Here is a 144179-nt window from a genome sequence, read left to right on the forward strand (position 1 = left end):
AAGTGCAAGTAGATAAATAGGTACCGCTCCGGCGGGAAGGTAAACGGCGTTTCTGTGTGCTGCTCTGGTTTCTCCAGAAGCGGTTTAGTCATGCTGACCACATGACCCGGAAGCTGTACGCTGGCTCCCTTGGCCCATAAAGCGAGATAAGCGCCGCAACCCCAGACTCGACTGGACCTAATGGTCAGGGGTCCCTTTACCTTTGTATTTAAATATCCCACAAACCACTCCTACCAGCCCCTTGCTTGAAGCCTTTCATGTTATCAGGTGTGGTGTCAGGTGTTGCTCTCCTAGTTCTTATTTCACCTCTATGTGATTTTTTTTTGGGGGGGTATGCACCTTCAGAACCCTGAAAGGGGCAGTGGGGGGGTGGGAAATCAGAGGCCCTGGTGGGCACCAGGAGAATTCCCCACGTGCCCCTGGCCTCGTCGCTCCAACCCCGGTTCTGTGATTTAGGCACGCCTGCTCATTACTCCCGAGCTGTATCCTCAAGGTGTGTCGAAAGGAATCGTCCCAAATCAAACAGGAACTTTAAAGGCCGCCTCGATGGCAATGCCAGTCGACGGAAACAGCTCACGCCTTTCCCGCCGGTAAGCCATCAAGCGACGAGCCATTAAAGGTACAGGCAGACGCGCGTCAACATGCGGGATATGGGCGTAACCAGGATTTATTTTAGGGGGCAATTATCTTCCACGCAATTGGTCAGTTAATTATTTTTATTTATTTACGCCCAAGCGGGGAATCACAACGCCCTACCTAGTGTTTTGCGATTTCAGCTGGATCTTCACCAATCCTTCCGCCAGTCACCAACAAAGCAGCCAAAGCATCTCTTTTTGCGTGCGGGGCAGGAGGGAGGGAGAAGAATTAGGCACACAGATGCTGAGAATTTTATTCGTACTTGTAAACACACACACTCCTACAACCATGGAGATAAACTGATTCCAAGGGGGCCACATTGGGCTCAAGGGTTCCTGTGAGCTGCATTTTCGGTGGGTGTGTTTGTGTACCTTCCAACCTAAACGGCGCAGGGAAAAGGAGGCGTGGCCCTCTCTGAGCGATGGCCCTCGGCTGCTGGCCGCCCTCTCTCCTCGCCCTGCTCCTCCCTGGCTGCTTCTTGTCTCCATCCTTGTTTACTGATGGGTCCGATAGGGGACTCCGGAGAGGTCCCCTCCTTCCCCTAATGGCATTCTCCACCGCGGCACAATGCCCCTCCGCCCCCAACCCCCAGGATGTTTTGACTGCGCCTCATTCCCCTGTTTGTTGTTCCTCACTCCGATTAGGGACATCCGATAAGGGGCTGAGTAGTCACAGCGCCAGGTCGCCAAACTCAGACCCACCAGCAGCACTTCTTCCTCCCAGCCCCCTCCACAATCGCCCTCTCCCTGCTGAAGACAGTCCTCGTTGCGAAGACAGGAAATCGTCCTGGGGGCCTTTGATAAGCGCGCGTGCGCGTGTGTTTAGGGGGAAGTGGGCTAAGGTGGCCTTGATGGCGCGCACAAAACTGGGTGGAAGGGGCTCTTGATCTTGAGCAGAGAGCTCCACGCGGGGTGCTGAGACCGCCTTCCAAGTTTTCTAGCGCTCTTTGGGTGAATTTGGAGTGGTCGTTGTTCCTGCCGAGGAGAAAACCGGGGGAGAGGCGTTTGGAAAGGCCGTTAGCCTTCTGAACCAGGGATGGGGAGCCTATAGCTCGCCAGACATTACTCGTCTTAAATTCTCATTAGCTCTGGCCATCGATTAGCCACGCTAGATGTACAGATGGGAGCTGAAGCTCAACCACATCTGGAAGGCCATAGGTTAGCCCAGCTCCCTCCTAAACAGTTTGTGGCTTAAGCGCATTGAAGCAAGAGCCTCCTCAAATCCAGTGAGCGCAAATGTTGATGGGGCACTGCTGTACTCATAGAATCATAGAATTGTCGAGTTGGAAGGGACCTCCAGGGTCATCTAGCCCAACCCGCTGCAATGCAGGAATCTCAACTAAAGCATCCAAGACAGATGGCCACCCAACTTCTACTTTAACACCCCCAAGGAAGGAGAGAGTCCACCGCTTTCCGAGGGAAGGTCGAACAGCTCTTACTATCAGAGAGTGGACGTGCTATTTAATTTTAGGACGTCCTAATGGGGCACTAAAAGCCAATTGCCCTCAGATCCTAGTAAAACGAAACACATTAAGAAGCACCTGTGACAAGGGCGCTCTTTTCAATGTAAAGAGAACGTAGATCCGAAAGTAAGCTGCCCGGCGTTTTGCACGCATAGAAAATGAAGTTGGGTGGGTGTGCCACACGCCCTGGGAAAATATACCCGCTGCCCGATAGAATAGTGGTCTCCTCTATTAGGATGGGATGGTGTCACCTGTCTGCATTTGGGTAGCTAAATGGCTGGTGTGTCTCTGCAGTGAGCCATTTTCTAATGCACAGCGGATTGTTCTGGCACTTCCTACGCACCTGGACCTGCTACTCCCCGCAGGCGCTCCTTGTCCGCAGCAAGTCTAACTGGACGTGCTTTCCGGTTTTCATTCGGATGGGGCTTCCTTACCTAAGCAGCAAATTGTAGGTGTGGAAATGGACTGGGAAAGCCAGGAAGCAGGACCTAAGGCTTGGCAAGAGGCAATGGTATCCCTTAGATTTTTCGACTCCGCGTGTTCAACAGGGAGAAAATCATCCCAGAGCTCCCAAGGGTGCTTGGCCTTTTCCCTGCCAGGCCTGACTGAACCGGGCGACTCCTCTCCACCCGCCGGCGTTGAGGTTCATCTTCCCATTTCCCAAACACGTCCACTCAGAAGCCCAGTTGGTCTGGATGCGATTTGGGTGGTCAAGGGAGCCAACTCCTAGGGGCCGAGGTCCCTTTGCCCCCCCCATAAAATATTTGAGCCCCCCCCCCAAGTTGATGGGCATTGCCATTCAAATGGTGTGCGTGTGCCGCATTATGTGATCGATCATACCGGGCGGCGCTTACCTGGCCTCCCCCAATATTTTATTCAAGTCACCCGCATACTGGAGGGGGCGTGGACGGTGGCGGAGAATCTAAGACCTTTCGGGCGTTGTTGGATTAGGCCAGTGGTTCCCAATTGGTGGGACCCCACGGGGTTTGTGGCACCATTCACACAACAAAACCACCACATTTTCAAAAGTAGGGGGTCCGCGGCTTGGCTTTTGAAAAACGGGGTTCGTAGCTAATAGGGAGCCACTGAACTAGACTGCCTATCCGCCTTGGCGATTGGCCGTGCTGACTGGGGGCGGGGCTGATGGGAGTTGGAGTCCGGCAACACCCGGAGGGATACAGATTGAGCATAGGATGCCTGGCTTCCAGGTGAACGCACGCGGGATGGGGCTGCGCATTCCAAACGACGGTGCTGAGAAGTAAAACCCCCATTGAACTCGGCATAAAGCTCCTTCGTTCTTAGTGGAGACGTGTGGAGCAGAAGGTTGTACAAAATACTAAGATAATACTAAATAATACTAAGATTGGAATAGTAAGCATACTTGCTAACCACGAACGAGACTTACTTCTAAGTAAACGTGGTTATGGCTCTGAGATTCGAATAAAGGATGAGATCCAACAAGAGTCGGAAAAATTAAGCTTCTATTTTTGTTTTCACTTTATTTCACAGTAGACTACTTAGAAATCCAGATAAATAGATAGGCAAATTACACGTAGAAAACAAACAAGCTTGAAGTTGCAACCCTCGACACAATTCCCTAGGAGTAAGTACCATTGAATTCGATGATATTTCTCTTGTGTGTATACATGTAGGAGCATGCATCGAATTGCCCTGTGAATCTCTCCCAATTTTCAAAGTGCCTGGTTTTGGCTCGGTTGCGCCCGCCGCTCAGTGGCACGGACTCCTTTTAGATTTAAAAGGAAGTGCTTCGTTTTGACCGTGGGATCAGGCAAGAGAGAATCGCTAGCCCCGCGCGACCCCTATTAAAGGGAAGCCATAAAATTTTCGGTTGCAGGAAAGAAAGCAAATACGACCCACAAACTCAAGCCACTCTCTTTAATGACAAGACACTCAGTTGTATCGGGCTGTACAGCAAAAAAAGGGGGGGATGGGGGAGACCACGTACATCAAACCAAGCGGCTGGACAAAGAACAGACAGTGCATTTAATACTATCAAAATCAATCACTTGTTTTAGTGCATAACAACTAAATGGGGATCTGGAACGAAAACAGCGTCTGACTTCCTTCATTCTGGTGGGGCCTCGGCTATAGTGCGGAAGTCTTTACTCCACTCCGCCCCCTTGCCCAACACGCGCACGCACACACACACACATATTCCCACGCAAGGTCCTGGAGAAGGAAAGGCCGGACGTGTCCAAGTTAAAAACAAAACAACATAGCCCCAGCTATACCGGAACAACCCAGCAAGAGAAATCTTGTTTCAAAACCTGAGCTCGCAGCCAACTTGAGCAACCCTTGAAGATCCTGACATCGAGCTTTTAAATACTGTATAGGAAAAGGATTCTGGACGTGTTGAGAATAAAAGGAAACAGACAAGAGAGCGCGAGTGGGAGTATATCTGTTAGTAAACAAGACCCGCCCCCCTGAAAACGCCAACTCCCCTTGGAAAGTCATGTTCTAGTTGGATCCAAAAAGAGAGCCCAGTGGATTCGCGCCCGTCTCTTAACTTGGCTGTAAGGTTGCGATCTGCAGAGCAAGCTGCTCCCTGTAGTTTGAACCATAAAAAAGCCCAGCGCAGCGCGCGCAATCCTGGCCTAGAGCAGAAATTGGCTGGTGGGGCAGAAAATGTGTCCAGCAATGTAGACAAGATCTTCCCTTGGGCGAATGAGCGAGTGCTGGGAGGCGCCTTGGGAGCCTCTGTGCGCCCACCCCGAAAGAACCCCAAACCTGGGCGGTGCGGTGGGGGGATGCGCTCCCTCGCGCCCCCGGATCCTTGAGCCCAGAGTGATCCCTGCTGACAGACCGCCTCTCTCCAGCAGGAGGTCCAGCCCGGCCGCTTTTAATGCCCGCTTTGGAGTCCGTCCAGGAAAAGTCTTCCCCCCCAAGCACTCAGCCCCCGCCGCAAGGAGGGAGGGAGCCTTGGGAGGCCTACCAGGCCCGGATGCCGTGCAACGTGGAGAGGGCGCTGTTCCCTTGCGGGATGGGCGTCTGCACTGGGTTCAAGTCCCCCACGCTGAAGTTCATGAAGTTGCCGCCGGGCGCCGCGGGCTGCACGCCTTGCACGCCCGGGTAGCTGCAGCTGTAGCTGGCGCTGCAGGCGGCGCCGCTGTAGTTGCTGTAGGCCGGGTAGGAGTTGTAGCTGTAGGGGTTGAGGCTGACGTTGTAGGGGGAGCTGTAGGGCGACGAGTCCCCCAGGCAAGGCTTGCCGTCCCGGACCAGGACGGGCACGGCGATCCTCCGAGGAGGAGGGATGCCCACCATCTCCAAGCTCTGGTCCTGCCTCTGCCGTTTGCATTTGTACCGCCGGTTCTGGAACCAGATCTTGACCTGCGTGGAGGTGAGCTTCAGCACGTTGGCCAAGTGGTCTCTCTCCGGGGCAGAGAGGTATTTCTGCTGCTTGAAGCGCCGCTCCAGCTCGTAGACTTGCGCCTGCGAGAAAAGCACGCGGGGTTTCCGCCGCTTCCTCTGCCGGGGTCGCTCCGGATCCTCGGCGTCCCGCTTCTCCTGCTCCAGGGATTTCTGGAGGGCGCACAGCTCTGCGGAGAATCAAGGAGAAAGAAGCCCAGAGGGGCAGTCAGAGCCTGGCGCTTGCTTGTCATATACAGTATTCGACATTTCCAAGTCACTAGTCCTCTGGATTTGGTTGAGATTCCTGCATAGCAGGGAATTGGACCAGATGACCCTCGGGGTCCTTTCTCAACTTTATAATTCTATGATTCTATTATTTTGGTTGGACTGAGGATTTCAACCGGAAGCTCCGATCCCTTTATATTGATCTCTTACATTAAGTCTCATTCATTTGATTGCCTGTATAGGTCCTTCCTTTGCATTCTCCAAAGAGCTCAGGGCAGCCTCCACATTGATCTTCCACCCATTTTGACCTCCCAAGCAAAAACCCCGTGAAGCATAGCTGTCAACTTTTCCCTTTTCTTGCGCGGAATCCTATTCGGAATGTGGGAATTTCCCTTAAAAAAAGGGAAACGTTGACAGCTATGCCGTGAAGCAGGCGAGACTGAAGCAAGTGAGCAGGACCAAGTGGGGATCCCAGTGGAGCCCTCTTCTAAATTAGCCCTGCGCTCTAACCATTTTACGACGGTGCCTCTGGGGTGGGAAAAAGTACTGGCTACCAGCCTCCAGCACAGAGAATCGGCCCTCTGAGTTGGATTGTGATCTGTGTTTGGGAGGTCAGGCTAAATACTGCGCTCCATAGAAATCAATAGGATTTGCTTCCAATACCATTTCTAAAATGGATTCCACCCTCCAAAGCTAAGGTCTCAAAACGCTTTTCACTGACGCTACTGCCCACCTGAGTCGCGTCCCCGCCCCCAAGCTTTCGAAGCAAATGACTGAATCCTCTGGATGCTTACTCATTAGTAAGTTCAGCAGCGCTCAGCGCAATTTATTCCACCACCCAAAAAAATATTCAAAGCGTTGCGCCCTAAAACTGCAGCCCTATATACACTAGGGAGTAAATCTCATTGAACCAACCCTTCTCCCCAAAGGCTCTGGGTGTTAAAATAACGTTCTGTGTCTCCATTCTGTAGCCCGATAAACACATCCATTTACACCACAACATCGAATGCCATGTTCAGGGGTGCTAAAGTCCCAGTTCTCTTTCTCTATAGATAGTTGCGGTATAGAATTCTAAAACGAATGCGGCCAATTAAAATTAATGCAACAGATCAAGCCTACATTTGGGGGCGCAAATCCAGCTAAAATGAAACCCTGGGATACAAAATTGCTGAACATTGGCTAAATTGTATCCGCTGAAAAGTTCACCCCTTTAGTTCAGCGGGAGTAGAAGTCGATCCCAAACAGATTTCACAAGTCACCCCACTCGTGTTTATTCAGAAGTCAACTCATCTTACTTGGAAATACTGCTGAACTCCAATGATTTGCTTCCGCAGAAATGGAGCAAAGCCTCTGTTTTCGTTTGCCTTTTTTCCAAGCAGAGCTATATTCTTAGGTGCGCTTTGTTTCTTCCAAAGAAATTTAGATTTGAAGGCCTTACTCTGCGGACTAGGTGGTTGCTCCTGTTGTTACATTTTTAAATTATTCAAATACAGCACTGCCCTTCATCTTAATTAGTTCAATTTTAATATTCAAGGTACAAATTCAGTTCAAAGCGATTAAAATGATACCGGAATTATTTCTTTTTGGAAATTTAAAGACTGGATGTAGGCATATGACTTAGGCACTCCCAAAAATTGTCCCACTGAAACCAGCGGGATCCCAAGATCGTGGAACTGCATATAATGGGCAAAATCTGGTCACGTTTCAGTACGTTGAATTTTTACCTTTTATTCATTTTTTGCACACTTTATTTGGGACAACCTCCTTCTGAAATCAGTAGGGCGCTTCAAAGTAAACGTGCGGAAGACCTGGCCAATTTAAAATGAACACGTTAAAAACTTAAATTTAATTATTTGTCCATAGGTTTTTTTACTCATTACAAATCTATAGGACTTAAAGGATGAATCCTAAACTATCTTTATTGAAAATAGCTTCATTGAAATCAACAGGGCTTGCTTCTGAGCACGTATATATATTATCAGATTTCGGAAATCTTAATTGTGGCTAAATCACGCCCAGCTGGGTAGACCTCAAGACCTCATTGCGTGCACAATGTACCTTTGAAGTACATTCGTTGCCTCAAAGAATTCTGGGCACTGTAGTTTGCCCCTCACGGAATACAATTCACAGCAGCCCTTAAACTCCATTGTCCAGAATTCTTTGAGGGAAAAACGTGCTTCGAATGTGATTCACTGTCTCTATTTGCGGGTGGGTGGAAATCAGCCGCAGACGGGTAAACTCAGGTTAAGCAACTGAAGTAAATTTGGAACTGCTGCGCAACAAACCGCTCCCCCCCCCCAAATAAAAACATAATCGGAGTTTTTGCGGTAAGGAAATTGCCAGAAAATGTACTGGGAAGTGTGGGATAACAATTGTTCACACGAGGTTGTATAACAGCCCCTCAAACAAATCATAATAGGTTATCAAAAAGTAGAAGAAGCCATAGCCACCTCCGCAAACTTTGTGCAGGACGAATGCTCAATAAATAGGCCATCTAGAAGCGACCTCAGGTAGCGTCACATTTTCCTCCAGAGTGAAGAAACCACAGACACTGATGAGTCCCATTCAAGCTCTTTTCTCGAACAGTTAATGTGGATTTTATCTGCACTTCAGTACTACACACACACATTTACCTACACACAAAGAGGTAGATAGAGAGATAGACTATCTATCTATCTATCTACAATTTATACAAGCCATTTCCAGGTCAGTGCCATTTATTTCTACGCCATTTACTTAGGACTAATGTTAACTAGTTTAGGAACCCAAAATCCGAGCCGGAGATTCCCAGGAAATGTGCTGCTCAAAGTATGAACACATCAAAGCTCAATCGGTCTGATGTTCTATCTGGGAAGATTCCTAAGGAAATGGAAATGAACTCGTGATTCCAAAAAAAGCAGGGACATCCTCCACTAGAGAGTTGATTAAAGTGCGATTCACACCGGGAGCTGATCCTTTCCGTCAATTTCCACCCAATGAATTGGAAATCTTACAGAGCAATCCAATGCATGCTTACTTAGAACCGGTGAGCCTCAAGAGGTCCAGCGGAACTTGAGGCCAATTAAGTGTGCATAGGATGGCAACCTCATGGGGGGGGGGCGGGATTAAACTTCCAAAGACAACTTTTGAAACGTTAATATTCCGAAGGCTTACTAAGAAATTATTACTGCAATTAATGTAAACATGACTTCCTAAAGGACCAGCGAAAAAGTGCATTCGATGGAACTTAACTCTTGTGCGTGTTTATCAAACTCCTGAGCAGAAGTTAAATTACTACTACTAGTACTACTACTTCTGTTTGAAAATAAATCCAATTGAGATGGTTGGAGTCTATTCCTTCTGGGAAGGATCGTAGTGTTGAATTGTGCTCCTCGATTTATCAAGGAATATTTTAAGAATCTCAAATTGTCTTACCAACGCCAGACACTTTTGGAGGAAGTTTCCTTAGAGTGAGTTTGCGGATTGCGCCTTTTGAGGAGTTCTGAGGCCTCTCAGCCTACATCAAAGGGACAGCTGAGCAACGGGTGTCACTACAGCTGCTGCTAATAATAATAATTTCGAACTATATCAATTTAAACGTAAATACTAAACTTAAATACGAGCATGTTTAATACGAATTATAGTTTTTATACATCTTATACATATTTTCAATTTTACAAAATGATTGTTGACAACAACAATAATGTAATGGATAGTAATCCTATTCTTAGTGCTACCTCCCCGCTCATTTGTTACCGAAATTCGGCGCGCGAGAAAAAAAGAGTTCGGACTCTTAGCTGGAGTCCAGCTGCAGAACATCGACTGCAACTTTCTGCACATCTGCCTTGGTCTAAGTACCTCTGAAGTTACTTGAGTAGATGTGGATTTGACCGGGCTACGAGCTAAGAACCAGGAAGTGCCCAGGCTCATCCCTGCCATGACCCTAGGCAAGATATTTTCTTTCTTTCCTTATCTGCAGTGGACTAAAGGCTTGTGATCCTCACAAGAAGATAATGGTTGTCATACGCCTTGGACAATCACAAAACGCTCTGTAAAAAGCTTATCCTCATTCTCGTCAATAATAAGAAAAAATGGTTTATCAGGAGGAAGACATCTGCAGGAAAATGTACAGCAAATGTCCATCTTAGACTAAGAGGAGTCACCTGCCCAAGGGAAGGTCCGACTCCAGCACAACACCCCGTCTGCCCGCAAAGGGATCGCCAACTAGCAGTCAGCACAGCCGACTCTACCTGAATCCCTCTCCTTTAGGAGACGCGAGGATGGAGAACCATCCCGCTCCTCCAGCAAATGACAAAGAGGGACGGTTCGTAAATAAGACGACGCACTGCTACTGCCGTTTCCAGCCGACAAGCTGCAAGCCTGTCGACATGAAGGCGACAATCCAGCTGGTTTCCTTCAGAAAATACTCCGGGCGGCTGTGCATACGTGGAGCGGGACTGACCGCGCACTCCCTGGGCCCTCGGAGACTTCCTTCCTTCCTCTGGGCCGTCGGTGGTTTTGCTTAACTCGAGTCGGCGGGAGATCCAGGAACCAAGGAGCCGCTTCCAGCTCCAGCTGCCTCGGAGCCCCCTAGCCCGGCCAGAGGTCTCCCCCTCGCCCCCAAATATTGCCCCCCTCCCAGCCTGCCCTGCTCAAGAGAGAGATGGCGCTTCGGTCGCCGCAGAAGGGACCCTCTCCGTGTCCCCGACGGGCCCTTGCTTTTACCTTTCTTGTTGTCCCCTTTGGGCGCCTTGGTCGAGTCCATTTCCACGTAGTTTTTGGCCGCGTAAAAGGGGCTGGGGAAAGCGGCGCCGTTGCTTTTGGCGAGGCCGACGGGGCTGTCCGCGATCGGGCCTTCGTCGGCCGGATACGCCTCCTGCTTGAAGGTAGCTAGCATGCACGACGAGGGCGAGCCCAGAGCCGAGAGCTCCATGGGCGCCAAGCCGCTGGGATGTTGCTCCAGACTCAGGATATCCTTGACGGAGAAAGGCGTCGTGGTCACCGGGCTCGGGAACATCGCGGGCGCCGGCGTCTGTGCCCGAGCGCAGCGTCCTGCCAGCGCAGAGCAGGTGCCCCCGGCGTGCGCTGAGCCTCGTCTCCAAAGCGCGCACAGCAGGGCCGGCGCGGCCAGCCGCAGCTTGGACACTCGGGAGGCAGGGACGGAGGCGGAGCGAGGCGCAGGGAGACCTCTCCCATTGGCCGGCGCCGGGCCGCGTCCCGGGCCCACCTAATATAGTCACGGAGCGCCGAGCAGCGCCGCGGAAGGGACGCCGAGGCCCGGCCAGTGGCGCGCGCAAAGGCGCTCCGGGATGCCATCGATCATGGCGTCAGGTTGAATAAACAAGCCGCAAGGAGAGGGCCGTCGGGCGCGCAGGGTGACCTGAATGCTGTGTCAAGAGGAGGGCTGCGAGAGGAAGTGGGGGCGGCGGGGGGAGCGCCCTTCTTGGAAAGGTTTCCCTTAGAAAAAAAAAATCCGAAAAAAACAACACTTGGAATCAGCCCGACTGTGGGAAACGGGGAGGAGGGACAGACACGTTCTTTAGTTTCCACTCCAAAGCAACCCAACCAAACAAAACAAAAACCGCCGTTTTAATTGTTCCACGAAGTTAGGCCACTTCCTCTGGCTACGGCAAGGGGCGCCCTCCCCAAGATCAGCTCGCAGCAAGATCCAACCCACCAGCCAGGATCAAACGCGGAGCGCGCTTAGCGCATCACCAGGCCTGTGGATCCAGCGGGGAAAGCCTCGCGCTCGCAGTGCAATTAGCCTCCTCTTTTACAGAACACACGAAAGACCGTTTACACGGCTTACAGCGCTAACCTCCCTAACCACTCAGGGTGCCGGAATGGCGGGTGCATCCGAGGTCCGGCAAGCTCTGGGTCTCCTCCACTGTCCTTCCTCCCTGCTTCTGGTGTCTGCCAGGCAGTGGCTTCTGTGACAAGGGCAAGGATCGTATGGCCCTCCAGATGTAGCCGGGCTACTACACATCCCCTCATCAGTCCTGCCCGTGGGTCCCGCTGGCTGGGGTGGATGGGAGTTGGAGTCCGCCTTTCCCCCCACCTTTTACTAAGCGTTATTATTGGCAATAAGGACAAATGGAGAGCTGGGGGCGGGTGTTGGGAAGTAGAAGGCAAGGCTGCCGCGGAAGGGCCACCAAGAGCAGGGGAGACCCCAGCCCGGCCTCTCTCAGAAGCCAGGCCCGGAGCCAAAGCTCTTCCGAGGAGACGCGTGGCCCCCCTGGTTCCCTCCAGACTCCAGGCTTCCAGGCTCTTTCTAGCCCGAGCCTTGGCTCTTCTAGTGGTGGGCGGTGAAATGCGGGTGACCGCAGCAGGCCCTTAAGAAGCACTTACATTGATGCATTGCTTAACAAATCCGAAGTGGCAAATAATCACTCTGGGGGATGACCCAGCCTGGAGAAGGGAGCAATAATGTGGGCTGCTCCAGAGAAAGGGAGAGAAAGGAAGGAAGGGGGGAAAAGGAAGACGGGGAAAGTCTGGAGCCAGTTCTTTGGGAAACTCTTTCGAAGCGAAGAACTATAGGCAGGCACATCTTCCCCCGGCGAGCTTTCCTTTCGGAAAAGACCGATAAGAGCCTCACCATGGAGAAATCCGGACCCGAGAGCGGAAGAGAGGCGGCGGCTGGTGAGTTGCCCTGGGCCCTTCCACTGCCTACGGGCGGTTTTGGTAGATCTGTCCGGTTGGGTTCTGGTCAGCCTGCTCCTCGAGGCTGAGAAATAAGGGACGGACCAGAGTGCTAAAAGACAGAAAAGCAATAGCGGGGATTTCAGGAGAGTGTGGAAGTCTTGGTAAGAGTGTAAAAGGCTTCCTCTGGGTTATACTGTATTAACTCTTCCCCTCGAACCTACTGTTGTCTTAAGAGGATTTATTGTGGCTAATAAATAATAAATAAAATATAATAATCACAACCAAAGAAGTATAAGCGCTCCTCCTGAGAAATAGTCACGTGACGTGTACGCATTCCCTCCCATGACAACCCCCCGCCTAACCCCTAACCCCTTTTCTTTAACTACGGTGCCTCTGTGGATCCTATTTAAGACACACCAATTAGGGAGCAAGTCCCTTGAACTAAATTATCAGTTAAACTATCTCCGTGTTAGGTAGGATCCAGCTAGCGGGGGGGGGGGGTGTCTTCCAGCAACAACTGCCACCTGCCATTAGAGCTCCTGGAGTCTCTGCAGAGACAGATGTTGCATCTTGAGGAGCGTGTCTGCAGCGCCCGCACCGGCGCGTGGAAGCGCATCTGCGTCTTGCTGTGCCGGATATTTCTTCCTTCCGTGCCCACGGTCCGATGCTTCCCCCCCCCCTTGACTTTGGTGTCCACAATCTAGTATCTCGTGTGGGTGTGGGTGGGCGTGCGCGCGGCAAGAGATCAGCAGAATAATTTCGAAATAAGGGGATTGTTGCGGTTTTTCCATAGGGACTGCAAATCCATCCTATGCACGTACATGCTGTAGTGTGAAAAAAAAAATTCCTAGTAAGGCTGTACAGTGGTACCTCGGGTTAAGTACTTAATTCGTTCCGGAGGTCCGTTCTTAACCTGAAACTGTACTTAACCTGAAGCACCACTTTAGCTAATGGGGCCTCCCGCTGCCGCCGTGTGATTTCTGTTCTCATCCTGAAAAAAAGTTCTTAACCCGAGGTACTATTTCTGGGTTAACGGAGTCTGTAACCTGAAGCGTATGTAACCCGAGGTACCACTGTATTCCTATGCACCTCCTTGGGAGCAAGCCCTGTGGGGTTTAGTGGGGCTTGCTTCGGAATGGGTTTAGGGTTGCATCCTTATTAGGAAGTGGATCTGATAAAGCGCACCCTACTTCCAAGTCAAGGAAGGGCCGTAGGTCGGTTGTGGGGCACCTGCCTTGCAAGCAGGCGGCCACAAATTCAATTCGCGGCATCTCCAGGTAGGGCTAGGAAAAAAAGACTCCTGTATGAAACGGCGAGGAACTGCTGCCCGCTAATGTGCACAATACTGAGGTGGATAATAGACGAAGGGTCTGAGTTAGGCGGCTTCCTGTGCCAACACTGTTTAGGGTGTACCTTTCGGTTTGCTGGACACAAACCGGATACAAAAGGCTATAAAGGGAAGATGATGGTCTCCGCGAGAGAAGGAATTACCCCCCATCAAAGCTCGGGATGCAAGCGAAGGCACTGTCGAGTAGGCTCCTGCTTCCTTTCTTTCTGGACGTGTGTGTCCAGACGTACAGAATCGTGCGCACGCTCCCTTTTCGTCCGGCTGCTACTGAGGGGATCTCGACAACAGCCCGATTCATGATAAGGCAAAACAGTCTTGCAAAAAAGGAGGTCTCTACCTCCCCAGGCAGCCTGCTCCAAAAGGGTCATAGTGTTTGGAGAGAGAGAAAACGAGGCAGTATAATAGAAAGGAAAGTTCTCCCCAATTATAACAGACCAGCATTATGTGACAGCATTGCCCTATCCCTAGATAGAGCGGAGCGTGGCGCTGGGAATAAAGCCCCTGGTTTGTCACGTCACCCCCATCCTGTTGTCCCATAAAAGTCCATGTAGTTGCCAAACAGGTTAAGAAGCATCCCGTAGTGTTATTCGCCGCCCTGAGCTCCTTGGGGAGGAAAGGAGGGCTTATATCTACGTTGGATACCTAACGGTTCACGAAAGCCTCCTTCCTTGAAAACGCCGCTCCTTGGTCCCAGTCCTGTCTCGCCGAGCAAAAGAGGGCAAGCCCACTTCGCTGTACCCGCCCTTCTTCTCTCCTCGATCGTATTTCTAAGTGGGCTACCACTTGGCTTCGGTGGGACCTGGCCACTCCGGCCCACACCCGACGCAGTTTTACGCGGCTCAAAGCCATGCCTTGACCTGGGCCTAGCTGGGACAATATGAGGTTTTCAGTTGCCCTCTGCTGTTTCTCGAAGCAGTAGGTTTAGTTTCTAGTCCTCATGCTGACTGAATTCCGCATGATTAGAGAGGGCATTCGTTGTATTGTTTTCAAAAAAGGAAACAGCGCGCACAAAGCGTACTTGGGGACAAGGAGAAGAACAGCTAAATTTAATGGAGGAGCTTAAAGATCAACAATATTATTGGTTGTTTCTCGTGTCCTAATAGCACACCGTGCTTTTCTGGCGGGGTGCCTGCTATTTTACATCCACGACCTCCTTGTACAACGAAATCGATCCTTCTTTCGGGAGCTTTACGGAGCTCCTTCCCACCCATGGGCATACCTATGATTTATTGGGGGTTATCTGCGACGCAATTTGTCTGCTAGTTAAGTATTTTTATTTATTTACTTGATGGGGGAGGCAGCTGTACCCTCGTGGCAACGCCCATGTTCCCACCTTCTGGTGTGTGTCCCCCCCCCCCCCGTTCCATTTCTAAACAGGCCGATTCCCTCCGGCTTATCTGCCCGAGGGGCGCTTGCCTTGGGCAGGCAACGCCTGAACCTGGCGGCGCGCGGAGCTACAGGCGCTCTTAAACCGGACTACTCGCACTTATCTGCGACTAATTGCCACGTCTAGGGCTCTGGCTTAGGACGCGTCCCTGCCCGCCTCCACCGCGATCTCTGGCCCTCGGCCCTCCCTCCGCGCCCTGCTTAATGGTCGACCATTTGCAAGCCCTTCCTGGAGGGGAAAGCAGGGCTCGCCCCCCGCCCGCCGATTGGGTGGAAGAAGGTCGCCCAAATCTCTCTCCTCCCTCGGCTTCTCCCAGAGTGTGGAATTCTCTTTATCTCGCAAGAAAATGGAAGCAGCAACATCCGAGTCAATTAAAATTCTTGTCCTGGGAGGGTTTTTGGGGGCTGGTGTATCGGATCCGAAGTCGCGATGACAGTTTGAGAGATTAGGGTGTATAGAGAGGCCCAAAATGTCTATTTAAATGTTGGAGGGATGAGGGGGGGGGGGCTGCGGCAAGGCCACCACCTCCACACACACCCCACGTTGCAACTCTTATTTTTCGTGTTCACTCTGTCCTGCAAAACTAATGGGGGGGGGAGTATTAAAATGTCTCAGTTCACTTCGTTCTCCTGCCTTTGGTACAAATTAACAGCGCAGTACATCGAGAAGGAAGCCAAGCTGAGTTGAATGGGAGTTACTCTTAGGAAGGTAGGGCAGAGGATCCCAGCGTGAAAGTATTCTCTGGAGGGGATCGACCTTGCATCAACAAATTTCTCTATCAAAACATTTCAGGCTATGTTCATGTATCTTGACTGGGACAAAACATAGGAAGAATAGATAAAACCAGGTTGTATTTTGAGTTGGGATGGCAGTGTTCAATCCATTCGTTAAGCTAATTGATTTTAAAACTTTTAACTGAATTAACATTTAAAGAATAGCATCTATTTATTAAAATTCAGGCACTGATAAAAACTGCAGATGGCAGGCACAGTCTCGAAAGGGGTATTCTCGGCTCTCTCCCATAAGAAGAGCTGGATCAGGCCAAAGGCCCATCTAGCTCAGCATCTTGTTCTCTCAGTGGCTAACTAGATGCTTATTATGGAAAGAAACCGACACCAAAAGCACTAAGTACAACACCACTCTCTCCCCACTTGTGCTTGGTAGCAACTGGTAGTCAGAATCATAGGCCGCCTATATTGCTGGAGTTAGTACACAAGCATCCTGGCTAGTAGCCATCTGATAAGCTTTTTCTTAGTGGATTTGTCTAATCCCAGTTCAAACAGGTTTGAAAGTGATTTACATAAGTAGTGTAAACCACAGATCACTGAAATCAATGACATTTAATTGAGCTCACCTTTGTCCACACTCACAAACACCAGGGGTTTCCACTAATGTATTTAGGAATGAAGGTACTAGCTGAGGGAAATGGACCTAAAAAGGGAGAGATTGGACCCTCTCCTATTGGAGCTTGTTTCAAACTGCAGCTATTCAAGCTCCACAGATGTTCTCTCTCAGTTAATTATATTCAGAGAAAAATCAGAGTCAAATGGCACAGGCACTGGCCTGTGTGTTTTGCATATTGGACCCCAGATCTCCTGCCCCTGCCCTGAATTTAATCTCTCTCTCTTTCTCTCTCTGTATGTCTCTCTCTAACACACACACACACACACACACACACACACACACAGGTCTCCTACATTTTTGGGCCAGAGGCACATTTGGAAATCTAATAAACTTTTGTGGGTACCACAAAATATCCATTTACAGAAGGGCACTGCTCAGCACCCCTCTCCCTAAAACAGGCAAAAACACCTACACCCCAATGATTAAAATGCAGAAAGAAAAAGCAGAAACAAGCAGCCCCTCAACAAACATCAAAAAAGTGTTTTTTAAAAAAGATATTGGAGGTTTAAGGGAGCTTGGTATGCACCAAGGGTGTGCCTGAGGGTGTCATGGTGCTCATAATGGGGACCCTAGACTTATAGGGGAGCTAACTGCCCCACAAGGTGCCCTTCTGGTGAGACTCAAGCCACCTACCAGTTTCATTTGCTTAGAGGCAAATGTGTGTCATGGACAGCAACCCCAAACATTGCCCCTGGTCAAACACTTCTTTTGTGGTTATGATAGACAGCCATTTGATGTATCATGCCATTTACCCCACTCTTCCTAATGTAATCCCCTTTCAATCCTCTGTATTATATGGATTTTAAGTATTTTAAGGATATTTCCCATGACATATCTGGCATTTCTTGTGGGAGATGTAAACCGAGAGAAAAGGCTTTTTTGCTGCTGCTGAAAATCTCTTCATGGTCTTTTTATGTAACTCAAAAAGCAAGGACTCTTAAGATGGTATACTTGATACAACCCTTGTTGATTCTGTTCTGTTGGCTTTACTTGTTGTGATTGCACTCAGGTAAGTTCAGGATCTGTTAGTTCAATAGAGCCCAGAGGCTGGCAGAAGGTTTCTGCCTCTGCCTAAGGAGGAGACTCCACTATGACACCATATGTGATATTATTATTATTGTTAATAATAACTTATTTGGCATTCTAACCAGCAGAAAAGGTAATCTGCTTTGTTCTTACAACACTTATGTGAGGTAAGTGAGCACAATCTATTCATAATAATGGGGCACTTCCCTGAATAAGGATATTTCAAGTCCCTGATCACCATGTCTGGACTTGGGGTGCTCCATCTTAGATCCAAGAGTGTGACCAAATACAGACTGCAACAAGTCAGTGAGTTTTTCAGAACTCATTATTTTGTGACATTTTGGTCAGTGCTAATGAAGGTATTTTGCCTGGCCCTAATAAAAGCGTTGCATGACTGTGGATTTGGAGGTTTTTCATCAAAGGGCAACATGACTTCCTTAGCTTTGTTTGCTAGTCAAAGTAGTAGCTGAAAAACAGGCAACTTTTCATTTATGGAGAAGATCCTACATCCTATTATTTCTCATTGCTAAGGAACAGCTTGAGCTAACTGGCAGAACTATCATATGCAGGCCTGCTCACAACAGTAAGTCCCACTGAGTTCTCTAATAAATGTGTAGGATTGCTGCCTAAATTAAGGGTTTGCTATTGCCAATAAGAACTCCCAAACACAAAATATTTAGCTTGGAAAATAAAAGCAATCTGGGCAGCTACCGTGCAATGGGGAGATTCCGTGTTGCTGCTCATATACCAGGATCTCCCAACAGAGAGATCTACTGTATTTGCATCCCAATCTTACGGGTGTCAGTTGCTCGCCAGTAAAGGCCAGTTTCCAACGGCACATGATCCCAACCATGCGTCCATGAGATTAGAGCCTCCGTCAGTGCCTAGGGATTCCTAACAGAGCACTGGACTGCTATTACAGCGTGTTTAATGTGAGCAGAGGACAAGAGGGCAATGAGCTAACAGCCTCAGGAGCAGTCTTGACCGTCAAAGCAAAACAGATCAAACATAACATTAGCACGACAGATACCGAGTCGAGGCCGGGGCACCCCAAATGCTTTGCGGGGTGGGGGGCGCCCAACCCCAGCCCTGTTCCGCGGGGAGTCCCCCGGAGCCGCGCGCCCATAAAGCGTTATTAATAGGCCGCGGGCGGCGGCTCCGGGAATCCCCGCTGGGTCTGCGGCCGAGGCGCCCGTGATTAATGGGCCGCGGAGGAGAGGCTGCTCCCTCCCTCGCCCGCCTCTCGCTTAATGCAGCCGGGAGCCAGAGAGGCGTTATCCGGCGCTTTATCTCCCGGCGGGGTCTCTCTGCTAATACTCCAAATGGGCGCTCTCGCCTCGCCCTGTTTACAGCCCCCTTCGGCGGACGCCCCCCTGATGAATGGACATTAGCACTTTTTCGCACTACTGTATCAACAAAAAGAGCTGCAGGGCCGCAATAATGGCGGGAAAAGCAAACACTCGCCCGGCCAGATTGGGCGCGTCTGCTCTGTGTCCGCCTGATGGATGAGCCGGGCCTGACAGGCCGAGGCTCGGGAGGCTGCGGGGCCCGGCAGCCTCCTGGCAGCGCAGCCCAAACACGCTGCCGAGGGAGGAAGACGCTAGGGCCCCCCCTAGAGCCCCCCTCCGAAACCCGGGAGAGAGGGGCCCGCAGGGGTCGCTGGGAAAATGGGCAGCCAGTAGGCCTCAGGAGCCACGGGGCGACCCTGCGTTTATCGGAGGGGGCCGCATGCGGGGGTGTCACGAGGGCCTTTTGCCGCACACGCATCTGCTTCCGACACTTAGGTCCTAAAGGCTGCTACCCTTCCCCACGTGCAAGGCTGCTGGGCTGCTTAACAGAACTGCGAGGACTTGAGGATCTTCACTTTCCGCTCCTCCTAATTCAGTTTCCTTTTGCGATGCCAAAAGCCAGGTGGAGGAAGGACACTGTTGGGGTGCCACCACAAGGCCTTGGGGAGCCCAAGAGCAGGAAGCTGGTGTGTTCCAGGGGCTCGCCTGAAGAAATCTTCAGATCATGGGGACAGGAGCAAAAGAAAGGAAAGGGAAGTGGGATGGTTTCTAACTGGAAGGGAAAATGAAAGTAGGCCTGGAAAGAAGTGGGTTTGTTCATGTAGGCCTGCGTGAAAAAGAAGCAGGATGGTGTGCACTGCCTGTAGGTTGACCAAGATAGAGTGGGGTATTACATCTCTCTTTGGGAAAGATGCTAGAGACACAAACAATGGAACTAGCTCTGCGTTGGTGTAACCATTTGTTTGTAGGAGGACCTCATGAATATCATAGGTTCTTTAGATAAAAGAGTATATTCTGTTGCACATCCAAGACTGATGGATGGAGACATCTGTCCAGTTATTATTTTTGCTACCTAGAAGGAAATCCTGTAAGCAATCCCTTTGCATATTATTTATGATAAACCAATATTGTTAACGTGGAATAAAAAAAGGAACAAAAAGTTGTTATATAATAGAATCTACATTATGGCTCACATACATTTTATATCCAGTTACGGATTGGTTTGCAGTGCAGCAAGAAAAGAATTATAGTGTCAGCCAGTTGTAGGATTGGGGTATCTAGGAAATCAAGTCTATCTGATCCAGATAAAGGGTTGATAATACTACACAAACATACTTAATATTTTTATTCCCAGGAAGCAGTGAGGGGGAAATGACATCAGTTAGCTGAAACTCATTTTGTTTCCAAAATTTGCTCATTGATTGATATGTGCATGCATCTATAGGCTAGCGAAAAGCTGAAACCCAGCTGTTCTCCTGCCAAGATGAAAATTCACACACCTACAGCTCAGATGCCAAGTAAATGAATTAATTTCAGCTAAGTCACCTTTATAATTTAATGAAAGGGCAACATTCATTGGCCAAACAGCACTTTTCAAACAAAAAAACTGCAAGTACTTATACAAGCTGTCTAACTATGGCAAGCACTATTTTAAAAGAGATATTTTGCCTTTTGTTTCACATAGGGGATAATGCCGCTTCTAAGATTATGGTTGCTAGGACACTCATACATTATCTGAAAACACAGTGTGCTGTTTCTTTCAGAAATTCTTCTTTCAGAAATATTGTTTTTACCCTTATACAAATGTAAACACTTTCATTATTAATTTGTAAGTTACAGCTCAATTATCAACAAAGGTTGACAACTTCCACAGTCTATTCTTAGGCATGTTTATTAAGAAGCAAGTTCCACTGAGTTCAACAGAGCTTATGAAAGTGTCTGCACAGGGTTGCAATTTTAGTTACAGTACTTAAATTTTATTTCAAGCATATTCTCTTTTAAAAAACCACGAGAAACCTTTAAAGTCACACCTTGTTTTTAGGCAATTTAATTTTCTAGAGAAGGTTGGTGGGGGTGGGGGTGGTTTGTTGCTGGCTCTGGTTCTGAACTGTGTGCAATCTGCTGGAGGTCTCTGTTTGTAAACTCTGAGTTTCTGATTCCTTAGCACTAATTGAGAGCCAGCACTTCTGTGTGTTGTGGGTGTATTAAGAGCTAGGATTCCAGCAGCAGGCTATTAGCAGTTCCTTGAGTAAATCTTTGTAGATTTCTTCCTGCTTTCCACCTCCCCCATTTTCTTGACTGCAGAAGCTACTGGAGAAAATGGTCTTGTTGACATTGCTTCTGGCTTCTTAACACTTATGGGGACATTAGGCGCCAGTTCAAATACACTGTGCTCCACTAGTAGTGTACATGCTCCCTTTTTATAAACACAGCTTTATAGCTCTGACATGCTTGTCAAAATTCATTGACAAACATTTTGGATGATGGACAACTTCTACATATACTGGACAAAGGTGAGCTCGTAACAAATTCTGTGCCGCTGGGAAAATAATCTAAAAGGCAATACCCTCATTCATCCTTGGGATCTATCTTAACATGGTCTTTTAACTCTGAAGTATTTTAGAAATGTTAAGGGAGGTTTCCCATTGAAAATAAAGACTAAGGAGAACTAAAAACAACAGTAGATGAGCTTGCCTCAGATAAATCCAATTTTATTCACAGCTTTCGCTAAACATCAGAAAATCAGACAGATGCAGCTAAATGGGAATCTGCCTTCAAGATAGGCAATACACCTATTGATAAGAAAATGGGAAGAATAGGGCTTGTACAAATACCATTAATCTACAGGTGCCAATGAAAAATAATACATAATACCAAAATGGCATAGTTTGAGGCGGCTGTTTCCCCTCAGGTGTGGTTCCTACAGCCACCCAGCTTTACACAGCAAGCAGAAATTCACCCAGAGAGGCAGTGGTGGGGGACAGCTCCTCTTGCTGAATTTATGTTTGTCATAGCTGAGAAAGACTGGGAGCCTCACTAGGAAAAGGAAATTGGCAATCCTCAGGTGGTCTCTGGCAAATGTCAAGCAAGAAAGCCAACAGTGCATTGGGTGAACTTTGCTGTGCTTGGAAAGCACTGAAAAGAAGATCCACACTAACCTGTAGGTCTTGCAAAGTCAGAAACAAATTGCTAACACTGCAATCCTATACATGTTTCCTCAGAAGTAAGCCCCATCCACTTCAGTGGGACTTAGGCACAGGTAAGCAGCTACAGGATCACAGCCCAAATCTCTCACCCCTAAGGACCCTGCTAAGGTAGGATACCACAGTTACAAGATCAGAGTCTGGCAATATTTGAAAATGGTAATTTAGCCGAGGCTTGGATATTTGATCCTGGTTTTCGATATGGTTGTCATTCTACATTGATTTATACCTGACTTCTTATTTTTTTAACAAAAAGTGCAGAAGACAGCCGACATTAAATTGGTATTGCAAAGCAAGAGAAAATGCATTTTAAAAACGGTGGAGGGCCAACGAGCAAGTAAACACCAAATGGTTTATCAGCCATTTTGCATTGCTGGAAACGCCGTTCTTCAAACTAACAGCTGACAGTATAAAGCGCCAGCAGCAACCAGCACGCATAAAGCTAGATATTAGAGTTGCGAAGTATTTGTAGGGAAAGCACTTTGTACGCCGTCCTCCTAACAGGAAGGAGATGCGCTGAATGAAAGGAGGCTTATTTCCAAGTCAATAGCTTCATAGACAAGTATGTTAGTCAGCGGCCTGTTTGGGAGGTCGGGGGAAATGTACTTAAAGGAAAGTACTTCTGATTAACTGGTCAGCGTGAGAGTGGCTTTCAAAGGGTATCTATTTGTCATTCATTGGTGCTTAGGTAGCTGTTCAGAGGCTGGACACCGACAGTTATTATCAAAGTTCCGGGGGAAACACCCGGTTTCCTTCTGGAACCATAGAAAGAGACGCACGCGCAAAAGTAAGCTGTCCGGCGTCCCTATCTTGAGCACACTCAATTAATTTGGAAATAAGATTCTTCGAAGCAAGTGTGATGGGGACGTCGTTTAATGAGACCCATTGCATTGTTGCATTTATTTAAACTGTAGTACCCTTTGCTGGGAGGCAGCTGTTTCTGCGGCATTTGTTGCAAAAGGGAAGGAAAGAATCTACCACAAGTGTAGCCCTATTAGGGCAGCTCTCCTGTGGGTTTATTACGAGATGCTTCTCTCTGCGCCAAACAGGCCGTCCACGCGGTGCATATAGAATACAGAGTCGTCGAGGTTTCAGCCGCAAAGCGATGGAGACCCTGCAGTCTGTCTGCCGCACACGATGCTTTGCGAGGGGGGCCCGGTGGTTTTGGTCTTGCAAGCTTTCTGGTAATGGGCGGTGAGAAACCGAATCTCTTTGGCCAACATCCTTCTCTCCTTCCACCTCTTCTTAGAAACACCAGTTCATTTTTTTGGGGAAAAAAAAAGTTTTGCTTTGTTTACCCCATGAGAACTTCCAAACCGGTAAAAACTGGAAGGAATGAAATTGACATGCCCGGGAGAAACTCGATCTGTACAGAACAGATTGAGGAGGAGGGTGAAATTGTCCAAGTGGAGGGGAGATCTCTCTCTCTCTCTCTCTCTCTCTCTCTCTCTCTCTCTCTGGGGGGGGGGGGGAATCTGCGGTATCTCTCTATCTAAAATGCCAGGCAGCGACTAAGAGCCATTAGTTTAGATCCGCCCCCTCTCTCCTTCTCTCTCTCTCTCTCTCCTCCCCCCACCTAAAAATGACTTCCCACCCGGGAAGATAAAGACGGCGATAGAGTTTCTTAAATAGCCGCCCCTCTCCCCCTTTCCTGGCGTTATCAGGGGGAGATAGTGCCGCTGGGCAGGGCCAGGTCATGCTATCTGTGGTCTTGGCTGCCGTCCCCAAACGCTGCCTTGTCAGGGGAGACGCCACCCGCATTAGGACCCAGACTGGACTCCTTCCGTCCTCGGTCACTCACCAGCCCCCGCTCCCAAGACAAGACCCCCTCGCGCCCCACAGCTCTTTCCCAGGAGTATTAGGCAGGCTCCGGCTCAGAGCTGGAAGGGGCTGGGGAGAGAAGGCGGGTGGGTGACTTGATCTCTGGTGCTACCGTCGTTCTCTAACCTCTTTTCGTTTGGATCCAGTTAGGAAAGCAAGTTTTGGAGGAGACCATAGAAGCGGTGGGAGGTGGGAATCTCAACTGGGATCAGTCTGTCCTCAGCCAAACTCATGCAGGTCTTTGGAGAAAGTCAAGCGGAGGACACGCTTCGAGGGTGGCTTCTTTACAGTTCCACAGGCACGTTATTTAGCGAGGGTATCCCTTGTATATTCCAGTACAATTATTTATTTAAAACACACACAAACATACAAAGCTGCAGTCTTAAGCATATTCACATGGAAGTAAGGCAGCAGACTGTATAAAGCAACGGGACTTACCTCTGAGAACTTTTTTGTTTTTGTTCTGCTTTGTGGTGGTTGTTGCAATAGGGTCCACCAGTTTTTCTTTAAAAGTAGTTGAGGAATAAATCAACTGAAATCTATGACGGTCGAATAAAAGTTTCAACACCAGGATGTATAATCCCACTTTCTTCTACCGAACTTTCCCCCAAGGTGTTAGGTGGCGTGTCTAAGCTTGGTATTTTGTCTTATTAAAACTATCAACTCGCCATTCGGAAATCTTTATGTTAAAAAGTATTCCAGTACCGAGGATATCATGAATAAAATTTACAGACTGTATACAATTACATGATAGTCTTAAAATTTAAAATAAAAAGCGGAGAATTCTGGGACGCAGAATAAGGTGCTTGATATCAGTAGGCTTAATTATTCCTTGGATTTTGACTACTTCGATCTTCAGTAGAAATTGATAAGTCTCCTTGACGCAACCATTAAGACACTAGTAAGATTTTGAAATCGAGAGCCACTACATTCAGTCCGGCGAAAAGGAGATATAGGGAGAGAGGAGGCTTCTGCCAATGTATTGTTTGCTGGAATAGGAATTTTGGAAGTGTAGAAAGCATTTCGTATTATATCTACTCCCATTCTGTTGTCTTCAGCAATGCAATTCCATGACATCTAATGCCAATATTAATTTTCATTCCGGTGCAACTAGTCATGCCTAAATACCCTTGTTTTTATTTTTAAATGTCGACACAGTAGCTTGGGGCTCTTAATCCTTTTTAAAGCGTCTGATAAGGTTAGGATCTTCATAACTTGTGGAAAGAGATTTATTACGGAAGGTGAGGGAAATTCCGAAAACGACAAGGTTCTTAGCACATGATCAGTCACTTTGAAGACATTTCCATCAAAGTCAATGGGACTAAATTCCCAAGAAAACAGATTTAACAACGGGTTATTGATGAATCGTCCTCCCGTGGAAAACCATACCAAAAATACTGTCAACCGGATCTGAACGCGATTTGAGACGTGTAGAACAGGACAGGATTTAAATTTCGCTACTTCTGTTTTAATTCGTTTATATAAAGCAGTGAAATCTCCCCACCCCGCTCGCATAAGGTCGGGTAAAACGCATCCATAGCTTGTGTGTGACAAAATTAAAGCCTGCCTTCGATTTGTGAAATAATTGCATCTCCTGATACATACTACCGACAAATGCTTTCAGCACCAGAAATATAATCTGATCCTGATTTAATCTCTTGGGATCAAAGAAACAGGAATGGAATGCAAATGATCGGGATGAAAAATTCAGTTTCCAAGACGTTCCGCTCTTTAGGGGGCAGGAAAGGATGCGGAGTTAGGTCATAATATTCTACCATGTTTAAAATGAGCATATTTCAGTTTCATAAGGCTGCCCAGCCTTTATAAGATCCTGAATCGCAAGCATAGGAGCCAACTCCTAGGAGCCGAGGTCCTTTCGCCCCCTTGAAATATTTGAGGGCCCCTCCAAAGTTGATGGACATTGCCATTCAAATAGAGTGTGTGTATATATATGCACAGTGTCATGTGATCGATTATGCGGGGCGGGGCGGGGCTTACCTGCTCCCCCCCCCCCAAATATTCTATTCAAGTTGGCACCCCTGATCGCAAGGAAGGTGTGAGGGACATGAGAAATCTGTTTGTCAAGTCAGCCAAGCTGACTGGAGTCCACAGATTGCGATTTTGTGGATATAAAGTATCCCAATAGATTTCGGGAGAGTGGATCGTCATCCAGAGGGAAGGGTGATGTCCTCCAGTGAATTCCGTTTCTACGGTCCTTCTGGCACCCATCTTTACGCGTGTTTACTCGGAAGTAAGACTCACCGAGTTCCGTGAGACTGAACTTCCAAGCCTTGCATGTATGCATACGATGTTAAGATTTAGTTCGTAGGATGATCGACTGTTTGAAACCAACCAGAGGACCATTTTGCTCAGAAAACACGTTAGGTGGACCACCACTGCACACAAATAAAGTATGTTCGGGTTTCCCAATTCGGATCAAAAATAGCCCCGCTTAATTGCAGCCCTGCAATCCTCTTTAAAGGACTTTAAAAAAATAATCTCCTAGCAACTCCGAGAGAAATGAATGTGTTTTTTTTTACCCGTCTCATCCCTGAATTCGGATCAAAGCAGGCATAAGCCGGGAGGGGGAAGCGTGGCCACCAGGAAGGGCTGCTTTTGCTAGCCGTGGGATGGGACAAGGAAATGGAGAACTCGCATTGTAAAGTTTAATTTATCATTTCTCCCAGCCATTTGATAAAAAAAAAAATGACGGCGTGCCGTCCTGGTTAAGAGGCTTCATTATAAAGGTTGGTTGACATCGCGATTGTCGTTATTTTATTTTTAAAACCGAGAGTGACTTTTGAAAGCCTTGCAGACGTTTCCATTCGCTGTTCACCCTGAGTTCGGCATCCGTTGCTGCAGCGCGCCTCATTTCATCCACCTTTTATGATTTACCTAGACCAGGGGTCAGCAACCTTTTTCAGCCGTGGGCCGGTCCACCGTCCCTCAGACCATGTGGTGGGCCGGACTATATTTTGGGGGAAAATAATGAACGAATTCCTATGCCCCACAAATAACCCAGAGATGCATTTTAAATAAAAGCACACATTCTACTCATGTAAAAACCACGCTGATTCCCGGACTGTCCGCGGCCAGATTGAGAAGGCGATTGGGCTGCATCCGGCCCACGGGCCTTAGGTTGCCTACCCCTGGCCTTGACGGGAGTTTTGGAGCTCAGTGCTGTAGGCTTTCAAGGCTCTGGGCGATTACTGGGGGGGGGGGGGCGGGCGGGTAAAGGAGACGCGGAAGGAAGAACCTCTCCTGAAGAAGATGGGTGACAGCCCCACGATAGTGAGGGCTGCGAGTTGACCTGGAGGCACGACAGAGAGGCAGAGGGAGGGAGGGACAGAGACAGACGCGCGCGCAGAGGGAGAAACGTGTTTGGAAATACACACGTTTACACCTCTGATCCGGTAAGCGCTGCCGATTCCTTGGAAGCGACCGCGTGAAAAGCCTTGTTCCCCCCACTTTCATCAAAGCTCTGGATTTGCGCCTTTCCTTCCGAAGTCGTGCCAGAAATGGACAACACTGTATTTTCGGAGGGGAGATATGGCTATCCTGCCGTATCATATTGATGGTTGCCAGGAAGGTGAATTGAGCGCAGGCAAAAGCACGGTGTCATTGCGCCACAAGGAACCAAATGGAGATTCGGGATCCGTCGGAACTGGGTGTTTCGGGTGCGACTGCGAAAGCACCCTTTGAGTGGATCTCCAGGATCTCACCACTTGTCCATTGATTGGCCCATCACCTGCCCTTTGTCAAGGGTTTTAGCTCACCCCTTTGCCCTTGACCTAAAGCAGGACTTGCGCAGTTTCCTGGAGAGTAGCCCTGTCAAAGGAAAAATCACTGAGGGTCTTGTGTAGCACTCTAAGGACTAAGAACAGCATTATGGCACCAGCTCTCCCAGATTACAGCTTCCTTTATGAAGGCAGGCAGGAATCTGCAGAAACTGATGCCCCAACAAATTCGTTAGCTGTTGTTTTTGCGGCAGCTGACACCGGCTCCCCATCTGGAAATGGGAAACTCGTTAAAATAAATTATTTCGCACTGACGTGATTAGCACCTGTTGACGATATGGGGGTGACGGGTGGGGAGAATAAGGGTGCTAACTCCCCACGCGGGAAAAACAAAACTTACTCAGCTAAATCGCCTGAAAACGACGTTGCGGCGAGCGAAGTGAAATGGGGCATATTTGTAAAGCGCTTCCAGTCGTAAAATGTTATATAACCACACCCGTGATCCGCGTTCTGGTTGCTGAAACCTGATGGTGATGATCTTCGTTGGTTGCTGCTGCCGGAGAGTGTGTGTGCACGGCTATATGTTTCAGAATAATAATAATAATAATAATAATAATAATAATAATAATAATAATACTACAAAAATATTTTTTGGTGAATCTGTTTTGAGAAATCTCGCAAGGGATTTTCATAATTTCAAGGAAACTGCAACGGGCATTCAGGAAATGTTGTCCGAAGAGACGCCTCCAAACTCCTGGCTTCTCCCCCCCTTTCTCTTCCACGTTTCTTTAGATATCTCTTTGAACGAATCATCTCTTGAGGTCTAAATAATAGAGCAGGTGGAGGAGGTTGAGAGGAGGCCAGCGACCTAAAAGAAGAAGGCCGTGCATTTTTTTTTAATGTAAAAATGTTTGATAATTAAACTAGGTGGTAGCAGATTTACAAAATAAAGGGGCAAACTGAACAAAGCTAAGACCGCCATTGTGCACACTTCCCAGGGAGAATTCAGCGAGACTTACTTCGGAGTAGAAATGCTACTGAAATCAACAGGACCTTAAAGTGCCTAATTTTGGCTGAGTTCTCTTGGTCCATACCTCTCCCTCTTCCTTTCCACCACCACCGCCATCACATTTAATCAATTATAATGCCTCTAAGTAATATTTTGCGTTATTAGGCCTTCCCTTCTGAATTTCCTCATGAGATAAATTTGGGATTTGCACTTCTGTGTCTTAAAGATAGGAGCCTGGATCTTGTTGGAGAAAAAATTAAAATTGTGCCCATGTTTGCATTAATGAAGTACAGTATCTGTTTTCCAGCCCCTCCACGCAGCCCAAGGGCGAGCATAGTTTTCCAGAAGGGATGCATGAAGAGAAACATATGACCTACAAAGTGTGTGTTTGGGGGAGGGGTCCTTGCTCATTCTCGCATTCCTGTCCAAAATCTTGCAGCAGTCTTTAATAGAACCCCGAAGTCTCCCGATTACTTTCTGTGTGTCAAATTAAAGAAGGCACAGGAGCAGCTTCAGAGCAGAAAAAAATAAGGTGCATTCCAATCCATGACATCCCTAGGTGGGTCTGGAAGAGATCCCTTGTCAGGAAGTCTGCTGAGCAGCTGCTAGTCAGCTAGATAGACAGGTAGTTTCCTATGCCTGTCCATCCATCCTAAGCAAGCATCTTCCTAAATTCAGTTGGCCCTATTCATAACATGCCTAGCTGTGAGTGAAAGGCTTCTATGCACCCTTGGTTTGGAGAAAGTCTCATGGAACTCAGTATGATTTACTTCTGACACCACTTGCATAAGAGCAGGCTGCACTTGAATCTGGAGCCTCCATGGGATTCACATCTTAGTAACTCTGTGCAGAAGGGAATTCCAGGAGAAGTACTTATTAAGTTTTCTCAAGCCACCCCTTCCCCCAGCTTGACAGAGGCTAACATGTTTCTAACAGTTTCATGACAGGCAGAAATTTAACAGCAAAAGCATTGCCTAGGATGGAGATGCAGTGCTGGGCATCTCCACCTGCTGAATTTCTGCCTGCTGTAAAAGGCACAGAAGCTCTCACAGAAACAAACAGTTTAAAAGAGAAATGGGGTTGGGAATAGATTGAGAAAGGTCTTCATTACAAGCTCCCAACAGTTTGGAGTTTCTGTTTTGATGGCAAAAGACCCATGAATGCTTGCTGAAAAGAACATGTGCTTAGAGAAAATACAGGAGGAAGGAGAGGAAGAGGGCAAGGGGATCCTATCATGGTGGTTACTCCTAAGTAAATATGCATAGGGCAAGTCCAGTTGACTCTGTGGGGCTTCTTTCCAAATAAATGTGTTTAAGCTCTCTCTTCCAATTTTCCTTCCAGCAATGCCAACTTGGCCCTGGGGTCATGGGTGCCATGCAGTGTGCTCATTTGTGGGTGCTCAGCCCCCTCATGGGGAATTTTGTGGGTGCTCAGGCACCCAGGGCCCCAGGGAGTTGGCACCTATGTTCTCTTCCCTATTGCTCTAAACACATTCACAACTTGTGTTCTAGGTGTTCTTCGGTGAAAACATCCTCATCGGAGACAAAAAGCAGTTGGGCCAGCCACTGCTATGGATCTTGCCTTAGAATTTTGAAAGAGTCGTCTTTGGGGTCCTTCGGATTACCAACTCAGAGCTCTCCATGAACTGAGAAAGAAATTTCCCATAAATCCTCTGCTGCCGCATTCAGATGTCTCTCAGCAAGTTGACAAGGAAAGAGTTCCTTGAAGGTCAATCTTTTTGAAAACATCCATTCTAAGGTGGCATTGCAAAGGGCTTCTTTGCTTGGCCCAATTTGGTTTCCAGTCTCCCTGATGTCTAGGCCTGGGGACTGTCAGGGCTATCCACAGTCTGCCTGTCTTATCAGGCCTGTGGTAATTAGGGGTTAGAGGTGGTCGATAAGGGGGATCCAATAGCCCCTGGCTGGCAGCAGCTATGCTTTTGGAACAGAAACAATCAGAGCCGACTCTCTCCTCTGTGAATGCTGAAGGGTGGTCAGCCCTCCACAGTGGGAGAGGGAAGCCAAGCTCAGCAAGCCTTGTGTACAGAGGTGGTTTCAGTCATGTTGGGTTTTACTCCTGCAAGATACAAGGCTTTTGTAGGTTTGAGGGAATCCAGATCGACCATCTTTCATTTTGCAAAGGTTGATTGAAAGCCTTTTTTTTGGGGGGGGGGTAAGAAAAATATCAATGTGTTCCTTGATTTGGCTGCCTCTGCTCACCCTCCCCTTGGATGGGGTGAGTCTGAAAGGAGAGTGAACCTAGCACAGAAAACACAGCTTTGTAGTGTTGTGTCATATAAGGAACAGAAGAAACGGCCTTATACCAAGGTAGACATTTGGTCCATCTAGTGCAGTATTAGCTACTCTGACAGGCAATGGGTCTCCAGGGTTTCAGGAAGGAGACTTCCCCATGGATTGAACCTGCGACCTTCTGCATGCAAGGTGTGTGCTTCACCCCTGAGCTATGCCCCTGCCTCCTCATATCACTCTATTCAGCATGAATTAATCTATGTAATGCCTATACCGATTATTCAGAATTAGCTGGTAGACTGAGATGGCAGAATTACAGACTGTACCACTTTAGACTACTCTCATGGTGTGTGTGTGTGTGTGTGTACAAAAAGTTCTACATATGTGCTAAACTAGTCATTAATCTAACCATTTTTGCTCCTGGTGCCAGGTTTTTTTTTATTTAAAGCAGTCAAAATTATGGCCCCCTCTTTCCAGGGGTGGTTTTGGGAGATGGAGCCCTCAGATTTCTGTATCAGGTGTTGACTCATCTGCCCTCCCCCTCTTTTTAAAAGCTTAACACGATTAAACATTCTCTGGCCTGGAAAATCCACCCACCCACCATCTTTAATTTCCTCAGAGACCTAATTCTGCATATGTATGTAAATATAAATCAGCATATGCAAATGTCATGCACAGGCTCTTGTGCCCTGTTAAGTACCCAGCAACACCCCTGCCTGCCCACCTAGCAGTAGATATTTGACCGCCTCACTCTGCATAACAGGCTCTTCATGGGACTGGAATTCCCATTCCATCCATGCAACACATTCTGAAAGAGCGGGAAAATGCAACTCTTTAACTGATTAGTGGAAACAAGTGTGCGATTAAAGGATGGAAACGGGTAACGAATGCGAATGAAGACCTTGAGAATGTTTCCCTAAATATTGCTGTGCGGCGTGGCCGTTGCCGACAGGAATCTAAGAGCCACAAGGACGCCAGGAGTTAATTTGGAAAAGGGGAACAACAGCTTGCTAGCCTTCTCGTACAAATGCCCTTAGTATTGTCATCGTCTTTCATGGTCAATGTCCAGCTGTAATTAGAACTGAAGAGGATATTTCCTCTCCCACTGCTTCTCTGGGCAAAGAGGCACCAACAATCCCCCCCCATAATGATGAAAACATCTGCAGTAATCTTTAGATGTCATGCTTCATAGACTCCCCTTCGCTCTGCTGCTGTGACTTCTGCTCCCACCATCTCTCTGTGTAGTCTCCCTCCCCCACCTCCTCTGTCCCAGTTACTCCAAAAAGACAGAGAAGATTTGATTTCTCCTTTCATTGTCAGCGATAGCCTCCCAAGGGTCAGGCCTGCCCCACGAGGATGGACACTGGGGCCACTATTGCACGGATGAATTGCCTCAAATATGGGGAGGCTTTTAAACTGTTCCTTTATTTTGCCACAGCTTCTGTGTTTGACGACAGGCAGACAGGCTGGACAATCTTTGAACGATCTGGGAGTTCAAAAGCATTTATTCCAAAAGGCTTTAATGAGCTCGAGGCATCTCTGAAGCAGAACTAGAACGTTCTGAAAGATGATATGTTTACAAACCACTGTGCAGTTCGTAGAATGACTACGGTGTTGTTTACAGAAGGGGTGGGAAACCTATTGTAGTCTAAGGACCACATTCCCTTGTGTGGCAGGGTTCTAGGGTCCACATGGAAGCAGTAGGCGGAGTCACAGTCAAAAGTGGGTGGAGAGATGGAAGTGATTCTTATATATATGCAGGAGGTCACAAATACAGCCACACAAAAACCAGAAGCTTCAACATGCCCATACACACACCTGCATGGGAGCTGCTTTCAGGGAAGGGCCATGGCTGAGTGGTAGAGGACATGCTCTACATGGAAAAGGTCCCAGGTTCAATCCCTGGTGTCTCTAGGTAGGGCTGGAGAGACCCAGCCTGAGAGCCTGGAGAGTTTCTGCCAGTCAGCCCTGACAATACTGAACCAGGTAGACCAAAGGTCTGACATGGTATATAGCTAGCATTCTGTGACTATGTTGGGGACAGGGTCAACTGCATTTTTCCTTGCTGGGAAGGAGAGTGCTGTCTGAGCTGGCAAGACCCTTGCAATTGGCACCGCCCATGTGGCTGTGGTCTTTGTACATATTTCCCGGTGGTGTGAGTTCCCAACATTGGGAAGCTTCCATTGGACTCGTGTCTCAGTCAATTAATCAAAGTTTAACCTGTTACAGCACAATTCTGTACTTGTCTAGCCAGATGTAAGGTCTGTAGAGTTCAATGGGAATTACTCCAGGTAAGTGTGCATAGAGTTGTAGTCTCCTTGGTTTTTAGGGCCAGACCACTCCCACATGATCAACTGACCTCAACTAAGTATAGTATTCCCTTGGTTAAACATGCATTTCAGTGCATATGGTGCCCAGATCCGAACTCTCATTTTTACCATTTCTTTTCACCACAACTGTATTTGCAGATGTGGAAGTTAAAAGCAGAAAATATAATCGAAAGTGGAATGTTCCTAAGAGTTGGCCAAACTTCACTGCCCTTTTCTGCAGTCTGCTCAGCTGCTGCTACCGGAGTAGCTCCAGCTGCATTTGTCTCTCAATATCATTGATTTTCCCATATTTTAGAAAGATTCTTTTGAGTAGTGAGGCTAGGAGATGGGGAAGAGGCCAAGTTTTAAAAACGAGATTTTTAGTCCCCATGATATAAACAAAGTAAATGGCAAATAAACTATGTGCCGAGAGAGAGAGAGAGAAATGTGTCTGACCACATTTCTAAACCATTCTCTTCTTTATTTTTTATGGAGGGTGGGAAAATTCAGATGCTCTGGTTAGTATAATGAAGTAGATGGACTGCATTGTTGGAACATAATCCAGCTAAGGTTGAGCACTTTCCACTGCTATTGCTTGTAATAGGAGTTTTTTTTTTTAAATTTTCTTTTGCACATGAGTAACTGTCCCATTGGAATCCTTGGGTCTTAAAAGTGCTTAATTGTGGCTAGATTGTGCACAAGACATGCCTGGAACACATGTAGGGCTGGCACAGCTGCTGCCTGGCAAGGCCAGAGACTCCTACATTTCTAATTGCTAGTGTCCCATGTCTCTGCTGCAGCTAACTAAAACTATCCTGAGGATGTTCCAGGAGCCAAAAATTCCATATCCAATATTAGATCACACTTAATATTCTATCAGGCATCATTATAGCCCTGTTATGGATGGAGGTGGGTTAGCACTCACTTACAGGCACCATGCAGAGCCTTGAATTCTTTGCTGAACATTCCTCTCTGGGTTACGCTGTATGTTGTAACATTCAGGAGTCTGGACAGGAAGCGGGTTGATGGAGTCAGAAGTACTGAATACCAGTTCTGAATACCAGCTGCTGGGAGGCAGAGGAGGGGAGAGGGCTCTTGTGCTTATGCCTTGCTTGAGGGTTTCCCGTAGGTGTCTGGTTGGCCATGGTGAAAACAGGATGCTGGACCAGATGAGCCTGATCCAGCAGGCTCTTCTTATGTTCTTCCCATTGGTGTGGAAGACTGTCTTCATGGCTTTTGGAAGTTGGGGAAATATCTTTGTTAGGGCCATTACAGGTAAATTGCCTACAATGAGTGCGAAACAGTTGGAGACTCCTCTGGAAGTGGAGAGCCTTTTTGGTATATGAGCAAGCTTATTCTACTTCACCCCACTTTAGCTAAGGATGACATCATCCATAGGTGTCTGCGAAGGAAAATAAGAGCAGACTGAAGTTTCAGGAGGCGGGGAGGGAGAAGGAGAAAATTGATTTTGGGTTTTGTAAGCATCTGAGGCTCTAGAGCAGGGGAAGACTTTGGTCTTTCAAATTTCACTGGCTCCCTGTGTGAGCCCCAAATTCGCACCCCCCGGCTTCTTGCTTTCTGTTCTGCTCAATTCACTACTACATCATAGTTGTGACGCTCTGCAGCGCCCCCTAGGATCAGTGCAGCGGAACTGGTTGCACTGCCCGAAATACGCCTCTGCTTACAGATCTGAAGTGGGAGCAGTGGACTGTGTCTGTCTGCAGAAGTGCTTAAATTGTGTGCATTCACCTATGCTCAACATGTATATCTGCAAATATTATACAATGTTAATAAGCCTCCAGTGACTTCCTTCCAAAGGAAACCAAACCTTTGCCCTTAGAATTTTTCACTGCTTGGAGATGTGAGGTGAGTATACTAATTATTTCTGCCCTAAAGAGGATCCTCTGAAGGACAAACGTAAATAGAACTTTCAGCCTTAGGAGACTTGCCATTTCTGAATTTTTTTAGCCAGGCCCCACTGCTGCTGTCTTTTAAAATAAAAGGCTGGGAACTGAATCCTAGCCTGAGCTAAGAGCGATTAGTGCACCTCATTTTTCTCCACGGATACAATTCCTTCAAAATACAGAATAGGGAAGACATACTACATCCTATGTTTTTTAAAGGTTTCTAAATATAACATGTCTGGGAAGATATAATCTCTCTGTGTCTCTGTATGGAGAGTACAGTGGTGTTGGATGCAACAGCAAATCATCTCTATAACATAATCTGTTATTCTCTATTTTAGGAAGCCCAGTCTGCTTCCTTTTTTTGGAAACTCATGAATACTTTACGACATCTCACAGAAAGATACTTGCTAGAAGGTTAGGTGAGAAGAACTATACTTTTGCAGTAGCTTCCTTTGTTGTTTGATTTCATTAGCAAAAAACAAAACAAAATAAAGGGCATGGAAAATAATGGATAAGCGATACATTTGCTATAATAGGTGGATTCTCTGGCTTATATCGACGACATGCAAACTGCTAAGAGGCGTACCATATTTCATTTGGGTTTTTAGTTGCTTTTTTTCTTTTGCTAGATGCTAGCCCTTGGCTTTCACAACGTAATAAGTAATAATGAGAGGATGCATATTTTCTCCCCGGCTCCTTTAAAAAATTGGATCAAGTACAATTTCTGGATAGTCTTGAGGAAATTTTGCATTCAAACAGCTCTAATTAATTTTTGAGACGACCAGCTTTCATATTGTAAAACTGACCTGCATCAAAGTAGCCTTAGATAGTAGAGCGAAATATTTCACAGGTGGTAGTGAGGCCTGCCATGTCTGAACACACACACACACACCCCTAATGTAGCTGCTGGTTCAGCATTAGCTATGTAAGTAGTTTGCAGGAATGCCACTCAAGGGCTACTTAGTGGTGTCAATTGGGGTGATGCATTATTGTGATGGAGACAGCTGCCTGCTAGAACCTGGATTGAGGCCACTAGCACAGTTCCTAAGTATGCTGCTAATAAAAACAGATATTAAAATCGGCTCACCTTGTAGTCATTTCCCACATCTCATTAGGTGAGCTAGATTTAGGAGTTTTATATACAACCACATGCTGCTGACCTTAAGACAATCAGAATTTCTTCTGTCTGTCTATCTACCCATCCATAACCCATCTTTCTTTCTTTATTTTCATTTGTTGCATTAATACCCCACCCACCTTTTTTCTCTGGGAGCTCAAAGTGGAGTACAGTACACAGTTCTCCTGATCCTCATTCAATCTCCACAACACTCCTGTGAGCTGGGTTAGGCTGAGAGGCAGTAACCCAGTAAAAAATTCATGGTCGAGTGGGGATTTCTAATATTACGGCTGCACACACACCCATGTTTTTAATGCGTATCTAGATTAAATAACATTTCATTTGCTGGAAAAACTTAACAGTTGTGAGATATGCAAAGATCAGCTGTGCCAGAGAAGGCCACTAGTGGTCAGTATGGTGGGGCAGAATCATCGAATCATCGAATTGTAGAGTTGGAATGAACCCTGAGGATCACTTAGTTCAACACCCTGCAATGCAGGAATCACAACCAGAGCATCTCTGACAGATGGCCATACCAACCTCTGCTTCGGAGCTATCCTCCCAAACACTGGCATTGTTATGGTTTACCTGGGCAGTACTAAGGTGGGGCAGAGCAGCGGCTGTGTACATCCACTGGTGGAGAGAATGCAGTGCTTGTGCCAGCGCATTGAAATATCTCTGACCTTGCTGCTGCCTTACCTCACCCCAGCACCATCTAAGTAAGATGTAGCAACACTGGTGTTGGGAGGGAAGCTCTGTGGTTGTGCAGTGCTACCGCAAAATCTCTTAAACAAGAACAGAAAAGGCTAACTCCACCCAAATACAACAAAGTCCAGCGCCACCTATTGAGTAAACATTATAATGGCATTATCCACAACCTGCTGCAGTATTGTGGAAGGGATCAGGGATGCAAAATAGAGAGCTGAAATGGAGGACCATCCTGCACATTTACTTTGGGGGCAGGAATGTATTTAGAAATGCCAAAATGGTGAGGTGTGGCTCAGGATTCATTGCAGCATTGCAAGGAACCAGAGAGTTGTACCTTAGCATCCCTTCTCTGTCTCTGCAAAAGATCCTGAGGCACACATCAAAAGATTTGGGAAAGCAAAATGTTTTGGGGCAGCCTAGCAAAATTGGCTAGTTTTGTTCCTTCTGGGCCCAATGCCAGTTGGCCCAGCCAGAAGCAAACACAGTATAAAGTTAGGTTGCTTGTGGAAAAAACTAGTGGACAGTCACCTGTGGATTACTATTCAACTTTCTGTTAGAAAGATTATGTTCTTATTAATATTTTTATTTCAAGGTTGCAAACCTCATTGGGACTGGTGCAGAATGTTTTATAATAAGTACCGTATTTTTCGCTCTATAACACGCACCCGACCATAACACGCACATAGTTTTTAGAGGAGGAAAATCCGTAGGCATGCCACCCGTAGGCATTCCCTCCATAACACGCACAGACATTTCCCCTTACTTTCTAGGAGGAAAAAAGTGAGTGTTATGGTGCAAAAAATACGGTAAGTGTAAGAATATAATTGGAATTGGGACACTGTGAAAATTCCTTATGCAAAAATGGTTTGGTCTGGACACAATGCTAGGATATCTTGAAGGAGACATAATTTGGACATGATTCAAATATTTTTGAGGGGATCAGAGGTGTGCAAATATCTGTACTTTATTTTAGGCTTCGGCACCACTGGAAAGTAAGAGAAACTAACTTCAGCCTTGCAGTCAGGGAAGCGAATCAGAGCAGTCACAGATGAAGGCCAGGAGGGCCTGTGACTGACAGCTCCAAAATGGTTTCAAAATATGTGTACTAGTTTATTCTGGAACATTATAGTTGGCCTGGACACTGTATAAGGTAGCAATTTCCTGTGCTGTTCTGGCCTGTCTCAGGCATCTGGCAATCCTACCAAAAGCGTTATCCAACCAGTGATAAGAAAGGGCCTTGGTTATGGGTGGATTGTTACCATTGCCTAATATTCCAACGTTCTCTACTTGAGGAGGCTATTTATGGAAAAAAAGAAAGACTGGACCATGCTGACAAATCTGGTTTGCTGCACCAGAAAGAACAGTAGGGCTGCAAAATCCCAAAATAAAACATGAATTAAGTTCTCAGCATGGTACTAGCAGACCTAGGACTCTCATATCCTGAAGATACGGGACTGTCAGATCTGAGAAGGGTTCAGCATTTTGTGCCTTGATAGATACATATTGCTACAAAAGCCCGCAAATAAGCAGTTTGGGAGCTTCTCTCATTATGAGGGTAATTTAATTGAAGATCTGTCTTTTGAATTAATGGGGGAGCTCTCATCTTGTCAGACTCTGTCTTCATACATTTATATCCTACTCTTCCTTCAAGAGCGGCCTATATGAGTATACTATCCTGGCACTGACCAGAATGAGACCTCTTTAGCTTTAACAACGAGCAGCATCCTGCACCCTCAGCCCATTCAATGAGCATACTGCTGTCAGCAGCAATGCAAGCAAGGGAGGGAGTATGGTTATGCCCGCATGCCTCATTATAGGATTAACATTCAATTTCTAACTTTGGAGCTTATCCTGTTCATATCCTGGCCAACCCCCTTTTCATTCTGTGACCACATTCACATCACAGATATAAAGCGCTATAATGCTACTTTAAAAAGTAATGGCTTCCTCCAAAGAATTATGGGAACTGTAGTTTCTTAAGGGTGCTGAGACCCCTATTCACCTCCCAGAACTACAGTTCCCAAAGTGGTTTAACAACCAATCCCTCTTCACAGGAACTTTGGGAAACACATTATCACAGCACTGTGAGGGGAATAGGGGCCTCTTAACAACTCTCAGCACCCTTAACGAATTACAGCTCCCAGAATTCTTTGGGGGAAGCAATAACTGTTTCAAGTGGTATCATAGCTCTTTAAAAATATGGTGTGAATGTGGTCATGGCTGTATGTATTTACCACATATTTATATACACTTATTTTGCATTATGTATAACTTCCTTTCAGCCAAAATTCTTAAGGCGGTTTACAAAATAACATTCTAAAACAATTTTTTAAAAATTGTACTGTAGGTAAGAGGGAGTATGGAGATGGGGAAGCAGTGTTTCCTTCACACCTGTAGCAAATTATGTTTTTAAAGGTCTTCAACCCTTCCCCCCCCAAGTTGTCCCCCACCATCATTTTTAAATCTGTGTTTAATTTAGTGTTGGGTATTACACTTGGTTATAGATATGGTAATTTGCCTGTGATATTGAAAAGTCACTTGAATTTTAAATATTTAAAAGAATCTTCTAACACGTGCTGCTTTGAAACACACACACACACAAACACTGGGAAAGAAACACAACTTCCTCCCTATCCATTTATGCTATCTGGCTGCCCCCTTTGCCGATGTCTCAGCTGTAAGCCTGTTTGAGAGGGATTCCTGCAGCTAGTCTAATGTTGGTTAACTCACAGCCCACTCTTCATGGCATTCCATGGCAAAACTCCAGTTAATTATAAAGGGGTTGGATTGCACTATAAGCATTTTGAGCACACATTGATGTAGTTCCTTCAGGTTGATTTGGCTTGGCCACGCTACACTTGTGGCGATCGATTAAGGGGTCAAAGATTAATGCATTTTATATAACATGTGCCTCTGCACAAATTTAGAGTTGACAGCTCCTTCCCTCACAAGTCGTAGGACTCAAGGACTGCCCTGTCAGGTGGCAGAGAGCTGGTGGTGTATTTATAATTCATTGCTGCCTGGGACTGATGGGAATCTGTCATCTCTCAGACTACTCTGGAAGCTGTTCAGCTAAAGGTTGACAGTGATGCTTGTGGCTATTTTTTTTTTTCAAGACGGGATGTGGGACTTTGGATTCACTTGCATTTCTCAGCTGACAAATGAATCCTATTAAAATTCACACAGTGAAAAGCTGGCTCTCGTAGCAGCAGGAACACCCAGTTTCTACCTTGTCCTCACTACACCAGCCTTCAGGAGATGCCTTAGCTAGTGAGTTCATTTTCTATGGCAATCTGGTCCTGCTCTGTACCATATACATTAACTAGTCTGGGTCAAAAAGGCTGCAACACAGAATAGATAAAGTTGGGTTTCCCTCCCTCCTTGGATCATCTCACTGTGGATGCAGGAGCACTGCAAGCCTTGGGTCTCCACATTGACTAGTTCTGTTTTGATCATGGATTTATCCTGGTCGACTCATTTGGGAGGGATTATGAATTTCAGGGAGAAAAGGAAGAACTATATATAAGCTCATGGTCACTGACCTGGGATAAAGACTATCTAGGAGATTCATTATCACAATATACTGGTCAACAGGTTCATCATGCTGAGATGTCTCCTTCTCTAGACTAGGAAAACTAGCATGCTTATATTTTGCTTTTCTCTGAGACTTTCTCTTATCCCATCCAACTGCCCTTCCTATCTTTTAACAAACATCTTGGTTGTCTATACCAGGACACAAATCAGTTTTTGGGTGGGGCACAAACATCAGCTGATCAGTTTGTTGTACTGTGCTGATTTTATGGAGGCAGCAATATATTCTTCAGCTATTCTTGTGCTTCTCAAAGTCTCCGGGTTAAGGGGATGTCTTTTTATCTGCTTTGATTTAGTAATTGTATGTATAAATATGCTAACATACTTAAGTTACAGAGAGACAATACTAAAAAAATATATTAAAAAATCAAGCCAGAATTTAAAGGATTTTTTTTGGTGATTCTTCAGGGACTAGGCAAGACAGAGATGTTGAAAGCAATGGAGACATGTTTGTGCCAATTTTAGCTGCCAATAGAGATGACAAAAACATGCAGTACCAGAGTGAGTCATGACAACTGCGAGCACATGGCAGCAGCAATATGTAAGATACTGCTCCAGAGCAAACCACACCCTAACAGGCCAGGGATCACCAACATGGTGCCAGCAGGTACACATGTGCCCATAGAGGTCTCCCTTCTCCGACTGAATTTTGGCTTGGAAGAAGCATTCTGCTGTAGCCAGTAGGATAGGTTGTGCTGTATGCTTGGTTGTGGGTTGTGTAGGGGCATCCGCAACAGTTCCCCAGATTTGCAAATGTGACCACAGGACCTCAAAGGCTGGCAACCTCTGAGAGGCACACAGTCTGACTTGCTAGTTAGCAGGCAGTAAACATCAGAGGAAGAGGAGCTGTATGAATTCATTCCACACAGCTGGGGCTGGCCCAAGACATTTTGGCACCTGAGGAGAACCACAAAATGGCAACCCCCTCCCTGCCATGGAATAAGGGGTGAGTGAAGATCTACATCAAGAACAAGGGGGGCGGGGAGTAAATATCGACACCGGGATCTGCTGCCCCTGTGGATCCTGCCGCCTGTCTGCTTTTGTTATTTTGGTCTCTCTGAATGCGTAGAACAAAGGCAAGCAGTGGAAATCTGTGGATGTGTCACAGAGAAAGATCCTAGCATATTACACCTATTGGGCATACTTTCGGAATCTGTGATGCAATGTGATGGCATATGTGACAGTGTGGGAGGAAAAGTGATGGCTGCTAAAGCAGTGCGATTAGATTACAGCTGCCTGGCAGAGATGAAGGCCAAAAGCAAAACAAAAAAAAAGTCCCCACCATGCTGCTATTAAATTCAGAGGCAGGAGCTGCATTTATATACTCCACAACAGCACAGGAAGATTATGAGTTACAGGGATGGGGAGAGTGTGTGGGTGAATTCAACAGGGCTTAGTTTGTTTGTTTTTGTTAATCTTAATATTGTTTTGTATTGTTCTTTAATGGTCACATAAAAATGAAATGAAATCTGCAGCACTGAAGCAGTCAGAAAGCTTACAGCAATGTGCCTGCTGTCTGAGTAGAAGTTAATTTGTGTGCGTGTACTTATGATTTCATCCCAAGTCTTAGAATATCTATCTTTTCTCTCTTAAAGCCCCAACATCTAAGTTATAAATTACTCAGTGTTTGTTTTTAGTTGGGTATTTTCTAGCCCTGATCATGGAATCATAGAGTAGGAAGGAACCACAAGGATTATCTAGTCCAGCCCTCTGCAATGCAGGAATCTTTTGTCCAACATGGGGTTCAAACACACAACTCTGAGATTAAGAGTCTCATGCTCTACTGACTGAGCTATCCCTTACTTATGAGCTGCAGAAGGAGAGAAAAAGAGAGAAAATATTCACTGTAAGGGTACACAAACATTCACACGCAAACAGTGCACACAAAAACGCACAGGAAAACTTTTTTTTGATACTAAAAGGGGGGGGGGTTTAAAATACAGATACTGTAACATTGATTAGTTGTATTGAAAAGTTGCTTAAAAGCAGACAAACTACAAATTTCTTCTTCTGATACAGAAGAAGCTCAACACCTTTGTTTGGATTTCCACTTTTGGAAATATGGCAACCCTAGGCTATGTGTATGTAGAAAATACTCTCCCTCTCTCCTCTGACAAATCCACACAAACACTATGCATTGCACAGACTGGAGAGTGCTCTTCCTTAATCACACTGAAAAAGAAATGGAACAAATCAACCTGCCCTTGGGTGATGACTAATCTGCTGCTTCCTGCCACTGATCTCAGCTACCAGTTGACCAAGGATTGCTGCTTGCCTTCAACCCTCAACTTCCTTTCTGATGCAGAGGAATTCCTTTCCAGCACAGGGGTGACTCAAAAACCTAACCATGCATGCATAAGGTCCCAAATGTTGTCCCCAGCATCTCTAGGTGGGGCTGGGAGAGTTTCCTGTCTGAAACTCTGGAAAGCCTCTGCCAGTCAGTGTAGACACCGCTGAACTAGATGGACCATTGGTCTGATTCTGGATAAGGCAACTTCCTTGGTTCCTATGGGATGCGCACAGGAAGGACTTAGCAGGACAAAAAGCTCTTGCCCATCATTTTGTACCCATCATCTGCAGGGCCAGATTTAGGTTTGATGAGGCCCTAAGCTACTGAAGGTAATGGGGCCTTTATATGTCCAGCTGTCCTTTGTCAACAGCAAATTGTCGCTGTTTTTTGTGTTGAATATGTGCTATATAGTAATTTATGGACCTAATAGGTATCTAAAGCCATTTGCACATAACAAAATATGTATTTTATCAAAGTAATTGTTGAACTGAAATACAGTTAAGAAATATATTAATAGTGAAATACAATTAAGAAGTATATTAATAGTGAAATAATTATTAAGCTCTAACTTAAAATGATTCTTTTATTCATAACAAACTTAATAATGCAAACACTTTTTTCCTTTAATTTTTTTGGGCCCCCCAAGAGAGTGGGACTCTAAGCTATAGTGTGTTTAGCTTATACGTAAATCCAGCACTGATCATCTGGTAATCAGAAGTAGACTGCTTCTCAAAATGGAGGCGCCATCAAAATTCCTAGCTACTGATGCAGCCTTGGTTTTTCACTGTCAAATAAGCAACACCACCACCACATTTCTTAAGTAATGTTTCGTTCCGGATTGTTTGAGTTAATGTTTTAATGTGTTGTAATCTGCTTTGAGACCCCCCCTTTAAAAATATACAGTGGTATAGAAATGAAATGAATTAATAATAATAATAATAATAATAATAATAACCTGCTACTGCTGTTCTGCTGCTCCCTGATTCCCAAGATGTAAGAGAAACTCAAATACCAAACAATAAAAAATGGGTTGGATCCAGATTTGCTCTTGGTTGGATAATGCCAATTGAAATAATAACTAATTGAAGTTTCATTTATTTCAGTCGGTCTGATTACAAATCATTCTTTAAAAACAAAAACAGGCAACAGATGAACAGCCAGCTGTTGCCATGCCCCCACTCCTAGAGACCCCTCTGGGCTTAGCAGACTCAGTTGCTGGTTTCACCTGGTAGCAGAATTTTAAAATGATTTAGTTTTTGAAAGACTTTACATTGTTTCAGTTGTTTGTTTTGATTTTATTTGCTTTTCCCCACCAACTTTCTCTCTTTTGCTGCTCTTTGTGTGCAGATCTCAAAACTGTTTTAAGGGTTCTGTTTCCTGGATCATTAACCGATCTTTTTACTTCTTGGAGCTCACATATCAGTGTCAGTAGCATCAAAAGACCAGGGCTGTGTAATCACTCCCACTAACTCTGCATCCATTGTGCCCGCAGCGCTGGTTTGGGAATGGATATTGGCCTCAATCCATATCTATCTTGTATATGTCCTGTCATTTCATTTGATGCACCCCCCCCAAATCAGCTTCAATCTGAATTGAGAAAAAGAATGACTCAGCTGTGCTTTTAGCTGGTAATGGTGATTGAGTATGCTACAGTGGCATGAGTTGGGCAAACAGTCTGTATTGTAAACTGGGTGGCAAAAACCGATAACTTAAAATAGCCCAAAACTTACTTTGGGGGCACAAAACTTACTGCTGAAGTGCTTCTAAAAAAGCGACTTTGCCTAAGCTCTCTAGATGGTGGTTGTGCTCTCAGGAGATACGATGCCTGTCCTTTTTCTATTCCTCTGCAGCTCAACAGTCTAGAATCCATGGCTCTTCCATCTGTCAGCCCACACCTCTGTACCCGTGAGGCAGGCTGCTTCTGCATTTTCTTTGCACTATGGGCTGGTCAGATTGAAATGCTGGCTATAAAAATTCTCACTAGGTATTTTGGCAAAAGGCACCATAGCTTTGGGTCAGTTTGCAGCATCGTTTTGAGAAACACTTGTTGCTCTCATGTGGCATCAAGCGACATGTTGACTGCATTGAAAAATGGCTGCTTAAAGGTTCAGATTTTGCGCATCAGGGACAATTGGTTTGATATACTTTCTCAACTATAATCACATGCTTCTGATGCGAGACCTTTGTTGAGCTGAGCAACAGGACAATCGCAAGGTGCAGGTAGAAGAATCAAACATTATGCTAACTACATGATAGAACATGGCTGGTGGCAAATGCAGCCCTTCCTATGGTGAAATTATGTGGATTCTTTGCAGGCTGGAGCCTTATTCTATTCATAGAATCATAGAACTGTAGAGTTGGAAGGGACCCTGAGGATTGTCTAGTCCAACCCCTGCAATTCAGGAATATGCAGCCATCCTGTTTGGGGATTGAACCTGCAACCTTGGTGTTATCAGCACCATGCTCTAACCAACTGAGCTATAATTCATCTGGATCTTATCCCAATTTTGACATAACAGTACTGGGATCCCTAATGTGGCATCCTTGCGCATCAAAGCACTCCTTATTGATGCTCACCAATGACTCTTATTCCACATAACTTTTGTTTATTTATTTAAACTGAAGGGTTTGGGGCTGTGTTTTGTTGTTGGCTGGTTGGGAGGTTGCCTGTTTTGGGCGACGGGGGTTCTGAGCATTACCAGGTGTGTGTCCCCCCTGCCCCCGTGGAATAGATATTTTGTGGTGCTTATGACAGTTTATTAGATTCCAAATGTACCCCCAGGCCCCCAAAGGTTGTTGTTGATAGTATCTCTAAATCACACTTCATGCTGTAGGATCTCAGGGTGGTCTACAGCAATCAGAAGAAACTCACTGTTCCCTTAACATTACAGAGGAGCAGCAATGGCTCAAAAGGAATCACAGCCAGTTCTTTGCCCCAGCACCAAGGAATGAATTTCTACAGGAACTCCACTGACTGATTCATTTGCAAGGTTCTTTGTGTGTTCCCATGACTCACTCTTTTCCTAAAGCTCTGATTGAATGTAGCAACAAGATGCTGTGATTCAGGGGTTTTTGGCTTTTGTAAGTTTAGCACTGTGTAAACCAGAAATAAGGAACCTTTGGGCTTCTGGATGTTGTTGAACTACAGCTCCCATCATTGCTGACCTTTGGCCAGCTGACTGGGACTGATGGGAGTTTAAGTCCAGCAACATCTGGAGAGCCACATATTCCCCACCCCTGGCACAAATGCTTACAGCACAATCCTAACCATGCCTACTCAGAAGTAAGTCCTATTGAATTCAATGGGGCTTACTCCCTGGATAAATATAGTTAGGATTGCAGTCTAAAATAATCTTGTGTGTGTACACTGTAATCTACTATATATTTTGGAAAGTTGTTTATTTTCTTGTTATGCATTTGGACAGCACTTGAGATATAATAACCAAACTTTGCACGATGGTTCCTGAGTTCAAGGAGTAGTTTTGTTTGGATGCCATTTTGAATCAAGATCACAGACTGAACATTTAAAAACTGCACTGACCTTAACCAGTGATTTCAAAACTGCAGCAATATTTTGGTTTCTTAGAATTCCCAAGCAACACTAGGTACAAGGGGGCTAGGGCACTATATAAACAATACCTTCACAGCCCCATTGCAGTCTATGGACTTAAAGCTAGGCAAAAAACTAGTTCTTCTGCATTTGGATTTATTTCTGTATTCTGTATACTTTTTGTATAATTGTCACAAACAATTTGTACATATGCCAGTTTAGATCTTTTTGTACCTGCTCCACCTTCTGTAATTTTTATTAGCAGATAGAAATGGAGGTTGGAGGAAAAAAACAACCTCCTCTCAGAAGTATAGCAGCTAAAGTGATAGCTTTGTGCTTAGGCTGGCCCTGGTCTTAAAAGTATCTGTTGTGATTTGGAACAGATCAGAACAATGTTTTTAAAAATGTTTACACAGGTCTTCTTGAGTGAAAAGATGATATGGCAGAATTAGATAAGATGTCAGGAGGTAATGTATGAAGAGGTTAAAAGACTGTGAGAATACAAAGGAGAAAATGATAAACTTGTGCCAAAGGCATTTAAAGCCATATGAACCATATAACCTTTTTGGTACACCTCTTCAGTTGAAAAGGACCTTATTCCCCACAAAGAGCTCCAGTTCCAGAGTTCCCTGGGAAGAAGGTTTGACCAATAAACCACTCTGGAAACTGTATCTCTGTGAGGAGAATAGTAGTCTTAGAATCACACAATCGTAGAGTTGAAAGGTACCCCAAGGGTCATTTAGTCCAACCCCCTGAATTGCAGGAGTATCAGCTAAAGCATCCATGTCAAATGGCCATCCAACTTCTGCTTAAAAACCTCAAAGGAAGGAGAGTCCACAACCTCCTGAGGGAGATCATTCCACTGTTGAACAGCTCTTACTGTCAGAAGGTTCTTCTTGATGTTTAGTCAGAATCTCCTTTCTTGTAACTCGAAGCCATTGGTTTGAGCCCTACCCTCCAGAGCAGTAGAAGACAAGCTTGTCTTCTAGCACCTCTCAGCACTGGCACTGAATTGGGGGCTTGCATACTCACAGCGAGGTGGTGTGCGCTTCCTTTAAGAATCCTCTGGCTTTCGAAGTGGAAGGAAGGAATATACAGAACCCTGCTGAGATTAGAAGTTGTTTCCAGAAGTATTTTAAAAGACTATACACTCAAGGGCCAGTGAAAGAAACAGACTTAGACCAATTTTTGAAAACAAATGGACTTCAAAAAATATCTCAAGAAAAGAGACTAATTTTGAATGACAGAATAACGGAACAGGAAATAGAAGGTGCCATTCAAAACATGCAACTGGGTAAATCTCCAGGACCAGACGGCTTGACCTCTAGACACTACAGATCTTTAAAAGAATGGCTAATTCAACCATTGAAAGAGGTCTGCAACGAAATAATGGAGGGGAGGAGGGCACCAGAGTCGTGGAAAGAAGCATATATTACACTTGTACCAAAAACAGAGGCTGAAAAGACACAACTAAAGAACTACCGCCCTATATCATTACTCAATGTGGATTACAAAATTTTTGCAGATATTTTGGCGAAGAGATTTAAAAAAGTGCTGTTGGAAGAGATTCATAAAGACCAAGCGGGCTTTCTCCCAGGAAGACATTTGTCTGATAATTTGAGGAATATAATTGATATTTTGGAAAAACTAGAAGTGAATATAAACACTAAAGCAGTGTTGATATTCGTAGACGCGGAGAAAGCCTTTGACAATATTTCTTGGAATTTTATGAAGAAGAATCTTCAGGGTATGGGGGTAGGCCAAGGTTTTGAGAATGGTATAAGTGCAATTTATTCAGAACAAAAGGCTAAACTAATTGTAAATAACGTTGTGACGGAAGAACTTAAAATTGAAAAAGGGACACGACAAGGTTGCCCAATTTCCCCTCTTCTTTTTATTTTGGTCCTGGAGGTGTTGCTGAATATGATTAGAAGGGACCAGATGGTTAAGGGTATACAGGTCGGAACTAAACACTATAAATTGAGAGCATTTGCAGATGACTTAGTATTGATGTTACAGGAGCCTGAATCTAGTACTAAAAGAGTTTTAGAACTGATTCAAGAATTTGGTCAAGTGGCAGGATTTAAATTGAACAAATTAAAAACCAAGGTTCTAGAGAAAAACTTAACACCGTTTGAAAGAGAGAGGTTTCAGAATGAGACAGGTTTAACAGTGGTTAAGAAAGTTAAATACCTGGGGATTAACATGACAGCAAAAAATGGGAACTTATTTAAGGATAACTATGAAAAATGTTGGTCAGAAGTGAAAAAAGATTTAGAAATTTGGTCAAATTTGAAGCTTTCACTGCTAGGCCGTATTGCTGCGATAAAAATGAATGTATTGCCTAGAATGTTGTTTTTGTTTCAAACTTTGCAGATTGTGGACAAAATGGACTGTTTCAAGAGGTGGCAGAAAGATATTTCTAAATTTGTCTGGCAGGGCAAGAAACCCAGAATAAAATTTAAAATACTAACAGATGCAAAGGAAAGAGGTGGATTTGCCCTGCCAGACCTCAAACTTTATTATGAATCAGCAGCTTTTTGCTGGTTGAAAGAATGGCTACTTCTTGAAAACACTGACATTTTGGACTTGGAAGGTTTTAATAATGTATTTGGATGGCATGCATATTTATGGTATGATAAGGTCAAAGCACACAAAGCATTTAAAAACCACATTGTCAGGAAAGCGCTATTTAATGTTTGGATAAGATATAAGGATTTGCTAGAAAATAAAACCCCAAGGTGGCTGTCACCAATGGAAGCGAAAGCCTTGAAAAGGGTCAATATGGAGGTCAAATGGCCAAAATATTGGGAAATTTTGGAACAAGACGGAGATAGACTGAAATTGCAGAGTTTTGAAAAACTAAAAAACAAAGTGCGAGACTGGCTTCATTATTATCAAATAATGGAGGCATTTAAATTGGACAGGAAAATTGGCTTCCAGGTGGAAAAATCAAAATTAGAAACAGAATTGTTAGAACCCAATACTAAGAATTTGTCAAGAATGTATAACTTGCTGCTGAAATGGAATACTCAAGATGAAACGGTAAAATCGGATATGATTAAATGGGCACAGGACGTAGGACATAACATTATGTTTGCTGACTGGGAACAGTTATGGACCACAGGTATGAAATTTACGGCATGTAATGCCTTAAGAGAGAATATTATGAAAATGATATACAGGTGGTACATAACCCCAGTCAAGCTTGCGAAAATCTATCACTTGCCCGATAACAAATGTTGGAAATGTAAAGAAATTGAAGGTACATTTTTTCACCTTTGGTGGACGTGCCCAAAGATTAAGGTCTTCTGGGAAATGATATATAATGAACTAAAAAAGGTATTTAAGTATACCTTCCCTAAGAAACCAGAGGCCTTTCTCCTGGGCATAGTCGGCCAAATGGTGTTAAAAAAGGATAGAACTTTCTTTATGTATGCAACAACAGCAGCAAGAATACTCATCGCAAAGTATTGGAAGACACAAGAACTTCCCACGCTGGAGGAATGGCAGATGAAACTTATGGACTATATGGAACTGGCTGAAATGACTGGTAGAATCCGTGACCAGGGAGAAGAGTCGATGGAGGAAGACTGGAAGAAATTTAAAGACTATCTTCAGAAACATTGCAAAATTAAGGAATGTTAGAGTGATGTTGGACTGAAAACAAGTGGTTTCCAGCTGTACAGGTTAAAGTTATGGAAATTTGATATTAAAAGGGAAAACTTTAAAGTTATATGATATTAAGACCAAGGACTAGGTTTAAAAAAAAAAATTGAAGTTATATATTTTAATATTTTACTAAATTAAAGATTGGGATTAAAAAAAAGTGGAAAAGAAACTGCTGAACAAACAATGTGGACTGGAATACAAAGGAGGGAGGTTTGAGGAAGTCTAGAAAATAAGTCATGTAAAATTGGAAATGGAAAAGAGAGTTTGTTTTTAATTGTTGTATTTTGTGTTTTTATTGTTAAGTTTTGTATTATTTTTATGTGAGTTTTTCTGTTTTTTTTGTTTTATGTTGTTTTAAACTTTAATAAAAATTATTAAAAAAAAAAAAAGAATCCTCTGGCTTTCCCCCTCTGTGGGAAACTGTGAGGGCTGTTTCCGGCATAATGCTTGGAACTCATGGATAGACTTTTATAAAAAACGATCACACAGGCTCTTCAGTTTGAGATATTACATGGGGATTAGCAGCTTTCTCAGCTGATTGGTTGAACGCAGACAATGACTGTGCTGGAAAAAAACCCGATATAAGAGAGCTTTGCCTTGCTAGTTCTTGTTTGCTTCTAGTAGAGTATTATGTGGTGTGGTGGTGCCTTCATGTGGAAACTGGAGGGATATGCAAGAAAAGAATCTGTGGGAAAGAACTAAGGCAGAGGCACAGAACTTTTATAGTATGCAATATGCAATTTTCTCATGAGATAAGAGCTCCACAACTAATTCACCTTGGCAACAACAGATCTGGGATTATATCATTCAGCATACTGGAAATTGCGAGCCCCCACACTAAACCCTGTCCCTGGCACCCACCACCCAGAAATGAGATATGGAAATAATGTATGGGTTTAAAATTAGGCCACAACTTTATTAAATTCAGGTGTAGGAACCTTGGCTTAGGCCTTGGAAGGTATCCCTCTCATACCCAACAGGGGCTGAGGATGCGCAGGGCAGTCAGGTGAACTGGGAGGGGACTGTAAAGCATGAACTTACACAGCGTGCCCTCCCAGTTCACCAAAGCCGGGAGTCTGACCTATATGCCGCCGCTATAGGGCCAGTGACTCCCACAATCAACCCTTTAACGGGCCCTGCAAATGCTGCCGCATGGGGGTGCATCAATATGCTGCCCCTGACTCACAGATAGACTACAGTGGTACCTTGGTTTACGAACTTAATCTGTTCTGGAAGTCCGTTCTTAAACCAAAGCATTCTTAAACCAAGGTGTGCTTTCCCATAGCAGTGGGGGACTCAATTTACAAACAGAACACACTCAACAGGAAGCTAACATGTTCTGCTTCTAAGGCAAAGTTCGCAAACCAAAACACCTACTTCCAGGTTTGCAGCGTTCTTAATCCACGTTGTTCATAAACTAAGCTGTTCTTAAACCAACTGCATAGACTACCAACCAAGGTCTAAAACTGCCACCCGAGACCCCAACTGGGGTCTTGCCGCCAAGATACCTACAGCTGAATATCCTCTCCATCAGAGAAGGACTACACCCTGCCACCCACCAGTCCCAGAGGCCCTGGAGCACATCGCTCAACCAAAGGTTGTTGCCATTGGGGGTCAAATGTACTCCAAAGTAGTTAGTTATCAGGAGAATATTATACTAAGTTCATATATATCACATGTCAGGAGGTCTTGTGATGGACGCCTTGGCTCCATCAGGACCTGGCAAGGTTTGGCAGCTTCAGATGGACCAAGAGGAGGAAGACAAAGGAGCAGACGGAGGGCTGAAAGGCTGGCACCCAAGGGTGTAGGAAAGAGGTCCTCTGCTTGTGACTCTGTATGACAGGGAGAGAAAGAGAGAGAGAGGGAGAGAGAGGTAGAGAGAGAGAGAGAGAGAGAGAGAGAGAGAGAGAGAGAGAGAGGCAGATTTCCTGGCTTTCTCTTCTACCCCTCCAGTGGAGTACAGAGCCTCATCAGGGAGCGGGGAAGACTTCAACAAGCCAGAGAGAGGGGCTCATGGTGGTGGAGGAGGAGCTGGAGGCAGAAGGGCAGGACAGTGTTGTCACTGAAAGTCAGGCACTGCCTTGATGGGTGTGAGATCAAACACAACTGCCCAGATGTAGCAGACATGAGTGTGTGCAGCAGATTTACAGGGTGAAAGAGTCCCACAAGTGAGCTCTCCCTGCCTCACCTTTAAAAGCTTAGCAGGAGGGGTATGTCAACTGTTGGAACATCTTTAAGGCTTCCATTCACTTATGCATTTCTTGCTTTGGTCATGGAACCTTGACTTCTGGATCATGTGCTTGTTATCTGCCATTTAGTGAGGGGAGGGGTTTGTCTGTCGCTTGGTTTGTTCTCTGTGTGTTTGGAAGCCTCTTGAGATATCATCAGAATGCTTGGCGTGAGGGTTCCTGAGGTGGGGGAAAGCACTCTTCATCAACATTTGGATGCCAGCTGCCATTTTGAATCACAATTGCAGACTAAAATGTGACTTTTTAAAATGAAGGCTGTTTCCAGAATGGGTCCATTGGTTCATTCCTATCTGATTTGTCAGTGTGTGAAATAGGCATGTGAGGCGTATGTCTTACACTTTTCACAGGTATTCCACTGTTTCCCATGCACACCAGGGGTGGTCCATGCTGTGTATTTTAGCCCCTTCCCTCATTAACTACTCCTCTGCCTTTCACCACCTTTTCCTGTTGTGGGCATGCATTCAGGAATTTCTGTACCTCTGAATGCACTCCTTTAAATCCACTCCATACAGGAAGAGAGCATAAGAGCAAAAGCTACCAGCCTTTTGTTATCATGTTCCACGATGAACACAATGGAGGCTTGTGCTTTGGGTGCATGTGTGTGCAGGGAGAAGCCAATATCCATTTTAAATTGAATAATAGTACTAATAGCACACATATATTATACAAGACTCTTACTTAACAACACTGAAGTTCTGATGAAAAAAAGGTTGTGATGGACACACCCTGGGTCAGCCTCCTAGTGACCCAGCAACCAATCAGAGCTGGTTAGAATGCAGCCAATCAGAAGAGGCTGGTGAGTATAAAAATTGGAACTTTACAGTTAAACTGTCAGACAGGAATCAATTGGGGTTCGAAAAGTGCCTAGTTAGGGACCTGGGAGAGATAGGGATTGGGGTTGGCTATGCAAGGCAACCTGGTTTAATTCCCCGAGAGAAAATAAGAATACTAGAAGGGCCTCAGAGAGCATTGCTGGTGTAGTAATATTTATAGCTAGTGTGGAAATCGTCCTTCCTGAGACAAGTTTTAAATAAGAGTACTGAATAAGGTTTTATAGTTTTCTGTAAAGTGTGTTTGCCTGAAGCTAAGAATTGTGCCTCTCATGCATAACCTCACTGAGTGCAATTAAATAAAAAGTCTATGTTTGTTTCAGAAGTGCCTCCTCATATTTCAAACCACTTGGTGTGAGGAATAAGTGGACACAGGCCATCCTTCACACAAGTAAAACACTGGTTGCAGTATAATAAAGAAATGATACCACAAACAGTTTCTAACAAGGAGAGTTGAAACTTTTGAACACCCAGAAAATCCAGCTCCCATCTTCCGTGAGGGAGTCTGTCACAGAGGTCTTGCCAGGACATTGGTATTGAGTGCAGGGGGTGGAGGGAGGCCATATTTATGTACTTTTTTTAAAGTCTCCAAGTAATTTCCACATGTGTTGAGATCTGGAGAAAAGAGCCCCTTCAAATAGTTTCTTCAAATGGGGGTTGTTAAAGTCCTTGAAATCTCACTTTGATGGCTGGTTTTTTTACCATCAAGCTATATGGAAATTTTGTGAAATGCCTAAATAACTTAATAAATTATCTTCCTTGGTTGCTTCCAGATGGAAATTGTCTGCTCTATGCTGCATTTCTGCGATCCCAATGTACATTACCTGTTTACTGGGCCTTGCTACTATTGTGGGATACAAAAGTGATTAACAGATTTGTAACAAATGCATGCAGACTCTTCCCCCATTCCTCTTCTTTCTGGAGCTAAGTTTAAAATATTGAAAAGAATGTCAGCCTTAAGTTTTCATCTTAAGCATAATCTAAAGGAAGTAATCAGATGAACTCAGTGAGATTTAAATTGTGGATGGACATGCTCTGATAGAACAGGCTACTTGCGCCCAAGTGCTTGCAGTGATCTGGCCATACGGATGCTTCAGCATCAGGCACATCACCAAAAAAGAAGAAACACATAAACAAAAGAGAGCGAAAGAGGACACAGATTTGGATAAAATTAGGATGTGCTAATTTATATGCATAGATGCAAATTTAGAAATCGTTACTATAATTTAAATAGAAATACAATACATCTCAGCATTGTGGGGAAAGACAGTAGTCAGGTGACCTGTGCACCTGCTCAGTCTGCTGTCCAGGTACAAACTGTGGATAGTAAATTTCATGGCTTCTCCATCTTTAAATCAGAGTTGGACGGCTGAGCCCTTCAGACAGAGGGCATTCTCAAACAGGGCTGATGTCTGATGGCCCTTTGGAGAGAGGAGTGTCCTCTGCAAAGTAGGACACACGGCCACCCTGTTGTCTTGTTAAACTGCTTTGTATTTGCCTTTCACTTTAAAAATAAAGCGCATGTTACAATAATGTCACTTTCCGGTTGGCATTCTAGTTCAATAGGTGCTGATCTCTAAACGGCAGCAAGATGGCGATGGAGAATAAGGAAACAGAGGATACATGTCGGAAAAAGAAGGGCCTGAGCTCTAGCTGCCCTATAACAAAGCCTCTTGCCCAGGGAGCCTCAAATGAAATTACTGCACTACACAAGTCTAAGGGTCAAATGACATATGATATGTGATCACTCAACCTCCTGCTGTGTTTTTTAAAAAGGTTAATAGCAGGCGCCTTTTTGAAATTAGAACCAGTTCACACAGCCCCTTGGGCTTGTGGCAAACCTGCCCATTTTCATTCTGAGGGCAAAGAGTGCTTATGATAAACCAGTTCTGTGAATGGCTCTTAATAATAACAACAGGCTATTAGCTATGATCGTCCAATGGAATCCGCTGAGGGCCAGGTTCCAGAGGACAAACAATGGGGAAGACTGATGCCTTCACACCCCACTTATGGGCTTCCAAGAAGCATTTCAGTGATGGCTCCTGGAAGCAAGGTTCTGAAACAGATGGATCCTGGGTGTCTGATCCAATTGGGCTTGTCTTCAGTTTTGAGACTAAAAGTTCCCATATCACTTAAACCCTCACAGCAGGAGCATAACTGAAAAATTGGGATCTGAAATTCATGATGAGCCACCCACATGCCCAGTTCACCACAAGCACATTTTGTACCTGGGGCAAGCGGGGACAGTTTGTGATTCTTGCCCCAACGACTACTGTATGTCCATTGCCGTTTCAGGCGCTATGTGGCAATGTGCGTATTTCAAGCACCTACTGGACACTGCCTTGAAAATAAACAATTGTGAGTATTGCAGCCCACCTAAAAAAACCCAAAAAAACCTGCACTACACCATATTCATATGAAAAGTTTCTAAAAGCTGTTATTATTTTTTTTTTTTTAACAGACTGACTGTTTATGAATTACCACCCTGGCATGAAAACGAACCTATCCCCCCACCCGTTTTTTAAGGCAAGTGAATGCAAGGTGTTTCTGTAGCAATGGCTCACAAACATTTGCTTTGAAAATGTTTAGCTCTATTTTTATTATTTTAAAAGCGAAGCTGGAATGCATACACCCTGATATTTTAAAGGATGAATTGCTCTTCTCCATTAGTTACTTGAGAACCAGATATTGCATGGCTCAAGGCTAGGAGGGCTATAGTACTAATAATAAAATCCTGTGGTGGTGGTAGATATAATAGAATCATAAAGTTGGAAAGGACCCAATGGAGCATCTAGTCCAACCCCCTGCAATGCAGAAATATGCAGCTGACCCATACAAGGATTGAACCTGCAACCTTGGTGTTATCAGCACCATGCTCTAACCAACTGAGCTATCCAGGCAGTGCTAGTATGTTTGTATCACCTGGAACAGGATAAATTCTCAGAGCACTGATAACAGCTTCTAGGAACTGGAATCCAAGAAGATAACTAGGTTCCCACAAGAGCCTGCCTCTTCAGCTATAGTTAGCAGCCCCATGGTTATCTGTCATCTGGATGGAGAACCTTATCATTAGATGTTCTTGGGAAATGAAGATAATACCAGTCTTACAATATATCAAAAGTTTTGGCATTCCACTGGTCAAATTCTTTATTTGATGCCTCCCATGCTTTATAAATTTCATTTCTTTCATTTTCATCAGTGCTGCTATCAGATGTGATGTCGGCTGCTATTGGTTTCCAGGGGGTGGGAGTGGGGAGGTATGGGGGGCTGATACCGGGGAAGTTGGACAGTCACTCAAAAATAAAAATAAAAAGAGGACAAAAGTAAACACATTTGCATAAGATACTATATGCTAATTTATATGTGTATAGATGCAAAGTTAGAAATAATTACTGTAACTGAGAAAGAAAAGCATCTCATCATAGTGTGGAAGACAGCGACCAAGTGACCTGTGTGTACCTGCTCAGTCTGCTACCAAGGTGCACATGGTTGATTTGCAACTTTCAGACCCCTTCTCTAGAGATGGACAAATCTGTGAATTCTAGTTTTTCTCAGATTCTAATTTTTTTAAAACCTTAAATTCAGCCCTCTCCATTTCTGTACAGTTTGCTTTAACAAAAACAAAAACAAAATCCAAAACTCTGCATGAAAAATCAGACCCATTTTGAATATACATTTTGTACGCAATTTTGCCTAATATACATAGTTTGCAAGCAATTCCCCCTAGTGTACTGCATTTTCCTGAAGTATTTTCCACTAATATATGCATTGGTGTGTGCACTCTTCTCTAATATACACATTTTTGTATGCATCTTTTGTTTGTTGGAAAACTGCACTACAGAAGTGAGGATTTTGAAGGACAGGTGCATGTTAGTTTGCACAGTGGTTTGGGAAGGGTGAATTAAGTAGGTGCATTTTAAAATGTGAATGTAATTTCTTCCCCACCTCTACCCTGCTTTCTCTTCTTATGGTTATTTATCTTTAAATCAGGCTTGGATCAGACAGCTCTTCAAATAAAGTAGGACACACAGCCATAATATATGCCAAGCAGGTTAGGGAGGATACCATATTCACTTGGTCAAGGTCACTATTTTCGTCCATAAAAGACTGTAATTAAATTCCACACTCTCCTATGAACTCAATCCCTGTGATTCTTCTGCCTCTCCCATATTTATGAATACCCACAGGACTTCCGTGCACGTGAAACTATTGGAAGGCAGTGACTACAACACTGTAAACCTCTCCTTATCATGAGCTGTGCAGAATAATGCAAACAATATTGTGAGTGTAATTCATGGAATTAAAAATTAATAAAATAAATGTGTAGTGTCTGTTTGAAAAACCTAGAGGCCATTGCAGTTTTACTCCTTGAAGGAAGTGTACGCCCATTAAGAAATGCAGCTGGAATTTTGTTAAGAGAGTCGTTAATATCATAAGAGGTGGATGATAATTCATTGCCCTTTCTTTGTGCTGTGTGACTCTGACGCTCCTGAGAGAAGTGAAGCAGCAAAAAACCTTTCTAAGTGAGGAAAACTTGCTCAGTCTCTACAGAGAAGGGCCATATTAGAGCTCTGGTCTGTGTATGTGTGAGAGAGGGTCGATGGGGGTAGGGCAGGCTATTTTTACCTAATCTCTTTGCTGAGAGGAAAGTAAGTCAGATGAATATTTTTACTAAAGAGGAGTCTGCTTTCTGGAACTGGGCCTAAGAAAGGGCAGTCCCTCTCTTTTAACTGACCGACTTGTAAGATATGCCTTTCAAGCTCACCCTCCTCCTTTCACTCAATCCTTTCTAATGTTTCTTCATGCTTAATGCTAGCTCAGCTGTAGTAGTTAGGCTACATCTCCCAGGCCCCTGCAGCCTGAGGGATGGTGTTATATTCAACCTCTTTCCTGTCCCCAGGAACTGGATCTGTCAGCAGAGAACAGCTAAAAATACCCTCATTTCCTTTAGAAATCAAGGGTGCACATTGCCTGAACCTGGGCCTGCCCACCTCATGAGTGCCTAATCCTATAAACACATACCTCTTTGGCTATGTTTGTACCACCCCGCCCCATCTACACACAGCCAAGAAACCTAATTCCCTTCATAGAAAATTAACTGTCTGCTTAAATCTCTCCTGCACACTTAAGTAAGGATGAATTCTTCCAGTGCTCAAAGTTTTACTAAAGGTGCAGTTCTCTTATAGCTCAGCATACCTCCGTTCTTATGAAGGGATGTACTGTTCAACTTAGTCCTACTTAAAGTAAAGGTAAAGGGACCCCTGACTGATAGGTCCAGTCGCGGACGACTCTGGGGTTGCGGCGCTCATCTCGCTTTACTGGCCGAGAGAGCCGGCATACAGCTTCTGGGTCATGTGGCCAGCATGACTAAGCTGCTTCTGGCGAACCAGAGCAGCGCACGGAAACACCGTTTACCTTCCCGCCGGAGCGGTACCTACTTATCTACTTTTACATGCTTTAGAACTGCTAGGTTGGTAGGAGCAGGGACCGAGCAATGGGAGCTCACCCCGTCGCGGGGATTTGAACCACCAACCTTCTGATTGGTAAGCCCTAGGCTCTGTGGTTTAGATCACAGCGCCACCCGCATAAAGTAGATCTACTGAAATTAATGTGCTTAAGTTACTCATATTCACTAATTTTAACGGCTCTGAGTAGGATTAACTGTGGCTGCAACCCAAAAAGAACCCATGTTTGAAAGAATTTTGGACTGTGGCCCATCTGTACTATACATTTAAAACAGTATCATACCACTTTAAATAGTCATGGCTTCCCACAAAGATTCCTGGGGACTGTTAAGGATGATGAGAATTGTTAGGAGACCTCTATTCCGTCCCCACAGCTACAATACTAATGACTCAAACATCCTGGGAAATTTATATTTCCCCAAATACCTAACACCTGGGATAGTGCCATTATTGAGTGCTGAAAAAGGAGAAGGTACAAACTCTCTGGCTCATTTTTCATCTGAAGAACTGTCAGGGACATGATGCTCACTTAACAATGCAGCCAAGCATGTTTAACGGAACAAAACTGTATTATGAGCCCGATAAGCATGAACTTTGGTGACATCACTAAACAAATTAGTGAGTTCAGATTACAGAAGCCTTTAAATGAATGATTTGTCTGGAGGGGAAAAGGGCACCAGAATCGTGGAAAGAGGCGTATATCACACTTATACCGAAAACAGAGACTGAAAAGACTCAGCTTAAGAACTATCGCCCTATATCGTTACTTAATGTGGATTACAAAATTTTTGCAGACATTTTGGCCAAGAGATTGAAAAAAGTATTGATGAAAGAGATTCATAAAGACCAAGCGGGCTTTCTCCCGGGAAGACACTTGTCTGATAATTTGAGGAATATAATTGATATTTTGGAAAAATTAGAAGTGAATATAAACACCAAAGCAGTATTGATATTTGTTGACGTGGAGAAAGCTTTTGATAATATCTCTTGGAGTTTTATGAAGAAGAATCTGCATGGGATGGGGGTAGGCCAAGGTTTTGAAAATGGTATAGGTGCAATATACTCTGAACAAAAGGCTAAATTAATTGTAAATAATGTGGTTACGGAAGAATTTAAGATAGAAAAAGGGACACGACAGGGGTGCCCAATTTCCCCACTGCTTTTTATATCGGTCCTGGAGGTTTTGTTAAACATGATTAGAAAGGACCGGTTGGTTAAGGGCATACAGGTCGGAGCTAAACAGTACAAACTGAGAGCATTTGCAGATGACCTAGTATTGACGTTACAGGAGCCAGAATCTAGTACTAAAAGAGTTTTAGAATTAATTCAGGAATTTGGTCAGGTGGCAGGTTTTAAATTGAACAAGTTAAAAACTAAGGTTTTAGAGAAAAACTTAACACCGATTGAAAGAGAGAGGTTTCAGAATGAGACAGGATTGAATGTGGTAAAGAAAGTGAAATACTTGGGGATTAATATGACAGCCAAAAATGGGAACTTATTTAAAGATAATTACGAAAAATGTTGGACGGAAGTGAAAAAAGATTTAGAAATTTGGTCAAATTTGAAACTCTCGTTGCTGGGCCGTATTGCTGTGATAAAGATGAATGTATTGCCTAGAATGTTGTTTTTGTTTCAGACATTACAAATTGTAGATAAGATGGACTGTTTCAAGAAGTGGCAGAGAGATATTTCTAGATTTGTCTGGCAGGGAAAGAAGCCCAGAATAAAATTTAAGATATTAATTGATGCCAAGGAAAGAGGTGGATTTGCCCTGCCAGACCTTAAACTTTATTATGAATCAGCAGCTTTTTGCTGGCTGAAAGAATGGCTACTTCTTGAAAACACAGACATTTTGGATCTAGAAGGCTTTAACAATGTATTTGGATGGCATGCATATTTATGGTATGATAAGGTCAAAGCACACAAAGCATTCAAAAACCATATTGTTAGGAAAGCATTGTTTAATGTTTGGATAAGATACAAAGACTTATTGGAAAATAAAACCCCAAGGTGGCTGTCACCAATGGAAGCAAAAGCTCTGAAAAGGCTCAATATGGAGGCCAAATGGCCGACATATTGGGAAATTTTGGAGCAAGAAGGAGATAAATTGAGATTGCAGAGTTTTGAAAAATTAAAAAATAAAGTGAGAGATTGGCTCCACTACTATCAGATAATGGAGGCATATAATTTGGATAAGAAAATAGGCTTCCAAGTGGAAAAGTCAAAATTAGAAACAGAATTGTTAGTACCCAAAACTAAAAATTTGTCAAGAATGTATAACTTGCTGTTGAAATGGAATACTCAGGATGAAACGGTGAAATCTGCTATGATTAAATGGGCACAAGATGTTGGACATAATATTATGTTCGCTGACTGGGAACAGTTATGGACCACAGGTATGAAGTTTACGGCATGTAATGCCTTAAGAGAGAATATTATGAAAATGATATACAGGTGGTACATGACCCCAGTCAAGCTTGCAAAAATTTATCATTTGCCCGATAATAAATGTTGGAAATGTAAAGAAACTGAAGGTACATTCTTTCACCTTTGGTGGACGTGCCCAAAGATTAAGGCTTTCTGGGAAATGATATATAATGAACTGAAAAAGGTATTTAAATATACCTTTCTGAAGAAACCAGAGGCCTTTCTCTTGGGCATTGGCGGCCAACTGGTGCCAAAGAAGGACAGAACCTTTTTCATGTATGCTACAACAGCAGCAAGAATACTTATCGCAAAGTATTGGAAGACACAAGATCTACCCACTTTGGAAGAATGGCAGATGAAGGTGATTGACTACATGGAATTGGCGGAAATGACTGGCAGAATCCGAGACCAGGGAGAAGAGTCGGTGAAAGAAGACTGGAAGAAACTTAAGGACTATTTACAGAAATATTGCAAAATTAAGGAACTTTAGGAAGATGTTGGATAGAAACTAAGAGGTTTTTAGCTGTAATGCTTTAAGAGACATGGAAAAAAAAGGTTAACAATTGGGTAAAAGATTAATGGTAAGGATTTGCTGAACCAACAAATTGAATTGGAATACAAAGAAGGAGGTCCGGGGAAATAAGAGTAAGGAAGATAGGTTATGGAACATTATTGTGTTTTTAACTGTTTTATTTTGTACGTTTTTTCTTATTTTCTACTTTTTTGCTGTATTTTAAAACTTTATACTTTTTTCTTTGTTTTGTATTTTCATGTATTTTTGTGAAACTTTAATAAATATCATTATAAAAAAAAATTAAATGAATGATTTGTCAACAGGAGGGTGAAGAGTTGAAATAATTGTCATACAGACTTGCAGGGGTGAGGCATACATGTTTCAAGTGCAGAGCATGGTGCAAAACAATGTGCATAGAACTTGAAATAGGGTCAAAACGATGGTGTTGAGCAAAAAAAATCAACTTCCTGAAGTATATTTCCCTTTTGGTTAAAAGGTTTTCTTACACCCAGAAGGACTTCTTGGCTTTCTTTTGAGTTAGAGTTAGATTTGCCATGCATTTAGATTCAACATGTGGACATAGTAATAGAGGACTTGGCCCTTACATTGGGATAGGGGGCTCATTGTCACTGGTAGGCCCTCAAAATGTTGTTCTGCCAAGTGGAGAAATCTAACAAGCAAAAGCTGATGGTAACAATGTGGGGCTCTGTTAATGAAACTGTCTTGTGCTGGTATCTTTTGTAGGATTCCAAGGATTAGTGGAAATAGGAGGCTAAAAACACACCCAAGGACTCTGTTCCATATCTTCATCAAGTACTTGTCTTAGGAAATGACGGTCCTTTCTAGCCCCCATGCAATAATAGGTTGCATTTGGTATAGGGTTGCCGTATTTCACAAATTGAAAATGCGGACACAAAAGTTGTTGAGTTGTTGTTGTTTTGCAAAAACCAACATTTCCGATATGGGTGACGTTTTAGCAACTGTATTAGCTACACAACAAATATTAGACATAAAATACATATACACAATCAATAAGGCAAATTTAAGCACTATCATAGCATAACCCTTGCCAGAGCATTCCATTCTTATGAAAGGTCATTCTTGGAGCAGGATTCTCTCTGTCTCTCTCTGTTCACAAGGTCTGGGTTGGAACCTCTGTCTGTGTTGAGATCTACATTCTGGTCTCTTGGTCTCTATAGTGCTCCAGTCTCCCAAATTTATATTATCTGAGCACTGGAATATAACAGGCACCCTTGTCTCTGTGGTCAGCCAGGAGAAGTACCAATGGCATCATCACGTACCACTCTAAGGTATGTCAAAGAGTTGGCAAGCTGTCCTCTTCTATTATTAGCTCGAGAAGCACTAGTCCCTGTCATTCTCATGGCTTTGATCCTGTAAACCCATGAATCAATCATCAATCCTGGCAATTAGCCCAAAGTGACCTCATGGCCTGGTAAGGTAAGGTTACCTCACTGCCTTAGCTCTATAGTCAAAAAATAAGCTCATCTTCCATTATATAACACCTACACATAAACACAACCGAACAGGCCAAAATATTGTCTATTATGCAAATTCAGGCTCTTGTGGAAGCCATCAATAAGGCACCAGGGATATAATTTTTGGATACCACTTATCTCTTCGTAATCAAAATACTGTATACTTCCACACGTTTCCATCACACATTAACATCAGACTCCTCCTCATTGAGGTGGATTAAAATACTACTTTCCCTCATTGTACAAGAACACTGTGGTTTCCTAGTCTTTGCTGTTCTAAGGCATGGTCCGTTTTTGCACTGGAAACCCATGAAACAGATTTTTTTTATTTGCAAGGAAGGCAGACTCTGTTTTTAATTGAATTTCCAGCTCAGTTCCAAACCACAATTTCTTTAGTAAGAGACCATGGTATTTGTAGAAAATCTCATAATTTAGGGCTACAGCCGTAAGGCTTTGACGGAGGTAGGGATTCAAGTCCCTTGTGGCTTGTGCATAATGCCTCATCTTCAAATTCCTGAGTCATGGTTTTCAATCCTTGGTTGTGAGGTTTGGATTTACACATCATGTCTTATGCTAACATAGGAGTTTTTACACTAGTGAAACAAATATGACAAAAACCAGAACGCTACCTTTTTTTTAGTTTGGGGGCAACCCACTCTTTCCCCCTGTCTTCAGTTGCTTAGTGAAGGCTTCAGTCGGGAAGTCTGGGGACTGTTTTTTATGGTTGCTAAGCAACTGTAGCCATCTCTTCCCTCTCTGGCATTGTCAAAGTGGCTGACTATATATGGAACAAAGGGTAATAATGGTTAAGATGTCTAACTTGGGTAGCAGCTATGGCAGAGGTGCCATGTGGGAACGAACAGTTCAAATGTCATAGAGATATGTAGCCGGGCCCTTACTGCTTTAGAATCATATCCAATGTTTTATTGTTATTTATTATGCTGCTTACATGTCAAAGTGGCCTCTGTAACAGGTAGCTGTGGACCTCTCCTAGGTAGTACACCTTCCTGTATTTTTCATGTTCCTGCATTATTTAGGCTTTAAACGCACACATATAAAACCAAACAAATTACTGAAATGTTTTCAGAAACTAAATGGAAGCCAGTGCATTTGACTTCTTTGTGCATAACTGCTAACACAGATATTTTTGCATTATTTATGTATTTTTATATTACTTTGCAGACTCGTCCCCTTGAAGGAAAGGAAAGGCACCAAAATTCAGCCACTCCTAAGGTAGAGCGTGTACAGAAATAATTCCCTTCAGTCTTCCAGGGACAGTTGGAGTTGGCCGAATCTAACTCTACAAACTGGCTTTGGGCCAAGGATCAGAACGGGTGATATAAGAACAGCTGCAGATCTGGGTCTCTTTTCCTTCTATTCTCTGTGGTATCTACTGCAAGCAATGCACCTTATGCTGTCATCACACAGTGTGTCTCCCCTACCCTACCAGCTGCTGATGTCAGGTAGAGACAATGAGACACACAGTGCAATAGCCAACATACAGTTGGCCCCGGAGAAGAAACTGCTTCTTCAACCACCACACAGTCAAACGATGGCATTTGCTCCCACAAGATTTAGTGATTGCCACCAGCTTGGATGGCTTTAAAAGGGGTTAGATGAAATCACGAAGGATAAGGCTGTCAATGGGTACTAGTATAATGTCCAGTATCAGAGGAAGGATGTCTGAATTGCTGGGAAACATGAGCAGGGAGAATGCTATAGCACTCATGTCCTGCTTGGAGGGAAGGACCTGATTAGCCGCTGTGAGAATAGGATGCTGAACTATATCGCCCTGTGGTCTGATCAAGGGCTCTTACATTCAGAACCCCAAACCAAGGCTTGCAAAAAGCGCTCACAGAAGTGAACAACACATGGCAAGTAAGTCAGCTTCTCATCTTGTTTCAGAAATCCTGTAGCTTGGCTAGGGACCATTTCCTACTAAGGTCTGTCACCATATATCTGGCAGGAAACATTCCCTTTCCTCTTTATCCAATGGCTAAAACTAATCCATGGAGGATTATGCATATAAACTGCGGATGGCAATGCACCTTAAGCATGAATATGACAGGTCATAGTTTCCTGCAAATCAAACTTAAGCTTGCAAAGTCCCATCTCATCCGAGGGTTTAAATTGGATTAGTTATTTTTAAACCTCACAGAAGGGGCATTAAAATGTGCTTTTCAAGCAGCCATAAGCAATTCCTGCCGTAGGGCATGGGCTGCTCTGCTCATAATTCCTCTCCCTATCCCTTTAAATAACCCCAAGTGATGAGACAGAAAATAATATGCCAAGGCACAGCAAGGCACTCTACTTGCCTTTGCTGATTGTTGACTTTAGAGAATTCAGATTTCACTTGTGGGTGGGGGTTTGTTTTGTTTCACAATCCAGGATTTGCTGTTCTACCAGAATTCAGCAGGATATATATATATATATATATATATATATATATATATATACATACATACAAGAAACCAACAACCCTCAGTCCTACCCATAACTCCTTAAAGAGATCTGCAATTTCTGGCCAAGTTAAGTAGGGGCTTTAGTTTAACTCTTACATTTAATACCTTGGGTTTGCCATGCCATATCTCCTTTGCAATTGCAATATCAAGACAAGAGCCTCAAGATTTGATATGCGCATTCCTGGCAAAATGTGTCCACATTTGAATACCCACCCTATCCACCCACCTGTTTTTATGGGAAAAGTACAACTTTATAAATGTCTGCAATTTTTAGGGAGCTTCCTCTTCCGCTTCTGTGGATTGAATTATTCCTTTTTCTTTCCATTTTAGCTAGATCTAGGGTTGCAGAAAATTTTATTGTGGAGTTGGCGCTACTCAATGGATTTTTTTCCCACAGCAGCCACATGACATTGTCCTCATCAAAAATACCATTCCACATGGCCCCATTTAATCAGGATTCTGTGACGGAGTCTGCCCCTTTTGGGATTGCTTGCTTGCTGGACTCAGCACCTTTTGGGATTTCTAGCTTGCTTCCATAGAAGTTAGCCAATAGTTAAAATATTCATAAACCCCAGGTTTCAAAGAGTTAGCCACGGCTCTAATGGGGACACCTGTTTTCTTCTTAAATGTTTTCAATGATCAACCCTATATTCACTGGTACTGGACCAAAAGAACTGAAAGATTTGTTGCCTTGCTGACATGGGATTTCAAAGGGATGAGCTTAACTTTTGCATACAGATCTCAAATTTAACTTTGCACTCTGCATGCTTCAAGTTCAGGTATACCCCATCACTGCTCACTTTCTCTAGACTTTTGGTTTGTCTTTCACACTTCCAGACTAAGGTGTCTGTACTGAATGATTTGCTCCTTGCATATTTGTAACTTGGGTGTCTTAAGAGCAGCACACATATACTCTGCTTTTCTTTTCTGTGCAATAAACCAATCTTCTACTTCCTGGTGTGGCAAGTTCTTTATTAGGCATAAGGTTTAAAGGTTTACACACATTTTAAATGGATGCACGTACTGACTCCTCGCAAAAGGTTCCATTCCTCTCAAAAGTGCGCATTGGATCGATACATGTGGTGGACACATATGTGGGTTCAGATATGCATCTTTTAACAGTTTCTCATTGTACAGGAGCTTTAGGCAGACAGAAGTGTAAATTACTTTGGCTTGCTCCAGAGCCCAGCATATGAGGCAGCCTTGCATCTACTCTGGAGTTAATGGGAGGGTCGCATTGATTCTGCTCTCCAGATTTGCGGGAGGGATCCCCGTGTTGTGCTAAGTGGATTTGTCAAACCTGTTTGAAGGGATAGTAGCTCTGTACTGAAATGAATGGAAACTGTAAAGCAGTAGTAATGGACGTTTTCCACCAGTCTGGCATGATTCAGCCAGTTAAGCACTTTTCAGTTCTGCTTTCAAAGGCTGAAATGTATTCACTTAATGACTGAGCTCCATGAGTTGTAGCCAACTACACCCAACTCAGAGTAGACACACTGAAATTAATGAATTCAAGTTAGTTAAGTCCATTAGTTTCAATGGGTCCTTGCTGTATATGACCAACATTGGATACAACCCAGCAAGATTATAAAGGCTGCAATCCAATGTCCATTTTCCTGGATGCAAGTCTTGTTGAATGCGCTGAGGACTCACCCACCCTTCTGCTTTTACATTTGCCCCGCCGCTTTCCCCGGGAAAACCTGCTCCTTACTGCTGAATCTGAGCAAATGTCAATCCACAAAAAACCCCATTGACGTTTGCTCTAATTCAGCAATTCTCTAATTCAGGGTTTTTCTGGGGGAAAGTGTTAGGACAAGCAGAAGTGTGGCCAATCCCTGTGATTTACTTCTGAGTAAACAGGCACAGAAGTATACAGCAGAACTGCTTAACATTAATTGCGCTGTGTCCATAATTTTAAAAGAACTTTTTGTTGTTGTCACAAGTTATGCGGGTTAAAATATTATTGGCTCCTTGAGCGGACAGCTGATAATTTGTTTATTTTCAAGAAGTAAGGCTATACAGATGTCTTGACAAAACTATCAGGTTAAATGCACTTGTTATCTCTTAGAAATGAAAGTTAACAATAAATAAGTGATTTATGCTGTCAATAACATTATGGAGTGTATAAAATTATATTTCCCTTGCTTTAAACAATAACAAAAATCTACTAGTGGCATTAATATATACAACACAGGTCCTGAAATATATTTAAATTACCTTAGCCAGCAGTGCTCAGATTTATTATTATTTTTAAATGGAGAAACTATAATAAATAGAAACGTTAAATATTTACAATAAAAGAAAATGTGGAATCAGTAGGTGAACACATACATCCAATTTTCATACACAGAGGGGGAAAAAGGTATTATATCCACCTCCTCAAAAAACACCTGAATTTCCTTTGTGTAAGCTATAAGGGGAACATATATTTACTGAATGAAGATAAATTATATGCATGCTGAGGTGATCGGTTGACAGACATTCAGTGGTGTCTCTGTGTTTTGGTTCCCATAAGTAAATCTGACTTTCATAAGATTCAATTAGTGACATGAAAATATAGGGGCTTGATTTTTTTGGGTTGTACCTATGTAAGCTGATGGTATGGTGAGCATTTCAAACAATTTTACATCAACAAGGGAACCTCATCTATACTGTTGCTTCAGTGGGACCTGGATTCACTGCTTGACACAATCACAAAAGTTGCCCTTGTTTGAAATAGTGTAAATAAAATTCCCTGGCTGCATGAACAATTCTATTGTTCCTCAAGGGAGGAAAGGCTTATACTATGTTGTTCCTGGTCCGAGTGAGGCTAAGTCCTACAGCCAGGGCTAGCTTTGCATATGCAATGTGCATGAATGCACATGGCCATGACTGGGAAGTCCCTGCACCTAGGAGGTCGGTGTGCAGAAGAAGCCACTACACTGGGATTTCGTTCTGATACTGCCTTTCCGCTGAGGGAACTGTCGCCAAAGCGTTCTGAAGCCACAGGAGCTATTAATGTAGTATTACTGTCTCTGACCAAAACCTGCTTCATCGATTTAAGGACTACTGCAGTCCCTCCCATGCAATGTAGTGTCCTGAGTGATCTTAGTTAACGATAGAGAGAGATTTATTTAGAAGTAAAGATGGAATAAAGCATATTAACTCTGGATAATAACAGAGATTGTAGCCCAAAACGCACTTAGGAGAAGCAAGTTCCACTGAAATATATGGGAAGTTACTTCCAAGAAAATGTGGCTGGGGCTGAGGTGTCAAGACGAGTTAAGCTTCCTGTAGTTATCCTGATTAAATCATTGCACGGTGCGGGGTTGCGCTTATTCTACATCACCATTTCTTTGGCAACACACACACACACACACACACACACACACAGAGTCAACCTTAGAGCACAGGATTTCTATAGCTCAGCAAACATTGTGGTCCTGCTTTCAGGGAGAGAAGAACTTTTCTTCCAACCTCCAAAAAAAAAAAAGAGCTTCGTGTCTAAGCAAGTTGTAGCCCACCATATATACGCTGTACAGGAAACTCGCATCTCACACGAGGGCTGGGTTTCAGCGGTTGTAGGGTGAACCCCTGGAAGCTCCCCCCCCCCAGGGTGGAGGGTTACGTATCTGCTTTGGGGAGGAGGTGTGAGGACTCTGGCAGTGTCCCAAAGCCCTTCCACCACCTTCTCAAAGCACACCTCCTTGAGCTCTCTGAAGGCTTGCCTGCCTTTGCGAAGGAGGCATGAGGGCTCTGACAGGGTCCTAGAGTCCTCACTCCTCCTTCCCGAAGCCTAGTAAGTACTTGCCCAGCTTTACAGAAGATGGAGGGCTCTAGGACCCTGCCAGAGCCCTTATGCCTCACGCCTCCTTCCCAAAGCCAGGTGTCTGCCTGCCCAGCTTAAGGAAGTTTGCAGACACAGCGAGGGCTCTGGGATGCTTCCCAAAGCCAGGTAAGTCTGTGATCGCAGCTTTGCTCAGTGTGTTTGTGCGTAAATAAACAAACAAATAAATAAAAGGAGAATGGGTTTCCCCTGCTCTCCATTTCTTTATTTATTTTCCCTCAGCCAGGCTCGTGCAAGTGAAATAATCATAAGATGCGAGTTACCGATATTTGGGAAACCCACTGCAGTCAGAAGCCAGGTGGATTCTTTTATGATGTTTTGGGGGGGAAAGAAAAAAGAAATTGGCATGATTTTGAGTTGGTTGAAAATGTCCTTGTCCAGAAACTGATTCCCTCATCAGCCTATTTCCTAAGGAAACTGGAACAAAAAGCAGAAGAGGTCAGCTAAGAGCCACCCAAACCAATGCAAGGGACACTTAAGGCAGGTGGTGTCACTTAGACAGGATCAATGGCTCAGACAGACAATTTAGTTTGCAATTCCAAGGTCCCCTATGCAGAGCTCTGTATCGGAGTTTCTCTGCAGCTGATCTGCAGAGGCCCTCATTGCCTCAAACAGAGTGGAGACTAGAGATTATTTTCTGCCTTGAGACTCAATGTTGAACCTGGTCTACATGTTCACCAATTAAAATGTGGGCAAATCCCTTAACCACCACCCCAAACCTGCATCTAAAATCTCCCGTTTCCCCTCTTTTTTTGAAGAGATGAAAGGATTTACATGAATACATTTTGTTGCACCTACACATTGAATTTGCTGGATACAATCAATAACCAATAGCTGTTGCTTTTCCTCTGTTACTTATAATACATACACTGTCACTGCCACATATCCCACAATGCCCTATGCCTGACACCACCCCTCTATATTGTACATATTTTGGAATGCCCCTAGATAAGAAGATGAACTCAATGGAGGAAGGTTCTGGTGCAGGGGGAAAGAAGAGCTACATCCTCCTTTCACCTCCGGATGTCAGAGAAGTCAGACAGTTCCTCTGCCTGTTCGACAATCCCGTGAGCCGCTTTGGGACTGTGGCTCCCAGCTTTAGTACGGGTCTGGGCATTCCCAGGAAGCCTGCTACCTCTCTCCCCTCTGGTGTTTCGGGAGCTCTCTCTGGCGTCAGGTTCAGGGTGGACTATAATGTCCCCTTGACTAATAGAGGATCTGGGGACTTCATTTGGCTTCTTCTCTGGTTCAAGGGTGAAATCTCCATGTGGGACGGAGGTGCAGAAGCTCAGGATAGAACACAGGCTGCCCCAGCTCTGTTCACACTGGGCCTGGACGCTCCGAGTGATGGCCTCTCTAACCTCCTCTCCACAAGTGAGCAAGGTGTTCACTAAATCAACATACGGCCTAGGAGGAAAAAATAATAGTCAGAAGATTATTTTAATCAGAAGAAATAATCAGAAGAAAATAATCAATATATTTCAGGCCTGACCCCAAAAGACAAAGGCAGCTCAGCAGCCCCACATTGAATTGCGGTTTCCTACCACCCTGTTCTTCAGTCACAGGACTTTCAGAACAGTTTCTAAAAAGTTTTTTAAAACAAGATTAACAATAGAAGTCAGGTTTAAAACAAACAAAATTACAGCAACAACCAACCCTCAGTGTAAATCACAAAGAAAAAGACTTGGGCAGATCAAAAGGCGTTCACCTTGGCGCAGAGAGGTGATAAGATAGTGGTTCGGAAAATATTAGGCGAGCCTTCCTGGAGAGAAATCTTCTATTGCCAGAGCAGTGCTCCCAGCGGAATTTGGGTGGGTTCTGGTTGTTGGAAATGGTACAGGAACCAGTCCCCCCCCCCCAATATTATGAGAATTGCACCAGTTATTGGAGCCATATTAGCCCTCTTCAGAGGCTTCTCTCCCTGAAATTGAGATCACATGGAGAGACAGAGTGGGGAGAGATGCTCACCCTGTGCCAGCCCCTGTCCCAATACCATCAATGTGTTGGGGGATGGTGTTAAGTGTGAATGTGTGGTGGTAAGTCTACCTAAATATGAGTAGGCAGCCACCATTAACTGGAATCCATAGAGGTACAAATTCAACAGGCTTCATGCATTCAGATCTTCCCTTTGAGACAGTGGTGGGCTTGTGTCAGGTGTAATAGTGGGGCAAGCATGTCCCACTATCCGTTTATCGTATTGTTGCCAGGCAGCTCCAGTGTCTGTTACACATTATTTCATCTCTGAGAAGCTGGAGACTTCTTGTGAAGTGACTTCTTCCACAAAATGGCCGGTGCCTGGTTCAAACTCCTTCAAAGAGATTGATGAGGAGCAACAACCACCATCTCCTCTGGGTCATTACAGTGATGGAACACAGCCTGCCCCCATTCTACGTAATTGGCTGATTCTGGTAGAAGAGGGAAATATCCACTGCAATATCAGAATAAGGGATTGTGGGAAATGCTTATCCCATTGAAATTAATGAACATGACTACTGTTTCCCCCTTTCAATGAACACACCTACTTTTTACTCATGAGAGACCACTGAAGGATGGACAGAACACTAAATCTCTTCTTCGTCAGCCTCCTCACTAGTCTGGGTAAAATTCTTAGTTGCCAATGGCAATCAGAGGAGTGGTTAAGGCTGGGATAAACTGTACTATGCATTATGGAGTGGAATAATTCAATGTGGAACATAGTGCTTTGACTATTAAAGCTAATGACTGTTAAGTTGTTAGAAACCACAGCAGATGTTTCCTATGGATATGCTTAGATCAAATCTGAGAGGCAAGCCTATAGTCTTGACAAAATACCTTCAGGGGCAGAGAAGTAAGAGTGTTTCCCCCTAGATGTTATTTTCAAGTATGATAGCTGGTATTAAACCCAGTTGGCAAACAAATAGTGCTTTTCCTTTACCATTTGTGTTATGGGAATGTGTATGTACGTTTGTGGTTGCTCCCTTGTCTCCAATAGTATTATAACCTCCACCAAAAATGGATATACTGTATTACTTGATCATCTAAACACCACTGGCATTTTTGTCAACAGTATTTTTTTAACTGCTGTAACATAATATCATACTGATTTATTCATAGCAGAAGACTTTTAGTTTCTAATGAGCTTAGCTGCATTCCACATCTGTCATACAGACAAGCCATAATATTCGATTTGAGGATCAGAAGGAATTTTCTTTTTTGTTTTAAGTTGTGGCAACCAGTCACGTTGTTCTTGTTTTTACTGATTAGCTACCTCCTTTCATACTCAAATATCTATATGATTATTTCAGAATGTACAATTTAGATTTGGATTCTGAGCTTTCTTTGAGAACTCGTTCATTAAAAAAGCTCCCAGTCCTCATCCTTAACAACCATTTAGGCTGCAGTCATATACTCATATGGAATAAGCACTGCGGCCCTGGCCTCCTTTGGGAAGAAGGGTAGGATGGAACCTTACAAACTTTGCCACAGGGTGCAGCCACTCAGTTCTTTATCCATTTGTACCTCCTTTGGCTATTACTGGCATGGGGTGTCATGCATGATCTTATCTGGTGCCCAAACAACCTGGCTGTAGACCACAATATTGTGACTGTTAACATCAAGGTGTGCTAATGATTACATAGAAAAGAAAATGTACAAGATTAGTTTAGAAATATCAAAGGTGTTTCTCATGATTGTGGTGCTGACAATTGACACAAAAGAACCTATGAAATGTTTGACTATTCAACGTTTGAAATTTTTATTCACAAAAATAAAAAATTTGAGGAGGTTGACGTTTGATTCCATGGGAGTGAAGATATTAAGGGAGTTGATACTTTTCAGCCATTTCCAGTAACAATTGGGGAGAAAAAGGCCCCCCATTTTGCATCAAGCTGTACATCACAATGTTCAGTATATGGTGTCTTATGCTAGGCTGAAGAAGAAGAGGAGGAGTTTGGATTTGATATCCCGCTTTATCACTACCCTAAGGAGTCTCAAAGCGGCTAACATTCTCCTTTCCCTTCCTCCCCCACAACAAACACTCTGTGAGGTGAGTGGGGCTGAGAGACTTCAGAGAAGTGTGACTAGCCCAGCAGCTGCATGTGGAGGAGCGGAGACACGAACCCGGTTCACCAGATTACGAGTCTACCGCTCTTAACCACTACGCTGGTGGTTCTCTTAAAAAAAGGAAGAATATAGTTTGAAAAACAATCATTTCTTTTCTCTTTACTTCTAAAAGTTCAAGTTTATTTTCACTGGACTATACTACTTCCACAACAGCTCCATTCCTGAACACTACAAAGGTCTCAATCCTGTACAGAATCCCAGAAGGATTAAAAGCAGGATTTTGGGGAGAGCTGTTCCTTCATAGTGAATCAACAGTAACTGTTGATTGCTACACTGAGTAACAAATGCTTTCACATTTTAGAGACAAACAGCTGTCAAAGCTGCATTCTTTTTAAAAGCATATCCTGATCCGAATAAGAAGTTGAACTAACACTGATATATTCAACCTAAGACAGGTTTTAGGAGTCCATTTGTTGCCATTCTTGAAGCGGGGGAAATGAGCTTTTAAGAGAAACGAGAAGCAAGTGGAGCATTTGTACCTATATTTTGGCAAGTTAGATATTAACAGTACGGTCTTTGCCAACCATTCACCAAAAATTGGCCTCACTAGGATTTTGCATGTGTAAAGTCAGAGTATGTTCTGAGGATTTGTGTGTTTGTAAAGCCTGACATTTCCCCTTATAATATATAAGCCAGTTATGTGAGGATACAATGCACCAACAAGAAGTATTGGGACAAATCTAATTAGGGTTCTTTTTGCATGCCAGCACCACCACTCCCTTTCATCTTTTAATTTAAGAAGCAACGTATATAATTTTTTGAAGATACAAGCCTTGATTTCAATTAAAAGACTGAGCATGCTATTAATAATATCCACACATTCTTTCCCTGTTCCAAACTGGTTTTCCAGGCTGTGGTCCATACAGTACATGTGAGGTAATTGGACCACCTGCCATCTTTCCACACTTTCATACCTGTGTGAAGAAGGTGTTTAGAAATACGGTAGAGAGATCCAGAGTAATCAGTCATGTTTACAAAAACAAACAAACAAACAAACAAACAAACATCCAACAACAATTACACCACAGATGCTATACCCCAGAATAAAATCTGTGACAGAAGCATTCACAGGATGTCTTTTGGGATAGTTCTCAAGAAGTATGTTTCTGATCTTGGGCACTTAAGGGAAAACCCCTAAGTGCAACTGAACAGAGTCAAGAAGCTTCCCTTTGTAAACTGCTTTGATTCCCCCCCAAATCAGGTGGTGTATACATTTTATGAAATAATAAATACATCTGAGGTCGCACAGACGTTCTGTAGGTGGTTAAGGAACCACAGCCCATATATTACAACAGAACAGCCGCACCCAACCCCTCCAGATACTTGGGACAACTTCCATCATCCCCAACCATTGGCTGTGCCAGCTGGAGCTGATGACAGTTGTCCAAAATATCAGGAGGGCAGCTGAAGAAAAAAACCAGAACACACTAAATTTAGTGTACCTAGTTCAAATGCAATGTATAAATCAGTCCCCAAGTACATCCAAGAAGATACAAGGGATAAATCTGGGAGTGGCAGCCTAGCAAGACAGTAGGAAATCCTTTTGCAATGACATTGATTTCTTTCTGTTGACTAAGGGCTTATCCACATTAACCTTTAACGCTCCATAACTGAGCGCTGTTTCATTTCTGCCCCAGGCTTTCCCCAAGCAAAAACCTGCTCTTTAGCATTCAATTGGAGCAAACGTCCATTCGGGTTTCCCATGGATTGCTGTTTGCTGTGTTTGAGCTTTAAAGAGCGGGTTTTTATGGGGAAAACTCTGGAGGGAAAAAAAGGAGCCCAGACACAGAGCTTTAAAGAGCAGTCTGTGCCTTGAAACTGTAGAGGACTTAAGTGTGGATAAGCCCTCAGGCACCCAGTAGTGTGCTATCCTAATGTACCTGTTTGTTGCCCTCTTTTTCAAGGCTCAGTTGCATCACCAAAGCCTACCAGTGGTTTGGAAATGGCCCCCGAGGCATTTCTTTTCCCACTGGCTGTCCCTACACTCCCAGATCAGTAAAATTAGGGTATGTGCAATTCCGTGAGGACGCACAACAGCAGGCTTATCACGATTGGAGCGTCCCTGGAGCAACTGGTGATAACACAGAGTGGGCTCCCCATCTGAGCTCCCCTGCCACCTCCCACTGCAGTAGCCAAGCTCTGACTTACTCGTGCTGCAGCAGGTCTTTGAAGTGAATCATCTCCACAATGACCTGGACGTTCTCCTTGGCTGCCGAGCAGAGGTCGTGCTTCTGGTAGCATTCTCGCTGCAGCTGTAACACCATCTCCTTGATGGCAGGGCACTTGCGGCTGATGCAGCTGAACTTGTGTCGTAAGGCGTGAGCCTTGCACCGCAGAGCATCTTTAATGAAGGATTTTCCCTGAAGAAAGACACACAAAAAAGCACACCAAGTCTTCATCTCCATGAAGCACGACTTACAGCTGAGTTGCCACCTCTCCTCCGGGAAGCCTTCAGAGAGTTACACATCACAGATCATTAATCACATACAAAAACCCCCTAATGATATAAGGCCTTTCCTATAAAAAGTTGTGTTACATTTTTATAAACAGGCCTATGAATATTCTGAGATCACAATACGCTAGAGCAGAAGGGTGTTATGGGGGAAGAATCCCACAGCCCAAGCATATTTAGTTTATTATTTATAAATCGGTGCCTGAGAGATGGAACTAAACGTATGCGGCAATAGTTGGAAAAGGCCAAGTGTGGCTAAGCAATGTTTTCTAGTTGTAAGGGCATGGAGATGCAACACCCTACACAACCCTCTGCCCTTCCCCGCAGCAAAGGTCAATGTGTCGTTTTAGTTTTCAGAGACACAGCTTCTCTAGCATAGTCCTGTGTGTTTACTTGACTTCAGTAGTGCTTACTCTCAAGTAGGTATACAAAAGAACTGCAGCCTTACAGTGCCACCTATGCATGTCTACTCAGAACTAAGTCCCTTGAAACCAGTGGGATTTATTCACAGTTAAGTATCTGTAGGACTGCAGTCACAACCTGTCATTATCTATTATATACTTTAACAAAAGGCCCTTCGTCCTTCACCCTGCCTATACGTGTCAATCAAAAAAGACCTTCTGTTAGCGTGAAAAAATGCAGCATTCAGCATGTCACAATAGCATTATGGCATTAGTAGAAGTTGGAGGGCACACCTTCCACTCTGAAACTTCCAAAAAGGCCTAGTAAGAAGGGTTAGATTTTGAAGATAAAAAATGCCTCATACTATATGATCCCTTATCCTTATTCTGCCCTCTTTTTCTGCCATTAGGTTCGAAGTCCAGTCATGCTTCAATGGTGTTACAATTCTTTGGATAATTGGTCAGCAATTCTTCTCCTTGGTGAATGACAGGTAGCTGGCTATCCTCCTACATTCTTCCCATTCCTTAACGTTTCAGGTCATCCGAGCTGATGAGCATTTCATGTTCTGCACACCATATAGGGCAAACACTCTTTTAAAAATTTGACTCAAATTTTACAGTACCAATCATAGCAGTTGAGCGTGAGAACGCAAGTTCCTTTGGTTTGGCATTTTCTTCATCACAGAACAATGCCCCCCCCCATTAAAACGATGAGAGGGCATTTGAAGGGGGGGGGATGCTCTTTGCTGAGTAATGCACCAATATTCCATATATTATTTTCATTTTGTAATTGCTAAAGCTATACCTAGAAGAAGTTTCAATACTTGAAGAAATTCAACATAATCTAATTCAACCCGCATGGGCATCAAGGGGGCTGGAGAATGTGGAGAATTATGTGGAGAATTATGGCAATGGACCATAATGGGAATCCTATTGTACAAAATGTGTCAAGTATTGTAATATAAAATGAGCATTTCGCTTTCCATTCTTAAAAAAAAAATCAAGGGAAAGGTTTTCAAAGGTGTCTCAATATTAGGGAATGGGTGCTATGATTCCTATTCATTTGAAAGGAAGCAGACATCCTTACATGTCTGAAGAAGCAGCTTAAACATTACTAGGAAGATTTGTTTTCAAGTCCAAAGTGAGGAGTAGCCTTGTAGCTGAGCTGCACAGAACACCTTTGTCTGCAAGACAGCTCTCCTACCTACCCACGCTAAGAGCCGCTAGCTAGGGGTTGAAATCTTTACACATAAATATATGTGTGTGTGTTCTGTAAACTGCCTAGTCAAGCCAAATGCCACTGACCCATCGTAATGTGCTCCTTCCCTCTTTCACTGAAATTGGAGAGCAGCTGTACAAGACATAATAACAGGGTGCTTCAATGATGTACAAATGGTTTGGAGAGAAAAGGTCCCAAACCCAGGCAAAGCAGCTGCAGACATCCCCAAACGAATAAACCGTAGGACAAAAAAGCAGGCACCCCCTGGAAAAAAAAAGGCAATGGAACAAGCCAACTCCCCACTCAGTTTAAAAAACAAGGTGCCCATGGTTGCCATGTTGGGAACCCAGGCACTAAAAGAATAACAAATGGACTTATTTATTGACTCTGCAGGAGGTTCTGCTTGCCTCAAGTGCCAAACTGTTTTGAACTAGGGCTGTTCACTAGCCATCCTTAGAATTGCGAGGTTGCAGATCCAGGTTGCGATTAAAATAAATTCTGTGTGTAAGGAAGCGCTATGCATGAAGCTAGAAGAATATTTAGATGCTGTGCCATAACAATCTCCACTATTTGAGGGACAACCCCTTTAAAAAAAGTGGCTTAACTTTTTGTCAATGGGAAATGTTATTCTATATGGGCGTATCAGTGCAGTCTTTGGTTCCTGGGCTCAGCAAGCAATTGGTAATGGAAGTATGTTGAAGGATGCTAGGTCCTAGAACCGCAAGTCAAGAACATTACAGAGCAAGTTAACATCTGAGTGAAGTGCCACTGAGTTCAATGAGGTCTACTCCTAAGCAAGTGGGTTTGGGAATACACACCCATTGCATTAAATGAAGTTGACTTCTGAGCCACTGCACAGTCTTTTCTGTGAAAAGCTGTCTTTTCAAACAAGTGCCCCCATACTGTTTCACCTAGCATGCTGTGGAATCTCCATATGGCGTTTTTCTTCAGCTGGTGGGACTTGAAGTGGACATGCAGTACATATATTGGGCTACTAAGAAGGAGTGGCAAGTGTGTGTGTGAATGCAAGATGTAAGTTTGATAAGAGACTTTATGAATGAACCTTCTGTGTTATGAACATCCCCTATTCCAAAGGTGTTTCAGACTTGTTCATTTTTGCTGAAGCAGAAAATGTGATGAGAAAACACAACAAAACAAAATCTAACAAAACTCTGCGCTGTTTATTTCTGCAGCATTTATGCTTACCTGAGCATCAAATTTTCCAGCATTGTGGAGGAACGTCATGCAGATCTCATGTAAGCCTCGGATCTCACAGGAGTTGTTTTCAAAGCACTCAAATACACTGCACCCCACATCACCAGCATTGACCAGACAGTGCTGGATTTCAGCTGAAAATGAACATCCATCACAATGCATGTTTAAAACTGGAAAATACACTAGATGGTGGAGGTTTTGTTTTGCTAACAGCATCATCATTTCAAGAAAAAGGGGAGAAAGTGCACAAGACACACATTAACTGTCCTTGCCTTCCACAGAAATTAAGAGACAAGCATTTAGTTACAGAAATGCAAAGTCAGTGTTTGGTGTTCCTATTCCACTCAGAGCCATTGTCTCATGTGGCAAATCTGATCCAAAGTGCTCTTAAAGCAATATTCGCAACAAGGTTTCCAAGATTCTTGTACCTGAAGATACTGAGAAAGTGAATTGTCAAGATTTTCTAATCTGAACAAGTGCCTTGATGATTGGTTTACGGTTGGACCCATCTCCCCCAGATTACTGAAGTCAATTACAAAACTCCTAATATAGCTACAGGAAGAAAGAGTCTTTTTGCTACAAGCTTTTGCTGCACTGCAATTTACCATCCCCCAATATTCATCACACATTTGCAATTCAGCTGTGCACACGTTTACTTGGAAGTAAATACTGTACTACTGTGTTAAGTGGGGCAAGTATATGTTCCATCGAAACACAATTCAGCTACCATAGGACAACATTCACACGCATGCATGCAACAGTAAAACCAGCCAGCTTTTCCTTCCATGATTTGTGCAGATTTTTTAAACATTGCCAGTAAACTTCAAATATTGATAGTGTGTTAATGTGTGTGTGTGTACTGACGCAGCTGCTGAGAAGTGTAAAAAATTCAAGTCAAATAGCACTGTGACATTTTAAGTAAAAGGGAAAGGTTTTGAGTGCCATATAGATAGCCATTGCCCTAGTACACATTTATGTATCACTCTCTGCAAGCTATTTCCAGCCTTTCTCATCTAACCCTGGCAGCTCAAGGCACGGATCCTTTGATTTTCGTTTTATATTGCATACACCACTTCTAGGTTTTCTCCAATGATGAAGCAGTTTATAAAAAATATAATTAAAATACATACATGAAAGAAAATGGGCGTTCCTTAAAAGGGCACACAGAAGCCAAGCTAAGAGAGAGGGATCCTAGTTAAGCAAAATAAATAACAAGCAGGTAGGAATTCCTCCGTTTTTAAAACACTGATTGGACAAAGGGCCAGAAGACCCAGAGGAGGATTTTGCAGCTACATCTCCTATATTTCCTTCTCAAGGAAGCCTCACTGTATTGAATTCTATAGACACAGGAGAAGCTGTGCATAGCAGATGGGGAAAAGGGGCTCTTTGTCCAACATTGTGTAAGTATGCAGCTTGGGTGTGTGTGTCTCTCTCTCTGTGTGTAGGTGTTCCAGGAGGCCAGCTGTAGTGCTTGTGTTGGGTAGGATGCAAATGCGGTTCCAATCACACGACCTGGCCTCAGTCAGTGTGCTGAGAATTGCACAGAACTATAAGATTCACATGTGGCACTTGGGCATTCCTGCATGTATGTGTTTTAATCAAAGCTTTGCAGCAGCAAATTCCACTACAGTTAAACCTGGGGAGAACTGGAGGGTGTGTGTGCTGCTTCCCTCTGTTTCTTTCAATTCAGGCCTGGCAGGTTTCCTCCAAGGAAACTGCACTGCATTGTGACTTATGCGACCAGTATGCATTAAAAAGATCACGCGCAACCCCCCCCCCCCCCCAAAAGAGGGAAGACAGAAAAGGAGAGGAAACCCCCTGTGGTGAATTGCATCACTGCACGCCTCTCCCGGCAGGGAAAAAAAAACAGAGAGAAAGACTCAGCAGTTCTACTTAGGTCTGCACGTTCCAAGTGCTCTTTTTCTTTCTCAATCGGCTCCTAAACCTGCGCTCAGGAAGCATCCTTTGTACCAGCAAGGCGGTTTTTTCCTACTGTTTTTCCTACCCGCCTCCCCTTTAAGACTTTTGCCTCCGGAATCTTGCTGAAAATTAAAGGATGGGAGAGAGCTGACCAGTATGGAACGTGCAAAGACACGCAAAGGACTAGTCATTAAAATCTTTTTATAGCAAAAGGAAAAAAAAGGAGTGAGCAAGCGAGAGTGAGAGAGCGAGCAAGCACGTATTATCCTCGGCTTATAATTATTACCTGGTCTAACTTTCACTTTGGTCCTCCCCGTCTTCTGTCTGCGATGAGCTCCTTTTGCCTTACTTAGATAGCAGCACAGCTCGGCGGTCTGCAGTTCCAACAGGGGAACAAGCACGTGCGCTTCCAAACTACAGGAAGCATTTTTATTTTCTAAAAAAATCGATTTCTGCTCCCTCCCTGCGATGCGTGCCTCTTTTGAGCCTTCCACGCTGCACAGGAACGCAGAGAGCCAATTCCCCGAACTTAAAATGCCGGTTTGCTCCCCTTCCGAGTTTAGACTCACATGCCAATACGGTTTGATGATATTGGAAAGGAAGCCCAACATACCTGTGTTTTGCAAAGACAGGCGCCCTTTTTGCTGAGGCGCTCTGTTATCTTGGGCACCATCCGGAGGGTTGGTGGCTTCCGTGCCTACCACTGGATCCAAGCTTGCAAAGACCAAAGCCAGGGTCACGAATTTCCCTAACCACTCTGCAGCATGCATGGCCCCGATGTCTACGCCAACAGCACTGACCGGAGGAGAGCTCGCCCTCTCTCTCACACACACTTCTTTGCAAGGAAATAAGTGTGCGCGCAGCGTGGGGTGATCAAGACGAGAGATCCCGGATCTTTCCCAAGCCTCGCTCGGAGCGTGCGATCGGCGCTGGTACAAGTGCGAGAAGTGGCCAGGAAAGGGAACGGATGGTGCCTCAAATATCCCTCAAAGCTCCCGTGTCACTTGAATGAAGGAGTCGAGCAGATGTTGTCCGCCCAGCCGACCAACCGGAGCCTCTCTTTCACTCTGACACCACGCTCGGGGGGCGTGGCCTGCGCTCAACTACTACACACTCCAGCGAGCAACTCCGGAGAGCTCGGGACGGGAAAGTCGCTGCAAAGTGCAGCAGGTTGCAAAAGCATGCACCGGCGAGCGTGGTCCAGCGAGTGGATCGCGCACCCGCCTTCCTGCGCCTTGCAGCGTCCTCACATTCCCAATGCGGAGCGCTTATTTGCTCGGTCGTTAGGAAGTCGATTAAAGGGGGGGGGGAGGCGACGCTAAGAAACAAAAGCGTGGCTCTGCAAGGGCGGTCGCTTGCAAGCAGCAGCGGCGGCGGGAAAAGGGAAGGTCTTGCAGGCGATGCGGACGGTAGTGCTTGCAAGAGTCGCGCTGCTAACTGGGGCGGGGGGGGGCGGGGAAGGGTTGTATGAGTAGTTTGGAAATCGGGCCAGGTCGTTTCCGTGATGAATTTAGCGATACCTTTTGCTAAGCACCAGCAAGACTCGCTGCCTGCCTGCCTGCCGGGCACCGTGCAAGCGCGTCTACGGTATGTATGGCACACGCGGCAACCGAGCGAAGCCAGCGAGTGGCCTGCGAAGATCGGATTTCGAGCAGGCGATCTAGACGGAGCCATGTGCTTTTGCAGCCAGGGGAGCCCAGGGCGTCGCCAATCTACACGTGTTCCTTCGGAAGCGGGTGGGGGGCGGCGGCGGCGGGCACGGCAGGGAGCTTATCTGATTCCCGGTGTAGCACCTGAACCCGAACAAAAGGACATTTTCGCCTTTTGGATCGAAGAACCCCCGTTCACGCTGCGGTTAATATTTGCATTTTAGAGCAGTACTTTATTAATCTTGGCTCGTTTTCTTCATACATGTCACACGGAGCGAGCAGTTTATAATGTTGGGGTGGGGAACCCGCACTGCTCTCTCCCCATTAAAAAATAACACCTTATACATAGATTTGGACCCTAATGCAATGTGGAGGTGGGGGGATTCAAATGGAAAGCTTGGTTTTATTGTAACCCCCCCCCCAACTACGGAACCGTCTCCATCCTCAACCTTAGCGCACGCCTCCCCTTTCGCCCAGATTTTTGGGGATATTATTGGGGGTGGGGGAGAAGCGGCGATCCTTTTCTTGTGTAACCCCACCGCAGTCGTTGCATCATCTGGTTGCTGTGCCTCAACCCTCATCCACAGCCCGATCCTCCCGCATTCCTTCCCATCCGCATTGAGAGGCGCGGATTCTGGGGCAAGGCAGCCCGCCCTCCCCGGTGGCGCGTTCGGGATTCCCACCTAAAGCCTTCCGGCAGCAGCTGCTTTCCTTAAGGAAGGCGATGGAAGCCTTCAGCAGGTGACGATGGGGTGTGTGTGCCAGGGATCGGGGTGGCTCCTCTTCCTTACTCCTTCCCACCCCCCCCCCACGCCCCGCTGCAGCAATCGCTTTCAGAGGTTTCATCAGGCAGACGCCGCCAACCTCCTGCAACTTCTCCCCTCCGGCCTTCCAGTGGAGGAGAGCGGCGCGGAGTGCCCGGGTCCTGTCTGGCTGCTGTAATGCAGGCAGCAGCAGCAGCCGAGGGGGCGGGCAGGCAGGCGGGCGGGCCCTTTGGACTCTCTTCGCCAGGGACAGCCGGCTTGCCGGAGGAGGGGCGCGGCGAGGAATGTCTCCAGCTGTTGCTGCTGCTGCTGCTGCTGCGATCCCCTTGCTCCCAGCTGTCAAAATGCACTTGAGAAAATCCACTCTCACCTCCTGAAGTGGAGGGGAGCCCCTGGGAGGAAGACGTGACACTCCACAGCACAGCCATGGAGGACCCTTCCCTCATCTCCGCTCCGGCGCACACACCGCCCCCCTCCCAGCCCCGGCGCGCGCCTTTCAGCTCCTCTTCCACAAACCTCGCTGCCTTTCCGTACAAAGCATCGGGTGGTGTCGTCGAAGTGTCTTTGTTAAGGTTTCTGGAGGCCAAACTGTGGTGGAAGAATAAGAAGGGTAAGGGAAAATCCAGGGACATTCACGAAGGAGGTGTACACAATGTATTTATTAAGAACCTTGTAGCGAACCAATTCTGCAAATATGGATCTTTATTTATTTGTCAGGACTTAGGCTGCCCCACCTTTTCTCCGAGGAGCTCCAGGTGGCAAGACACACTCCCCGCCCCCTTTTAACCTCACTACAACCTTGTGAGGTAGGTTAGGCTGAGAGATGGCAACTGGCCCAAGGTCATCCAGCAGTACAGTGTACTTTTCTAAATGCTCACAGACTCACCACTATTGAATTACCTGTTCTAGGACCTTTCCTGGTATTGGTCAGTCGTTACCTGGTTCTTCTTTTTCCTCCTTTTGGAAGATGGGGACAACATTTGTTCACCTGCAGTCTGTGGGGACCTCACTTGTTCTCCAAGAATTCTCAAAGATTATAGACAGAGGCTCTGAGATCACACCTGCAAGTTCCTTTGGTACTCTTACCCTTGGGTGCCCCTCATCAGGCCCTGGAGATCTGAATTCACTTAAAGTAGTTAGGTGTTCCCTTATCACCTCCTTTCTTATATTGGGCTGCAGCTCCCTCCTTACATCATTTATTCTGTCATCACCAGGTTGGGTATTGCTTTCCTTTGGGGTGAAGACATGTACCCCCTCTCTCAGACATAAAGGGGACCCCAAACATTAGGTCCAGTCCCGGACAACTCTGGGGTTGCGGCGCTCATCTCGCTTTACTGGCCGAGGGAGCTGGCGTACAACTTCCGGGTCATGTGGCCAGCATGACTAAGCTGCTTCTGGCGAACCAGAGCAGCACACGGAAACACCATTTACCTTCCCGTCGGAGCGGTACCTATTTATCTATTTGCACTTTGACGTGCTTTCGAACTGCTAGGTTGGCAGGAGCAGGGACCAAGCAACGGGAGCTCACCCCGTCGCAGGGATTCGAACCGCTGACCTTCTGATCGGCACCCCATACATATACCCACCTATATTCTCATACTTCAGGGTGCTCCAGGTACCCTGGAGGTGTTGAGCGCCAATGGCACCAGCTTCCCTTGCCCCTCATCAGGAAGGGTTAGGCAAGGGGCAAAGCAAGAGCTGCTACAGTGAGGGAGAAGCAGCTGAGGGCACTGCAGTTGCAGTTTTGAGCACTCCTGAGGATCCCGGAAGGGCTGCAAGGTTTCAGAAATGACAGGAGAAGTGCTGCAATGCATTTTTTAGTGACCAGCGTTAGGCTCAGGATACAACTTATAGGGCCAAATTCAACTGAGTGGTCCCACTGGAAGAAGAGCAGCTAGCACAACAAGGCTCCCCCCATCTCTGTCATCAGAATGGCTCAGGTGTGTGTCTCAGGAGAAGCCCCACAACAGCACAGAAGGGAGGAGAGGGGAGATTGTTCTGGGGGCCAAGCAGAAATGCCTGCGATGACAGATTCCTGCCACTGAAAGCAAAAAGTGGACAAAACATACAAAATCAAAATTCTCACTCTGTAGCAGACTGGTTAGAGCTAGGGAACGCATGGTGCTTCTTTGTCATTTGGGACTACATACAATGTGAAGTACAGTTTGCATTTTTTTGTCTTTCAATAAATTTAAAATAGTTTTAGTCCAGACCAGTGAACAGTAGATTCCACCTTCCTTTGCTTTCTGTTAGTAAAACAGGCCTTGGCTGACAGTTTCTGTCAAGAAGCTGTGGATGATTTTGGGCCATTTTAAATGTGCAGTACAAGCATATTGATGGTATCCCCTTATGATTGAACCACTACAGGCTGCAGGTTTCCCCATGTTAAAAAAACCCAGGGTTGGCTGAACCATGAAGCAAAATAAGCATGTGCTTAGGGCATCAAGGGAAGGGGGGCACCACTGAAATTCTCCGTTGCCAGATTCTTAACATTCATGGTCACAAATTGCTTAGCTGAGCGTTCCTTTTCTGAGCTGAAGTATATTCAAAATCCCAACAGAACAACTATGCAACAAGGCAGGCTGGATGCCGTATCTCTACTAAGCATAGAAGCAGATATGTTACATAAGGTTAGTTTTCAGGATCTGATCAAAGACTTTGCAATTACAAAAAGTAGGGGAATTATTTTCAAGTATAAATAAAGTGGAAGTATACGAAAATAAACATTATTTTTCATCTTACTGTAGATTTTGTTTCCTTTTGAAAAATAAAATTATATTTTACAGTTTATTATTGTTTATATTTTGAATTAGATATATATATGGGGGCACCCAAATCTTTCAAGTGCTTAGGGCCTCTAAAGGTCCAGCCCTGTTAAAAAACAACACCAAACATCTCTGCTTGTGGAAAGCTAACATGGCAGAGAGAATAATTTAAGTTTAGCGTTTTCCCCTGTCTACATGTAGTGAGTTTTTTGTTTTACATAACTGGCACATTAAAACACACAATCCCCTTTGCATTCTAAAGCAGTGCCTTTCTGGAGGGATGTCTTCCTCCATGTGCTATTTTTGCATGTTTGAATTGGACCTCACTTCAGCTCTCAAGAGAGCCCAAATCTACTCAGAATCTCTTCTCCCAGAATTCTCCAGGGGCCAGGTCATGATGCACTTCTTATTCTGGAGGCACTGGAAGCAATAGGAAAGCATTTCTAGATATGTGAACCAATGAATACAGCCTAAAGTAGAAGGGAAGCATGAAAATCTGCGGTGGGGACATGCTTTGCACTCATCAGAGTACTCCAGACTCACACTTCTGACCTGCTTTTAGTGATGTATTTAGCCCCCAAAATGCCTTTAGTCTCAGAGACTTTACATGTCTGGTCCTAAATAAGTGCTGAAAATATTCCACAGTAGAGCATGATGTTCTAGCTAGTTTGTGTTCCCCTGGGTGCTTTTGTGCTTGGACACCAGTGTAGATGTTCCAGCCGTAGGGACCAGATAGTTCAGATATCAAAGCCAAAGCATACTTTATGCCCTCTTCCTTTTGTCTGGACTGTCTTTTGCCTTTTAGGGGATATGGGTTAGTTTCCCAGTGTTCAGAGCTGTAGGAAAGAAGCAGGAGGGAGCCAGGTTTAATTGCTACTTGAGGAATTATTGTGCGCGGAACTAATGCATAAATGCACAAGCCTGGAGGTTAGTGAGGGATACCATTTAGAGCAGCCTTCACTAACCTGCCACCCTCCAGATGTTTTGGGACTGCAGCTCACATCACTGGTATGCTGGCTGAGGCTGATAGGTGTTGCCACCCGAAACATCTGTAGGGCAGCAGGTTGACGAAGTCTAATTTAGAAGGGTGCGTGTCTGACGCCTCTTCCTTCTCACTTCAGACTGCATGTGATCGCTTGTCAAGAGTGTTTCTCTGGCAAGGAAATGGATTTAGCAGTTGTGCTTGAGTGGGTCAAACCAAACAAATGACCCGAAACAGCAGCAGTCTGACCTCTGCTGATAGCATTGCTATAGCTATTAGGAAGTATTAAAAAAAATAACCGCAGCATTATTACCATTTTATGCAAGGCTGGGTCTTCTGATCTTTGTGAGCATGACTGGGCGTCACCTGCATATTGATGCCACTGCGCTTCCAAGCTCCAGACACCCTTCCTTCCCCAGCAGATTCCTGGAGAGCAGGGGACATGCTGGTGACGGACTCCTGCAGCATCCTGCAAGCCAAAGGCCACTGAGTAGAACAGAAATTCCCCAGCACCACCTTTGGGAACATACTTTTCAGGAAGGCCTAGAGGCACCACGAAAACAGCACAAAGAGATCCAGGAGAATCAGCAAGGTCATCCTCCCCTGTCCATTCCTCAGCATTCACCATGGCAACCAAGGCAGTCAGCTCCAGAAATGAATTTAGCATGAGTAAGTCCTGTTTTAAAAGGGAAGTAGGAATGCTTTCTCTTTTAAGCTTTGCAGGTTTAGACACCCCCTCGGGTAGCTTCAGAAGGGGATTAGAAAAGTCCATGGAGGATAAGGCTGTCAATGGCCACTTCTTCCAGTATTGGAGGCAGTTTACCCATGAATACCTGGGAGTCTCAAGTGGGAAGAATGCTATGGCTTGCTGGCATGCTTCCTGTAGGCATCTGGCTGGCCACTGAGAGAACAGGATGCTGGACTCTTCATATGTTCTTAGGGCCTTCCTGTGGTGAATCTACCACATCATGGGCTCTGATTCCTCATAGAATTATTTGGGAGGAATTCAGCACCACTGTTCTGACCCACCCCGAGAGTAGTTGTTGATCTTTTTTAGGCAAAGTTATTGAGCAAAATTTGCTGTTTTTCAGCTATTTTTTAAAGGGGAATCAGCAAATATGACACTGCCGGCATCACTTGTGATATGTCTGGATTTTCCTGGTTTCCTCCCAGACACTTCTTCCAACTGCATTATTCCAGGTATGTCTGGGAAATTCCAGACATATGACAACCCTACCCATGCCCCGTTTTGGGGGGTTCTCATTACCCTCCCCAGAGCAGATTTGGGGGAAGGCACAGGAGTACATAAGGAAAAACGGCAGCGGGGGGGGGGGGGGGGAGAAGCCCCACTGAGCTAGCTTCTGCTAGCCCTCTGGGTTTGCTGAATCCGGCCCTTTAACATCCATCTCTTGTGATAGGCCTCAAGTACTTCTGAATTCTAACCCAGCTATAGATGCAGATTTCCACATATTTTACTTTTTCCACAGCTTTCACAACACAAACTGCAAAATGTGATGGCAGCCACCAATTTAGATCACTTTAAAGAAGTTTTGACAAATTCATGGAGAACAAACCTACCAATGGTTTGCAGTCATGATGGCTGCATACTACTAGGGACTCAGCTATACAGCTGCAAATAAAACGTTTTAAGTGTGTTGTAAAGTGCATTATACAAATGTAACACTAGATGGCGATAGTGAGCTATGGCAAATGCAATATCTTTTTCAAAATGTTTTTTAAAAAATCATTTCTGCAGCGTTTTTTATATGTCTAGATTTCACCTAGGATCACAGGTACTATGCTTCTGAATACCAGTCACTGGGGAGCAACAGCAGGCAAGGCCTACTGCTCTTATGATCTGCCTCTGAGTTTCCTGGAGGTATCTGACTGGCCACTGTGGGATGCTGGATCCAGTGTAGCATATTGGTTAGAGTGTTGGACTAGGATCTAAAATTTACCAGGCAAACTTAGGCCTGTCACAATCTCTCAGCCTAGCCTACCTCATAGGGTTCTTGTATGTCGCCTTGAGCTCCTTGGAGGAAAGGAGGCCTATAATTATATTAAGGGCATAAATAAGCCTTTGGTCTGATCTAGCAGGGCTCTTCTTATGTGAAATTGGTCTCCTACAGAATTTCAGCTCCTTATAGTTTAAATCTGGGTCATTTTTGGCAGATCTTCAGGAATATGCATATAGAACTGTGAACATTTTGACACTACTTGGAAAAGAAGGACAGTAAGTACCTGTGAGGCATAGCAGAGTTCCAAAACTCCCCTTTGAAGCTCTGTAGAATAAATGGCTCCCTGGGGATGATACAAGCAGTGGTGCTCTCAGTTAATTTTAGACCATTAAAATGGGAGGAGGGTGCTTGTCTTTAGGTGGTAATGTGTGTTACTTCAACAAACTGAATCAGGTGGACAAGAAACTGAATCAGCAACCCTCTTTGACCTAATTTTTTTAAAAAAAGTATTTGAAATTCAAAACCATTACAATAAATGGGAGGAAAACTTTATTTTTAGGTGACTATAAAATGAAGAAAATAAAACTAATGCTATGGAAGAAATAGCGGTAGGAATGATATTTTAAATGGCTCAAACACCTTTTTTCCTCTCTGGTTGTTTTATGAAAAGGTCAAGTATTTGAAAAATCGTCTTGGTGAGGAGTTATTTTCTGATTTTATAAGAAAGGCCTATTTGGTTGATAAAATATGAACTGTTTGAAAGATTTATAGGTGTCAGAAATCCTGCCTAACTTTTTATATTTAGAACAGCTGCACTGTGATATTTTAAAAACTGGTATTTACTCATGTAATCATTTGCTTTTTATGTGGGACGTGAACTGGGCATGTGACTACTGTGCTTGATACAAAGAGAGGTATGGGCAGAACAAAATGCTCAAATTGCACCTTTTTGAAAACGGCAGTCCTGTAGGACAACAGCAAAGCAACCATCACCTGTGTTTACAGGCTACCTACCCCCTTTATACCTTAGACAATAGCCTGCGTAATAGTTTTGAGTTAGCCCATTTTCAAGCAGTTGTTGAAGTTGCAAACTCTTTGCCATTAAAGGCAGAAAACAGATAAAGGTTCAAAACGTTTGCTAGTTGCCCTAGTGCAAGACATCTACTTTTTTTTTTAATAGACTTTTCACAGTTTGGAAAGTGATGGAGACATGTGTTGAAAAGTGTGATTATCAGGAAGACATGTAAACACCCAGAAAGAAGCATAAGAATGAATGCTCCTTGTCATATAACCGCCCCACAAACAAATGAGAACAAATACTCATTAAAGACCGCACATAGTCTTGCCACCACATTAGCTTTGCGCAAATTAATCAGGAGGAATGCTCAATAAATAGATCATCTAGAGACGCCCCTAGTGTGTTTTGCAGATGAATCATATCCTGGATTTGAAGATTCTGATGGGCTGCTGATGTAAACACAGAATATTGGTCCTAAACCTTCATTGGTCACTTTGACAGGATGAGATCTCGTTATGGCTTCACCTTGTGGAAGTACTGATTCTACGGCAGATGACTAATTTTCTCCCCCTGTGGCTCCACTATGATGTCAACTCAATGGAGGGTTTGCTTTTTGCATGTAGCAATGGAGCATATCTCGTGCCCATCAATTCCACACAGGTACCATCACTCTGTGACCGCAAAAAGTGCAAGTCAAAGAGAAGTAGCCCCTGTGCAAAGACCTGAATATCCATGTATCTAATTTAAATATATTTATCTCCAGCTTTGTCGTCTCTGCTCCAATGGAATTGGGCTGCTGCTGCTGCTTCTTTTACCGAACACACACACACAACTATTCCCAGCTGTTTCCTGCTATGACTTGTGCCAACTGCTCAGCTGCTCTTGGAAAAGGAAGGAGATGTAGGTTATTGCCAGGCTGGTCAACTGGGAACTTGTGAGGGAAACTTTAGATGTTACCCAGAAAGCAGATGGGAGGAAGCACTTCCTCTTCGTACGCTTCCTGTGTATTGTCTAAAGTGGGAACTTGCGCATCTACCCTGTGATGATGCATGATTTCTGGATGCAGGTATATTGCATATTGCATATTGCAGGGGCAGCACATGATCTGTGAGTTTTGGCTTTGCCTAAAAACCATAAGGAGTTACCTTTCCCCCCACCCCTATCTCTGTAATATTTTGAAGCTATTCTAGCTGTGTCAGAGCTTTCTCCTTTGGCAAGAGTTGGCTTTTCTTTTTTGGGACTACTTTTCCTACTTTCTCGGTCAAACTGACTAGTTATAATGCTGGGGATTTTTCTGCCTCTCTCCATAGCACATGCCGTGTCTTGCCTTGAGTTTGTTCACATACTTGAACTTCCTGCAGTTATTTATACCTTTTTGCTGAGATGGGCATAGGGAGCCCTGCTGGTAGTTCCTCTGCACTCAGAGGCTTGATGTGTAGCGGCACAGGAGAGGGCATTCTCCGTGGTGGCCCCTAAGCTATGGAACTCCATCCCTACAACAGTGTGCCTCTCACCTTCATTATACAGCTTTTGGAAGATGCATCTTCTGGAATGCAGGGCAGGTTATAGCAGGCATGCCAACTCTATGGGACCAAGGTGTTTTTGGCCCCCTCAATATCTGTTGGGAGGGGACTGAGCCCCCTCAATGTTGAGGGGGCAGGGGAGGCTGAGCGTGGAGCTGAGCATGGCACAGCTTCAGTGGTTGGCTCCTCCTGAGTGCAAAGGAGGAGGAGCCGCTGCCCCTTTGAGCTGCACTGCTTCTGGCTCTGCCCTCAGCCTCCTCCCAATGAGGTAATGACACATGCACATCACACATGTGCACCACACACCGGGGCCCCTCAATCTGAGGTGGAAGGTGGCACCTCTGGTGGGTATTAAATGAATAAATAATCCTTAACATCTCATTTTGGCACACTTGCAGGGAAGGGCCACAGCTCAGTGGCAAAACATCTATTTTGAATGCAGAGATTGAATCACTGCCTTCTGCAGGCAGGGCTGGAAAAGACCCCTTTCTGAATTGCCAGATATGTGCTACCTCTCAGTGCAGAGCTGATCTGAGCAAGGCAGGCCAGTGATCCAACTTTGTAGTTGACAGCTTCCAAAGTTGTGTAGGATTATGGGAGATATATGCAGATGACATTTTGTTGTCTTCCAAATGATGCCAGTTGCTGCCTCATTAGCCATCTCTTGATAATCTTAGCTGTGAACACCCTAGTTTTTGTGAAGGCTTTAAAGGTGGTCCACCATAACATCTTGATTTCACCTACCTCTCTCAAAGGCTTGTGGGTTTTATACAACTGATTACATGGAAAATGGATGGAAGACACGTGTTTTTGGTTCAAATAAAAGGAGAGGAGGGGAAAAAGTACGGACACAGGCAGCACTGGTTCCAGCAATTTACTGCAGAATATCTGAACCAGATGCTGTTAAACCATAATTCCAAGCAATTTGCCAGAATTATGTATCTACTTTAATCTTTTGAGTCAAAGTTAGGCTATGCATGGTTTGCATTACTTGTATATATAAACAAAACTGTGATGCGATTACAGCTAATATGAGACAGATAATGATAAACAGGCATGATTTCACTAACTGCTGTCCTAGCTGGGGGAAAATTGCAGCTTTCTTTGCTAACTGGGGATAGTCTATCATAAAAGAGTCTTCAAAATGTGGCTGCCCAGATCAAGACATTTCCAACAATTTCATTATTCATAGCTATTCAGAAGCAATGTGGAGATTCAGCAGACTTTTGTCCCAGTTTTTAGTGACAACAAAGGCTGGCCCTTTAGAGGTCAGACTATAGCAATTAGATCTGCCTTCCCCAACGTTAGTGCCCTCCGGGTTTTGTTGAACTCTCAGCTCCCATCAGGCCCAACCAGCATGGCCAATGGTCCGGAATGATAGGAGTTGTGGTCTAACAGTATCTGAAGGGCACCAGGTTGGAGAAGGGTGACAGATGTAACGACATGGGGGGAATGTATTTGCATGAGTTGATCAGTGGTGTGGCACCTGTGGTCCCACAGATGTTGCTAGACTACACTTTCCATCATCACAGGCCATTGACCATATTGTCTGGAGCTGATGGGAGTTGGAGTCCAACAACATCTGGAAGACAGCACCATAAATAGACCCCTAATAGAGCCACAATAGACAAAAAAAAGAAGAAGTTGCTCATGGGAATCCTATTATGTAAGGTACCATTTTAGCAAATTATGAGCTGTTGAGTCTGGCATATGCTGAGAAACAAAAATTCACCTTGGACCAACGGAGTATGGAAACAGATGACTGCTAACCATATGAAGATGATAGCCATGGAAACATCTGCTGCATGGCAGCCGTACCCATCTGGAGAGGCCTATAGAATCTGTCACATGAGAAATCAAGGATGAAGACAAATGTGGCATTTTTAGAGCAGTGAAGACCCCAGTTCTATTCAGTCCAAGCATATATTTTATCTCCAAGGTCAAGCTCTAAAGCAGAAGCCGGCTGTGCATGAGGCTCCTGTGATGATCTCCCCCTCCCAATTCCTGGAGCAGTTTTGCACTTAAACAAATAAAATGAATACTAGTTTATTAGTTACATGAGTTTTAAATAATGAACTTGTTCATTGCTTGATTAAATCTCCATGGTTTGTATATGAGAAACAATGAATTGAAACAAATTGCTTCCTTTTATATACAGTGGTACCTCGGTTTACGAACTTAAGCCGTTCCGGAAGTCCGTTCTCAAACCGAAACTTTCCCTAATGAGGCCTCCCACCGCCAGTGCCCTTCCACCGTTCGGCTTCTGTTCTTAGACTGAGGTAAAGTTTGCAAACCGGGACACTACTTCCAGTTTTGTGGAGTTCGTAAACCGAATACAGTGGTACCTCAGGTTACAGACACTTCAGGTTACAGACTCCGCTAACCCAGAAATAGTACCTCAGGTTAAGAACTTTGCTTCAGGATGAGAACAGAAATTGCATGGTGGCAGCGGGAGGCCCCATTAGCTAAAGTGGTACCTCAGGTTAAGAACAGTTTCAGGTTAAGAACGGACCTCCAGAACGAATTAAGTTCTTAACCCGAGGTACCACTGTAGTTTGTAAACAGGGTGTTCTTAAACCAAGGTACCACTGTAAATAGTGACTATATGTGTTACAGCAGGCATTGGCTTAGAAAAGACATTCCGCCTGGGATGAGAGAGAATGCTTTTTCTAACATGACACCTGATACTCAAGGTTGCTTTTTTAAAAAAAAAAGATTATCTTTTTTTAGTAGATGCAGAGGTTTTTAAATTATGACTGAACTATATGTAGCCCATTACTAAAATGAAGAATGATGTGCTTAAATGTTGGTGTAGTGTATTGCTTTAAAAAATATCAAAGCTGGATAGAATGCTTGAAGCACGTGGGGAGGACAAGACTGATTGCTCAATGTCAAATTGCTGTTATGCATGTCTGCCATTTCAGTTGCAAAGCACAGAGGAAACTGGGAGGAAGCTGAGCTTGCACTATTGCTGAACAATTCATGGTAAGATCTGTTCTGATATTCCATTAATCTCCCCACCCATTTCCACGGCTGTCTGGGTTTCCAAGTAGTTGCAGAGTGTGGCACTGCTTAGTTTATTGTATAGCAAGAAGCTACAGCTAATTGCCTCTCCATACAGTTCTATCCACAATACAACATGTATTTAAGCAGATGCCATTTTGTTAGTGGTTATCTATTTCCACGCAGGGTGTCATAATTATATTTAATGTTATAGAACTCGCTAATACAAGAGAGTCTTACTGTCTGACCGTTTTAAAATAGAAATTCTAGCTATCTACCTGTACATCTGTGCAACTGCTTGCATGCAAATAGCATCACAGCAAATTCAAATGTATGATTATCTAGATATTTTCCAGGTTGTTTGAACCGGAATGATGCCGTTTCTGCTTATCTAAGGCCATTCGTCTAAACTGAATTGTACTGTAGCTCTGGCTGCTATTGTATGTATATTCCTTACCACCTGCCCACAAAGCCTCCCACAAAATATAATTGTAATTTTGCTCACTGAAATGGGATCTCAGTTTAGCAAATAGCATATGCCACTGCATCAATATTGTTTTACACCTCTCCAATCTCTGAGCAGTGCAAGATGCCGGGGGTTCCAGATGCTTACCCAGAGTTTGGTTTCCTCAGAATGAAGAACAGCAGAGACTCTGGCACAGAGCCACTTCCTTTGTTACCTTAACGACCCACACTAAAGCCGTTATCAAGAAACCTGTCTGGCTGTTCCAGCAACTGGATACTTGTTGGATCCAGGAATTAGGAGGGACTCAGACATACAACCTAACCCCACTCCCAAACTCACAACAATATATTTGAATAGATGGTTTCCATCAGTGGCGAAGCTGCATGCTCCGCTACGGGGGGTGGGGGGTGGAGAGCAGGCGTGGGCGTGGCTGGCACCTCCCAGGGGGGTGGCGCGAGCCGGGGTGGCGGGGCGCATCCTAGGGGCATGGCATGCCGCCTGCGAGGGTGTGGCGTGCTGCCCACAGGGGCATGGTGTGCGTTCTGGGGGTGTGACGCGCCGCCTATGGGGTCGTGGTGCCCGGGGTGCGCGGGGGTGCATGCCGCAATGACACCCTACCGGAATAGTGGTGACAGGGGTAGTCCGCTCCCTCTGCACCCCCGTTCCTCCGCCAGTGGTTTCCATACATTTTGTAAAACCTTTTTCTTTTGTGTGGTTAGAGATTAAAGCATAGTTTCCACAAGTAAACTGACACTATTGACACAAAGTACTGTAGTAGTTTCTGCTTCTGTCCAAAGACTTGTTCCAGTGTTAATATGGGAACGGATCATACTGTGTGTCAGTGGCTCATAGGATCGGCCTGTAAGATATGCAGTTTGCTCAGTGCACTGCGCTGCTAACAATGTAAACCATTATACTGCTGACATCAGGCACAAACTATTTTATTTTAATGCGGCCTTCTTTATTTTGGTGAGACTTAGGCAGGAGCCATGCTGGTTGTTGGAACCAATCCTTAGCAAACAGCCAGTTAAAACATTATTGAGGTCATAGATGGTAAAGAACTCCTAAGCCCCATCTGGTCCTTCTCTTTACTAGTTGCATAATGCTCCCTGTACAACATTCCCATGGGCTTTTCCCAGTCTAGCCAGAAATCACTTCATTCCCTTTGTTAGGCTGTTTTCCCGTCATCATTCTCTCTATTTCCAATCTCTGTTCAGGCTATGACTACTAAGGCTTATTTATGCAGCCCAAATGGTATTACCCACACATAGGAGGGAGATGTCAGCAGGCTTGGGGGAGGGGAGAGAACCTGAAGATTTGTACAGGATTACAAAAAAAAATCTTCAGGAAAAACCTCTTCTAAGTTCCCACCCCTAACTTTGAAACCAGTTCAATGAGAATAGAGTATGCTTGTTGCCTGTTGGAAGGGGGAGAGAGAAATGGAAAACTTGTGGGAGGAATGGAACAGAATGGAATATCCCTGAAAAGTGCATGGATGGAAGGAACAGTGAACAGGAGCACTCTAGGCCGTGACATTTTAATGGTTGGCTTATTTTAATTGGAACTTCTTCTCTTTTTTTGCTGTTGGTTCGTTTCTACTTGCGCTTGGCAAATCCCCAAGACCTAAGTGAGTCTGGGGAATCAGAGAAAAACAATTATATGCACAAAAACGGGGAACCTGCAAAATTATGTCCCTTCATCAAAGTTTCCCTTTGAAACCTAATTGCAGTTTGCTGCTATCGGGCCCATTCTCCAGTAATTCTACTGGGTTTTCTTACCAACCCAGATAAGCACCCAAGCAGATATGTTAGTCATCAATGATTATCATGGGGGGCGGGGAATACTTATATGTCAACCAAAACAACTTTGTTGCCTTGTAAACAGCATACAAAGATGTAACTCTGAGTACGAACACTTCCTCCCCAGAGCCCTCCAGAAATTTCAGGTGTGAAATTCTGCAATGGAAAGCCTTTTTTACTTGCTTAGGGTCTCTATATGTTTTTAGAATCCTTCTATTAAAATATCTTGTAAAATAACTCTACTTATTCTTCCAAATCATGGCAGGTGATAGGGAGGGGCGGAGGCAGGAAAGTCAGCAGAAAAAGAAAGTGGAGTGGGAGTTTTCCTCCTCTCATAATAACAGAATGTGGGGTCATCCACCGATGCTGCATGTTGGAAGAAAACAAAAGAAAACCCTCCTTCACACAGTACATAGTTGAAGTATAGGATTTGCTCCCACTTGAATGGCTGTAAAAGATGAGGCGAATCCATGGGGGATAAAGCTATTAATGGCTACTTGCCACAATGGCTATGCTCTACCTCCACTTTTTGGGTGCTGTTTGCCTCCAAACGCCAGTTGCTGGGAATCACAAGTGGGTAGGGCGCTCTTGCACTCACAGCTTGCTTGCCGACTTTCCACAGGCATCTGGCTAGAGAACAGGATCTGGCTAGAGAACAGGATACTCTGTAATATACTTACAAAGTATATTAAAAATATATGTGAAGGTCAATTAACGTTTGTAGGTTTTCAAGAAGCTCTGTGATAATAATGGAAAGAAATATTGTTTTATAATAATTGCTAAGATTAATTTGGTTAAAAAACAAACAAACAAAACAAAACAAAACAATACAGATGCAAGAAATGTGAATAACTGAAAACATGAACATTTCCAGATAGACTGAAGGAAGTCTGAAAGTGGAAAGATTAGAATTGGATGTATAATTCAAATGGAATGTTTTTCTTTTATTGTTATATTTGAAAATTTTATAAATAAATTTTTTTTTAAAAAGAGAACAGGATGCTGGACTTGACAGGTATTTGGCCTGATCCAGCAGAGCTCTTCTTGTGTTTATCCTCATGCTCACTCTCTCTCAACAGGCAAGGGAATTAGATGTTCATATCAAAATGTGGGTCTCCCTTGCTGCACAGTTCTGTTTACTTATTTTCTGCAATTTCTTCTTGTTGAGTGTTTCTGAAAAGGTGTGCTGGGTTACGGCTAACATCCTGGTATGACAAGAGCACTACGAGGGAAGAAATTTGCCTGCTAGCTTTTGGAAGGATTTAATGTCAATGAAAACACATTCTGCGTACAGATAGGTAATCCTTGGACAGTGTGTGGAATGTTGTGGCAGAACCGAAGGACCATTTGAACTGGTTTGGCGTTGAATATCATACATGCTTCAGGGCTGACAAATAAGCTATAATTCTGTTGAGGGTACCACTGAAACAACAAACCCCAAGAGTTCAGTTGGTCGGTGACAGCTGAAACCAGAGGCTTGAATTACAGTGGGCCTTGACAACAACTAAGAACAGTTATGGCATTATTTATTTTCCAGCAAAAATATGTTTTATGCCTTTGCTGTCAATGAGAAAATGACTTCAATTGGCCTTGTGCATTTAAAATAGAGTCACATACTTGTATAAGTGTGTGCGTGTGTGTGTGTGCACACACACACATACACACACATACATAACTCACACACTATATCCATGTGTGTGTTTAAATACAGTGTTCAATGATACAAGGAGAAAAAGGGAACAAAGAAAGCTGCATTATTGTCTGCAAGCAGACACAGTTCAGCCACATTGTATAACCTAAGACTTTAAAAAGTTTTGAAGTGCAGATCCAGAAAGTCTCATGAAGTTTACACTTCCCTTTGTCCCATAATTTATTTATTTATTACATTTATATACAAGGAGCTCAGGGTAGTGTAGATGGTTCTCCTCCTTCCCATTTCATTCTCACAACAACCCTGTGAGGTAGGTCAGGCTAAGAGATGGTGACTGGCCCAGGGTCACCCAGTGAACTTCATGGCTGAGGGGGGATTCGAACCCTGGTCTCCCAGATTTCTATTTCCATTTCCATGATTTCTAGGCACGGGTCTGAGAAGTTTTTCTTTTGTTCCACAGCTTTCTCCAGGAAAACCCACCATTTACTGCTGAATTGGAACAAACATCAATCTGCAGAAAACCCAGCTGACATTTGTTCCAATTCAGCAGTAAATAGCAGGTTTTCCTGGGGAAAGTGGTGGGACAAAAAATAAACCTCTGGGATCTGTGCCTAGAAATCATGGTACAAATGGGAATGTGGATGAGCCCAAAGATAGAAAGTGAAAAGAGGGTGGCAGCGAGAGAGAGAAAAGATCATGCCCCGTTAACATACTTTTGGTTTTTCCAGAATGCCCGCTTTTGACTCGGACCCAATCATTTTTGATCACCAGCGTGAAGCATCCATTACGCGCAAGGGGAAAAGCCCCAGGAGAAAGGATGGGTGACCTTCATGCAGAATTTTCTTTCCTACTATATACTGAAAGGATGGCTGCAAAGGGGAATATTTCTCAAGCATCCAGCCAGCAGCCTGGTTTGCAGATCAGTGAAGCTTATCCACATTCCCCTTTCCTCTGCTGTTACCAGACGCAGTCCATGCATTAAAGCTCTGTCTCTGAGCACCTTTTCTTTTTTTGCTCCGCGGAATCCCTCTGTTTAAAGCTCAGTCTGAGCAAACAGCTATCTGTGGAAACCCTGACTTGACCTTTGCTCCGACTGAGTGCTAAAGAGTGGGTTTTCACAGGGTAAGCTCAGGGCAATGCTCAGACATGGAGCTTTAAATTATGGACCTGTGCCTGGAAAGAGTGGGGCAGAAGGTAAGAGTGGATAAGCTCAGCATTTCCATTGCTTTGCCTACCAAAGTTCCTATTTGACCATGGGGGGGCGGCGGCAGGGGGCAGCTTCCCCCCTAGGTCAATTAAACAATAGAAATATTTAACTTAACTGACTAATCACACTGGTTCTGCCCCCCCTAACAAAAGTCCTGCCCCCCCCATCAAAAATCCTGGCTACGTCCATGCATTTGACCCTATTCACAGTGAGCAGGATGTTGGCAACCCGGAGAATGGAACTCTCAGCCCCTCCATTTGAGCCAAACATCTCTTTAGGGAGGGAGGGAGGGAGTCTAACTTCCACAGCTGTCATGGATTCCTGCAGTGGGCTACAGGAATATTATTATATTATTATCTGATCCAATAGTAGCTGAAAGAGCACAATTTGATTCTCTGGGATAAAATGCTAGCTCACTAGGAGAGAGATTAAATCTTGGAACACCTCTGGAAAGTTGTATCGATTTACAGGATATTTTAAAATGATTTCCTAGTCAAATTTGCAAAAATGTATGGAAGTTGTAATAGTAATTTTTAGGAGGCAGCAGTGTCAGATATATCCAGTTGGACTGTGCATTTATTTTTGTATAGAAAAGAATTGACATCACAATCCAGCCTTTTAAATGTAAGTAATGTTAGTGGGAGCTTTAAACATATGTACATGCTTAACTTCTTCCAGTGAAATCAGTGGTGCTTGGGTTGTATGGGTACCTGGGTAGGTGTGGGAATTCTACAGGACACTTTTCCCTTTCATTTGCTACAAAAATCAGATAAAGATTAAAAATTCATATGACCCAGTAGTGACGGATTGCAGACAAGTTGTTAACAGTTTATCAATGGAAAAGCAAGACAGAGCAATAGTTTTAAAAGATTTGGTATGTGGCATTTCTTTTTTCCAATGAAATGTAGCACAATGAACATGTAAGGATCACTTATTTACTCCAGACGTCATTCCTGAAGGTAGTGCATCTGTGGTAGGGACACCACATTTTCTCAGCATACAGACTCAGCATCTTGACATTGGGAAAATGTGGAACTCCTGTTAAGAACAAAGGAAGCTGCCATATACTTCTGAGTCACACCATTTGGTCCATCCAGTTCAGTACTGTCTACAATGAGGAGCAGTAGTTTTTCAGGGTTTTAGACAGCAGTCTTTCGATGCCCTCCCTGAAGATGCCAGAATTGAACCTGGAAACCTGCAAAGCATGGGCTGTACCCCTGAGCTGTGGTCCTCTAGAGCAGGGGTAGTCAACCTTTTTATACCTACCGCCCACTAATGCATCTTTCTTGATGGTAAAATTTCCTTACCACCCACCAGTGCTCGATGGAAGGAGGATTCAGCTTGTGCCCTAGAACCCCCTACCGCCCACCTAGAATCCTGAAACGCCCACTAGTGTGTGGTAGGGACCGGGTTGACAACTCCTGCTCTAGAGAGTGCTGTGTAGAATGCGGTTATGTGTCATGGTGGCACCTGCTGGAAATTCCTTGTGATGCACACACAGCGAGGAACCACACAAGCGCACCATACCAGACTCATTCTATAAACTACCTTTCCCCCTTCCTATTTTCAGACCATACTTTCTCACCCATTTCCTTCCCTGGAGTGTACATCCATCCATGTTGGATAAAAGGAGAGGAGAAAAAAGTAAGGATCAACTTTCGCAGGTGCACTTAAATCACTGAGGATAAGCAGGGGGTGGGGAATATGCTAATTAACAAATATTGAGCATCTGTCACACCCCTGCCCACTTTGACCAGTTCAGCCAGTACCACAGTTCTTAGTCTGCAATCACCAGTGTTTCAGCGTGTGGCTGGCTGCAAAGATTTCCTAACCATCTCCAGGTTCTCTTTCTGGCTTTTGTAGGCAGGTACAGTTCAAACATGGGACGCGGGTGGCGCTGTGGGTTAAACCACAGAGCCTAGGACTTGCTGATCAGAAGGTCGGTGGTTCAAATCCCCGTGACGGGGTGAGCTCCCGTTGCTCGGTCCCTGTTCCTGCCAACCTAGCAGTTTGAAAGCACGTCAAATTGCAGGTAGATAAATAGGTACCACTCCGGCGGGAAGGTAAGTGGCGTTTCCGTGTGCTGCTCTGGTTGGCCAGAAGTGGCTTAGTCATGCTGGCCGCATGACCCGGAAGCTGTACGCCAGCTCCCTCGGCCAGTAAAGCGAGATGAGCGCCGCAACCCCAGAGTCGGCCATGACTGGACCTAACGGTCAGGGGTCCCTTTACCTTTTACAATTCAAACATTAAAACAGCTTTGAAACTGGCATGATGTATGCATCTGTGTTAGCAGTGAATATGCTAAAGAGTAACAATCTCTTGAAATTATTCTTATTCTTGGGAGGAGGGTCTCAAAAATTTATTGACTGTATCCAGCACCTGGACCAGGGTAATTTTAACCAGCAGGGAAGCACCTGGAATGAAAAGCAATAAGGTTTTGCAATGCTGCTAGTTTGCATTTACTGATTTCTTGCACGCAGTGTTTGTATTAGTATACTTTTCGATGATTGCCAACCAGTTTTCAGTAGAGTTTATTATTTATAGCTGTGGGAACATAAGCCCCTCTCAGTTGAGATGCTTCTGCCTCATTTGATTAGCCATCTAATCTTTCTACCCTGCAGATTAAAAGCACCTCCCAAACGATGTCCAAATAGGGACTCTTTCCCCTTTACAATGAACAATTGTAAAAGACAGATGCGGAGGCAGGGAGGAAGCCGCATAGCATCTTAACAGACAGTGACACTGACACAGACATAACTTGCTCACTTCCGGGATCGATTCATTCTTATTAACGTTTTCACCACACCTTTGTACTCGCATCAGAAAGGTGGATAACGATCCCTCTCTGGCTAAATGATATACATTGTGGGGTAGGGGATGGGGAATCATGTTGTGCATTGGAGGGCAGATGCTCACGCTCCCTTCACGCAGTACAGATTTTAACACATTTACTGCCTCTTTGAAGGCTGCATACTTATTGGTGGACTGCGAATCAGTGCTAGTAGTGATTTTCAGTACCGAATCTGGAGGTTGGTAGTCTTGACTTTTAATGTGCAGAAAAAGCCGTTACTAGGGGGGAAAACCGCCCCTTAAATGCCGCAATCTTTGCCGTTGAGGCTTCAGCAGTTGCACACCCAGCGGCGTCTGTTGCTCCCAACCCCCCACCCCTTTCATCGTAAGACCCTTCATCACAGACACACACTGCAGCCCCGCCCCTCTTTTAAGGAGGCCATTCGTTCACCCAAGAGAGCGACGTACGTGTGTGTGTGTGTGTGTGTGTGTGTGTGTGTGTAGAGTGTAGAGAGAGGGGGGCAGCAGCTCCTCCCCTGTAAAAGGAGACTGTCTGCAACCCAGCCATCCCTTCCCCCCTACCAGGCGCAAATGGGAGCCGACCGGCTTGGCAGAGCACGTACCGCACGTGCGCCTGCCAAGGCGGAAGGGGGCCAGGAACCGGCGGGGTCTCTCTCCCTCTCTTGCCTGTCAAAGGCACCTCGTACAATGGCGCAAGCACGTGCGCCCCCCGCTCTGGGGCTTCCCTCCCTCCCCTCTTCCCCTTTCTGTTTGCCGGCCCCGCCCCCTGTGCCGACACACCCCTCGCTTCTAGCCAATCGCGAGGCGGAGACGTGCCGCTGCCCGGCCGCACGATGCCTCTTCTCCGCCCCCCCGCCTCCCCCCCCCCGCGCTTTAGTGCCGCAACGCCGCTTCGGGCAGCATCCGAGGCTGAGCTGGGGAACGGGCGAGTCCTGCGCCGGACCGGACCGGCCACGTGCGCTGCGGAGGAGGAGCGGGCCAGCCGGAGGAGGCTTTGCCTGCGCGCTTCTCCGCGAGCGGCCGAGAGAGAGAGACTTTTCTTGGGGGAAGTCGAACTCCCTTCGCCACCATCAGATTCTTTTAAAAACACGCGCACAGCTCCCCGCTGTGTCTGTAGCCGTTCGCTTAATAAGGTTGCAGGGAGGGACTCTATCGCAGTCAAAGGTGGGCGACGCTAGCCAAATGCCAGACAATAATAGCTCATCGGCCGCGCAAGGAGTATTCCCCTCCCCACCCCAAACTCCGCGATAAATAAGGCGGACAGAGTTAACCCAGTTCCAGAGCGTACGATGATGTGCATCGGGGTGCGGGGAGGACGCCTGCCTCCCCATTGCGTTTTATTTTAGACGATACGTGATGATTAGCTCCCCCAGGAACACGGATCAGGAATTCTCCCGGCAACAAATGCTTTAATGCTTTCCGTTGTTGTCCTTGCAAGTCTTTGAAATGAACCTTGAGGGCCGCCCTTTAGTCAGGACGGCTGCCTTTCCAAAGACCCTCTCTGGCCACCATATCTGGAAAGTCCACTTAGGAAACAACCCAACTGCAGGCAGGCAGAGATGTGGTATGAACCCAGACTAATATGCTAGTGCTTCTGTGGTGTTGTGGCTAGAGCATCAGACAAGGACCTGGGAGACCACAGTTGAAATCCCCACTCTTGTCATGAAGCGCACTGGGTGACCTTAGGCCACTCGCTGTCTTTCAGTTCATGTACCTCACAGAACTCTTGTCAGGAGGTACATGAACTGTGAGGTACATTAATCATGTGTACCACCTTGAGCTCCTTGAAGCAAATGCGGTATATTAGTAATAATAATAATAATAATAATAATAATAATAATAATTGTGAGCTACTATCAGTGGAGTTAGTTAATTTCCAGTTTTGTTGTGGTTTAAGAATTTGCAATGATGATAATAACGATGAACGCACCTCAAAAGCTAGGCACTGTACATTATCTATGTTAAGAAGGAGAAACTCTTTCTAAAAAAGACTAGACCATACGGAAAGGAAGGAAATGGAGAGGCCAGGAGAAGATGCACGTTTTCAAACACTGCAAGAAGGAAGAAATGTGAGGTTTTCAGAGATGGTGAGTGCCACAAAAATGGGCAGGGGCTGCCAATAAGAGAAAAGACCTGAAATAGGAGGAGTAATCCAAAGGGCAAGCTAAGAAAAGAACATTGCCAGAGTGAAGATGATGAGAGGTCAAATAAAGAAAAAAAGAATATTTAGATAAGAGAATGCCAAAGAGCGGAGCAGTGACTTTATTATTCAATTCAGTAAAGAAATGGAAGCTAAGGAAGGGAGTATTAGAAAGCAATGTGGGTAGAATGAGAAAAAAGTGAAATGAGCCACAGAATTGAGACTGGAGAGGAGAGAGAATGAAAAATATGCACATAAGAAAGAAGAGAATTATAATAGTCCAGCCTGAAGTAACAGTCCAGTGCCTTTACAGCAGGAGGTGAATGAACAAATTTTAGCAAGGGAGGCTTGTTCTCCAGTAGCTCGAAAGTTAAGTGAACTGGATTTTTTGTTTCTTTACAGATAACAGACAATGCAGCTAATGTTGAAAATCACATTTTTATAAAGCAAGGAGGGGGAACCTAAAACTTGTTGGCATCCACCTCCCATCAGCCCCAGCCAGCATGGCCAGTGGTCAGGGATGATGGAAGTTGTGGTCAGAGGAAGTTGTAGGCAGAGGCGGAACTAGCTGCTCCGGCACCCGGAGCGGAGCACATACTGTACACCCAGGGGTGGGGTGAGCGTCCCACCGGGGTGCAGCGGCAAGCGTCCCAGGAGGATGCTGCTTGTGGCGAGCGCCCCAGGGGGGCAGTGCGGTGGTGTCACCCCCCCTTAGGGATGACACCCGGGACGGATCGCATCCCCCTTCCTCCGCCAGTGCCTTTAGGGACATGTTCCCAGTCCCTGTTACAAAGGCATCAGTTTTGCAACCGTTGGAGAAAAAATGATTTCATTGCCAAAATATCTGAGCCATCACTAGAAGAATAAATCAGGTGAACTGTGGATTCTTAGAAAGCATTTTTTCAGGGAGAAAATGGAGAGTATCTGTGTACCTTGGAGTACTGCCAAATCCTTGAGTAGACAGAAGCACGAATTTTGCAAGGAAGAACGATGCACTGATTGGCTTAAATATATTTTACGGACCTATTCACATGCTCATTCTTGAGGTGGAAAAGTCCACACTCAAATAGACTGAGATTTTCACCTATGTTAGGTTCCAAGTGTATATCTTCAAAGTTATAACAAAAGAAAATAGCAGCAGTTTTTATTTTTATTTTATGAGAACATTTTCAAGAAGGGAGTGTTTCGGATTCACATTGTCCCATATGAAAATGAGGTGGTGTAGTCACAGAGTGTACACTTTACCACACCCAAAATAAATATTTGAGTCACCAGAGAGTGCCCCTAGCAAAACTCCAAGTATACCTCTCAGCAGAAATCAATAGTTAACTCTTCATATTAGCTTTGGTAGTTGTTCATGTCAATTAAAACACACCCTAGGCATATGCCTATGGTTAGTCACTCTTGACTATACTATAACGGAAAGCTAGTTTCCTCATTAATCATCCATGTATTCATTGTGGCATTTATATCCCACCTTTCCCCCAAGGAGCTTAGGGTGACGCACATGGTTCTCCTCTTGCCACAACCCTGTAAGGTAGGTTAGGTTGAGAGACAGTGACTGGCCTACAGCCACACAGTAAGGTTCACGGCTGAGTGGAGATTTGAACCCTTGTCTCCCATGTCCTAGTCCAATGCTCTAATCCCGTGAGGTAAACTGAGGTGAGGGAGAGATTAACCGGCCTAGCATCACATTGTGCTGTCTCTTACAGCTGCATTTGTGGGGTCTCCTGCTCATTCTGCTGAGTATGGCAATCCCTATTTTTATGTGACATGGCAATATTAATTTATCTGGAATATGGAACACATTCCATTTTGCTGCTTGCACAGGAAAGTGGCCTGCTTGTTCAACAGCTCAATTTCATCTTTTGACAAAACATATTAGGGAGTAAAATTGAAAGCTCCAACCATCCTCAGGCTCTTCCTTTTTCCTCAGACGAGGTTTCAGCTGGTGTCATTGTAAGTGCTTTCTTGCCTGTGTGGGGAGAGGATAACAGGGACCCAGAGGCTTACATTCTTTTGTTTTTAGGAATCTCAGCCCAGTAAGGCATACAATGACTTCCTTCACAAGGTGGAAGACCAAGAAGATGAGCCATAGGCAATAAGGAACGGGAAGTGAGAGCTTTAGTGGGACATCGCTATAATCTGTATTTAATGGCTTTTTACCGGAGGATCTGTTTGACCATTCCAGATTCCCCCCACCCCTCTCAGTTCTCGTTTTTATAAGCTATCTAATGCGTGGAAACGTCAGTTCTGGGCATATGTTCGCGTCCCTGGAGTCTTGTTCAGACATCCAGTGGAACATTTTCTAATTCAAAAGATAAACACTTCTGTTGGACTTGAGGGGCGGAAATTGTTTTCATCGCAGCAGGTGTTGCCCATTAGTTCTACTCGAACTGAACACCCGAAGCCAGGCTTTTCAATGAGATGCATAATCAAGCCCTTACATCACTGGGAGATGAACTGTACTTGAGCCTCTTCCTCATCGGGACCGTGCTTCCTCCAGGAGACATCCTGTTTTGCAATCCTCCAAATTCTCTGTGTGCCATGTGGGATTTCATCACCTCTTGGGCACACAGACTCTGCTTTCTGCAGAGGGCCCAAAAGGGCATAGGAAGGATGAGAAACTGAGCCAAGGGGTTTTGCACTTGGTTGTGGACCCATGAAAGAGCTATTTTTCCTTTCACACCATTCATTCGCTCTCTCTCTTTCTGTGTCTGGAGTTATACAACTGAAAATGTCTGGCAGCACAACCAAGCTGTGAGCGAGAGAGTTTGTCTGCCCTGATTCCTTATGGTGTGTTGGTACTAACACCATAACATGGCTCTCCCCAGTGCCATCTGCCCATAGGGCAGCGTTTGTACTTCAGTTCTGGTGAGGCAAAGCAGGGTGAAGACTGTTGGAGCATCTTTCCTCATTTCATATTTCTGTACCACAAATGGATGGGTGGGATAGTGCCCCTGTGGGCTACATGCAGCATTCAGCTCCCCCCAGCCCACCCCTATAAATGAGGTCCAGCTATTCTGCAGTTGCAGTGATGAAGCACAGAAATTGATACTGGGCACAGTATTCACTAGGGACGCGGGTGGCGCTGTGGGTAAAACCTCAGTGCCTAGGACTTGCTGATCGTAAGGTCGGCGGTTCGAATCCCCGCGGCGGGGTGAGCTCCCGTCGTTCGGTCCCAGCTCCTGCCCACCTAGCAGTTCGAAAGCACCCCTAAGTGCAAGTAGATAAATAGGTACCGCTTTATAGCGGGAAGGTAAACGACGTTTCCATGTGCTGCGCTGGTGCTGGCTCGCCAGTTGCAGCTTCGTCACGCTGGCCGCGTGACCCGGAAGTGTCTTCGGACGGCGCCGGCTCCCCGCCTCTTGAGTGAGATGAACGCGCAACCCTAGAGTCGGTCACGACTGGCCCGTAGGGGCAGGGGTACTTTTACAGTATTCACTACCCCATAATCCCCATAGGGTGAAGTTAGAATTTTAAGCATGTGCACGATACCAGGTGGAAGCTCAAGAAAAAGACAGTAGAATTTCCAGTGGTCATACAGTGGAGTAGCTGTGACCCCAACGTTATTTTGTTGCTCCCCATTATTATCAGGGAGAAATAACCAGTGTTCAAGGGCCACTGTGGCGTAGTGGTTAAAAAGTCAGCCCAACTTACCTTACAGATTTCTTATGAGGATAAAATTGAGGGCAGGGGAGCCATGTGAGCAACCTTGAACTTCTTGGAGGAAAGGCGAGATATAAATTTATATCCTTTCCTTCCTCCCAAAGCAGCCCAGGGCAGAAAACAACAAATATTGAAGCATCTTGAAAATATGTTAAAGCAATTCCAGTACAAATGCAGGCTGTATCGTATAGGCATATGGACCACAGAATCCAACTTTTCTTGATGCAGGATTCGGCCATCTTGGAGCAAAAGCCTGAATGGAGCACAAAGCATAGCAAATCCTTCTTATAACTGATTTTCATCTTTGTGCAAAAGGGTCATATATGTTAGCTGTGGTTTTACACACACACTTATTCTTTTTCCTATTTTTGTGGCCTTTTTAATGGGGCCAGATCCTTCTGCAGGTTGTGTCCACTTTACGCATATAACATATTTGTTTGGTGTTGGTAAGTCAGGCACTCTATCGATACCTGTGCTATAAAGCCCCTAGTGGTGGAAAGGCAGGATAAAAATGTCCAGCAAACAGGCTAAAACTGGCTACTGCCCATAATCGCTGAGCCCACCTTCCCAGTCTTTGCAAAGGAACACATGCATCTGGAACGGTACATTGCTATTTCCTCACAGGCACAAAAACCTGTTTGCCTGTTGAGAAAACGAAGAAATAGGATACTGTGAGCAGCTAAGTGCTTCTTACAAACTGATTTGTATACACCAGATCCAAAAAGAATAAAACGAAAGGTTTTTATTGAAAGGGCAAGAATGGCTGCATTTTTGCTCTTGTAATCTAGAGACTAAGTTTTTTTTGCCACCTCCTTCTAGGCTTGAACAAGTGTTTTGCTTCATGGTTGACTTAGGACTGGGGTCCCCAGTGTGAAACCCATGGGTAGCAAAGTGCCCAACATAACCACCCAGTAGCGTAGCGTGGGTTGTCAGCACCCGGGGCAAGGCAAGTAATTTGTGCCCCCTAACCCGTGGAGCCAGGTAGGGGCAGAGAGCTGCGAGTGCGAGCGCACCCCCCAGATGTTGCTGCCGGCTCCCCCTGCACCCCCCACGCTACGCCACTGTAACCACCTTAGTGCCCACAATCCCTTTTAAACTTATTTTTGCCTTTTTGGGGGTTGTTGAGTTTAGAGGGGGTTGGCTGTTGTCTTTTGGGGGGATTTGTGTGTGTTCTTTTTTGGTCTTTCCTTTATTTGCATTGGGGTGTATACTGGTATTTTGCCTGTTGTTTGGGGTGGTGTTTCTGAGCACATCAGTTTTTTCTCCTGTGAAATGGGTATTTGTAGTGCCCATGTCCATCTTTTAGATTTTATTATGTTTTCATATATGTTGGAAGGTGCTCGGAGTGGCTGGGGCAACCCAGTAAGATGTGTGGGGCATAAATAGTAAAATTATCATGATGGAATGGGCTGTCCCTATTTTCATTGGAGAAATGTTGGAGGGACGCGGGTGGCGCTGTGGGTAAAACCTCAGCGCCTAGGGCTTGCCGATCGCATGGTTGGCGGTTCGAATCCCCGCGGCGGGGTGCGCTCCCGTCGTTCGGTCCCAGCTCCTGCCCACCTAGCAGTTCGAAAGCACCCCTAAGTGCAAGTAGATAAATAGGTACCGCTTTATAGCGGGAAGGTAAACGGCGTTTCCGTGTGCTGCGCTGGTGCCGGCTCGCCAGAGCAGCTTCATCATGCTGGCCACATGACCCAGAAGTGTCTCCGGACAGCGCTGGCCCCCGGCCTCTTAAGTGAGATGGGCGCACAACCCTAGAGTCGGACACGACTGGCCCGTACGGGCAGGGGTACCTTTACCTTTTACCTTTATGCCTTAGCAGCCATTCTCGTAGTAGCAGTTTTTCCTTGCTCCACTAGACAGTGTGGGTGCTGTTTGGACATGTTTGCGAGATGGTTATGGCTAGCTGTGATTTAACTGGCTTGGCAAGAGGCACTAAAGGCAAACGAGACCTAATAATCACCTAACGAAGCTGGGGTAGTTGCCAAAAGCAGCAGGTGATCCCTAAGAAAACGTTTTATTTTGGGTTGCCCTATCCAATCACAGTGCTTCAGGGCAGAAACCCGTCAGTAGCTCATGCGATAGAGAGATTTAATTCTCATCTTTTCCCCTTATACGGTTGCACAATTTCTACATTACTGCGGTATGGCATTGCTCAACTGGCCAGGTGCATGATTGTGAAGATTGCCCAATTCTCCCTGCATGTATCAGACTTGAAACAAATACCTCTCTTTAAGGTATCCTTTATTGGCCACTGCTGGAGACAGAATATGAGAACAAGCTAATGAACACAAAGAATTACTTTTTGACTTGACTCTGTCCTTCCACCACCCCTTAGAAAAACAAATAACCTTACATTGGAGTCAACTCATATTGCCACATGGTGTCTTGGTTTCAGCTGCTAACAGAATAGTCAGTTTTAAGCAGGGGGGGGGGCGGGAAACCTTAAATACATTTTCTTTGGAAATAAGTCACATTCATGTATGTGGAATTTCCTTTGAACTCAGGGTAAGTTCCATAACTAACAAGGCAATTTGGTGTCTCCTAGACAACATGTACGTGATATAACTGTTCGCAGTGTTGCCAACATTTCATTCTCTGACAGTGCTTTGTGTCGCAAGTGGAATGTTCAGATCCAATTCTTCTCTGTGTGTGATTGACATGCGCTCCCTTTTGCAGTCTTAGATTTTGCATAGGCATTCGACTGTTTCCCATGCACACCAGTGAGGAATCCTTGATGGAATATTTCCATGCTATTTTTTCTGGGCAAAACCTTTCAATCACTACTCCACTGCCATCCTCTTAATGTCCCCCTTTCTGATCATGTACACCTTTTGGGGGGAGGGTGTCCACAGAAAGTATGGAACACCGTAAGAGAAAACTTTATTAGTCCATAGTTGCTATATTCCACAATGAGCAAAATAGAAGCTTGTGTTTTGGGGTGGGGGCTGTGGGGAGTTATATTGCAATTCTGACAAGAGATCTTGCACAAGATACTGGTATTAAAAATAAATTAGTTGTATGTACTGCAATTGCATTCTCCAAGGTAATCCCCCACAGGTGCTGAGATCTTGAGAGAATGACTCATCAGAATTGAGTTGCTGGAATTTCAGCATGCCTATAGTATGTGGCAATCAATGGAAATGGATGTGCTTGTTTTGTCTGACCTGCTGGAAATAAAATGATTAGGTTATGCTCGGCTGAGGAGCAAACAAAAGTAGGGGGTGTGGCAATAGAGACCACCCACTGAAACATCACCCAATGTGTTGGAAAGCGCCACCCTCCCAGAGGTAACTGCACTTGTGTAACAGGTTTTAACATAAGGGACTTTCTGAGCTAAGAGAACATGCAGATTAAATGCAAAAAAAGGTACAGGCTGGCATTTTGATGACAGCAATGCCGTGTGGAGAGTAGGGGCGGGGGGAATGGTGTGTACGAGCAGCCCTGATTCTACAATAAATGCATTTCTGTCTGGATGTATATATTTCTTGCCATTTCCCAAAGCAAAGATTATTCATGGAAGTTAGTTCCTGCCTATGTGGCTGTTACCCTGGCAGGAAAACCTGTTTGGTACATAAAAGAGGCCAAGAAGGAACACAGCATCACTTCCTTTGCATCATAGGACCGTTAAGTGGCTCTTTGAGGCCACAGTTGTGCCATTCAAGGGCTCAAACACGAGGCAGCCCAGTCAATAAGCTTTAAAAGAGGCTACTGAGGCCCCAGCACCAGCCTGAGGAATGAGTTACCCTTCCATATCGTTGCTGCTCAGACATTTATGCCAGAACCCAGATCAGGATCATGCTGTCTCTAGCATGTGCATAGTTCATTTGCGTCTACATCTTGCTATTTAATCTACCCAGTACCCACCTCTCCAAGGTTTTTGGAAGCAATATCTTGTTAAATATATATGGTTTTCGGAGAATTCAGCTAGAAAAACTCAAAGTAATGTAAATAAAGTGGGAAACTGCAAACAGTTACTACAAAGCCATTATTAGTTAAATATTAACCAAGAAAAAACGAGTATCAAAGGCATATCATAGGATTAATATTCAATTAACCTTTTTCCCCCCCAAAAGAAAAACATTATTGATAGAGTCCTTGAACACTGCCCCCTCCCCTCCCAACCAAAGGCAGCAGTTAGTAAAAATGAGGTAATTACATTACCATACTTTTGGACAAGCACAAGACTCACATTCTAAAACCCTCTACTGCACCTACTCACAGCAGAAAATTGCTGGAAATTTAGTGGGTAGCAGCATGCCTGTTTATTTTTCCTCGAAGAAAACAATTGACTCTTCAGAATTCAGTTCAAAATGACTGGAAACAGATGGCTTGAGAGATGCTTCCCAGCCCCATAGCATCAGGGTAGTGATGAATTCCTGGGGGCTTATGTTATCCTCGCTTGCCTAGAGTGCAAGCAATAAGACAATTCCGAGTGGGCAAAACCAAGATATCCAAGAGGCAGCCATTCTTAAGCACTGATTTACCAAGGAAAGTTAGCAGCAAAAGCACCCAGATATTTGAAGTTTCATTTACAATAGAAAGCTAAGCAAGAGAAGGAAACTCTCTAATAGCTATAGTAGCCAGCTAGTTTAACACCAGGGGCCTCTGTTTCCAGCAGACACTGGGGATTTCAGCAGCAGAAGAGCTGAAATAAATTATACTTTCTGAATTCATAAATGATGGCTTTCATTTTTAACTGAAGAGTCACCCAGGTTTCAAGCACTCTCCAGACTAGAAACCCAGAGTTACAATTTTTAATCTGTCCTCCTCCCTGCACTGTATTGTACTGATAATGCAGCACCGTTTACAGGCAGCGACCATTTTAGGCGCCTCCGATACATGTGCGACCATGCATGTGTGCATTGCACCAAACCCAAAAACCTCACAAAAAGGGGTGGAACAGGGTGGTCAGGGGGGAAACAGGGTGTTTGCAGGCTTTTTAAATGGTTTCCAACAATATACAGTGGCACCTCAGGTTAAGTACTTAATTCGTTCCGGAGATCCATTCTTAACCTGAAACTGTTCTTAACCTGAAGCACCACTTTAGCTAGTGGGGCCTCCTGTTGCCGCCGCGCAGCTGGAGCACGATTTCTGTTCTCATCCTGAAACAAAGTTCTTAACCTGAGGTAATATTTCTGGGTTAGCGGAGTCTGTAACCTGAAGCGTATGTAACCTGAAGTGTATGTAACCTGAGGTACCACTGTACTCTGGAATGTAACCCCCATGTAAATTGGGAGTTTTCTGTATTATGATTTTACTGGAATTTTAGCTTGTGTACTTTGATATTTTTATTTGTTGTAACTTGCCCTGGGACCTTTGGGTGAAGGAGGGCAGGGAATAAAAATTGCAGATGAATGAAGATGTTTGGAGGAAGGCCGTATGCTTTCTCAGTGGTGAGAGGGCACAAATCACCTCTTCTTTCTGTTCACTTCACTTATCCCAAGTTTCAGCTGTGGCACTGAAAACATGCTAATTCCTCATATGCCTTGGTTCAATCACTGGGTGAACTGATTTTGAGGAATCCCCACATTCATATTATGACCCACACACCCCATCTAAAATAGGAACACATTCTTCATTCACTTTGGGTGCAAACTATGGGGAGTTCTACTTTGGAAATCTCAGTGAAACCAGCTTTTCATTCCAATGTTTTTTTGCAGGAGGATTTTCATGTGGATTGTGTTCTTTGTTACCACAGTATGATTCTTGGTGGAAACGTGGCATGAGAGTATGTGGGTCAGCTACAAAACAATCACAACACTATTTTGTAATGCTGTATAGCTCTGATCTGTGATCATTCCCCCCTCCCCCGACAACTGCCTAGGGGAGCCATGCTTTTGAGAACGAAGAAGGATTTCTTATATGGAATATTTAACTCAACCCTCTAAAGCACATTCAAAACACATCTTTGCCCTCAAAGAATTATAGGCACTGTAGCTTGTTGAGTGTTGCTATGGAATTGTAACTGTGTGTGGGGTAAACTACAGTGCCCAGAATTCTTTGAGGGGGGAAATGTGCTTTGAAAGTGCTCTAAAGGTACAGCCTAAATTCAGTGAGTCTGACCTTCCTTATGAAACTTCCATTTATTTTGCATTATTGTACTGGATTAACATTTAACTAAGTATGCTGTTGACAAGGACCACAACATAAAACTGGGTTTCATGCTTCTCTCTCTTGCCCCTTTTTTGCAGGCAGTCATTCACAGCCGTCGAAAACTCACTGACAAGAAACATTCCCCCTTAGTTTTTGCCTAGTGAAATGGCCTTGGAGATCAGCTGCATGTGTTATGACTGCAGATTGTTCTATGTGGGCGCTGCCACAAGGCCAGCGTCCCATACTAAAATTGAGAGGGAAGTCTCCTTGTAGTGATTTTTCTCTCTGAGGGAGTTGGTTCTGAAGGTGAGCAGGGAAGAAAATGTGGCCGATACACACGCTAGACAGCTGTGGAGCCCCAGAGCACAGTTAAGTACAGGGCACTGAGTCCTTTAATCCGGCACTGATTTAATAAGCTTTAGAATTTCAGAGCTTTTAGCCATGACTGGAGCTTTGTGGCTTGGGTTTGTTTGTTGTCTTCCATAAGGTTATGAGGCTTTCCGACCTTACATACAGTGTATCAGTTTGATTTAAGAATAGCAGTGAGACCTTCTAAGAAACATATTTCCAGGAGAATGTTATCCTTCACAAGTGCTGAAAGCCACTCGGCCTTTACCATCCTGGTTTCACCTTTCACCTTAGCCTGTCCTCTTGGACATACTATAGTCACATGCAAGCACCCTCATTGGCAGACCCCATTGCTTATGTATGTCACAGAAATGCAATAGATCATCTGGTCAATGGTTTGCTGAGATATCACCAGGATTGTTGGCGTGATATTTAATTCCACGGGAGGCTGCAATATTTCAAATGGTGGCTGTTAACATCAGTGTTACTGGAACACCAGGTGCCTGGGGCTAAAACTCCCATCTTAACTGACTCTTAGCCATGCTGCCTGACGCTGATGGGAATCGTAGTTCAAAGCACCTGGAGAGTGCAAGCTGAGGAAGGATGATGTTACAGGAACATCCAATCTATAATTTCACTGGATACCACAGAGTTCAGCTGCTTAATTCTGTTGGTCTCTTTGGTCTGAATCTGTACTGGACTCTGCTTGGCATTGCAAATGTGCTAGCAGTTTTATTGCTGCACCACTAGGGAGTCTTCATGTACAGTGGTACCTCGGGTTAAGTACTTAATTCGTTCCGGAGGTCCGTTCTTAACCTGAAACTGTTCTTAACCTGAAGCACCACTTTAGCTAATGGGACCTCCTGCTGCTGCCACGCCGCCGGAGCCCGATTTTTGTTCTTATCCTGAAGCAAAGTTCTTAACCTGAAGCACTATTTCTGGGTTAGCGGAGTCTGTAACCTGAAGCGTATGTAACCCGAGGTACCACTGTAAAGGTTCCATACTTTTCCTTTGACTCTGTGGATTTGCTTTGAATTGACTACAGTTAATTCATCTGATGCAAATTGTGCTCTGTCGTTGTCAACACGGTGCGCATGGGGAACATTTTTTTTTTTTTACCGAAAGGAAAATAAGCAAGTAAACAAAGCTAGCAAACAGACATTTTAAAAAATGCCACCCAGGCACATACGTTAATTCAATGCAAAATTCTTCCCAATGTATGAACTGATATTTTTCTCATAAATCGAAACAAGGATGAAATTGTTGGTAAGATGCAGAAATGCCTGCTACCTTTTGCTTACGTGCCCTGCGGGTCCCTTAAAAGTACCCTTCAACACCACACTGGCACTTGAGAATAAATTAGCAGGTTTTATGTGCCTCTTGCAAATCAATGAAGCAGGGTAGAAAAAGAGCCCTTGCCATAAATGCCAGGGCTTACCCCATGGGCTAGAACATATATTAAGCATGCTGATCCAGCCAAAACCAAGCAGTTTAAATTACCAATGATTACAGAGGGAGAGATTTGGGAACCTGCATAATTCTCCCATTGAAATCAAAGGGACTTCAAAAAGTTCAGCTTATGGGAGGTTCCTGCTCATTATATTAGTTGATCATAGTGAGAAACCGGCCAATGCTGTCCCTTAAAGTTTCCTTGAATGGCAACATTGTGGCTAATGACTTTGTGAATTGCTTTCCACATCTTTTTGCTTGTTTTGAAATTTCCTCCTGTTTTTTTGGTTTGATTCACCATCTATTGCAATTAGCTAGGGCGATTTCTTTTTCTAAGCCCTGCAGAAAAAGGGTGGGCAGATGTGTTTAAATCTTTCTCCAGCTCTAATTTCCCCTCCCTCCCCAAGCTTTCTCCCCGCCCCACCTTTGGGTAGAATGATTTAAGATTTGGGGATACCTGATGAAATAGTAGCTTAGAGAAGACGACACTGAACTGGGGGGGGGGACCCAAACCAAAGTGAAAACCTGTTCTCTCTATGCCCTTCTATGATGCAAACTTATGGTCTGTCCTGGCTGCTCTGAAGTGTGGGGGGGGGGGGGGGACGGGAATGGCAGAGAAAAATACCACAGGACTTCTTCCAACTTGTAGCTTGAGCCTAAGGGCAGAATTCAACTTAACTGCCCCATCAACTCAAAGATTATTGCATGCGCAATGGGACTTTCCCCATGCTCCTCTCCCCACATGTCCCCCCCAAATCTGCTCCAGGTTAAGAGAGTACATGGGGGGGGGGGGAGCTTCATTGCACAAGCACAAACCCTTGAACTGATGAAGCTTCTTACTTAGCACAATGCTGAATACAACCTCCATACACCATGGGTATAACATTATATCCAGCGTTCCATACTGCTGCACTTGTGGGAGAACAAAGCTTTTCTCATTTCAGGTTTGGAATAACAATTTGCAAAATTTGGAAGACTAAGGCTGTGTGCACATTCCTGTGTACCCTGCAGCCAGTGCACTCTCATGGCTGGTTTGGAAAACAGAGTACGCATGACATTAGCCACAGTCCATATCTATCTCATGTCTGTCCCGCCATTTTGTATGAAATAGTGCAGTCTGAGTCATTTCACCACAAACTGACTTTGATTCGAATTGTCTGCAAAGGCCCCGTATGGAAGCGCTTTTTCAACTGGGACTTACAATAAAAGGTAAAGGTAAAGGACCCCTGACAGTTAAGTCCAGTTGCGAACAACTATGGGGTTGTGGCGCTCATCTCGCTTTACTGGCCAAGGGAGCTGGCGTTTGTCTGCAGAAGGTTTTTCCGGGTCATGTGGCCAGCAGCACACAGAAACGCCGTTTACCTTCCCGCAGGAGCGGTACCTATTTATCTACTTGCATTTTGACGTGCTTTCAAACTGCTAGGTTGGCAGGAGCAGGGACTGAACAATGGGAGCTCACCCCGTCATGGGGATTCGAACCGCCGACCTTCTGATTGGCAAGCCCAAGGCTCTGTGGTTTACACCACAGTGCCACCCGCATCCCAATGCTGTCCTGCAAAGACTAAAATGCAGCAGAAGTAAACCAGTACTTTTAACAGGTTATCTGAAGATGTTCTTGGAGTTTCTGTAATGTTAAAAGGATGGAGGAGGCAGAAGGGAGAAAGAGTTGGTTTAAGTGGGAATGAACCTCAGGTGGGGAAGTGTAAGGAGCAATGAAGAAATATGCTTTTTCTTAAAAGCCTATTCCAGGGTTAAAGTCTGCCTACAGCAGAAAGTTAGACATTTCCCTGCTCTGAAATCAGACCACGGTTAAACAATTAACCACTTGCTGTTGTAAACTGGTGTCTAACAGTTCTTGGGAAGGTGGACTTGTTATATTTTTATCACTTCAGCTTGCTCCCTTCCCCCCTTTTTAAGGTCCTTTTCTGGTTTATGGCACAATGTAAATTGATAACACCATCTGACAGCCTCGAAAGTGACCTAAGTGCCTATTTGTTTTCTTTTAAAGATTGTGTCTCATTTAATTATTGAGTCTAAAGTGATGTCCTTGATGTAAACATGGACTTTTGAACCTACTGTATACGAGGAGCTATTACATGGTAGCATGAAGCAGCGAGGAAAATAAAGGACTGGCTCACTTCCAGACAGCAGCAGGCATTGCAGCCGTACCTGCAGATAAACACCATCCTGTGCACAAGTTTTGTGTGCTTTGGGATTTCCTGTGATGTAAGAGGCAAGAGATAACACATTCAAGTGTGCATATCCAAGATGTTGCATGCGGTCTCTTCCCCTATCCCTTGTGCATCAGGTTATGGAGTAGATACGCAGCAGAACAAAAGTAGTTCATGCAATGCCTAATTCCAAATACAGGTCTATAATGTGTTAGTCCTGTAAAAGATATCACAAAGTCACCAATCTGAAAATTTAACATAGTCAACTGAGTCCATAGATTCACTCAGGACAGCTTGAAAATGCTAAAATATGCCAGTCACACGTCAGCCAAACTCAGCAACAATAAACCAGCAGCAATTCAATGTGCAACATGCTTCGCTGTGCTACATGATTCAAAACATCCAGAGCAGGATGGCTGTGTAGCTTCTCTGGCATCATCACTTTGTGACTCCTACACATGCATGTCATCTTATGTAGCCACTGGACTCGGATTTCAATCATCTCTGCACAAGGAACCTGGACCCCACTTTGCACAACCAGATTTGCCTTCTTCAAACTGTTCTGAAAAGAGCAGAGGCGCCTGCAAAGATCTTTTTCTCCACATGGATTGTGTTACCTGGATCAGGGCCACCGTGCATAAGTTGGTGCGCAAAGTACGCTTGGCTCTCTTTGCCGTGTCACGGCGGCTGCCTCTGGTAAATTATTTCACACGTTTCTTACTGCAAGCTGTGCCAATAATACCCAGTGTCTAAAAATACAGCTGAATCCCTCCTGCCCCCTATTCCTGTGTCATGGCCATCAGCACTACCAAGTGGAGCCCTGGTCTGCCTGGCAGCAGATCTGCTAGCAAAGCTGTACCCCTGCCTACCTTTTTTCCCTGCAGTGGTTCCCCATTTGTGGAATGCTCTCCCTAGCGAGGTTTGCCTGGCGCCTTCATTATACACCTTTCGGCGCCTGGCAAAAATGTTCCTCTTCAACAAGGCCTTTGGTTGACTGATATTCAATGGCCTTTTAAAATGTGTGGCGTTTTTTTAGGGGGGGAGGGGTCATTGGGTTGTTCTTGTTTTTATTTTGATTATACCTGTGGGTATAGGCCAGTATACAAATTTAATTTACAACAACAACAACAACAACAGGCTGGGGGTTTACAAGCACAAAAATATACGTTTGATATGGAGGAGCAAACTGGCCCCCAGACAAACGGTAGATGGGTTGCAGGTGTGGTTCGTCCTGCATGATATTATTCCAAGATGCAAATACACAGCAAATCAAGAAAACCTGTAGCTCAGTGGTCCAGCATATGCTTTGCATTCAAAATGTCCCAGGTTCAATTCCCATTGTCTCCAGCTACAGATGGGAAAGACCCGTTCTCTCAAACCCTGAAGATCTGCCGCCGTTCAGGTGTATATTTCCAATCTTCAGTTCAGTTCTGCACATTTCCACATCAGTTTGAGTTTTGCTTTTTTTAAGTGCATGAAAATTCATCAGCATTTTGGTGCAAATATCTCCTAATATACACATTTTTCGCCATTTCCCCTAATACACACATTTCTGCAGTGCAATTCCCCCCACCATCTGTTTCTGTACATTATCTCTCTCTCTCTCTCTCTCTCTCTCTCTCTCTCTCTCTCACCCCCCCCCACACCCCCACATGCACTAACATATATTCCACTAATATATATTTGTAGGCACACTTCACCTCACTATATGCATTTTTGTACACATTCTTTGGCTGGAGAACTGCAATGCAATGCAAATGTGGGAAAAAATCAAACAATGGCTGTGTTTCTTCCTCACATTGTTTTGGGAAATGTGAATTAGGTAGGCTCCCCTTGAAATGAAATTGGATCTAAGTTCTGCCTCCTCCTCAGTGATAATGTCACTGCAAAGTCTACTTGACCTTCAGCAGGATAGCCATGATGATAATCACCACACTTTGGGTGAACTTTATCAGAATATTAGGATTCAGGATGAGCTTATTGAATTCCTTTCATTCCTGTTAACCACTCACAAGCCTCCAACGTTCCACCAATTTTGCTTAGATCCCTATTTGGGAATGGCTGATTAGGCTTTACATGTTTGAAGATTATGGAATTCTACTCAGAAATCTACTCAGGTGAATTGGTGCAGGTTTCAGTCTCCTTTAGACTGAATCTATGTGATGATTACCTCCAGTGAATCTATCTGTCAAGAGAAAACTGTTCCATTTGGGTCTATAAATGAAAGATATGAGATGCAGTTCTGATATATCATTCAATAAAGTGGCATTGCCTTAAAAACAACAACATGCTGCTATGGCAATCACACTAGACCAGGTGGCTTGCCATGGGTTTGAATTTAACACTCATTTTAGAGCAGGAGCACAGAGTCTTTCTTCTGATAAGCCAGTGAAGATTCTTTTCCTCAGGGATTCTTCTTAGACATGGGGCCCCTGCACATCTTCTTGTGGATGCCTTCTACATTGCAGAACATCCTGGGGCATATTCTAAAGCAACCTTCCCCAACCTGGTGCCCTCCAGGAATGTCTTGTACTACAATTGCCATCATCACCCCTGGCCACTGGCCATGCTGGCTACAGCTGATGGATGTTGGAGTCCAATAACATCCACAGAACACCAGATTTACTACAGCTGATTTTGAGTGCATTTTCAGTTCCAAGACTGTGCATTGTAGAAGAAAATTGGTGATACAGAGACATATAAGTCTTTTAGGGAGCTTGTCTATTTATGACAAAACTTTTCATTACAGAATCCCTAACTGGCTTCCTTAGAACTTTGCAAACTTCCACTCAAGGCTATGATTGTTCATCCCATTTGTGCATAGAAGATTACTTATGATCAACTGAGTAAGTGGTTGTTTAGTAACAGGGAAAGTGTCAAGAAAGTACTAAAACCCTGCTTGAGCCCTTGAAAGGCTGTATCTATCACAGGTCTTTTATAGGCTGTTGCATTTCTAGGGAATGAGTATCTATAAACGTTACATATCGAAGAAGTTGATTTTGGGACTGCTAAGTGGCTTTAAAAAGGAAATAGGTTTTAAAAAGTCACCAGTTCAACAGTTGTAAATCCCAAAGGGTAACAAAAAAAATTGCCTCTTCCAGCCACACAGTCGCTTAAATGTTAAAAGTATTCATTCTGTTTTATTTTTACAAGACGTTATATTTCAGCTGCTGAACAGAACAACACCTAAACTTTTTTTGTTCCACAATTCATCAGAAACTTTTTATATTTGATTTTTTAAAAAATCATAGAATTATGAAATCATAGAATTATAGAGTTGGAAACGACCTTGAGGGTCATCTAGTTAAACTGCCTGCAGTGCAGGAATGATGACCTGAATGTCTTTATAAAAATATTTAAGCTCCTGGAAGAGGCTTCTTGTTTCTGACATTCAGCTTGTACAGGATGTTTCTGTGACTCTGGCAGCATTTATGTGATATCCTTGTAGGCAAAAGATGTTGACTGGGAAGGGAATGCAAGGTGTTTACAACTCAAATTTGGTCTGACAGCAAAGGAGTAAGTCCCTAGCTCTCTCACACAGTGTGCTTCCAGATGATGATGATGATGATGATGATGATGATACACTGCCTATCTGGCTGGGTTTCCCCAGCCACTCTGGGTGGCTCCCAACAGAATATTAAAAACATGATAAAACTTCAAACATAAAAAACTTCCCTAAACAGGGCTGCCTTCAGATGTCTTCTAAAAGTCAGATAGTTGTTTATTTCCTTGACATCTGATGGGAGGGCAGGTGCCACTACCAAGAAGGCTCTCTGCCTGGTTCTCTGTAACCTTACACCTTGCAGTGAGGGAACCACCAGAAGGCCCTTGGAGGTGGACCTCAGTGTCTGGGCTGAACAATTGGGGTGAAGACATTCCTTCAGGTATACTGGTCCGAGGCCCAAGATCGGACTTGTATACTGATTTGTTTGAGATGAGACTAGAGCACATTGTGTCAAATTAAGGGTTATCCCACACTTTCTAATACATTTTCCCTATGTTTTCATTGCAGAAAAGTCTGATATTTGGGGGAAGCATTATGTGATTGCATGGATAGCTCAGTTGGTTAAAGTGTGGAGCTAATAATGTCAAGGTTCTAGTTGCAGGTAGGTAGCCATGTTGGTCTGCCGTAGTCGAAACAAAATAAAAAAAATTCCTTCCAGTAGCACCTTAGAGACCAACTAATTTTGTTATTGGTATGAGCTTTCGTGTGCATGCACACTTCTTCAGATGCATTTTAAATAAAAGGACACATTCTACTCATGTAAAAACACACTGATTCCTGGACCGTCTGCGGGCCGGATTTAGAAGGCGATTGGGCTGTATCCGGCCCAAGGGCCTTAGTTTGCCTACCCATGGTCTAGATAAATGTCCAGAGTCCTAAAAGCAGACAACGCCCCACACATGAGCTTTTGAGGCAATGAAAGGGTTAGGCTGTGAATGGGAAAATGATGCTATCTAATGTAGGATGAAACACAGTTGAAATATTGCCTATTGTCAGGTGGTGCATAACTTTCCAATGCTAATGGGCTTGCCATTGCCTTGTAAAAAGTTTATGGGCCTTTGTTTAGCATCCTTTCAAACACTTTTAGAAGCCTTAGAACAACAAATAACATGGAAGACTAGATCAGCATCCGTTCCATAGTGAGCATTCTGATCGCCCCAAGCTAATAAATGATTCATGCTTAAAATTACTGTACCATGTATGAAATCCACGATGGACTGAAAATGAACAGGATAAGTGTTAAGAACAATCTTGTTTGAAACTACTTAGAAATTTGCACGATATAGGAAGTTCCTAAAATCAGATAGGATTGTGTTTAGCAGATTTTGGCACACTTTTGTTAGGTAAGCTCAAAATGGGAATATTTCACGAAACATTTGAATGCGCAAGGGACATTCTCTCCTCCTCTCTGTCTCTGAATGTGCACTGTTACGAGCAAAAGATGAGCTTTTCATAGACCTTTTCCATTCTGGATGTAGAGAAAGATGAGATTGAGAAAATACACAAGGTTGGCAAACAGGATAACCACAAAATCTTTGGCTGTTTTCACACTGAGCACTTATTGAGGAATAGTGATGTTTTGTTCACTCACTTTTTACAAAGCATCTGCTAGGCATCTGCTCCTTTTAATGGAATAGCTGCACACTTTCTCCAGGTACAGATGATCTGGGCTGTTCCATTATGAGCTGTGTGGAGTGCTCAGCCATTTTCTTGATTATACTCAGTCATCTCCTTCTTTCTGCTCCATCTCTCATCTCTAGAAATCAGTTCTATAACTTTACCCTTCCCTTTCCAAATAGCATTGCCTTTTTATTCATTTCAAACTGCCTTTTCAGGTAAAAGTAACAAACAAATTACATGACCCTTGCCCACCTTGCAAGATAAATGCTGCTGGGAAATATTATTTGCTTTTTGTAAGACCACTGGAAAAAATGGTGTACCTGGTTCATGTCCTGAGAGAGGATTTTTGGAGACAAAGTGGTATTAATGGGAAACTCAGCCAGATGGGTGGGGTATAAATAATAAAATTATTATTATTATTATTATTTCTATTTCTTGCATTTTTAAATTATTGGTGACCACATATAATCACCAATGCCATATCTATCTTAATTTCCTTCATTAGACAAGATAGTTCCTTTAGATGAATGGTAGATATCGAAGTCTGGTCTTTTCTCCACTGCATGTAATGGGATGGTATTATTAGCATATGACCCACACTTAGAAAGAGGCCTATGTGCTTGTCTCAGAATATAGCTGTGACATCTGAGAGAAACACTCAGTTTTACAATCTGTGTTCCTGACCTAGAGTAAACTTGACATGTTGAAGCAGAAAATATCAGAAAAGGCAAAAGTTCAACCTGCTGTTTTTATTTATAAAAAACCCCACAACATGCTCTGAATGAGGGAAATTTGTATTATTTATTAATGTTCTCAGGTACTTTTTGCATGCCTTTCACTTTTTCTGTGTGTTGGGAATGTCTCCAGAACCGCCACTGCTCAGAGATGCTGAAACAAAAGCAGTAACATGTTCTTGGTGTTAATAAACAAATCCAGGAGACATAATACTTGATCCAATGAACATGAGCCCAGTTAATATAGTCAGCATGGAAGGCTTCTCTTTGCTGCTTCTTTGTGGAATATCAGTTCTCAATAGTCTCAGGTGTTCCTGGGGCAGCTCACTGGCAGGACTCACACTTTGCATGCCAAAAGTCTCAGGTTCAGTCCCTGGCATCTCCAGCTAAGAAGAATCAGGTAACAGATGATGGGAAAGAATCTCTGCTTGAGACCCCAGAGGACTGTTGCCCGTCAGAGTAGTTGTTGCTGCACTAGATGTACTAATGGCTTCACTTGGTATATGGCAGCTTCATGCATTCATAGAAGTGCAATGTCATTATATATATATATATATATATATATATATATATATATATATATATGATAGGATAAATGCTGTGAGGAGTACACTAGAACCAGTCAGAACAAGCATATAAAAGCAATATAAAAGCAATAAATACACTACATATCATCATAGTCATGCATAAGAGGAGCAGACTAAACCAATCCTCAAATCAATCAGTGCTCATAAAACCAACAAATGCTGTGGATGACTCCACAAAATCCGAGCACTTAAAAGCTTAGGGAAATAAATAAGTTTTGAGCTGATACTGAAACGATAACACCATAGGCGCCAACCAAACTTCGGCGGGAGGGGGCCTTCCACATTTGAGATAGCCCCTTCTCGTGCCACCATATAATGTAGCAGCCCTGGATGTGTGACACTAATTATGGCATCTCTTTCGCATCTTAATGACAGAGCAGGGCGGTGCTGAGAGAGACACTCCTTCAGGAGCTAACACTTAATATGTCAAAAGTACCACTGCGAATTGGGCTCAGAAGCATATCGGGAGCTAGTGAACTCCCACAGAAGTGGAGCAATAGGATTCCTGCTGGCTGGCCCACTTACCCAATTTGCACTAATGGCAGCTTCCAGACTGTCTTCAAGGTGTTCAGCCCCAAGTCACCAAATGCTCTTCATGTCTGCGTGGTGATTTGAACCTGGATCTGCCCAGTCCGAGCCTGACACTCTAACCACAACACCATGCTGACTCTCATGAGAAAAGAAGAAATGTGCCCTGTATTCTCAGAAAGGCTGCGTAAAACCACAAGTCTTTCCTTACGTTTTTCACCAGACAAATCTCTGCCGTGTTACAGAAGCAATGCTATTCAACCCAAGTTTGTAAAACTTATTTAACAACTGGCCTTCAGTCTGGTTTGTCCTTAGCAATGGCTGTGACAGCTGAACAGGGAATACAGGCTAAGCATAGGTTGAAATCATTTATGATGTGGGACCATTGGCATTTGGTTTGCATATCACTGTGGGAATACGAGGGCAGCAAGTGGGCAATTCAACAGCTGGAGCTGGGGGGCTGCTTCATCAAATGGATCTAGCAGAGGAAACTGTAGCATTCTGGCACATAGTTTGCATCTGGCATGATTTCTTTCTAATGTATTAACTTACACAAAACCCTCTCCTCTCTAACACTATTAAACACTTTGCACACACATTCAGTCTCTCATACACAGACAGGCAGAGCAGGCTTTGCAAAGCTACTAAGAGGAATCTACAACGTCACATCGCTAGACAGACAGATGCAGACAACTGGAATGCTTACAGGTGCAAAAAGTGCTCAGGATATAGCAAGCTTTTTCAACGACTAAGGTCTGCAGGGGATCTGCATGCCCTTCTTTCTTTTTTAAAATTAGCTTTCACAATCTGCTGCAATTATTGTTTGATCTGATGTAGCTCTAAAACGAGACACTGTAAATGTCTATTTACTCAAATATTGGATACTAAGAACTGCCACCCAGTTCTGTTCCACTGGATACTTAAGATCAAACAAATAAACAAACAAATAAGAGTCTGTTTTTAACTTTTAAAAATAAATGTGCTTGAGGAGATCTTTACTACGGATAATGTATCTGCAGTTTGCATCTTTCTTTAAAAAGCCGAGTCAATTATATTCCACCTAAATGATATCTTTGGGTCTGTTCCTTAAAGAAAGTCAGCAAAAGTTACAACAAAATCTACAAAGCACAGCCAACTGTAGCTATTTTGATCCTGCGTGTGATGAGCCCAGAGGTGTGTGATTGTCACCTGATGCTTATAAACCTTCCACTGTTGTAATCTGTATAATAAACTGCTATTGATTCCTGAATAAAAGGGAGAGGGACCCCCTCTTCAAACAAACAACCCCTCAATAATGAAAAATGCAACTTTTTGGAAGCCAAAACATGGGAGAGGGAGTTAATTTCATGCAATGATGATCACATGCACTTATTCCACAGTGCATTGCCATATTTCTTTCCTGCATGCTCGATATCTTTCCCCCCCTTTCTAATCTTGGTTTTGACATTTGTTTGCTTTTAAAAAATTAAAATTCCTCTAGGAATATAAGAAAATGTTTGCTTTGAATTCCAACTTCATCTTCATTGCTTACTTTGGCCAACTTTATCTACTGAGTTAGTGGGCATTGATTTTTTGAGCCACCCAACTTGGCATTCTTAAATCCAGGGCTTCTCCAGTAAATCCCATTCAGGAACTGCTGGAGAAGATGATACAGTTCAGACTCTTAATTGTAGCCTCTGAGGGGCCAGCACAGCAGCACAAAGGCAGCTGAAAGGGAGGCAGGGCTCTAATCACATTAGTGGCCCACCAATTTAAACCCACATGCTGCAAAAGCAAAAGTCTCATTTGGAAGAGGTCTCTTTTAGATGTAAGAAATACAGCAGCCAAGCCAAGAACTTGGAAAACATTGCATGTCAACATGATTAATATGGAGGGCTTGAAATGTTGTCTCCTATCCATATGTTGTTTTAAGGGATGGAGAGTCCGAGGCATCATGGGAAGGAGAAAACCTGTAGCCCATAGCGGACAGAAGGAAGGTGACCAATTTAAGGTTTCTAGGAACAATGCTGGCACAAGAGTAGCTCTGGTTTCTCATTAGCAGGAATGCCCTGGGAGACTATAAACATTTATGTAGCATTGTTTCCCCATTAAAAGGCATGCAAACTCATCCTTGGAGTTATATGGCCATGATGTGGCACGCCAATGAGCACTTCAGGCACCCTTTTCCTCTGCTCTTTCCTCATAGGTTAGAGACCGATGGTAATTTCTGAAAGGGCTGGTGTTGGTGTTATTTCCTGTGTGGCACACACAGAAACATATGTTTCTCTTATTGCCCTTATTATTTCCAACAAACAGGCTTCCCTGGCTTTTGAAAACAACACAAACCCTGGAAAAGCTGCAAACTGAAGTCCTAGTGGGATGCATGCCATTCTCAGTGTTGTGGTGGCATGTACAATGTCAAGGTTAACTTTGTCTCTGTGCGTTTGGCGTCCTTTTTTTAACTCATGTCCAGATGTTGCATTATGAACAAAAAGCAGCTTCTTTGTGTGTACACACTATGGGAAGCAGGATGTTGGGCTAGACAGGCCTTTGGCATGACCTTAGCATTCACTCAGGAGTCAAACAGAAGGCTGAAACTCTAGCATTTCAATGGATAAAACCAGGCTGCCCTTTACAGTGTGAGACAATCACGATCTCCAATTGGTTTGGAAGTCTAAATCCACCCCTCCACAACTCCAAATGAAAATTTGTGTGAAAGTGCTGAGCTCTTTAGACTAAACAAATAGTTCTCTCATCCTGTCATATCAGTGTTGTGTTGGCTACCCAGGATAGGATGACATGCTTATTTAATGACTGGTTGAAAACAAATTTAGGAAGAGTAAATAAAATTTTAAAAATCTGCTATTGGCAAATGTTCATTCTAATAAAATCTGACCACTCAAATGTTCACTGCAAATGAATCTTGATGGAGCTTGATCATAGCCAGAACTAATCCATTCAAAAATCACAGGAACAGTCACATGACCCCTCTCCCTGACTATTTATTCAGACTTTTGAGCACGATGTGTTGTTGTTTTTGCAAGAGTGAAGGAACTTGAATAATTTCAAAACAGAAAACGCAAGTTTTTTTTTAAAAGGGAAATTTTGCTTTGTTTTGAAATTGTATATAAATAATTTCTTGTAAGGATGTATAATAAATTGTTTCTCTCTTATACAACTTTAGTTTCTAGCCCTACACACCAACAATATTTGTGATGCCACAGGCAGCAAGTCTTTTCAACTCCAATTTTCAATCTCACTCCAGCTATTACCAACCCTGTATCTCTCACCTGCCAGGCTGCTACTTCACATTTCTGTACTGGAGGTGTTATAAAAACTTCTGCTCATCTGGCATCTTCAGATAACACCACTTTACCATTCCCATTTTGGTCTAAAATACACACCATGTGTATCTTTTCACTTATGTGGGGCAGAAAGCAGCTGAAGGAGTGCGAACCAGCAGAAGAGAAAGAGTTAAAAGGGTCACATGACCATACACCCCCATTGTTTTGTGCTAAAATTTGCAGCCCCAGCAGCTGTTTTGGGATTAACAAGGAAGCTTTGCAGAGAAAATGTCAGGTACAATTTTCATCCAGTCGCCTGCAGTATATTATATGTAGCTATTTGCTTAAAGGAAGATGACACATTAGCCTTTTGTTACTGAGCCCTGCTCTGCTAGTGCCAAGATGAAGGATGAGTGAATCCTCGCCTAAACTGGCAAATTGACAGAGAAGTAATACGGTCACACATTCAGTCACCCAGAGGTGTGCAGTGAGTAAGGTATATTTACAAAAACAAACCCACACTCAACTTTCTGAGAGGTGAGTGGAATTAGCGGCGGAGCAAACAAACAAGCACTTTGCCATATTTCCAGCTTGAATCAGGATTCATTCTGCCTACAGCTGCGTAGAGGGTTTTAAAACCAGCCCTAATTTTTTTTAAAAAAAGGTCTTGCACTTCCAAAGTGCAACTTCACCTGATTGGAGTTAAAATGTTGTCCCGACATGAAGTGCGTCAAGAAGGGAAACTGAATGTTTCTCATGGCAGGTAATATCTCTCAACTCTATAAAATGAGTCCTGTTTCACAGTGCTACAGATTCACAGAACTTGCTCTGTAGAGATGATTTGCTTTGAAAATGGCAAGTTGCAGTTGTTTTAGTCATGGAAGTAGCTGCTATGGTCAGGGTTGGATTTAGGTTTGATGAGGCCCTAAGCTACTGAAGGTAATGGGGCCCGTTATATGTCCAGCTTATTGGAGATTCATTCCCCGGTCTGCAGTCATGGGATTGTTGTCTATCACATGTGGTGCATTTTTTGACTCCACAGAGTGGGAAGTGACGGAGACAGAATGTTTGTGTTACTGTGTTCTGTGAAGTGGGACTATTGTCTTTGTAGTTCTTTCTCTTTGCTGTCTGATGCTAGAGAGAGAGGGAGCCATGTTGCAGTGCTCCGTGTGTGTTTATATGTAAATAAAGCAGATTAGCCAAAATGCTGAGTTGCTGAGGTCTGTCACGCAAGCTGCGAAGCCTCCACGGATCCCTAAGTGTGCCGATGTCTGTTGGCATCAGTCACTGTGATGTTCGGGCTGTTGAAAGCTTTTGAAGCTCCTGAACGATCGACCGGGAGGGAGAGAACATGCCAGTCGGGCATGTGTCCTACACGAGAGTAGGACGGATCCTGACACAGCTGTCCTTTGTCAACAACAAATTGTCACTGTTTTTACCTATATACAGGTACCACTGTATATAGAAAGGAGCAAACCAGTGATATTTTAGGGAGCAGGCTAGCAGGCAGGGCCCATTATTTACATCATAGAAGCATACACAACACAAAACACTGTTGCTGTATGTAGGTTTTATTTTATTTGTTTTTTATCTTATATTTTGTAAATATACATCCATTTCCCCCCCCTTTAATTTTTTGGGGGGCCCCCAAGAGAGTGAGGCCCTAAGCTATAAGCTTGTTTAGCTTATACGTAAATCCGACACTGGCTATATTCGTCCATGATTCCACACTTCTTATGTTAAGAACATCCAGGGTCACAGAAAAGGCCCTCTAGTCTAGTATTCTCCCCACACAGTAGCCAGCCAGATGTCTATGCAAAGCCCAAAGCAGGACATGAGTCCTTGCCTGCGGTTTGTTCCCCTGTCTCTGGAAATGGAGGCAATGTGTGGCTTCCATGTATAATAGTCATTGATTGCCTTATGCTCCATGAATTTAACTAATTCCCTTTTAAAGCCACCCAAACTGACCAAAATAGGAAAAAATAAATAAAACGAAAACAATAATAATCCTGTATTCCAACTTAGTACCAACTTAGACTGTTTTGGAGAGTCACCTCTTCTCATTTCATTATTGGGACTGAAAAGTCACTCTGTGCCCATTTCTGAGGAGTTATGGGCAACCTTAAACACATTCCTGTTAGTGAAAGTCTTTCATCCTACAAATTAACAGCAACGGAAATTAAAGGCAATGAAGTTGAGAAACAAAGAACTGGGGAAATCCATCGTAAGTTCCAAAGTTAACAGCTTCTTCCTTACCTGAAATCATTGGCACATAACCTCAGTTCACGACAAAGAGAAATTTAGTTTTTCCTATGTTCATGATTGCAGCTATTTAAAATAAATCGTCTTTAATTAAAAGCAAGTCTTCATGATTTGTAGTACTGTATACTTGGGCCAAGGCTCTCTGATTTCATTTCTGAAGAAGAACGTAACTCTAGTCTCTTGCCAGTTTATACCATTGGCCATGTCCAGCCATAGATAATTTCTCATGGGCCCAAAACTTTCAACAATACTGCATTATGTTTCATGACTCATAAAATGGGCTGTTGCCCGTGGAAAGCCATGCATCTTAGGGCAGGCTATACTGCTCCCTCCAGCATGTTTGAACGGGTCGTTCAACCTTCAAGATATAGCATGGTTTATTATTCTCATGACTCGCATACTCTCTGCTGACGGTAAGAGCTTCTTGCATCAGAGGAGGAAATAAAATTAAAGGCTCTGATGCATTTCAGTGGGAAATTAAATGCTCAGTAAAATCTGCCACAAGCAAACATCAAACAAAGGATGGAGCTGGGATGCAAATCTAAAACCTTTTCGAGATAAGCAAATCTCATAAAACTCTGATGCAATATGGTAGTGAAGGGGAAATTATCAATCCTGTTTTGTGACTGCCTTTAATTCCGTTTTGTGTTTGAAATTTACTCTCCCTGATATTGTTTTTGTTTGTTACTACATTATACATTTTTGTGTTTTTATGTTGCAAACTGCCCTGTGATCCTTGAATGAAGGGTGGTATGGAAATTTAATAAATAAAAATGATGATAATGAATGTGCAAATTGATGTTCCTTCTGGCAGGGGTATAGTTAATTGCAATCCTATAATTCAAATTTCATAATTCACATAGGTAAGCAATGTCTGTCACTGTCCGCATCTGTATTTGACCCATGAGCTGCAGGTTCCCAGCCCACCCTACAAGGGTTTATGCACAGTTTAAAATATACGAGTTAAAATTACCACTGCGTTCAACACTCACTGTCACCTAAATGCTTTGTCATGTAAAGGTGAATATCCAGTGGAATATATGGCTGTGCAACCTGATGCATGTTTACTCAGAAGTATGTCCCATTGCCTTCCATTTTAAAGGCAGTTGGTTAAGATAACAATATGTTACTGTAACACTGGGGGGGGGGGGTCATTTATTTATTTTTAAAGTGAATGGCCAGGGCTATGCTTTCACAAAATTTGCAAGGGAAGCATTCTGGAGCTGCCACAAAGAACCTGTGTGCATTGAGAGGGAAGCACAGATTTGCACAAATCTACTCATGGGCAACTTCAAGGCCCATTTTCACTTCTTACAGTTCTTCATCTTTAAACCAGACTTCAGCTGGGCAGCACCTTCAAATAGAGGATTGTCATCAACTGTACAGTTGGACACATGGCCAAAGTAGCATTGAAACTACATCACAGATGATACGAAGAAGGCAATATTTCTTAAAGACTGCTGTGGGTGGAAGCAAAAGCATGCTAACTCTTATTTGTTTTCAATAGAGGGCAAAGAAAATTCATGTATTTTCTTACTTTTGTGGATCTTTATTCCACAATCCAGGGGCGTCAGGCAGTGTACATGTTTTACTTCAGTGCTGAAGGAAGCACAATAATCGAGATGGAAAACTGATTTAACAGTCACTAGCTGTTTGTAGAAAAGAAAAGAAAAGACCGGAATCCAGTCCTGGAAAGTTCACAAAAATAAACTATGGACAGACGTGTTATGATACAGAAGAATTAATTTGCTTACCTGTGGTTAATGATTACATGAAACATGAAGACATCAGCCAACTGAAGAAACAAATAGTCCCACTCCCAAACAATAGCATACTTTTCGTAGGATTAATGGGCAGAAGCCAGTTTATTGCATGTTCACATAGCCTGGAGGTTTTAACTCCTCAAGGTTGCAAAGTGATACACTTGTACAACATTTCCCCCCCATTGTTTTTTACATGATAACGAAAGCTAAACTAAAGTAAAAACAGAGCTGATAAGAGTTCAAGTTGTCTCAGCTGCATGTGCAAAGAAACTTTTTCTGAGCAGCTGGAAATAGACCACAGTAAATTAGGAAGCAATCCTGAATGCCCCTGCGGACACCTCCACCCAATCCAAACCCCAGACTCGCTAGTGGAAAGAGGGTATGGATTGGTTTGTTAGTTTATAGCAGTGATTCTCAATCTTTCTGGAGTCACAGAGCCCTTTGAGAATCTGATGTAAGCAAGGGACCCCAGAAAACTGCACATAAACACACACACACAGTTTTGCACACAATTTTAATGCATTGGAAAATTCAGGTTTTTTGCACCTTGTTCATAGACCCCCTGAAGCCCATTCATGGCTTAGAGAATTAATTCCAGTGGAAGGAGCAAAAATTCTTGTTGTGTGAACATATCACACATCTACTCATTAGCAGTGCATATTATAAGAGAAAGCTTCATCCTGACCCAACACCCCCCACCCCATCATATGCTCTGATGTGCACTACGGTGGTATGTATTCAAGTTAAAGCAACCATTTTAACTAGCCCACAAAATGTACCAGCTAGCTCAGGTCTCTCATGGTATGATGATATAATTACGTAATGGACCATCCATTTCCCCCCTAAAATGAGTGTATTTGTATCTCAAAAAGAAAAGGGTTTTCTTTCAAAGTGAATCTACCTACCATCTGTTGCTTCTTGAACAGTTCTGTAAAATAGTGTCAGGGCAACTTTCTGATTTTTGTAAGGTGGTGGTATTGGAGAAAGAGGACTGTGTCTGTGCTGCCAAGACAAAGCAGTAGGCCTAATTTCTGGTTGTTTCTCCTGCTCCTTCTACATTTATCATTTGCCTGCCAAATAGATTTAAATGAAACCCAGTGATATCTTTGGTGTGAAGCCTGTCCTTAAAACCAGCCGAGCTGTTTTTGTGTACTTAAGTGTGATGTGGTAGGAAGTTACTGGAAGGAATTTTTACTTGCCCCTAGAGAGTTAGTGGCTAGTTGCATGGCTCCTTTAAAAAATGGGCTGGTTTGGATGTTACTTTACCCCAAGGTGGCTTGGCTGCCTACAGCAGTCCAATGGTTTTCCTAGGGGCAGAATGCCTATGGGAACAATGCAAGGCTAGCACATGCTGTCCTTTCCAAGGGGAAAAGATGGCTGCCCACGTTGGAGTGATGGGCTGGAAGGAACAAGGAGTGAAGGGCTGTGGCCGGCTACAGAAAGGAAGTGAGAGAGAACAAGCTGGAAGGTTATTAAAGACGGAGGCTTCCTGTATTAAATCACAACATGTTTGTTGTTAGATTACAACAGTTTCTAGCTTTGTTCCATTCAAGGAACCACATGTCTTTTATGTCCATGTTCTAAGCTACCTTGGGGGTTCTTGCTGCTGAAAGGTAGGTGAAGAAATCTTGGAAGTGCCTTCTCCAATTCCTACTGGTGTTTGCTTTGAGACTGGCAATGGAACCTCTCATGATCTTTCTTGAAAGCCATAGCCTGTGGGGTGGGGTGTCTCTGTAGCTCTGTAGTTGCCCAGGCTTTCAGGAGAAAAAGAAATCTGATTCAAATCAAGCAGTGCTGATGCTGTGCTATGCTGTTGTTTTAATCTTGTAGTTTTTAGATGGTTTAATTATTCTTGTAAATGGTGGTATTTTTACTATGTTATACATTGCATTGGGCTCCCTTGGGAAGAAGAGAAGCATATAAACTAACTAAATAACAAAACATGCATCATCATTGTCATCATCTACCAGGTATTGTAGCAGTTTTAGCACATTAGCTACTATTTATTTTTTATTTTTGAACATAAGTTATGATTTCATAATACTAGGGTTATGTTCCTATAGTTCACTTTTTGTTTACTCTTTGTCTCCTAAGTGCGTTCTTCAAGTATTCAGATTCCGCACTTAATCATGTCTGATGTTTTACAAGGAAGCTGTCTCATCATTCTCTCTCTCTCTCTGAATCTGAAAAGGGACACCAAGGGCAAAGGTCTTCAAATATGTCTGGTTCCCATGGGCAGTCTTGGGATTCACAACTTGTCCAGGTTCAGGGAACAGACTATTCTTGACGTTTTCAAAGGCCATGCTCATGTGTATCTGGTAGCCTGTCATTTTGGATTTTGGGTGCATCTGCTTGCAGAAATCCACAAACCCATTTTTAATACATTCAAGATATTCTAGGTTGACCTATTCTAGTAAGCACCGGTAGAAGCAGAGCAAATTGCCTTATACACTGTTTTTGTCAGAAAACTGGATGGTTAAGCAAGGGAAGGATATGTTTTCATATTCTGGTCACTGCTTTGAATGTGAACAGAGGATAGTACAATTGCTGACATTTAGATTGGATCCTTGAGGTATTTTAAGGGCACACACATACCTAGGGGGTAGTCTATGAATAGCTAGAAAGGGCTCTCTCAGAGTATCTCACCACCCATCAATTTCTTTCTGTGTTACGGAATTTCCTTTTTCCCTTTGGCCCCATGGCGAAGGCTAGTCCTCTGAGGGTGCTCATTTATAGTGCTTCTAGCATTTGTATGTATTGTACAGCACTTTCACACCAATGTACTGGGAAGTGTTTTAAATAACTTTAAAGCTCTTAAATAAGGAGTAAAAGCCCAATCCATAAACCAGTTAAAATCTGGCCACAATCCATTTGAAATCAGTGGACTCCATTGGTTGCATCAAAATATTATGTGCTAATATGTACGTTTATGTACTTGTCCTGATGCTAGTGTTTTAACAACACAGTTCTAAGCCTGTTTAGTCAAATATAAGTCTCACGTATGACAATGGGGTTTACTCCCAGGTAAGTGTGCATAGGATTGCAGCCTGCTGTTGTGCAAATAGTGGGTAGGTGAGCCAAATTGATCAGATCTGTCTGATGGCTTCCACTCAGTTTGCAGGAATGGAAATAACAAAAGCCATGCTTATTTTCCCACGAAGGCATGTGTACAATGTGCATATATGTAAACACTCCATTTCATATTAAAAGTGATTGTGTGTGCACAGGCACAATATGCTATCATCTATCTATATCTATCTATCATCTATCTATCTATCTTTCTTTCTATCTATCTATCTATCTATCTATCTATCTCTATCATCTATCTAAATGTGTTGGCTAATTTTTAAAGAAAACACTGTAGTATGAGAACTAACAACATGGAGGTGTGTGAATGTATTTGTACAAATGTCTTCCCTGTGGTTGTATTGCATAAGTTGAATTTGAAAGGTCTATGGAGAGCCACAATTATGGCTACACTACTCTCAGCTTATTGGGAGAAGGGTAGGATACATATTTGAGTTTTTTTTAACATGAAAGGAATGATACCTTTTCAACGCAATGGAGAGAAAGAAGCAATGTGGGACCTGGAATTTGGGCAGCTGGTGTATTTGCTGAACTCCGCTCGTGTGGAGGATGGGTATGAGGATTTCTAATGGCTCGACAAGATGCAAGATGCTCTGATGAAAGGTCAATATTTTCTTCTTCAGTATACCTGAAGTAGTGTCTCCATCCCCATTGTTCTGCCCGGACACTGAGGTCCAGTGCTGAGGGCCTTCTGGCGGTTCCCTCACTGCGAGAAGCCAAGTTACAGGGAACCAGGCAGAGGGCCTTCTCCATAGTGGTGCCCTCCCTGTGGAACGCCCTCCCACCAGATGTCAAAGAGAAAAACAACTAACAGACTTTTAGAAGACATCTGAAGGCAGCCCTGTTTCGGGAAACTTTAAATGTTTAATAGACTATTGTATTTTAATATTCTGTTGGAAGCCGCCCAGAGTGGCTGGGGAAACCCAGCCAGATGGGCGGGCTAATAATTTATTATTATTATTCTTGCTACATGTCACAAGAATGCAATTGGAGTCTGCTGGATCAGACCACTGGCCCATCCAATCTAGCATCCTGTTTGTACAGTGGCCAACCAGATGCCTTTGGAAAAGCCAAAAGCAGGACCTGAGGACAACTGAGCTCTCTACACTTGTGATTCCCAACGACTGGCATTCAGAGACATGTCTCATGTGTTTCCTTCATGCTGAATCCATGTTCCCAAGAGCCCCAGATGACATGCTAGTAATCAGCTCTGCTAGTAATCAGCTTCCCACACTTTAAAAATAATAATAATCCTGAATTCTCCACCAGCAGGAAGTGAGGAATATCCTCCAATTCAAAAAGTGTCTAAGTCTCCCAATTCAAAGGGTACGAATCTTGAAATCAGACAGCAGTCAAGTGGATTAAACTTATGCATGTGCTTTAGCCAGCTATATATGAAGAACCAATGTTGTAGCAGCTATATATAGAGCACCCAGTAGGATATTCTGTATTGGAGAGTGGACTAGGGGCAGAGACATGTCTGCAGGACTCTTTGCTCCTCTATAGCTTCATCCATCCAAATATAGATTACATTTTTGTAACCTATCCTTAATGCCCCCATTGACTTCCTGTAACTTTTCCCTCTTGTTTGTTATTAAATCGTTTAAACGACGGCTGTGTAGACTGTAGACGTTTTGGATTTCTGCAACTGTTGCTGTTACTACTAACCAGTTATTTAGCTCCAGTGGAGTGCCAGGGGTGTTTGAGATGCAACAGTGACACGGTGCCTGCCCAGAAGGCTTCGAAAGAACTGTTGCCAGGTGCAGGAAGCAAGCCATATGAAACACACCACTTCCCAATCTAGTGCCGAATACAATTTCCTGCCTTAAAATACTGTACTCCAAGTCATCATGCTCATACTTAGCCACTAAAGGAGATGCATGCTGTAATGTATGCTGCATTACAATGCTTGTATAGGCTTTATGTTGCCCAGAGGCGAGGCCATTGCTCAGTGGTAGCTTGGTCCTGGGTATAAACCCTATCATCTGCAGGTAGGGCTGGAACCTTGGAGCCAAAGACGACTGAGTTTGATGAGCTATCCGACCACATCAACACCATAAATTTAATGCATTTTTAAAGCACATTGCTTCCCCCAAAAAATTCTGGGAACTGTAGTTTACCCTTCACAGGAAATAAACCACAGTTCCTGGGTTTTTTTGGGGGGTGGGGAATTAATGTGCTTTAAATGTATGATAGAAGGCAGCTTTCTATGATACCATAATTACTTTTACGTATATAGTGTGTGACACTCTTTGGGGCCTGGAAGAGGAGGAAGGTGCACTAGAATGTTTTTAATGCCTCTGCTGAAAAAGAAAATTTGGGTTGGGTTTGGGGGAAGAGAAATGAAGTTATTTCCTTGATGTGCTTTAATGGTTAGGACCCTAAGGGTAAACCAATATTGCAACGTTAATATGTGTTAAATTTATCACAGTGAGTAGATAGGATAATATTTCTTTTTTGAGTTGTGATTGGCTCATATCCTTCACTTTGGGGTTTAACAGGGAACAAATTTTAATTTGGTATTTATAGCAATGCATCCTCTTCCCTTACTTCAAAGAGAAAGTAATAGAGGTGTAAAATCTGGTCCCATTAATGTAGTAGCTGGAGGGCTGGGGGGGGAGGAGAGAATTAGATCTGGAAGTTGACTTAGCGATACTGTCGTTTCATTGAGGGCTGCACTTTAATAACTTTTGAATGGTTCCATTTAGGAAACTGCAAGCCAAGTCACAAACTTACGAGGGTGGGTGTGGACAAGGATGTTAGCAGAACAAAGTCAGCTGAACAGACTTGTGCAATTGTATCTAAGAATAGATCTACCTGCGTCATGTAAAAAAAAAAAAAGTGGTGTGTATTTCTAGAACTCCTGTCTTGGTACAGAAATCAAAGTAAGGAAGTTTGGTCACCACCAAACACATGAAACCAAAAGAGTCAGGCAGATTCCAAGAAGCAGAGTCCCAACTGCTGGGAACTGAAGTCAGCGTCTTAGGTGGCATGGAGAGTACTGCCAGCCAGACCTACCCTACTGAAAACAGAGCCACTCCCTGCCACATTGCAAGGCAAATTATCAAGAGACGGTGCAGATCTGTAATCAGGGTATTTTGGGAAATGTTTTGAAGCAGAGTTGGTGATATAAATGCTTGCACAAATTCTGAACGGCAAGCTCCAAATACACGATAAAGGGCCAGAAAGTTAAATATAGCGGAATGTGGTAACTTGGCCACAACACTAGCTTGCAAAAATATACACCAGAGACGTGCTTGATGCTCCTTTATGCGCATGGCATTACTTACAGGGATAGATGCATAGCACTTACTTTAAAGATCAGATGTGTGTGCAGTGCATCTGATTCCTGTCGATTTGTGCTAGGTTGGCTGACAGGGATGACGGTATCATTAGGTAGCTCAATTTATATAGCTAGCTTCCTGAAATCAGCATGACATTCTCCAAGGGAAAATAAGACCCATGTTTTCAAAAGGAGGATCTTGTGTTTTTGGCTGGGTGCTCTATTGTTCAACTAGGAATGGAGGACACATGTACATACCCATTGTAGTTTTTCCATCAAAAGAGGTTGGCTAAGAATAAAGTACAAGATTGGAGGACCTCTGCTGTGGCTAGTAAAACTACATTTGCCCCAGCACAGGAAGGGAATGAAGATGGGTGGGAAGACTGTTGGAGGAACAGAGTACTTTCTTAGTGCTTTTGAACATCTAAATTTAAAAGCACCATCTCTAGGAAATTACCTGACAACCAAACCTTCACACAAATCTGGGTCTTTAAAATTCTGTCCTAAATAAAGTGCCTAAACTGCTCCTGAGGCCCTGATGGTCCAAATGGTTAGCCTTGATAGGAAACCTTGCCCTAAGAAGAAATATTTTTTTAAGAGAGCCTTGGTCATCTAGTTCTTCTGACCTCAACAGGAACAGATGACGTACTTTTCAAAATGTCTATCTGATGGACATTTCGTCTCCCTCACAGGACCCATTTTGCTGCTTGTTAAACCAGCATCCTTGTCAAAGACCTCGCTAACTCCAGCAATTATTGACAGAGTCTGAAATTCAGCCATGGGAGGGCGGTATTTAGCCACAGGAGTCCCTTTTCTTACCATGGGGTCTGAGGAGTGTATTGACTCCTTCACGTTTTGCCTCTATTCACTAAAGGCGCTTTCTAAAGTGAGCCAGGCAATGGACTTCATTATCTGAAGATCACTGATACTTGACTGTTGCGCCTCCCGTTGTCCCAGTGTCACAACAGCAGTTCTCCTCAGCATAATTTACTTTGATTTCCTAGGACACAATTCAGTCTTTGGCATCTCAGAAGCAATGGGTCCATTCTGTGAAGTCAGGATCTGTTCCCGAAAGTTCCCAAATCAGAAACGTCTATTTATCTGGTCATATGTCTTGGCTTAGGAGCCAATGTGTGAGGGCCAATCTCAGTGTGGTGATCACAGATAACAACCTCTTTTTTTCAAGGCTGGCCCACTCACATAGAAAGTTTGAATAGTAAAAGGAGCATGTGGGAGAGGGGCTGTGAATCTCCCCCCTTCTCTTGAACCTCATTTGATTGTGGTAAGTACTTATTTGGGCCCAAAACAAATGAAGGTTCTTGGAGCAAATGGTTCTTGTTAAAGGCTGCCTCACATTTTATATGTGAGTGGAGCTGGAATAATATGATGAACCATTCACTTTTGGTTTGAGCCTGAGACAGGATATTTGTGTGTTTATGTGTGGAAGAACGGGCTGATAAAGTAATTTTTAAAACCTAGCCCTTTCAGTTTATTTTCAGTTGGAAAGCACTCTTTGGGCTTCAAACCCTTCCTGTTAGCTCATTTCTTCCATTTCTTCTTTTCTTAATATTATTATTTTTGCTCTGCCTGTCTTTCTGATTAGTTTGAATATCTTGGCCTAACCACTTTTATGATTTGTTTTGATCTTTGTACTTCTCATTGAAAGGATGTGGTATGCCTCAAAATAGCAGATCAGTAAAAGACAATAATAGATGTTTGGTAGGACCAACGGTGGAGGTGTTTTTGGAAGGAGGAGGTAAGCTAATAATATTGAGGAAATGACAACAGGAAAAGCCAAGCCAGCTTGTCTTGTGTTCCTAAGGTGAAACTGTTTCACAGGGAAGTGTGACCCTTCCCATGTGGCTTTTCATAGACGTCAAAGCTGCTGAGAACATTTCAGTACCAAGGCATTTTAATGATCATCCCTTAGGGCCAGCAGCCCCATAATTCTCTTCTAGCAAGTGCACTGGAACATAATGTTCTTCTCAGTATACATGTGAGCAGAAGGGGGACAACCTTTGCCCTGTGGGAAAACATTGCTTTTTTGGGATGCAACAATCCAGCTGGTCATGGGGAACAGTTTGAAAGACGCATGCCATATCCTATTTGCGTAACTGCAGTCCTTGCACCCCTTATTTGCTGTAGTAAACTCCAGGGCGCTGGTATGAACTGTGTGTGTGTGTGTGTGTGTGTGTGTGTGTGTGTGATCATCATCATGATGTGTGTACACACACACACACACACACGAACACACCTGCAACTCTAAATGCAGTTAGGAAGGACCTAGTAGATGCCAGTGAAAATATTGTGCAACTTTCTTTAGGTTAAGCCAGAGCAACCCTGACTGTAACCTTATTTCTAATGGTGATCACTGGAACTCTCACAAAGACAACATTAGCAGAGAAGCCATAAACAAACTCAGTAAGAGCTTGGCTAATCCATCACAAAAGAAACTTCTTACTAAAAATTGATTGATATCTTGGTATTCTACTAACCTTTTAGAAACATAGCCAGTAGGTGTCAACTCCCTTAGCATGGCCAAGTGTTCTTTTATCAAACCCTTTTCAAAATACACATTTGCAGAGGCAGAAAACAATCAAATAAACACTGCTTCAGCTCTCAGGGACGGAAATACAGTGTATAGCACAGTTTTTGCTCCCTAAAATGCCTGTCTTTGAAAGCATCTTGGTTGTTCCCTTATGGAACATGGATGCACCATGTATACTGGAGTAATGAGGGCAAGGCTCAGCAGCAATCTGGCTCTGAGAGGCAGGCCCAGGGAAGGAGGCTGCTGAGGTTTTGGCAATAAAAGAAGCAACTTGTCAGCTGATGGGAAGTGGGGTGGTAAAAATAATGGCACAATAGCAGTCAGGGAATGAAGAGAGGCATTAAAAAAAACTTCACACACCTCCAAACCAGGTGAGATAATAGTGCCAGGTCACACTGGAAAGTATGTACTGCTATTGCAATGAAAGCTCAAAAAAATACTATACACCAGCATTATTATTTTTTATGGAAATGAAGAATAATAGGGGAGCAGTTCAGGGAAAACATTGCCTGGGTTCCTTGAGTAAGTAAATGGCATAAAAAATGGAGAAAAGGGCTAGTGGTGAGATTCCCTAGCAGAGTTGGCTTCCATTCCTGTTCTCCTTGTCTAGAAACCATATGCTGTGGGAGAAGATGCTCCTTGTACCCCTTGACCTAAGGGAATTCACCATTTTTGCATGATAGAACATAATTTGAGAATCACAGCAACATTTAATTTGTGGTATGGCTGAAACTCTATTCATGTAAGTTATATGTGCCATATAGCACGGATATGTGTGTGTGTGTGTATAGTTATGTCATCTTGCATTGCATTCTGGGCTATCATTTTAGGAGTCAAAGGAGCCACAAGGAAGGGCATCCTGGTTTAATTATATATTATTATAAGTGTGAGGCTGGTAAACCAAGAAATAACCAGCAGTTTGCCTGACGGCCAAGAAAACACTCTGTGTGCCCTGTGCGGCAGAAACACAGCCCCTTATGATGGATACAGAACAATAGAGGTTCAGTTCACCTAAACAGCTTTGAGTTTTCCCTTGTCCATCATGATGTAACCAAGCCATAGAAGCCTTTGCTTCAAGTAGATGGAGAGGAACCTTTGTAAAACATGCTGCCAAATGGATATATCAAGGCAGGCCTTATCATGACAGGCTGTCAGGGACTAGCAGGGCTCTGATGAGTGTGTGGTGGAGGCAGGGGGCCAGGGGATTGACCTAGGAGAGAGGGCCAGCGATTTATGGGGTTTGGCACCACCAATATTGTTGTTGCTGTTGTTGTCATATGTTACTGGAAGTTGTCACCAAAAGAGGACTTCACCTCTTAAAAGTGACATATACCATATTTTTCAGTGTATGAGATGCCCCCATGTATAAGAAGCCCCCTACTTTTGGGGACCCCAAATTTAGAAAATGGGCTTATGCACAACTGTGTATAAGACGCCCCTAGTTTTTTAACCTTATTTTAAAGTAACCCCCCCCTTAATCTTATACACGGAAAAGTACGGTAAATGTTTCAAGAAATAAACAAGAAGTCAGCCCAGCAATTTGTTTCATCAACAAAGAGTGACTTTCCATGTCTTGTTCACAAACAAGATGGCCTAAAGGAGTAAGGAAAGACAGGAACTAGGTGAGATCTGTTTCAGTGGCGACTGCATCAGCAAGGATAAGCAGGGGCGACCACTGAGACAAAACGGGAATTGGCACCCCCTGTCCCACCAGTGCCACACCTCACCACTTCCGCTGCCCCCACATCCTGGCCTTCACTGAACTCAGTGGGAATTGGGGTGCTCCTCAAGGTGTTGTTGCTCAGCTTCTTAACCCAGGGGAGGGAAAGACGAGTGACAGCACCACACATTGGAATGCCTCCTCTCACCACTGCTGCTGGTAGCAGTGGGACAGGAAGAACACTGCCTCTGGCACTTCAGCCACTTGAGGTGGGCACCTCACTCAGAAGCAGTGGCACTAAGGCACTTCTGAGTCACCAGAAGTGGAACCAGCTACCGAGATCAACACAAATAACACTCCTAAATGACTCATTTGACCTCAATCAGTTTTCTTAAAAAAACAACAACCCAGCAACCCTAGATCATTACTAATCTATTTCATTATTGTCTTCACTTGCTCAGGCTGATTCACACATGCCTGGTCACCACTGGGTGGCTCATCATTCTGTGGCTTATCATGTGATGACTTGCAGTTGATGGTGTGAGCTTCCTCCGTGGAAAAACAGTGTTTGAGGCGATGCAAGGAAATATGAAGCCCCATTCTCAAAGTTTTATCTAGGATGGCTGAGTTGTAAATGCAAGTGGTCCTCCATTGTTTTGGTTTGATCACACGTGTGTGAACTCATGCAAAGTGCTCATGGTTTGCCTTATTTTTCTGCACATGGCTGCTAACGTTGAATGCCAGTTTGTCTGTAGTGCTAAAGAAAGCTGGTCTGGATGGGAGTTGGCTGCTGGATTGACATGCATCTCCACAGGGCTTATGCTGACCCCAGCCTGATCGTAAGTGACCGTTGGCACTGCAAGCAAGTTCTCAACATGGTGCACATACTGCATCACAAATCTTGGCAGTATGGAGCTTTACTGGCAGGTATGCAGGCTGAACCATTAAAGATGGGGATGCCCATCTACGTTTACTGAGATTGGAATAAAATGCATTTTACAAAGAAGATATTTGTTCCTCTTGTCTATTGAGAAAATGTACTTAGCAGCACCAATACATATTTTTCATCTGATTTTATGTACTTTGGGATATATTCTGCACAACACTTTTCCTTAAATTGCTGGAGTCCGATAATAAACGTTGGACTGATTTGTGTCTGTTTTACTTTTGACTATCAGCTCATTGCACGAGAAACTGTCTGCCAGTTCTTTCCTAGAATACTTTTTGACACCCGTTGCTCTTGCTTTCTGGGAAGACAGACTCTGTTTTGCCTTCTTGAATCATCTCCCTTATATCAAACATGTACATTCCTTACATGGTAAGGAACTTCTCTCCTATATTGTCCAGAGCGGGCTGCATGGAA

At 44.1% G+C, this 144179-nt stretch overlaps 2 protein-coding genes and 2 long non-coding RNA genes across 8 annotated transcripts; 2 read left to right on the forward strand and 2 right to left on the reverse strand.

The window, feature by feature from the left end:
• Positions 1-3980: 3980 nt before the first annotated feature.
• Positions 3981-10772, reverse strand: NKX2-5 (NK2 homeobox 5). The gene is made up of 2 exons (XM_080996560.1): positions 10397-10772; positions 3981-5655 (listed from the first exon to the last, which is right to left on the reverse strand). The coding sequence occupies exons 1-2, from the start codon at positions 10686-10688 to the stop codon at positions 5048-5050; spliced, it is 900 nt and encodes a 299-aa protein (XP_080852686.1). The 5' UTR covers positions 10689-10772; the 3' UTR covers positions 3981-5047.
• Positions 10773-11901: 1129 nt separating this feature from the next.
• Positions 11902-79421, forward strand: LOC308472419. Its single transcript, XR_013983489.1, has 3 exons — positions 11902-12310; positions 76564-76644; positions 78566-79421. It is a non-coding gene; the product is annotated as an uncharacterized lncRNA (long non-coding RNA).
• Positions 53004-65343, forward strand: LOC308472418. 5 transcript variants are annotated; one of them, XR_013983488.1, is made up of 6 exons: positions 53004-54458; positions 55305-55367; positions 55471-55535; positions 57000-57290; positions 62555-62725; positions 64094-65343. It is a non-coding gene; the product is annotated as an uncharacterized lncRNA (long non-coding RNA). The 5 variants fall into 5 exon arrangements; XR_013983484.1 differs by having other exon boundaries at positions 53004-55367; XR_013983485.1 differs by having other exon boundaries at positions 53004-55367; positions 62615-62725.
• Positions 66329-81924, reverse strand: STC2 (stanniocalcin 2). The gene is made up of 4 exons (XM_080997274.1): positions 81121-81924; positions 78579-78721; positions 75449-75660; positions 66329-70606 (listed from the first exon to the last, which is right to left on the reverse strand). The coding sequence occupies exons 1-4, from the start codon at positions 81275-81277 to the stop codon at positions 70213-70215; spliced, it is 906 nt and encodes a 301-aa protein (XP_080853400.1). The 5' UTR covers positions 81278-81924; the 3' UTR covers positions 66329-70212.
• Positions 81925-144179: the final 62255 nt, after the last annotated feature.

The sequence above is a fragment of the Podarcis pityusensis genome (assembly GCF_964106645.2).
Source record: "Podarcis pityusensis genome assembly, chromosome: 2".
Taxonomy (NCBI): domain Eukaryota; kingdom Metazoa; phylum Chordata; class Lepidosauria; order Squamata; family Lacertidae; genus Podarcis; species Podarcis pityusensis.

Coding starts and splice junctions, on each gene's coding strand:
- STC2 (XM_080997274.1), bottom strand. CDS start 81,277: ATGCATGCTGCAGAGTGGTTAGGGAAATTCGTGACCCTGGCTTTGGTC. Junction 75,661..78,578: donor CTGGAAAATTTGATGCTCAG/GTAAGCATAAAT, acceptor GTCTTTCTTCAG/GGAAAATCCTTCATTAAAGA. Junction 70,607..75,448: donor AAAGACCTGCTGCAGCACGA/GTAAGTCAGAGC, acceptor TTTTCCTCCTAG/GCCGTATGTTGATTTAGTGA.
- NKX2-5 (XM_080996560.1), bottom strand. CDS start 10,688: ATGTTCCCGAGCCCGGTGACCACGACGCCTTTCTCCGTCAAGGATATC. Junction 5,656..10,396: donor CAAAGGGGACAACAAGAAAG/GTAAAAGCAAGG, acceptor GATTCTCCGCAG/AGCTGTGCGCCCTCCAGAAA.